At 41.1% G+C, this 113,057-nt stretch overlaps 1 protein-coding gene, 2 non-coding genes and 1 pseudogene across 4 annotated transcripts; all 4 read right to left on the bottom strand.

Annotated features, from left to right (window-relative positions):
- Positions 1–14,579: 14,579 nt before the first annotated feature.
- On the bottom strand, positions 14,580–76,409 carry DARS1 (aspartyl-tRNA synthetase 1). 2 transcript variants are annotated; one of them, XM_004616512.3, is made up of 16 exons: positions 76,245–76,409; positions 73,953–74,010; positions 68,553–68,645; positions 63,501–63,603; positions 41,517–41,619; positions 35,318–35,398; positions 33,801–33,860; positions 32,040–32,151; positions 30,409–30,543; positions 27,220–27,367; positions 23,231–23,377; positions 21,831–21,873; positions 20,043–20,123; positions 18,320–18,431; positions 18,108–18,179; positions 14,580–15,254 (listed from the first exon to the last, which is right to left on the bottom strand). In XM_004616512.3, exons 1-16 carry the CDS (start codon positions 76,308–76,310, stop codon positions 15,163–15,165), a joined length of 1,506 nt encoding a protein of 501 aa, XP_004616569.1. In that variant the 5' UTR covers positions 76,311–76,409; the 3' UTR covers positions 14,580–15,162. The 2 variants fall into 2 exon arrangements, with proteins under 2 accessions (XP_004616569.1, XP_054978177.1); XM_055122202.1 differs by having other exon boundaries at positions 73,953–73,997; positions 76,245–76,306.
- Positions 32,237–32,422, bottom strand: LOC129400662 (small nucleolar RNA SNORA23). The gene has a single exon (XR_008627851.1). It is a non-coding gene; the product is annotated as a small nucleolar RNA SNORA23 (small nucleolar RNA).
- LOC129400201 (small Cajal body-specific RNA 21) lies at positions 65,362–65,501 on the bottom strand. Its single transcript, XR_008627520.1, has one exon. It is a non-coding gene; the product is annotated as a small Cajal body-specific RNA 21 (non-coding RNA).
- A 13,441-nt stretch (positions 76,410–89,850) lies between the features above and the next one.
- Positions 89,851–90,608, bottom strand: LOC101551778 (metaxin-2-like; annotated as a pseudogene).
- Positions 90,609–113,057: the final 22,449 nt, after the last annotated feature.

The raw sequence follows: 113,057 nt of genomic DNA, 5'->3' as shown, positions 1-113,057 counted from the left end.
AGTCTTGCTCAGGCACCACAAATGGTCTTCCAGCACCGCCAGGGGTCATTCCAGAGTGCAGAGCCTGGTGTAATCCCTGAGCACCGCTAGGTGCGGCCCCATAACAAAACAAAACAAACCCAAGTAAGCCTGGCTCCTGCCGCTTTCAGGAGAGGCACACCTTCGCTGGTGGTTTCCCCAATGTTCTTCAAGTCATTCCATTGATACTGAGCGCTAGAAGTTAAGACTCTGAAAGAGGACAACGGGTAAGATTCAGATCTCTTGCTGAGCCGTCTAACCGAAGTAAATCACTGAGTAAAACGAAAAAAGAGGATGGTATAAACAATGCCCGGGAGTTGGGAGGGCACCGCTAGTTTATTCTAATTGGAGCTCGCCTGGGAAATTGTTGACTATTGATTTTTCTGGTAAAGACTTTTGTGGGCCCCCATAAGTGAATAAATGACTCAAAGCACTTGTCTTCCAAGTTATCAGTTCAAACTCCGGTGCACTGAGGCAGTCGTGGGGGCTCTGTAGTTTGGGGTCCCCAGCCCAGAGGCTTGGGAAGTGGCTTGAGAAGTTGCTTGGGCAAGTAGCAGTTCCTCAACTTAATATCTAAGCTTGCACCACAGAGATCCTGGGGCCCCTGGGGAAGAGAGTAAACAGGACTTGGCTTCCATACTTCTGATTTTTCTCCCTATTTTTGACTGTCTTCCCTCTCCCCTTTCCCCTCTCACTTTTCACCCATCTCTACGGACATTACTGGTAAACGCTTATTGTTAGTGTCCATCCACAGCAAGCCCCTGAGATGTTCTTTTCCTTTATTGTTTTTTTGTTAACCTGTGGGTGTTCACGACGTCTGCAGCTCCAAGAGATTAAGAAAAACTTGGACAGATGCTGGAAGGGTCAGAGAGTGCAGTATTTTGCTCTGGGAGCGTAGATTTAATCCAGAGCATCACAGGGTTCCACCAGCACCCCCACACCAGCTTTTCACCAGGGAGGAGAGCTGTATGTGCCATTGCCCCCACTCCTGCAAAAACAAAACAAAACAAAAGCAAAAAAGCCCTCATGCCTGGAGAACCTTCATCTTTATATATACTATAATGATTATTTATATTTTTACATATAAGGGCCACAACCCGTGGATGTGTGTGTATGGGAGGAGGTGGTTGGAGGAGGATATTTCACCCATGGGACCAGGCATGTGCTCTACCAATTGAGCTATTCTCTTACCATCTTTCGAGATTTGGTCCATTAAAAAATCATTTAGAACAAAGGAGGTGACTTAGTGGTAGAGCACGTGCTTTGCCTGTGTGAGGCCCTGGATTCATAACCCACCCTCATGTGAATTCTTTAAGCCATGCATACATATATTATACACACAGACATATATACAAACTCACAGAATAATTACAAAGTTAAAAGAGTAAGAAAAAAGTTGTGGTGTACTGTGGTATATCTTAGATTGCATGAGTTTACTTCATTTTAAGAGGATGGGAATTCTTCTGGCCCTACACCCAGCTCCAGAATCTGCCTCACTGGACATCACCACTTGCATATATTTTAGGAGCTTCAAATATGCTGCCTGTATCTTCCTTTTTGTTCATTTTAGGGCCGTGCCTGGCTATGCTAATAGCTTATTCCTGGCTCTGTGTGCAGGATCACTCCTGGAGGGGCTTGAGGGGTTATAATGGGTGTCGGAAGAGAATCTGGTTGGACACATGCAAGGCAAGTCTTTTCCATTGCACTAGGACTGGTCCCTGCCTGCATATTCCTAATTTCTTCTGCACTAAGAACAGATTTTCAAAGTATCCACAAGTAGGTTGATGAGCAAATTCTGCCTCATCTCAAAATGTCTCTTTTCAGTCCCAGTTTTCCTTTTCTCTCCTGTTTTTTGTTTTCCACCCTTAGGGCTGGTGACTCAGAACTGAAGTCCCATGTTCAGGAGGAAAAATCCAGAGTTCGAATATAGACTCCAGGCTCATTGCAGCTGTGAGGACCGAGAGGGTCGGCATTCCTCTTCTCAGCCCTCCACCCCTCAGCGCGCTCCCTCCTTCAGTCATGCACTCTGGAGCAGAACAGAGATGCCCCAACCACTGTGGTAGATGAGGGTTGTGGAAATATGGAGAATTTCTTCCAGAGTGGAAGAAGGCGTGAGCTATGAAATATCTCTGTGCTACATTCTGGGGAATTGTTAGAAAACTGTTAGTGCATACCTGTTCACTGGACTGGACCTCAGGCTGTTGTCTTTAGAAATTCCTGTTCACAAGGCTGCCTTTTACTCTATTTCGGTCTTCACTTGTAAACAGTTTCCAGTGCTGATTGACACCTGCTGTAAATTAAAGGCCTGGCTAGCTGTGCCTGAAGCGTTTGCATAATCAGTATGGTTTGTCCTAAATATGTTCCGAGAATTTGAGCCACATCTGGCTCTGCGCTCAGGATCACTCCTGGCAGGCTTGGGATACTGTATAGGATACTGGGGCTCGAACCTGGGTCAGCCACGTGCAAGGCAAGCGCCCTACCTGTGCGGTGAGGAAGCTAAGTGACTGTCAGCTGCCCACACTAAGATGGCTGCAAAGAGAGGGTGGACTGTGAAGGAACTGCTCTGCTCTCTCTGGATTAAAAGGCTGCTGACAGAAGCTTTGGAAACCATTTATTGGGAGTAAAGGCTCAGGGAGAAGGAGCTAGTTAGGAGTTAGCTCCTTCCTCTGGAAGTGGGCAGAGAAGGTGGCCCTTAGCTTGTATGAGGGTCTCTTCAGGGAGGCCTCCTGCTATCCCCACCACAAGAATAGTCAGGGTCACGCTTTGATATGCAAGTTGAGGTGCAGCTGCAATCCAGTCAGACCCCATCAGCACCTCTGTTCCAAGAGTGCAGTGGAACTAGCAACTTTCTGGCTTAAAGCCTTTTCCCCCTTCTCAGACTGGCCCAGCTGATTCCATTTCTTCCCTTCAAAAGGCAAATAGGGAGAATTTTGCTGTCCACAGGTGTGTGAGGGAAAGGAGTGCTAACCTGGAATTTTCTACCAGAATGCTGTCATTATCTGGAAGGATGTTGTGTGCTATTGAATAGATGGTATTTACGTCTTAAACTATTAAGTGTTTGGGCTCTGGACTGTCATCCGTCCTCTGGGACTTAGAATGTGCGATCTTAGTGACACACTGGATCTCTTTGCACAGCTTTCTTTTGTGTTTGTTTTTTCAGTAGCCAGAGGTTATTATCATTATTTTAAATATTTTTGCTTCTTATACTACGTTTGGGCTGGAGTGATAGTACAGCGGTAGGGTGTTCGCCTTTCACGCAGCCGACCCATGTTCGATTCCTCCGCTTCTCTTGGAGAGCCCGGCAAGCTACCAAGAGTATCACACCCCCACGGCAGAGCCTGGCAAGCTGCCTGTGGCGTATCTGATATGCCAAAAACAGTAACAATAAGTCTCACAATGTGAGATGTTACTGGTGCCCACTCGAACAAATCAATGAGCAACCGGATGACAGTGACAGTGATACTACATTTAGTTCCCCTTTCCCTTTGCTGTCTGCTGTGTTGCATGCTTGCTTGTGCTGAAATGGAGGTTCACACAGTGGTGCTGGGGATCACGCTGGTGCCAGGGACTGAACTTCCCTCACACCTTCACACCTGCAAGTCAGGTCTCTGCCATTGAGCCACAGTGCAGGCCCGCCTCAGAGCTGTTGAGCAGGCCCAAGAGCAAATGCCAGTATATAAGGAATGCATTTCCACCAAGAGCTGTTCAGTGGGGCCGAGCACGGTGCAGAGGGTTGGAACACAGTCTTTCCACGTCATATCCCCCAGTCTGATGCTACACACTGCTGGGAACGCCCAAGCACTGAGCCAGGAATAGCTCTTGGGGATTTCTGGGCATAGTCTAGAAGCAAACCAGTAAAAGAAGTGTTCTGTGAGGAAATGTAGAGGGCTGATGTGACCAGTGCTCCCTTTTCTAGAAAGCTAGGGGGTGTCCATACAAGACTGGATAGAAATCCATAAATTATTTTATTCCTTTCTCCCTGCTGTCCTGTCACTGTGATGCATTCAGACTTCACTTCGTGTGGCTCCTATCTTCCTCTGAATTCTGGAATCACGACATCACCCTCCCTGCCTCTAAAGTCCTGATTATCTGCAGCGTGCAGGCCCTTTTCTACACATGCTCCGGCACAGGTATGATGACCATGATCCTACAGTAGATCACTTTACCTTCCTGTAGTTTGGCGGCACTGACAGAACCCAGAAAATAATGGGGAGCTCTGGCCACATGGTTATTAATATCCTATAGTCAAGGTGCTCTGGGGTCAGGCTAAGGTTCTTGTAAATTGATCCTCAGCACCGCCTGTTGTCAGCCCCCCAAACCTTTCCAGGAGTGATCTAGGAGCAGAGCCAGGAGTAGTCCTTGAGCACTGCTCTCTGCACAGCCTCCAAAGAAAAGGTTTTCTATCTCCACCAGGTCCCTATAAGAATCCAGGGGCTATCTTTAGCATGGTGTATAGTTCTTTGCTGCAGCTGCCATAGCCTTGTCCCAGAAACTAAGCAGTCTCAACCCTCAACTGTGAGTCTTCTAGTGGATCCTCCTACGAAATGTGAATGGCACCTTTTCTCACTGCAGGTACCATTAACAATATTTCACATTCTGCAGCTAGACCACAGCATGGAGCTGTCTATGACTCCACCCCACTCCATTCTGGGGGCACCACTTGGTTCTGACAGTATTCCATGGAGATGGGTACCAACAGTTTTGTGAAGTACTTTGTGCAATAGACAATAGTTTATGCACTCTAGGTTTGGAAAATTAAAAAAAAAGCTGGGTTTATGTGTGAAAATATTGTTACATTTTTGAATATATCATAAAAAGTGGGGCAACCATAAATAAGTTATGGAGGAAATCTCTCTTGAATTCGCAATCCTAAAACCAGCACAATGTATTTTGCAAGAACTGCTATAGCAACTGCAGGGCAAAGGTAAGAAATTACAGGGAACAGATCTTCCTTGAAGATGCTCTTTTGTGACAGGCTTCCTTAATGGCACTTTAAGACTACGCTTACCAATCACCTAAATGTAACAGTTTTGAAAAGGCTTCAGCATTTCAACTGAAAAAAGTCACGCAGGTATTTTCAAAATCTATTTTGTTTGTTCAACCCCACCATGTTTGCATGCCTTCTTAAATATTCTGCTGACAGTAATAGGAAAACACAAGAATTTTAGCATTAGCATTTTAATGCTTCTCACAAGTGGAAAATTCAATTAGTTCTGGTTCTGAGGGATATATTAAGTTGGATGTGTAGAGGCTATGACTAATAAATAAGCAGTCAGAACAGAATAAAGCTGTGTGAGTTTGCTAGGGGATTCTCTGCAAATTGGAAATGTTAACTATCACAAATTGGATAGGGTGACAGCCCATACACACAAGTCTGTTAGGGCATAAAGCATATTCTGAGTGCTCTATTTAAGAAAATAGACAACAGCTAATCATTAATTCCTGAAGCTTGTATCTGTTCAGTAAATCCTTGATACGAATTTCTGTGTGATCAATTCTTGATTAGAACAGCTTTGAAGATCACTTATTCATAGGTATGTTTGATTGAGTATTTTAAAAAGTTGAGTGGGAATTTCTATAATAGATGTGATTAAATTAGAAATATGAAAAATCATTGTGCAGTGACCCAAGATTGGTCCCTGGCATTGCATGGTCTCCCCACCCTCTCCCCCCAGTACTGAATATGGACAGGTGTAGCCCTAGAGAAACCTGAATACTTCTGGTGCCCTGTTGGCCCAACACAGAGTGAATTAAAACAGATTAATATTGACCTTACATTTCATATCAGAGCCAGTGTCAGGAATCTGTAACTACAGCCTTCAGCAGGCGCAGGCAGATCCATGGGTTAGACCATTGTTTTGGCTGTTTTGTGCCTGTGCTCATTGAGCCTTATGTGAGGATTACTCTCTACCTTTGAACTGTGTCTATCTCTGGGCAAAATGAGTAATCCAAATTCTTTTAGGGGGATTGGATCGATAGCTCAGCAGGCTAAGCACATGTTCTGTATGCAAGAGGCCCAGGCTCAATTTCTGGCACCACGTGGTGTCCTGAGCAGTGCTAGGAGGGATCTTCCTGCTCTTCCACCTCCCCCTAAAAAATTCTTCTGGGTGTGTCAATTATATCTTAATAAAGCTGGAAAATAAATCAACCTGAATTTTGCAGGGTCTGTTTGCTGAAAAATGTATTATTAGTCCTATCTATAGTAATGTACTGTATAAAAACATCAACTTAAAGAAAAAAATGAGGGGCAGGAGATAGAATAGTGGGTAAAGAACTTGTCTTGCACACTACGAATCGGGGTCTGATCCCCAGCACCCCAAATGGTCCCCTTAGCCCCACCAGGTGAGACTGAGCACCGTTGGGTGTGGGCCAGGGTGTGGACCAAAACAAAACAAAAACTCAAAGCAAGACGCTTGCGCGCACGCGCACACACACACACACATTGGTTTCCAAGTGGTGCTTATGAGGCCTAGAGTCCCTTCCTGGTCTCAGCCAAGCAGGCTTATGGCCCAACAAGGACCCAGGAATATGGTGTTTCGTGGGCCCTGCAGTGTCAGGGATTATGTGGCCATCCCACATGGTGCCACAGGGTTTCCAAACTGTACCTGACAATGTTTGGGGGACTGCGTGATACTGGGCATTGAACTGGGATTGGCGACATGCAAGGTAAGTGCCTCAAATCCTGTACTATCTTTCTAGCCCAAGAAAATTTTTGTTTTGGGACCACATCTTGGTGGTGTTCTGAGGTTTGTGACTCACTACTAAGGGGTAAATCCTGGCAGTGTCTGAGGGACTATTTATGATAATAAAAATCAAATCACAGTCATGGAGAAATGGGTCACATACAAGGCCCATTAACTTATCTCCTTATCTCTTAAGCCCAACATTTCTTTTTAAGTCAAAACAACTCAAGAAAATCTAAGCTTGAGTTAATAAAATTATACTTCAGAAAGTGCTCTTACTATATATTATGAAGGAAAAATCCAAAAGTGCAGAAAAATATGCAATGCGAGATCAGCCATGACAACAATCTCAATTCAAATGTTACCATAAAGAGCACTTTGCTCGGGGCTGGAGTACAGCGGGTAGGACATTTGCCTTGCACGCGGTCGACCCAGATTCGATTCCCAGCATCCCATATGGCCTCCCGAGCACTACCAGGAGTAATTCCTGAGTGCATGATCCAGGAGTAACCCCTGTGCAGTTGGGTATGACCCTAAAAGCCAAAAAAAAAAAAAAAAAAAAGAAAGAAAAAGATCACTTTGCTGCTGCAGGCAACAGCTGAACTAGGACTTGCCTTTTGTTGTTTTGGGGCCATACCCAGCATAGCTCAGGGGTTACTCCTGGCTCTGCACTCAGGAATTATTCCTGGTGGTGCTTATGGATGCCAGGGGTGGAACCTGGGTCAGCTGCATGCAAAGAAAGTATCCTACCCACTGTACTATCTCTCCAGCCCCTTGCACTCTTCTACTACTGCAAATATGACAACAGCTTAGTAGGAAAACTACAGAGCTACGAGCGTCTACTCAGTTTAAATACTGTTTCTGGGGGTCAGAGTGATAGTACAGAGGGTAGGGCCCTTGCCTTGCATTTGCCTTGCTGAGGTTCAATCCTCAGCACCCCTTAGGACCACTGAATTCACCAGGAATGATTCCTGAGTGCTAGCCAGGAACAATCCCTGAGCACCGCTGGGTGTGGACCTGCCCCTTCCCCAATAAATAAATGTTTCCTGGACCAGGGATGTAGCTCAACTGAGAGAGCACATGCCTGGCTGTGGGAGTCCTGGGTTTGAGTTCCCACATGGTTGGAGATGGCCTTCAATGATACAAAAAAGAAAAAAAGATCATTATCAAAGTGCAAGTAGAGAACTAAGAAAAAGTCAGAGAAACAAAGTTAAACTGCAAAAACCACCACAAATCCTCATAGAATGGCCAAAATAGTTTTTGTCAATATATTCTCTAAATGTCAATAGATAGAATTTTCCAGTTAAGATGCACAGAATGGCTAGATAATAAAAAAATACTGTTTGTGGCATGTTGTTCTGCTGCTTACAAGAGATACATGAACTTTCATTATAAGCACAAGCTTAGTATAATCACAGAAGCAGATGGAAGGTAGTCTATTTTTTTCTTTTTTTTTGGGGGGGTCACATCCGGCATTGCACAAGGGTTACTCCTGGTTCTGCACTCAGGAATTACTCCTGGCGGTGCTCAGGGAACCATATGGGATGCTGGGAATCAAACCCGGGTCAGCCGCGTGCAAGGCAAACGCCCTACCCGCTGTGCTATTGCTCCAGCCCCGGAAGGTAGTCTTAAAACACACACACACACACACACACACACACACACACACACACACACACACACACAAAACCAGGCATGGCCTGAACTTAAATAAAACTGTACAAACTAAGAAGTAATATGAAATAGAGATGGACATTATATATGATTAAAGGATCAAGCATATGTAACTTACCAATATATTACAAAGAGGGGCAAACAAAATTTATGAATAGACCTGAGGAGCAATAGTAGTAGTGGGAGACTAACATTCCACTCTCTTCACTGAAAGATCAACCAGACAGAAAAACCTTCAATAAGAAAACAAGAATTGGAAGAGCAGGGATTCAGACATGGACAGTGGTATCCATGTCCCAAAAGCTAATACAAGACATGGAGACAGCTCAAAGCACTGAAGTCTGTGTTTTGAATGTAGCTGCCCTGGGTTCCATCAAACACAGGGTTCCCTGAGCACACCAGAGCAGACCCTGTAGCTTTGAACAAAAACTTAAAAGAACACCAAAAGCTGAATATGCTTTGTTTGGATATTGGGCACATTTAGAAGTGCTCAGGGCTTACTCTTGGCTCTGCACTCAGGGAATCACTTCTAGTGGGCTCAGGGAACCATGTAGTATGCCAGGAATTGAACCCACGTCAACAAGTGTAAGGCAAGCACCCTACCTGCAATTCTACCTCTCCAGTCTTGAGTATGCATTGTTTTCCAGTATACCTGAAACATTCTTCAGGATAAAACAAATACTGGAACACAGCACCCATTAAGTTATGGAAATGTTTTATTAAATATATTCTCATCACAAAGCTGTAGAGGGTAATATTAAAGAATATAAAGTTAATCATGCAAAGAAAGCTTGAAAAAACACAAACGCTTGAAAAAAGCTAAGCAACTATTGAGTCAAAGATGAAATACAAAGATTCTTTGAGGGGCTGGAGTGATAGCACAGTGGGTAGGTCATTTGCCTTGCACAACAGCATCCCATATGGTCCCCTGAGCACCGCCAGGAGTAACCCCTGTGCACTGCCGGATGTGATCCCCCTCCCCCCCCCAAAAAAAAAAAAAACCGAAAAGCAAACCCTCCCAAACCCAAAAACAGAGATTCCTCAAATCTAACTGGGAAGACACAAACTATAAGAATCTATGGGGGACATCAAAAGTAGTGCTAAGAGAGAAGTTCATGTCATCCAAGCATACATAAGGAAATACCCTTAGCTAGATTCACGGGGAAAACAGGCGATGAAATTCTAATCCGATAAAAAAAAATAATAGGGGAAAACTTTTAACAGATAATATAATAGTTAAAAGAAGGTTACTATGAACAACTTTATGCCAGTCAGCTGGAAAATTTATAAGAAAGATTAAAAAAATTTTTTTTAAATTTTTATTGAGTCACCATGTGGAAAATTACAAAGCTTTCAGGCTTAAGTCTCAGTTTTACAATGCTCAAACAACCATCCTTTCACCAGTGCACATATTCTACCACCAAAAAAAACCCAGTATACCTCCCCCCCCGCACCCTCCTAGCCCTCCCACCCCACCTGTGTAACTGGTAAATTTCACTTTACTTTGGTTACATTCAATATTTCAACAAAAAACTATTATTGTTTGGAATTTCCCCCCTAGAATCAGACCTGAAAAGGTATGAGGTTTCTGAACACTGAATATCCCTGAACACTAATGCAAAGAACTTGAGAGAATTAGTCAAATTGAACAGGTCAAAAGGATCACGCACCATGATCAGGTAGGATTCATTCTGGGATACAAGGATGGTTTGGTAGGTGTAAATCAATTAATAAAAGCAAAGATATTAATGTAATTTTTTTTTTTGCTTTTTAGGTCAGACCTGTGATGCACAGGGATCACTCCTGGCTCTGCACTCAGGAATTATCCCTGGTGGTGCTCAGGGAACCATATGGGATGCTGGGAATCGAACCAGAGTCGGCTGCGTGCAAGGCAAACACCCTACCCACTGTGCTATCACTCCAGCCCCTAATGTGATCATATTAATAAAAGCAAAGATAGTGCAATTTTCTTAGGAGATTCACCTGCATCTCAATCTAAGATGTGTACTGTCTCTTTCTCACTGCCTACTCATAATTCTATGTATATGCTATTTTATTTCATTAAAAAGAGGAGAGAAAAAACATCATTATCAATGATCATAAAGAAAAGTCGTAACAAAATTGAATACCCATCATGGTAAATTTTTAATTTTATTTTTGGGCCACATTCCGCAGTGCTCAAGAGTTACTCCTGGCTCGGCACTCAGGAAATCACTCTTGGTGGTGCTTAGGGGATCACATGGGGTGCAGGGAACGACCCCTGGTTGGCTACATGTAAGGCAAGGGCCCTACCCACTGAACTATTGCTCTGGCCCTGCATGAATTAAAAAACAAACCAGAAGCAATTTCCCTTAATATTACAAATAGACCCTACACAACAAAACCAGTTAATTCTCAGTGGTAAAAAACTGAAAACCTTCTTTGTCAGACAAGACAAAGATGCCCATTTTCGTCACTGTTCTTCAAGATAGTATTGGTAGGTTTAGCTACAGCAATTATGCAAGTAAACAAAATCAAAGATTGGAAAATAAGTTAAACTATCATTATTTGATAAAATGAAATACATAGAAGATCCGCAGACTGCACCAAAACCCTTTTTTTTTAAAAAAAAAAAGAAACCAATAGAGAAAAATGGCAGGCAACAAAATCAAACACAGAATTCTACTGCATTTCTATTGCAAACAAGAAGCTAGAAAAGAAAGAAATCATTTTCAACTGTGTCAAAAAATGTGAAGTATTTAGAAATCACCAGGAGTGATTCCTGAGTGCAGGGCCAGGAGTAAGCCTGAGCACTGAGGGCTGTGGTTCAAAAACGAAAGGACAAAAAAAAAAAATAGAAGAATGGAAAAATATTCCATTCTTACATAATATGATTAAAATGTCCATTCTACCCAAAGCTTTATACAGATATAATTCCTATTAAAATTCCAATGACATTATTTTTTTCTTTTTGGGTCACACCTGGCAATGCACAGGGGCTACTCCTGGCTTTGCACTCAGGAATTACTCCTGGCGGTGCTCAGGGGACCATATGGGATGCTGGGAATCGAACCCGGGTCGGCCACGTGCAAGGCAAACGCCTTACCCGCTGTGCTATCGCTCCAGCCCCCACCAATGACATTCTTTTAAGGACATAAAACAAATCATAATAAAGTTTGCATGGAACCATAAAAATGCCTCAAAACCCAAAGCAATTCAGAAAAGGAAAAAAAAAAAAAAGGTGGCAAACCTTTCATTCCCTGATTTTAAAATAAAGCTATAGTAATCAAAACATGTTGTACTGGAATAAAATTAGATTCTCAGACCAATGGATTAGAATTTTAAAGTCTAGAAGTAAACTATTAGATATATGGTCACCCAATAATAAAGGAGTTAGGTGCATTAAGTAGAAATGCCTCATCAACAAATGATATTTGGAAAACTGGATTAGACACATACCAAAAATGAAACTGGATCCTTATCTCATAGTATACATGCAAGGTTAACTCATAATGTATTATAGCCTCAATATTAGACTAGAATACAAAAACTATATGAAAACAGGCAGAATTTCCCAGGATATCAACTTCAGAGCTTTTTTTTTTTTTTTTCTTTTTTGGGTCATACCCAGCAATGCTCAAGGGTTACTCCTGGCTCTGCACTCAGGAATTACTCCTGACAGTGCTGGGGGTACTATATGGGATGCCAGGGATCGAACCCAGGTCAGCCACATGCAGGGCAAACACCCTGCCCGCTGTACAATTGCTCCATCCCGAAGAGCTGTCTTTAATGATTCAACTCCACTAGCAAAGAAAATAAAATCAAAAATACTACATCCTATTAGCTTCTGTAGTGCAAAAGAATGGCTAAAAGAAACGTTGCTGTATAGAAGAGAATATTGCATATTATATGTCTGACAAAAGGCAATATCCAAGATATATAAAATAAATAATCTCATCAGAAATGGTGAGTTGCTGAACACATTTCCTCAAAGAAATATACAGATGGCCAGTAGGCATACAAAAAGTGCTTATTATCAGGGAAAACTAATGTCATAGATATCACCTCACACCAGTAACTTTGGCCAATATTAAAAAGATTGGAGTAAGTGAATGGATAAATTTGTATCACTGTATCACTGTCATCCCGTTGTTCGTTGATTTACTGAAGCGGGCACCAGTAACGTCTATTACACTCAGCGCTGAGATTTTAGCAGCCTCTCCTTACTTGTCTTTCCCAATGATTGGAGGCTCTTTCAGGTTCAGGGGAATGAGACCTACTGTTAGTTTTTGGCATATCGAATACATCATGGGTAGCTTGCCAGGCTCTGCCGTGTGGGTGGGATATTCTCGGTAGCTTGCCAGGCTCTGAGAGGTATGTTACTGTATTTTGGATATGAATACGCCACAGGGAGCTTGCCAGGATCTCCCAAGTGGGCAATAGACTCTGTAGCTTGTCAGGTTCTCCAGAGGGAGAACTAGGCTATCAGATGTTGCGTGGCCAGGAGCTTGGTTTCCAGTCTCTGGATGTTGACCGTTGGTGGGATTACACGGCGTCGGGGGCAGTCTCTGGGTGTGACTGTCTAGCTGCTGGAAAATGGAGGATCTGGGTGGAAGAGGCCCAGTCCCGATCCGAGCAGCCTTGGAGATTTCTGCCCCGGGTCCCGCACACCTGGGTTCCTCTGCTGGCTCCCTCATGTGTGAGGATTGCCCGAATGTGTGGTATTCATATACCACATTGGTATATGCATTAAATGTTAAAAAGACTAGAGACCACCAGTGTTGGCGGGGATGGCATGAAAGAGACGCCCACCTTGACTGTTGGTGGGACTGCTACCTGATTCAGCCTCAATGGAGAACAATATAGAGATTTCTCAAATAATTATAGCCAGTGATTCCACTCCTTAGGCTTTTATCCCCAAGCATACAAGACTTTGATTTGAGAAGATATATGCACATCTATTTACAATAATGAAGATATGCAAACAACCCATATGCCCAATGACAGATGAATGGCTAAAGAAACTGGCACATACACACAATGGAATATTACCATACTATTAAGGAGAGCTTGCCTTTTGCTATGACTTGGATGGAACTATAGGGTATCAATTAAGTGAAGTAGGTCAAGAGGGAGAGGGCTAAATGCTGGATGATCTTATTCACATGTGGTCCACAGAACCTAACGTAAGGTAGAGGGATGGGTACCTTGGCGGGGATGAGGTGTTGAAATGATGTATGCATGAAACTACCATTAACAGTACTGTAAATTTAAAAAATGATGTTGAAATACATATAGGTAAAAAATTGTTTTTTTCTCATACCTGGTGGCGTGGGAATGGGATATAAGGGGAAAAATTATGTACATGGAACAGCGGGACGCTGGTGGAATCTCAAGCCGGAGCCGATACCAGCGCAAGACCTTTGGTTCCAGAAACTGCTTGCAGACACTCTACTAGACTATCAACTAAGCCAGAGCCCCATGCCGGCTAATGACGGGAAATAACCATCCTCTTCGGTTTTTTTCCCTTTGTCAGACAGCGTGGCGATTACTAAACAGGCGTGAACTCGGTGGCGCGGGGCAAGGGGGAAAAAGAAAAGTTATGTAACAAACAGCGGGACTTAATATCTCTGTATTCTTAGCAATGGAGAACTATCAAATGCTTCCTTGGCAATAGGACTGTCTTTTTCTTTTTGGGGGGAAACCCCAGCAACGGTAGTGAGTTGTGTGTTGAAACATGGAATGTAATCGAGATAAAGCGTAAACGAAGTGAAACTTATCACGTACAAGGGTGGGGACTGGGGAGGTGGGAGGGGGCGGCAGGTATACTGGGGGGGTTGGTGATGGAAGATGGGCACTGGTGAAGGGAAGGGTGTTTGAGTATTGTATAACTGACATAATCCTGAGAACTATGTAACCCTCCACTTGGTGATTCAATAAAAAAAATTAAAAAAAAAATTGTTTTTTTCTTCTTTTTTGGGTCGCACCCAATGATGTTCAGGGGTTACCCCTGGCGGTGCTTAGGGGACCGTATGGAGGGCCAGGGATCGAGCCCAGGTCAGCTACATGCAAGGCAAATGCCTTACCCACTGTACTATTGCTTTGGCTCCAGGGAAAGTGTTTTTAATCCAATAATTTAGTTTTTTAAAAGAATGTTCAAATTGAACTTACTGTACCCTAATTATATCCATTTTAGATTTAAAAAAAAATCAGACCACCATCAAGTTATGCAAGATGACCATAACTAGGTTTAAATTTTTATTTGAAATTCAGGTTTAAAATTCAAGTTTAATACAATATTATATTAAATATTTTCTAGCCAGTACTTTCACCTGCTTTACATGATCTCTGGACATATTTTAAGAATTGATACTTTCTGCCTAACTTGCATAATATGCCAATTATACATTAACAATTCAGATACTTCCTTAAAACTATTCTTGTAGCAATGTCAGAATTTTAAAAAATAAGCTCAAATATTGAAATTGTAAGACAATAATATTGTAGTCACTATTAGTATAGGAAAGAAAAATCTTGCACAACTTACTGTTTAAAATTATTAACATTATAGTAAATCAATATGGATTTTTAATGTAGCCATATGAATTTTTCATTAAAATTCATTGTTCAACAACTTCCTACTGAGGCATGCCTAAAGTTATAAAAATCTTCTTTATGTAACCTATACTGAATATATCCAAAAGTAATTGTGGCACTTTAGATAAGACATTTATGCCTTTGCATATTTTAAGTTGCTGAGAGTATAGCCTGATACAGCAGGTTAGTAGAAAGAATAGAAAGCAAGGCTTTAAGGTGTGAGTCGTTTGGGATCACGGGGAAACATTGACGTTTGACGAATATTATGTAGTCCCAGAAACAGCATGGTTACTCGTTCCAACCCTAGGAAAACCAAAACAATCATTAATTTTTGTTTGATTTTGCACCACACCTCATGGTGCTCAGGTCTCACTCCTGACTCTGGGCTTGGGATCATTCCTGAAGACGCGTGGGGAACACATGTGGCACTGGGGATCAAACCTGTCAGATGTGTGCAAGAAACACCTTACCCGCTGGACTAGTTTTCTGGCCAAAAAAATGTTCTTTTTAATAGCAGATTTTAAATTATCTCTTATTTTGGTGTTTGATCCAACCAGTAGTTGCTTATGGACTACTACTACTGGCTCAGTTCTTGGGGGTTATTTGGTGCTCAGGGTAAACATTAGGTGACACGGATTGAACATGGGCCTCTGGCATGCAGAGCATAAGCTACAGTCATTGAGCAATATTCCTGACCCTACAAAACTCTGAATCTTAAAGTAATATATTTAACATAACAAACATTGTGCATGGATGGGCTGGAGAGGTAGTACGGTACGGTGGGTAAGGTGCTTTGCACAGCTTTGATCCTGCCTCTGCCTCTCTGGGCACAGCCTTGAGTGACCCCTGAGCACATGCCCAGAGTAGGCCATGAGGATGATCAGGTGTGTCCTCAAAACAGACAAAAAAGCCATCCACAGAAACCTGTATTAGAGTAGCACTAATTAGAAAAGAACAAAAACAAAAACCTGTTTTTGTTTTTGGGGCTGGAGTGATAGCACAGCAGGTAGGGCATTTGCTTTGCACGCGGTCGACCCGGTTTGATTCCCAGCATCCCATATGGTCCCCTGAGCACCGCCAGGGGTAATTCCTGAGTGCAGAGCCAGGAGTGACCCCTGAGCATCTGCTAGATGTAACCCAAAAAGCAAAAACAAACAAACAAAAACAACAACAACAAAAAACCCTCACTATATCCCATTTTTCCACTTAAATATTAATTACCCAAAAAATGATGTAGTTTTGATTAACTACTCTGGTATTTTTTTTTTCACAACTGTCAGTCACAAGTCTATATCATATTACATTAAATACCCAAAAGCTCTTAAAAAAAATAGGCCTATGCTTCTCATTAAACTTAACTACAAATTTAATATAGCATTGTCTGTAATATAAAAAACATGGTTAAAAAAACCAAAAATGAAACCAAAAACCAATACTATACGTGTTACCAACAGAAAGCTGGTTAACAAGACTGTAGTGAATTGCTTTTTTCAATGGATTCTGTGTAGTGGTAAAAGAACAAAAAAGATTAGGTAGGGGCTGGACTGATAGCACAGTGGGTAGAGTGTCTACTTTTCATGTGGTCAACCTGGGTTTGATTCCCAGCATCCCATATGGTCCTCCGAGCACCACCAGGAGTGATTCTTGAGTGCAGAGCCAGGAGTAACCCCTGAGCATCATTGAGTGTGGCCCAAAAAGCCAAAAAAAAAAAAGCTTAGGTATATAAACTCGGACTGGAGCCATTGCACAGTTGGTAGGGTGTTCGCCTTGCATGTGGCTGACCTGGGTTTGATTCCTCCATCCCTCTCAGAGAGCCTGGCAAGCTACTCCATGGCGTAGCGTATTTGATATGCTAAAAACAGTAACAAGTCTCACAATGGAGATGTTAATGGTGCCTGCTTGAGCAAATCTGATGAACAATGGGAGGACAGTGCTACAGGTATATAAACCCATTAGCAAATAAGTAGATCTTCCAAAAGCAATAAATAAAAACTTCAACAAAATCATACATTTTGGGGCCACAGAAATAGTACAGCGGGCAAGGTGCTTGCTGTGCATGTGGCTGACTCAGATGCAGGTACCCCATGACCTGCCCTAAGCCTGTCAGGAGTGATCCTAGAGCACAGAGGCAGGATAAAGCCCTGAGCACAGCCAGGTGTGGTCCAAAACCAAACAAAACCCCCCATACAAGTTTAAAGACATATGGACATCTGATAGTTCTGTTAGTCTCATATGTCTTTCAGAAGTAATAAAAAAAAAAAAATGAAATGTTACATTTCAACAAAAAGCATTTGGTAGCAATGTGAGTTAACTGGAGGGAAAACTTTAATTTAGGTTAATCAATAAACTCAAAGATGCAGAGAAAAAGAATATTCATTCAATTTGTAAGACATTTTGCTTCCTAAAAAGGATGGCTAGAGCTTGAATGGGACAGTTAAAACAACATAAATCATGGTTAATTTTGTTTCATGGAACTCCATTTTTTAAATCCATTGCAACTCACTTTGAGAAATCATTGCAGGGTCAGAATAGCCCAGCTGGCTAAGCACATGCTGTGCATGCCGAAGGCATGGCTTGGCTCTTGGGAGCAGCCCCTGAAGCTCCCTCCTCCACCAAAAAAGGAAAAAAAAAATTCCTTGCAACTCCAGTTTGTATTATATGTAGTATTTAGGAACTAATTTGCATAAGAAATAATGATACACGGGGCTGTAGAGATGCACCCGCCTTGCCTATGGCTGGCCTGGGATTGTGCCCCAGCACCCAGGATGGTCCCACAAGCCCTGCCGGGAGTGATCCCTGAATGCAGAGCTGGAGTATGCTCCTGAGTATAGTTAAGGTGTGGCTCCAAAAAAAAAAAAATACATAAAATGTACTTTATGGAGGCTTGCATAATAGCACAGCAGGTAGGGCGTTTGCCTTGCATGCTGCAGATCCGGGTTCGATTCCCAGCATCCCATGTGGCCCCCCAGCACTGCCAAGAGTAATTCCTGAGTGCAGAGCCAGGAGAGTAACCCCTGTGCATCGCTGGGTGTGACCCGAAATGCAAAAAAAGTACTTTATGTGGTGGTGAAGAAAAAATAGCTAGAATTTTACTAAATACTTTGCCATATGAAATCTGGGGTTGGAAACATTTTCACAATATTGAGGAAATATTACCAATGCCTCCACCGGCATGAGGCGGGGCTCCAAAACGGAAGGAATCAATGTAGGCCTTAATTTTCTCCAAATCTACAAAACAAAAGCAAAATTTTCTGATTTAAGGTATTATTATTCAAGAAGATGAAAATAAATGCAAATTCTTTAAAAGGTTTAATATATGTTGAATTTAGGATACAAATAACCTGCCTAAGAATATTTAAATTATTTACCAATTCCATGATGTAAGGCTCTCTCTGTTAGCAGCTGAGGATCATGTATTCTTTGAGCTCCTGAGAGTATTTCTTCTCCTCTCATGAACATATCATAAGAGTTGGATTGTTTCTGCAAGGAAAACAAAAGCTTACCACTTTTTAAGTGGCTATCATCCTATTTCCATTACATCTATTTGGGGTTAAGGAGGGGGTTGGAGGAATATTTTTTGCATGAAGAACAAGTCAGTTTCTTCCTGTAGCTAAGGATGCAACTGCTCTAATAAATATGACTTGTTCCACTGAAAGAGGATTAACTAGTGAGGATTGAATAATAGTATCTTCCTTGCCTTTCAGATTTCAAGTCCCCTTCTGCCACACCTTCCAATAACATACCAGAATATCACTCCAGGCAGAGCTCAGGGATTGAACCCAGGTCAGCCATTTGCAAGGCAAGCACCCTACTTGTACTCTTTCCAGCCTTACCTACTTTTTAAGTGATGCTCTTACTTCTGAACAAATCATTCAAACCATTTTATACTTTTGTAGTATCTTCAAATTACAATGAACTTCAAATTACAAAGAGGTTAGTCTGTTTTAAATCTGTAGAAGGGCTGTTTTATTTCAAGGCAGGTTAATTTGAACATCAACTCACCATTGGGTTAAACTATCCTTTATCATGTTTTAATCTGCTTTCCTTATCATTCAATAAACTAATGGTTCTCAAAATGTGACTTCTGGACCAGTAGTTTAGTATTTACAATTTGTCAGGAAAGTAAATTTTCAAATCCCAGCCCAGACAATATGTAATTAATGGAATTTAGCAATTTAAGTTATAAAAAGCCTGTACTTGATTCTACTTAAGTTTGGGAACCACTGTAATGGAAAAACAGCAAAAAGGAAACACTATATTAACTCCTAGACAAACTGAAATTCTAGCTCAAGAGAGATTTTTTTTTTTTCTTTTTGGGTCACACCTGGCGTTGCACAGGGGTTACTCCTGGCTCACGCACTCAGGAACTACTCCTGGCGGTGCTCAGGGGACCATATGGGATGCTGGGAATCGAACCTGGATCGGCCGCATGCAAGGCAAATGCCCTACCCGCTGTGCTATTGCTCCAGCCCCAAGAGAGACAGATGGTTTAAGCCTGTAAATCCAAAGAATTACTTATTTATACTGTGTTTCTTCTTCAGAAATCTTCAAAAAATGACCCATGAAAATAATTTTTAAGGCAGGGCTTTGGGATTAGTTTTCTAGAATATTCAAATTTCACAATATTGCACCTGTGTGTTTGGTTTTGGGACATACCAGGCAGTATTCATAGGATTCTATGCAGTGCTGGGGATCAAACCTGGGTCAGCCATGGCAAAACAAAGCATCCTATCCACTCTACTATCACTCCTGCCTCTTTTGTTTTGTTTTTGGGCCAGACTTGGCAATATTTAGGGCTTACTTCTGGCTTTCCACTCAGGGATCAGTGTCAGCAGAGCATAACATCCGTGGTGTTGGTGATCGAATCCAGGTTAGTTGCATCCAAGGAAACTGCTCTACCCACTGTACTATCCCTCTAGTTCCCACAATATACTATTTTATCTAAATTTACAGAAACTAGTAATATAGAAATGTAAAAGTAAAGAATAAACCACTAATGAAAAACATTATTTTCACTGTACAACTTGACATAGTAACAATATACTTTCCTTCCTCATATCAATACAAATTATTTAAAATAAAGTTACTTACAGAATTTTTTGGGTCAGGCATAGTATAGAAAGGTCTTACAGCCAATGGATATTTATCAAGGACAAAGAAATCTGTATCATACTATAAAAAGAATAAATACAATTAAAATGTTTCAAAAGTTTAATAAATAAAAGAAGGCTAATATTTGTTTGTTTTTGGGCCACACCAAGCGATGCACAGGGGTTACTCCTGGCTCTGCACTCAGGAAATACCCCTGGTGGTGCTCAGAGTACCATAGGGAATGCTGGAAATCGAACCCGGGTCGGCCGTGTGCAAGGCAAATGCCCTACCCACTGTGCTATCACTCCAGCCCCAAGAAGGCTAACATTTTGATAACTGTTTTTTTTCTATACATTGTCTATATTCAAAATATCTATAACAACATTCTACGTACACACACAAAATAGGTTAAGATTTTGGTAATTGTCTTTTTTATTTTTAATATTTTATATTTAATACTTATTTTATATTTAAAATTTATTCTTGGTGCGGGACCACCCTAAAGCACTGTTCATGGGGCCTGGGGTGAATCCTGGTGATAGCTGCCAACCAAGCCAGAGGCCCAATGCTCAGCTTACCGATTCAGCACTGCTCCAATCTAGCAGTGCTGGGCTTGAGCAGGGCCACCTGGTGCTGGTGCTGCCGAGCCTGAGGTTGGTCACTGTGTACATAAGGCATGTGGCCCTGACCACGGAGCCCTGACCTCTTCCAGGTATTTAATAACTATTTTGGTTAAATTATCCCAAATTTTGTTGGGCTTTATGGAAACTATTATTTTGTATTTTGGAGAAAATAGTATTTAAAAAATATCCTGTGTCATAAAGCCTTCCCAAGTTAAAGGTTTTCAGTTAGTGTTTCACTTAGATGTCAAAATTTGGTAGATTTCTTCAAATGATATCTACGACTGAAATAAGTAAAATTAACATTAAATGTCGTCGTTAGAATACCTGCTTATGACCTCTATTTATGTAAAAATCAATTACATCGCACCTGTCTGGATATTAAACATTTTTGCTAAAATTGTAGAGCAGAATGAATGCCCACAGAACTGACAAATGGAACCAGCTCTGCCGAAATGGTTTTAAGTTGCAGCTCCTACTGTGCAGTTCTGAACTGCTAGTTCTCCCGCATATCAGTCTGGAGTACAACCAACAGGAGGAGCTCAAGAACCATTTTCATTTCATTACAGAATTCTATTTCCTTAAAGATCACTCATTTTATGTTCTTTAGATATTTAGAAAACAAGAGAGTAAAGCAGTTCTCCTTCAGCCGCCTTTGAGGCCCATGAGAGAGCAGGAGTACAAAGGAGAGTCCATTTCTAAGCTACTCCGTAACATCTAGAGTTCCTTTCTAAATAAATCTATCAGATACGGGTAACAGGTAACAACTTTGAGAAACACCTTCCACAAAACTTATATCAAGTTGATCAAACAAGCTGAATTAAATATTGAGCTGATCAAACAATTTGAGCAAATCCTGACTAGATTTTCTGCATCTCCCTGCCCCCCTCCCCTGCCTGGTCATACCTGGCTGTGCTCAGGAGACCATAGGGGGTATCAGGGATTGAAGGCCCCATATGGTTAATAAGCAATAAATTATTCAAATAATTTACTATTAAAACAATTTTTATTATTTTCCCAATAAATAAAAAACTCTTTGTTTCTATTAGAAACGATTTGTTTCTATAGTACCAGGTCATTCTAGGAAAGCTTTTCAATGTCCTTCTGCAATGTTTTTTAGAATGTTTCAGACTTAAAGAAAATTGGCAGTTAGGAAAGTTGTTCCTACCTTTTCCTTTACCAAACGACCCAACAGCTTTTCATTCGGTGTACTGAAAAAGAAATATTAAATCATGTGTTTGAAGATCAAACAACAGAGTTCTAAATTAATGATACTTATTCTATTTAAAGTTCTCAAAGGTTAAAAAATTTGACAAAATAGGGGGCCGGAGCGATAGCACAGCGGGTAGGGCATTTGCCTTGCACGCGGCCGACCCAGGTTCGATCCCTGGCATCCCATATGGTCCCCCAAGCACTGTCAGGAGCAATTCCTGAGTGCAAAGCCAGGAGTAACCCCTGAGCATCGCTGGGTGTGACCCAAAAAGCAAAAAAAAAAAAAAAAAAAAGACTAAATAGTTGTCTACTCTGCTCTTTTAAGAAAGGGCAAATATTTCTAAAAATCACTATGGATAAATGCATTCGATATAGTCACTTGGGATTTATAGGGGGCCACTATATTATGCACACACATATTATATATACATACACACACATTTAATATACCGAACACTGGCTATTTTTGTCATTAAATGGTTCTATCTCAAAATTATTTCTTTTTGCCTTTTTTTTTTTGATCAAAGATTTATAATACAAGACTGAGTATTTCCTGGTGTCTAAAATGCAATCACGGAGCAGGGGAGCCAGCTCGAGGGGCGAGTGCTGTGTGGGAGAGGCCCCGGCTGTCATCTGTACTCCAGACCTTCCACAATCACCCCTAAACCAAAGGGGGAAAGTACCTGTGTTTATATACATCAACTAAATTCCTACAGCCAAGTGGCTGCTCCTTTTAAGAACAAAGAGTATATTGTTTGTCTTTTGTGAGATAGTTAAAAAATAGTTTTGAGTAAAGTATTTTTCGAACAGCCTAAAAACCAACAATAACCAGTTTTTTTCTTAAATATTTAACTTGAAAATCCATAATTAGAGTAACTTCTAATCTTTATTAAACGGTACAATTTACTTTAACTGTAAGTTGTATAATTTCAATTTAGATAATACCATACTACATATTACAAAAATAACATGAACTTTAAAAGTTGTAGAAAAAATTGTAGAGAGCCAGCCTAACAATTTTATGTCCTAATCCCATGGGGCAATGAAAACATACTCTTATATGTTTTCTCTAAAATTACTAAAAGACAAAAATCACCAGCAAAGTCCTATATATTTTATCAGTACAAATTAGAAGGGGGGGGTACAGAAAATGGTAATTACATATGAAAAAAAAAAAACCACTGTGGTTTACTTAATGTAATTTACATTAAATAGACATTGTATTTCAGGTCACATAAAAAAATCAGCAGATTTTTAACAAAATAAAACTTAAATTTTATCAACATAATTGATATATTCATTCTTTTATACTTTAAGGCCAAATACTAATTAAAAAAAAAAAAATCACAGACAAACCTGAGGTCTTCTTCATCTCCCATTTCAATCCCAGCTTCCCTGAGCATAGCCAATGCTTCACAATACTCCAGTCTTAAGGTTGGCTCCAAAAATTTGAATGGCTCACACGGGAACTGTTTATTCACTGTTTGAATTTCAGTTTGAAACCTATTTGTACAATGATTTAGGTAATAAAAATGTGTGAAATAAATGAGTTCTCCACAAGAGGTCACTATGACAGTAACATAAAATCATTCTGAATTCCTATGTGTACCAGGAAAGTGCTATCAAGGAATTAGTGCTATCAAGAAATTAAGTTTAAAAATGAAATTTAAACCTGTAAAATATTTAATATCATTTCTCAGTCTCATGATGTCTGTCACTGCTGCGGCATTAAAGGATTAAAGACTTTATAACTTCTAACAACTAACAATTAGGTACAATGAGGTACATCTTGTGAGGCATTTTAAAAAAATCTAACCTTCTAACAACACTATTCTAAGAAAAACTAAATTAATGAATACTTGTCTTTTAACTTCTTCCATTCCCATTAGAAGTTCTTTTTAGGAGATTGACAATTTATTTCCCAATGGAATAATCACTGTAGGACAGTGTCTACCCCCTAAACAGTAGGCACAAAACACATAACTGCTGCAGTGAAGGATAATCATTTAAAAGTTGCAAAAGCAGGGGCCGGAGCAATAGTACAGCAGGTGGGACTCTTGCCTTGCATACAGTTGACCCGTATTTGATCCCTGGCATCCCATGTGGTCCCGGGTACTGCCAGGAGTGATTCCTGAGTTCAGAGCTGGGAATAAGCACTGAGCACTGCTGGGTGTGGCCCAAATGTGTCCATGCACAGACACACACACATAAATGAACTGATAAAAAAATATATATATGTAATATGGAAACAGTATGAGACACTGTCACTTTCTTATTGGTCTTAAAAAAAGTTAATGAAAGGAATCATGTTTAGTTTTATTCATATCAGAAGGGTTAAAAGACCTTGGGGCCACATCTGGCAGTTCTCAGGAATCACTCCTAGCGGAACTTGGGGGACCAAATGGGGTGCCAGATTCCAATCCAGGCTGGCGATGTGCAATTCAAGTGCTCTTCCTGCCGCACTATCTCTCTTGCCCCGCCAATAATAGATTTCAAATGGATTTTGTTTGATTTGACTATAAAACCACATTCAATGTCTATCAATGGTTAATACAAAAATATAATCCAATATTTAAAGATGTTAGCATATTCTTCTATTAGATAAATACTAATGATAAACACAAGAGGGATATTTCACAAACTAGGTGAATAATTTGGGAATTTAGAATTACTATAGGATCTACAGGATATAGAAAGAAGGGTTTTACGTTCAAGTTTCAACCTGAAAATCCAATGATAATTATGTCTGATGTCTGACTCTATGATATTTTTCTTGTTTTGGGGTTATACCCTGCTGTGCTGGGGTAACATGTGTTGTTGGAATAGAACCCTGGGTCTCATACCTAGGCAAGTACTCTATCACCAACCCACATCCCTGGTCTCCAAGCCTATCATTTATAAATAAAAATTTGACTAATCTCAACAGTTTGTGATTGCTATTTGATCTGCTAGTATAAAAACTAAATTTTTTTTTTAATAAATTTATTTATTTTTAATTAATGCATCACCATGAGGGTACAGTTACGGATTTATACACATCTGTGCTTATGCTTCCCCCATACAAAGTTCGGGAACCCATCCCTTCACCAGTGCCCATATTCCACCACCAGTAAACTCAGCATCCCTCCCATCCTCCCCAATCCCATCTCCCCCCCACCCCACCCTGTCACTGTGGCAGGGCATTCCCTTCTGTTCTCTCCCTCTAATTAGCTATTGTGGTTTGCAATAAAGGTGTTGAGTGGCCACTGTGCTCAGTCTCTAGCCCTCATTCAGCCCGCAACTCCCTTCTCCCACATGGCCTTCGACTACATTATAGTTGGTGATCCCTTCTCAGAGTTGCCCTTTCCCCAGAATGTGAGGCCAGCCTCCTAGCCATGGAGTCAACCTCCTGGTTAAAAACTAAAATTTTTATACTCTAGTATTAGACAAGTAATTAACACCAAAAATAAATGCTTTTTTGGCGGGGGAGGAGGGTGTTGGGCCACAGGGAGCTGTGCTTGGGGCTTACTCCTGGCTCTGTGCTCAGGGGACTACTCTAGTGGTGCCTGGGAGTGCCTTAGACACGAAGGCAAGAAGAGCCTGACCTACTGTACTCTCTCTGGCCTTGAATGTGTGTTTTCCATAGAGTTCTCTACAGCTAGTAAGTCATTAAATGTGTAACAATGCAGAGCATGGCTCCAAAATATTGGTACCTAGGTAAGGGTTTTGTTGTTGCTTTTGGGCCACACATAGCCAATACTCAGAGGTTACTCCTGGCTCTGCACTCAGGAATCATTCCTGGCGGTGCTCTGGGAACTCAGCGGATGCCAGGATTGAACCTAGGTTAGCTGTGTGCAAGGGAAGCACTTTATCTGCTAAAGTATCTCTCCAGTCCCCAGAATTTTATATGATACACAATTGATGTCTGTATTCTTGAAATAGCTCGTTAAATTTGTAAAGGAATAAAATAACCTTTTCTAACTCTTTTTAAGTATGAGTATATGTCTAAAATATATCAATAATTAATAGTTAAATCAATGGTCTTCAAATAATAAAATAGCTAATACTTATTACCTAAAATATAGCTAGGTATGGAGAAAGGGAGGGGAAAAAAAAACCCTCTTTGATCCTATTTCCTTTACTTCGCCGCCCCCCCCACTTTTTGGGTCATACCCAGCGATGCTCAGGGGTTAGTTATTCCTGGCTCATGCACTCAGGAATTACTTCGGGCGTTCCTTGGGGGACCATATGGGATGCTGGGAATTGAACCCTAGTCGGCCGCGTGCAAGGCAAATGCCCCACCTGCTGTGCTATCACTCCAGCCCCTTCCTTTACATTTTTATTTTCCTATTTCCTCCAAATTAAATATTAGCATAAGTATGTTAGTTTTGAATGACCCTTAAGAAACTAATTGCTAGGCAAAATTTTAAAAATTTTTAAAACTTACTGAACATTAGGAAATTTCTAATAATTTTTGGTGAAAGCTGTTAATTCACTGGGTCCAAATAAGCCAAAAGTTTCTTCAAAAGTACTAGTCTGCAATCTTTATGAAATATTCTGTGTAACTATATATTGATACAAGAATTAACACGAGCTTAATTCACATAGCTGCAATAAAGATTAGAAATGAATAAGCTTAAGGGACTTTTTGTCTCTAAAGTAAGCTACAATAATATCCTCATTAAAATAAATGAGGAGGGGCTGGAGAGATAGTACAGTGGGTAGGGTGCTTGCACTGTACAGGGCTGACCTAGGTTTGATCCTTTGCATGGCCAGAAGAGATCCTTGAGTGTAGAGCCAGGAGTTATCCCTGATCATCGCCAGGTGTGATCCAAAATTAAAACAGAAAAGCAAACAAAAAAATCAAATGAAGAAATTGAGGCATAGAGTTAAAGAACTTGTACAAGGCCTTACGTAGGTAAGCAGAGCTGGAACCTAAACACATGGTACCCAATATGGTCTCCTGAGCATCACGTGCGTGATCCCTGAGTGCAGAGCTAGGAGTAAGAAGCCCGGAGCACTGTTAGGTGTGACCCAAAACACAAAACTTAGTTCACAGCTTGTAATTGAAGAATTGCTTCTTCTTTTCTTTTCTTTTTTTTTTGCTTTTTTGCTTTTTGGGTCACACCCGGCGATGCACAGGGGTTACTCCTGGCTCTGCACTCAGGAATTACTTCTGGCAGTGCTCAGGGGACCATATGGGATGCTGGGATTTGAACCTGGGTTGGCCGCGTTTAAGGCAAACGCCCTACTGGCTGTGCTATCGCTCCAGCTCCAGAATTGCTTCATTTTAAAGAACTAATTTGAAATTAAAATTATCCAGGAATATAACATAAACACATGTATATATATGCATATATATTTACCTTTCTTGAAGTCCTTTAAATATCTGTACTAAGGTATCAGTAATTTCTTCAATAACTTCATGGTAATGGTAATTAAAAGCCATTTCAATGTCCAAACCAACAAATTCAGTCAAATGTCTATGGGTATTAGAGTCTTCAGCTCTAAATACTGTGAAATTAAAAAACAAAATTTTATATTTAATGGAATTAAAATTCTTGGATAAACTGGATTTTAAATGCTAGATCCTATTCATTGTCACTGTCATCCCACTGCTCATCGATTTGCTCGAGCGGGCACCAGTAACGTCTCCATTGTGAGACTTGTTACTGTTTTTGGCATATCGAATATGCCATGGGTAGCTTGCCAGGCTCTGCCGTGAGGGAGAGTTACTCTCGGTAGCCTGCCAGGCTCTCCAAGAGGGACGGAAGAATCGAACCTGGGTCGGCCATATGCAAGGCAAACGCCCTACCTGCTGTGCTATTGCTCCTATTCACTACTATACTCAAATGGTATTATTTTCATTATCATTATAGGGTTGGAAAGAATCGTGGTAAGTCACCTGTTTCAATATTCTCCTGAATGGCAAGATCATTATAAACTTTCATAGTCACATAGTAAAAACTGTAACAAATGTAAATTAATAAATGAGGCACTCAAATACCCTGAGGGAATTCAAGATTCTGAAGTGCCTTTTCAGTAATTAAAAATAGATTCAATACAGTGAGTTCTCAATTGTATTAAAACTCGACTCAAGCTAAATGAAATCTGTACAAATGAAGTAACATTATACATATATTCTCGCCATTACTTCAGTCCTGTTCTTATTATATTCCCTGCACTCCCTCCCACTCTAGTCTGACTAGCTCTGCTCCATTTTTCAAATCAATGCAAGATTAACATTCTTATAACACATTCTTGGCTCTGAAACTTGCAATGGTTCCCTAATGACTACTATAATCATAGAATGACAAAAAAGTTCAAAAACTTTAATGCTTTCATAATTTACTCCTACCTTATATTTCCCATTTATTTCCCCAATGCTTCTTAGTATTACAGCTCTCCCGAAGTCCATGATCTTTACTCATCTTTTCATCAGAATGCATCTCTACTTGTCTACATCTCCTACTTGTAAAGTTCATTCCAGTTAGAGTTTTCTTTATGGTAACTAGCAAACCCCATCTTCCTTCTCTCGCATACTCTCTATACAACACTATACAACATAATTAACACCAATCTACTGATTATACAGCAATCTGATTATTTGTTTTGAAAATCTAAATCGTGTTCTGATAACTGTGACTGCTATATGCATGCATGTCTTATTCTATCAGAAGAAAAGTGACAATATTTATTTCCTTGTCACGCAAAGCAAAGTCTAAAGTTACACCGGCCAGTAGATGAAAGTCTATGAGAACGGCAATCATCCAAACCTATTGCTCAGAATTTGCCATTTTATTTTTAAATTTTTTTTTTTTTTTTTTTTACTTTCTGGGTCACACTCAAATTCTCAGGTTACTCCTGGCTCTGCACTCAGGAATTATTCCTGGCAGGGCTCCAGGGACCATATGGGATGCTGGGGATTAAACCTGGGCTGGCAGTCAGCAAGGCAAATGTCTGAAGTGCTGTACTATTGCTTTGAACCCAGAATTTGCATTTTTAAAAGATCATCAGATGATTTCTGTGCAATTTTTTGATCTTCCAGGTTCAACGGAACTCCCAACCCCCGTTTCCAGCAACTTAGCAGTCACCCCCACAGGCCACCTCTTGGTCTGGTGCCATGTAATCTCATCAATGGCCATAATCCAGAGACCTCTCACAGAACGATACGCCATAGCCATGCCTCCAGACCCTGTTTCATTTGGAGCAACCTGAAGGGGGGAATGGGTGAAGCCCCCTCTCCCGCCGCTCCAAAGGAGGCAGCCTGGGCAGCCAAAAACTTCCAGAACTCAACCTCTGTCATGCTCACGGCTGCTCTTCACATGCTTGGGTCGAGCCTCACCCATGAGCAGATCTATTCTTGGACATCTTATACTTTATACCACTAATATTTCAAGAGTTGTACACTACATTTTATGGGGTTTAAAGTAGAAGGCAGCCAATCTTAAGGGAAAACTAGACTTTTACAGATACATAAATATATATATATATTTTTGCAGATACATATATATGCGTTATCTTTTACAGACACATCTATATGTATGTGTACACAAGGCTCAACTTTTAACATGTCAGTAATAGAGGGCTTAATGGCTCCTGGGTGAAATACAAGAATCTTCATACACTTTCCTCTAAGAAACATTTTTTGGATCATTTTTAGAGGATTATTCATAGCCTGGCAAGCTACCAAGAGTATCTCGCCCGCACAGCAGAGCCTGGCAAGCTACCTGTGGTGTCTTCAATATGCCAAAACCAGTAACAACAAGTCTCACAATGGAGATGTCACTGGTGCCCACTTGAGCAAACCAATGAGCAATAGCAATGGGATGACAGTGATAGAGTGATATTCATAACAACACAAAATAAATTATTTTGGTTTTGCTTTGGGGGCTTGGGTTGAGTTTCGAGATGGAAATAATCTGAAATATGGTTGTGAGAAGGTGTAATGGTGGTGGGATTGGTGTTTGAATATTAAATGTAATCAAACATTGTAAACACTTGAAAATGCTCAGGACTTATTCCTGGTTCTACACTCGGGGATCACTCCAAGTACTTGGGAGACCATATAGGATGCTAGGGAATGATGCTAAGCTGGCTGGCTGCATGCAAGGCAAGGGCCCTATTTGATGTACCATCATTCCAGCTCTGTGAGTACTTAATTTTAATATTAAGCTACCCAAAATTTGGGCATCAAACTCAGGGCCTCATATATATGAAAAACACACCCTACCAATGAGTTATAGCCCCAGTCTAACTGCGTGCAGGCTGGGGGGAGAGGAGGAACATTTCTTTCAAGATAAAAGGAACGGAATCCAGGACCTCACAGTTGAAGAGATTCTTAGTATACGAGATTAGTATAAAGCCAGGCTGATCTTAATTTATTAACTTCATAAAAGAATTTGCCACATGATTATGTGTATATCTTTTAGACAATATCTTTCTTGGGAGGTTTGGAGGGTGAATACTAGATGCTGGAGATTGAACACAGTGCCTTAAGAGTTTTATCAGTTACATCTTAATACTTTTGAGAAAATACTTAAAAAAAAACTTACCTGGTCCAATGCAGAAAACTTTCTCAAAATCAGCACAAATACACATTTGCTTATACAGTTGTGGGGATTGAGCCAAGTAAGCGTTATTTTTAAAATATGACACAGTAAATACATTGGCGCCTCCTTCACTGGCAGCTGAAATGCAAACATTTATTTAATAATCAGTTTTGAGTAAAAGTCTATCTATGAGATATTCCCAATGGAAAAAATTTTTTAGCATCCTTTTATAAGAATGCTTATGATTCATATATATGTTGAAGGGTATGTTCTAGGAACCAGAGACTATTCACAGGGATACATGCTTGGGGACCCAGGACTGTGGCCAGTGGTGCTGAGGGTGGAGAATGCTGTGCTCAGGATCCAACCTAGATGTGCTCCACACCACTGAATTACATCCCTGACCCCCTAATAGTCCTTCTGTTGGACTCAGAGATTACTCCTGCCTGGACACTCAGAAATTTCTGCTGGTGGTGCATGGGGGACCATAAGGAATGCTGGGGACTGAACCCAGGTCAGCCATGTCCAAGGCAAAAGCTCTACCCACTCCAGAGCCCTAATACTCCTTTTTGGGCATCAATTTAAAATCTTACCAATGGTACTTTGAATTCTTAAAAATTATTTTAAAGATATATTAATACTTTCCCTAATAATTAAAATTATAATCCTCAATTTCTTATTTATAACTAAATGCCATTTATAACATATATTTGCATTATTTCAACAATGCTAAAAAGTGTCAATTAAGGAAAATTTTCTCTTTTTTTTACTTTTTGGGTCATACCCGGCAATGCACAAGGGTCACTCCTGGCTCTGCACTCAGGAATTACTCCTGGCAGCGCTCGGGGGACCATATGGGATGCTGGGGATCGAACCTGGGGTCGGCTATGTGCAAGGCGAATGCCCTACCCACTGTGCTATAGCTCCACTCCCACGGCAAGTTCTTGTATAAGAATGAGAATAAAAGTTTTCTATATGTAGAACTTAAACTCTGCAATATAGTTTATACAACAGAAAACTATGACACCAATTTAGAAAGAAAACTACAGAAAGAAGTAATTCCTAGTATAGCTTATAAAAAATAACTTATCACAGACTCCTGAAATAAGGTAGTATTACTGATGTCAGTGATACATGAATACTGTGAATACATGAATACTGTGAAATAGAGTGCTCTTCAAATTAATTTGTGTGTGTGTGTGTGTGTGTGTGTGTGTGTGTGTGGTACCAGAGATTAAGCCGGAGGTTGAACACATGCTAAGCATGTAATTCTACCACTGAGCTATACATCTATGGCAATGGCCTTCAAATTAAATAGTTTCATGGCCAATAAACCTTAAGGGACTAATGGGATTAGAAGATTTGCTTGTTTGGTTTTGGTTTTGGGGCCATACCCAGTGATGCTCATGGGTTACTCCTGGTTCTGCTCTCAGGAATCCCTCTGGGCAGTGTTTGGGGGAGCATATGGAATGCCATGGATGGTGACCAAATCTGGTTGGTCGCACGGCAAGTGCCCCATCCATGATACTATTGCTTAGGCCCCCAGAAACTACATAATTGAAAAGAGTTAGTCTTTACCAATTAGGAGGAAAGAAGATATTTTTTTTAGAACTGAGAAATAATTTAAAGCATACCTGAAATAATTTTAGGAGTCTGGATTTCCACAAAACCCTTGTTAGCTAAAGTTTCCCGAAAAAGATGGCAGATTCCAGACTGGAGACGAAAGACTGCTTGACTAGTTGATGTCTATAAAGCAATGAATAAAACTTAATGTAATCAATTTGACATATGAACCGAGATGTAGTATTTTCGTTTCTTTCTTTCTCTTTTCCAGTGTATGGGAATATGGAGGCTGGCCCGTGGGAGACATGTCCCAAGAGACACACACTTGGCCAGTACTCTGATCCCAAGTTTATTCTCCGACGGCTTGATGTTTGTGTGAGTAGCGGGGTCTGAATGCAGAACACAGATAGACACTGCTACATGACACAGACAAAAACTATGCACACAACACAGCAGCTGCGGCGACGTATTTCTAAGAGGGCCACCTGCCTGGAATGCTTATATAAAAATGATTTATTATATGAGATATATAGTCTAGCTCCATAACAATCAAAATTAAGAATTTTGTCCTTGGGGCTGGAGCAAAAGAACAGCGGGAGGGCGTCTGCCTTGCACACAGCCAACCAGGTTTGATCTCCCGCATCCCATATGGTCTCCCGAGCACCACCAGGAGCAGTTCCAGAGTGCAGAGTCAGGTGGAGCCACTTCGAATCACCAGGTGTGACCCACAGGAGAAAAGAAAAAAAAAAAGCAAAAAATGTTACCCTAAAAACATTTATAGAAGAACAACAACTTTGCTCTTCACTCCCAACATATCCATCTCTTTGCTAACAGCTAACTCTATTGAATTAAATTAGACAATAATTAGTGTAGACACAAAGCTAATTTAAGGATTTCAAGTTACTTAAGAATTTCTAGTTATTAATGTCTGAAGTAAGTATGTAAAGTTAACTGCCCAAGATGTAAAGTTAACATAGGGAAAAACGTTGGCTTTTGGGGGTTGGAGTGATAGCACACCAGGCAGGCTCTGCATGTGGCAGACCTGGGTTTGATCCCTGGCAGCCCGTATGGTCTGCTGAGCATCAACAAGAGTGATTCCTGAATGCAGAGCCAGGAGTTAAGTCCTAATCACCACTGTCTGACCCCAAAACAAAAACAAAGGGACTATATTACTAAGAGGCAAAAAAAACCCCACCAAAACCCAAAAAACCAAACCAAACCAAAACAAAATAAAAAAAACCCAAAAAACCCCAAATACGGAGAAGATATTAAGGAAAAAAAAAAAAACCCAAAAAAACAACACTGCTTTTACTATCATCATGAAAGAAATGAACTCTAAGTTGCAACCAAACTATAAAGGGTAGCAGATTAAAGTAAATACTATACAAACCATCAGGGTCAATTACCTCTATTAATAATTCTCTGCTCAGATCACATTCAAAGGATTGAGGCCCTAATTAATAAATTCATCTTGTTCTAAAATGTCACGTATTTCCACAATTTCATAGTAATATGCATAGTTATATGTTTACTTGCTGATTAACTTGTCTAAAACAGATGTCACCTGAAAGCAAGCAAGCCTATTTACTGGCTTCATGTTCCTTCTTCATTTTTAAACTAAACTAGGTCATTGTCTTGTGAATTATTACTTTACTGTCCCTGTCTGCAGTTCCTCTTAGGGGAGGGGCTAGACAGAAAGAGAAATTGTTTCTTATTTATGAAAATACTTACACACAGGCTAGAGCCAATTAGCTCTACAAGCCTGAGACAGGTTTAAAGTCTCTGCCCACTTGATTTTGGCTCAAGAATATCACTTAATACATGAGACATACCCTAAGATCAATGACTCTGTTATCTAATCTTGTATCCTGGTTAACAGTAGCTCTTCCTTCCTGGAAAAAAAAAGAAAAGAGATAAAAGAAAAAAATAGATCTTATCAATTATGTAAGAGAACACACACAAAAACCTAGTGTTTATTGGGTGGGGTGAAAATCACTTATTTGAAATTTATTTTTGATAAGTCCCTCTTGGAGAGCCCAGCAATCTACCAAGAGTATTATTCTGCCCACATGGCAGAGCCTGGCAAGCTACCCGTGGCATATTCGATATGCCAAAAACAGTAAAAAGTCTCACAATGGAGACGTTACTGGTGCCCGCTTGAGCAAATCGATGAACAACAGGGGCGACAGTGCTACAACAGTGTAATGCATTTTCTTTTGAACCCCCTGCCCACCCTTTTATCTTGTGCCCATTCCCACAACCCTTTTCTCCTCAGGTTCTATACTGAAGTCCAATAGGTTGTCACAAAAAACACTTTCAGAAGTTATGTATACTCTAAATGCGAATAGATATATAAATATTACGCCCCATATCAGGGACCAATAAAAGAGCAGGATCAGAAAGGTTGGAAAGAAGAAAAATGAGAGTGAACAAATATCAATACTTTGGATCCCTGTTCCACCCTAACAAGCTTTTCTTCATTTTGGGATGATTAACCATCAGCACCTTCACTGAGTGCCATGTTGTGTCTGCTGAGGATGAAAGGAGCAGACAGAAGCTGACACAGCACTGGCTCTCAAGAGAGCGTTTAGGCACCAAGAGATCCCCAAGACACGTAACTACAGAGAGTCAAAAGGTTAAACCTGTATTTCATACAGTATCTTTTCTGGAGCTATACTGTTTTTCTGGGTCTTTCCCCAGCAAATAACTAACTTCAACCAGAGTTTCCACTGTTGTCTCAGTGCCCCCTCACCTCACCTCAATCATGAAATCGTTAACCCCCCCCACATAAGTGTCCTCAAAATTGTCTGTCATAGCAGAGGCTATTTAATATGATGTTTGAAGCCACACGCGCAACTTACTCAGTCTTGTTTGGTCTCCCCATGCATGTAGGATGCATACAAGTTACTGTTAAACTTTATTTTTTGTGTTTTCCTATTAAAAATACATTTTCTTTCTCATTTTCTCCTAAGTGTACTGAAGAACTTTTCACAGCTTACATGATATATATTAACATAACTATGCCGAGGCAGACATAAAATCTAGTTCTTATCTATTTATCCAGACATTATAAAGGCTTATTAGATATGTACAAAATGTCACCTTTCTATTCTACCTTCTGATACTGCAAATCTCAACAAGCCTTTTGAGAAAAACAAAAGCTGGGATAAATTATTCTTAACAGTGTAAAGGGATCCTGAGACCAAAAAGGTTTTTGAGACTTACTGATCTAAGAGTAAATTTAAATAAAAATAAAGTTCAAATCAATTCACGGGTTATACAAAATACTTAATGTTCTGCAAACTAAACACATAAAGGAAGAACAGTATTTTAAGAGCATCACTTTCACCTCTTCTCCTTCCACTTCGGGTCTAACAGCATCGTCCAGCTGTAGTGGCAGGCGGGGTTCAGCCAAACTAATCACATACATCTAAAACGAGATCAAAAACGTCAGGAAGAGCAAAACCTGGTATCTTTTGCTTAAACAACAACAACAACAAAGAACAACAACTCCCCACCCCCCAACTATAGTCAAAAACCATGAGACAACATTTGTTGTTTAACTTAAATGTTTAACATCTTTAACTGAAATGACTCTGAAGTCAAATGAGATGGCATTTTTTTTTTTTTTTTTTTTTTTTTTTTTGCTTTTTGGGTCACACCTGGTGATGCACAGGGGTTACTCCTGGCTTTGCACTCAGGAATTACCCCTGGCCGTGCTCAGGGGACCATATGGGATGCTGGGATTTGAACCCGGGTCGGCCGCGTGCAAGGCAAATGCCCTACCCGCTGTGCTATCTCTCCAGCCCCCGAGATGGCATATTTTTTTAATCTACAAAATGGGGTCATATTTCAGCCTAACTCCTTGGGTTGATGGGTTGGTATACTCCAAGGTACATTGCAAAGTGATAAATGACTAATATCAAGCGTCTAGCCTTAAGGCCTTACTGTCTCATAAATGTTAGGCAAATCACTTAATTTCAGAGCATCAAAATTCTACTCTGTAAAAAAAAAATTAAATGGAGTAATGTATAGAAAACAGTCTGCTTATCTGAAGGGGCCATTGCTAGTTCAAGCATTTGATTATTTCTACCACTAGGACCAAAGTCAGCTCGATTCTGTTGTTTGTCTTCTTTTCTTCCTTACCCAAATAACCCTTTACTGCTTTCTTTCATCAAACATGTTCTAGTTGGTAGTCAGATGATGTTCCCTTATTTATTCACAGTAATTACATGCTTTAGCAATAAAGCAGTTGGATGATAAAGAATGAGTTAGGTTTACTTTGGCTACCCTTAAAACATATTATCTTATTAGTCATTCTGTATGACACTTGGAACATCTGACAAAGCAATGAGAGGGAAATGGACCTGATTTAACTAATCCAGGAAAGGAAATCAGATTCTTCAAGTTGATAAATCACATTTAGCGTTCAGTTCAGAAAGTTATTTTTTTCTTCTTCTTTTTTTTCCTTTTTGGGTCACACCCGGCGATGCTCAGGGGTTACTCCTGGCTTTGCACTCAGGAACCACTCATGGCGGTGCTCAGGGGACCATATGGGATGCTGGGAATCAAACCCGGGTCAACTGATCACGTGCAAGGCAAATGCCCCACCCACTGTGATATCGCTCCAGCCCCAGTTCAGAAATAGTTAACGAAAATGTAAAGGATACACCAGTGTAGGATAACATTGGGTTTGTCCTTTCAGCATTGCCGCAGGGAACTTAGTTTACCTTAAAGCAATGTCCTTTCTGTATGGACACAGGAACACAGTTAATATTGTGCTTTGTAACTTCGGAGTTGATTAACTCCAATAATATTTATTCCTGGGCATCTGCTTTCTTGACTCAGTTGCCCTTAGTTCCTAGCACCCCAAAAGCAGGGTCCCGATAAGGGACTGAATGGACCCAGGGCAAGCTGTGAGCTACCCTGGCATCAAAATGGGCCAGGCCAAAGTGCCACAATACTCAACTATAAGTTGAGAACATTGTCATAGACAAATGCTGTCATGATCCAAAAGTAACAACGAGACTAAGACCCTGCTGAGGTTAGGAAGACTAACCTGACCTGAGGACTGTGGTCTGGAATTATATACAGTAAATGTCCTCAGGAAGAACCAAACTTAAGTCTGATATATCTCTTACTGTGCTCATACAGAATGACATTGGTAGAAACATTAGAAGTAGATTTACTTACAGGTATTTAAGTGGATTACTGGCTGAGGAAAGAAAGCAACACAGGCTGGATGGGATCCCACCCTTAAATGGATCTCTTAGTAATCTGGAGTAATTTCCTTAGATGAAAGTTTGTTAATTTACTGGAGGAGTGGTCTTACCCCTCTTTGTTGATTTGTTAATGTTCAACCCACCTTTGTGTCACCACCCTATGTGATTGCTATGTAAACTATGACTGTAAGAGTGGAGGGGATCATAGTCAGAAGTAGGGGTCATAGAAGTAGGGGTGGGGGGGCTGGAGGAGGGAAAGAGAGAGATAGAGGAGAGAGGAGAGAGGAGAGAGGAGAGAGGAGAGAGGAGAGAGGAGAGAGGAGAGAGAGAGAGAGAGGGGGGGGGGGAGGGAAAGAGAGAGAGAGAGACCCCGAGCCCTCGAACACACATCAACACATATCACCCCTTCTGCGTGCACGCTTGTATTTTTTACACCCCAGTCGTCCTATCAGTAAAACAGTTATTTGTCACTAGCCCTCTACCCAAATTGTAACACTTTTCCTTTCTTGATCTCCAATACAAAGCTGGGGAACTGGAGAGATACCTTTTCTAGTTTGCATTTTTGGTTTTTGCGCCTCATCTGGCAATGTTCAGGGCTGAATCCTAGCTCTGCATTTAGGGATCACTCCTGGCAGTGCTCAGGGGGCTCCAACCAGGTCAGCCACCACATCAAGGTTAAGTGCCTCCCTTTTCTATTTTCTAGCTATTTTGTAAGCAGTAGAAATTCATCACCTCCTTCAGTAGGTTGTGAGAACGTCTATCCCCAAAACGTCACATTCCTTGGCATAAATATACAACTGAGAAACTGGTTAACGAATAAATAAGTCAATGTTAATAATGATTCTATTTAGTATACAATTTCTTATGCTTTGTGAAATTTTTATATAGTTATTTCCCCCCCTTCCCTTTATCATTTTTGTTATGAATGAATATTGCACACCTGATTGTGGTGCTTGGATATTTCCAGATATTTTTATTAAAGCAAAGTTTGTCTGTAAGCTCTGTCAGCCTTATATTATTCACATTTTTAAGGTTTATATTGTATGTTAGAGAATTAGAATACTTAGTAATACATACAGTACTTGCTCTATTTAATATATTGCTATTTGTGTAAGAATTAAAAAACACATATACTATGCTTAGGTTTGCCTTTTCTATTTTTTTTTTTTTTTTTTTGCTTTTTGGGTCACCCCCGGCGATGCACAGGGGTTACTCCTGGCTTTACACTCAGGAATCACCCTTGGCGGTGCTCAGGAGACCATATGGGATGCTGGGAATCGAACCTACCCGCTGTGCTATCGCTCCAGCCCCAGGTTTGCCTTTTCTAGGCAACAAATTTCCCAGTGCTAGATTTGAAATGAGACTTCTAAGAGAGCAAAGTGACTGGATAAATTAGAAAATCTGGCTTTAAAAAAAAAATCAAGTTCATCAGGTGTGCACTTGATTAATTAATTGATTACATTAAGTACTTTAACACCAATCCCACCACCATTATACCTTCCCACCACCATTATTGCGGATTTCCCCATCACCACTCAAGCCTGCCCGACACAGGGAGATGCTAGATAATTTACTCTCTATTGCTTGTTATGAATATTGTGAGATGCCGCATGGCTGCAAAAGCAGCTGCGCACTCCTGGAATTCTAAAATTTTAATAATTGGGGTCTGGAGACGTCTCTGCAGCAAGCTAATCGGTTCTGAGATTGATATGTGAGTCTCTGGATCAAGGCCGTAAATGCCCTTAAATGGCACCCAGACACAGTTTGTGGGTATGACCCCAAAGGGGAAGGGCAATGGGGAGGGATGGCCAGTCCCCGAGGCCATGTGGCCTGAAGTCTTCAGTCCCTGGTCCCAGACACCTGGGTTTTTCTTCTGGAAGTCTGTGGCCGCCGGGGGGTGGGGGTAGGGGGTGGGGGGTGTCATTTGGAGTAGGCAGAGAGAGAACACCTGTTCCATGTGAGGCGCCCCAGTGAAATCACCTTGGCACAGGCTTGGCTTCTTTTCAAGACTGACCTCTGACTTCTTCTTCTTTTTTTTTTTTTTTAAATGATTCATGGTTTTACTTAAAAAAAAAAATAGTATTAATACCATGTTTGAATTAAATTGAGAAATGAGTCAGAAATATGTGGCTCCTTTGGTTTCTTTTCTTCTTTTCAGAGTGCTCATGAACAATGCCCTCACCTGTTTACCTGATAAACCTCTTTGTCAACATATGCCAAAGCTACATTGGCTGTAAGTTGCTATATCATCTTTTGAAAAGGCAGCTAACATTTTTCGTTGGGTCTAGTTATTTTGGATACTAGGCTTTATTTAATGATAGTCTGTTAATATGTCACTTTATTTATTTATTTATTCATTCATTTATTCATTCATCCACCCCCCTCACCAGCGCATATATTCCACCACCAAGAACCATAGTAAACCTCCCCCCAAACCCCTCCTCCCCAGCCCCCCACTCCCGCCTGTGTAGTTGGTAAATTTCACTTTACTTTCTCTTTACTTTGATTACATACAAACAAAAAAAACTCACTATTATTGTTTGGAGTTCCCCCCCAGAGTCGGACCTGCTGGAAAAGAAGCATTTGATAATTTGTTTTCCATTGCTGAGAATGAGGAGATATGTGACCTCTGACTTCTTCTGAAGAGTTCTGTAACTCAGTTCCGGGTAAATTAAATCTTTTTTTTTTTTTAAGAAAGATTTATTTATTTATTTATTTATTTATTGCTTTTTGGGTCACACCCAGCATTACACAGGGTTACACCTGGCTCTGCACCCAGGAATTACTCCTGGCGGTGCTGGGGGACCATATGGGAGTTCCGGGTAAATTAAATCTTTTTTTTTTAAATTTTTTATTTATTTATTTTTTGCTTTTTGGGTCACACCTGGCGATGCACAGGGGTTACTCCTGGCTCTGCACTCAGGAATTACCCCTGGCCGTGTTCAGGGGACCATATGGGATGCTGGGATTTGAACCCGGGTCGGCTGCGTGCAAGGCAAACTCCCTACCCGCTGTGCTATCTCTCCAGCCCCAAATCTTTTTTTTTTTTTAAAGAAAGATCTTCTCTCTCTCTCTCTCTCTCCTCTCTCTCTCCTCTCTCTCTCTCTCTCTCTCTCTCTCTCTCTCTCTCTCTCTCTCTCTCGCTCTCTCTCTCTCTCTCTCTCTCTCTCTCTCTCTCTCTCTCTCTCTCTCCCAGCATTACATGGGGGACCATAACTCTTAACCCTCAAATCAGTGTATCTGCCCGAGTTGACCTTTCTGCATCTGTCATTCTGCCTGACTGCTCTGACCTGTGCTCACACATGCTCATGGGGTGCGGTGGGGACAGACTGTCAAAAAGGAATTTAAGGACATTGATTATAGACACAAACCAGGCCTTTATCTGAGAAATGTAAATTGGAAACTGCAGGATGATTTTTTTCCCTTATTACCTTTCAGCAGAGACCTTAGGACCGCATACTTGCAAAGCCTGTACTCCACCACTCAGCTGCATCCTGGTCTACTAAGTCGATAACTAAATGTTTTAGATTTTTAGGATACTATTGTAATGATCATGTCTAGTTTATATTCTGAAAAGAAAGCTTTGTGGGATAAATCTGTAAAAACAAGTTTTTTTTCTTTGTGGTACTGAGGACTGAAGTTAGGATTTCACACATGCAAAGGCAAGTGCTCTACACAGTAACATGTGTGACCAAAAAGTAGTTAATAATGAAATGTAAGAAAAATCTTGTATTATCTTTGTGACTTCTCTATACTATATCAGAAATTTAAAAATTAGAGGGAAAATAATGATCAAGAGTTAATACAATTAAGAAGAATGCTCATGGCATGACATGTTCATAATAGTGGACAGTTCTTCGGGTGTACTTTTCTCAAGTTAGACCATGGTAGACTGGGGAAACTGGTTGTGTGTAGGGGGAAGTTACAATAATTCCTTCCACTGAGGGGAAAAAATTCTTTCTCCATCTCTCAACTGAATTTTGCCATGTAACATACATTGACCAATAGAATATTTAGCAAATATTGACACTATTATAATGATCATGTCTAGCTTGATCTTCTACTCTGAAAAGAAAGCTGAGAAGAAAGCAACCTTCCCCGATGGGCTCCCACTTTAACTGCCAATGCCCAGGACGGTGAGCAAATAATTATTTGTTTAAAATTATGAAGTATCAGGATGGATTGTTTTATAAGAAAAATGAACTGAATTAGCAATAGATTTCAACATTTTATATCGACTCTAATAATTAAAAACAATTAGTGACAAATATTTGTAAGAAGTACTGAGATCTATTTCTGTACACCTACTATTTTGAAAAATGTTACCTTCTGAACATGTAACTCTACATCCTGCTGTGTACAGCTTCCAATTTTCTGATTCACTTTTCTTACAACACCTTCTACATCTACGATGCTCTCTTTGTTGATGCTGTCAAAAGAGAAAATTTCCAACTTTAATCATCTCATCAAAGGTATCAGAAATCATTTGGTGTTTCAACAGTAAAGCTGAATATATTAAATTCCTCTTTAATACAGAAAGCCACTTGAGATAAGCAGTCTGTTTAACCTACTTGCAATAAGCTACTATGAAGCACACCTTGTGAGATTCCTTCAAGAGATGCTTTTCTAGATGCCATAACTTGGATACCACTTATAAAATATCCTGGACATAAAAGGCAATGTGACCAGCAGCGAACTGTGAGAATAGAAATAATATCTTTCAATTATTAAAGAATATTTTCCTCCCTTATAGTGGAAACTTACTAAGATCAGCATTTCCTATAATAAGAAACACTGGCTTTAATAAATGCAATCACTGATACGGAATGGAACTGAATAATAGAAGAAGGTCAAATGAAAAGATTTCAAGGTAGTAAAAGGACATTAGGGTGCTGCAATTATATCTTCACTGCCTACAGTTTCTAAGCAAACATCACTGGATTTATGTCAGACAGCTTACAGGATTGTGTACGCCTATTTAAGAAAGTCTACTTGAAGCTTAACGTACTATAAGAATGAAACAATTGCACCTTGTGGGTAGTTCTATAAAAAACCCGAATTCTGAATTCAAGATATTCAAATTCTGAAATAAAAGATAATTTTGCTATAGCTTAGTAAACACATGTGTTGGCTATTTGTTAATCTCCAGATATACAAACAACGGAGAAAAGATATAATCCAAAGCATCAGTCCCTCTACCTAATGTAATAGTTTCAGTGGTTTTTTATCTATTTTGGGGGGATAGGGGGCTAGTCTTGGCTCATATCTCAAGTTACATGTGGTCCTGGGGATCTAACTCAGGGTCCCAGAACACAACACATGCACTCCAGTCCTTTGAGCTCTCTAGAGAACCATCATCCCCCACCATGTATCAGTTTTACTTCTGTGTACAAGAGACATTTTCTGAAAGAATATGATACAATATATTCATAGAAAGGGACTTAACTTTCAAGTTCTTCAAGTGCTTTCATGGCATCTCATTAAGTCATTAAGACTTACCACACTCCCCTCCCCCTTCTAATTAGAGCTTTACTCTTACATTCCTATTAGGTTCTAGTATCCTCTTAATTCTCTCACCCTTTGCTTTAAACTCCCTATTAGAAAGCGTTCCATTTCAATCAGTCCTCTTCAAGGCAATTCTAAACACATTCACTATTATCCCTGAACATACAAGTTAGTATCCTTCAAGAAAAAAGCTGTAATTTTGTTAGATACTGCCTAAGGCTAGTTAAAGTTTCTTAAATCCAAGTTCTTCCTCAAAAAGTATCAATGTTCTCTAGTTCCATCCAAGCTGCAGCAAACTGCAAGATTCATTTATTTTTTTTGGCTTGTTTTGGGGGCAATACCTGACAGTGCTAAGGGCCTACTTCTGGATCTGTGCTCAGGGGTCACTTTTGGAGGCCGTGGGACCATATGGGGTGCAGGAACAGAATCTGGGTCTTCTGTGTGCAAGGAAAGGGTATTACCTAGTATATGATCTCTCCAGCCCTAGATTTCATCTATTCTTATAGCACATAGTACTCCATTGTGTATATCGAAACAGTTTCTATTCATCTGTCACTGTACTTTTAGTTTGTCTCTGTATCTGCACTACTGCAGCAATTCAATGATCATGGATGTGTGATTACCCTCTCAAATTAATGTTTTTGTGTTGGGGGAGATGTCAAGAAGTGGAATTACTAAGTCATATATGGAAGTTCGCCATCCTTACTCTCTGAGAAATCTTTGTACAATTTCCCATAGAGGTTGACATTCCCACCAACAGAGAATAAAGGTTTTCTTTTTTCACACCATCCCCGTCAACAATGGTTATTTTCAGTCTTTCTGACTGGTGTGAGATGATTATTTCACCATTGTTCTGATTTGCATTTCCCTCATATGTTATGAAGAATGCGGTTTCATATGGCTCTGAGCCATCAATGTCTTCTCTCAAAGGGTGTTCATCTCTTCTCCTTATTTTCTAGACAGGGTTACTGGTTTCTTTGCTGTTCAGTTTTGTTTTGTAAGTATTTTACATATACTGGGTATTGCCCTTTATTTGATATATGGCATATGAATATTTTCTCCTATTCAACAGTGTTTACTTAATTTTGGCCTTGACTTCCTTAACCATGCTAATCACTGGATGGAACTGGTATCACATTAAGTAATACCAGCAATATTACTGGTATCAGGCTAGAAAGGAGGATTAGGTTAGAAAAAAACAAGACAAAGAGCAGATGATCTCACTCATCAGTGATAAATGGAGAAACAAAAGAAAGGAACAGATCACTAATGATGAATGACAACAAACCTTTGGCCTTGTGTTCCAAACTGAGATTTCCAAGCAGTGACAGAGGAACAGAATGGTTAAAGTAGACTAGGCGGAAGTTAAGTTCTAAGTAAGGGTAATGGGTACTGATGGTATGGCAACAGTACACCAAAACCGTTGAGCATCATTATTGTAAACATGTTAACCAAACTACAATACTATTTAAAAAACCCTCTCCCCAAAATGTACCAGGTTTTTGTTTTTGGGTCACAGCTGATGTTTCCTGGACATTACTCCAAGCAGCACGCACAGAGACATGTGGTACTGGGGCCCAAACGAGAGGCAACTGTATACAAGAGAAGCGCCTAAGACTTGTACTATGGCCCTGTCCCTGGATGCCTCTGTTTAAACCTAAGAAACCAAGAGATCAAGGCTAAGGCTCTTGCCTTGCATGTGGCTCTGGATGTGACCATCGTTCCTGGCAATGAATATGCTCCTCTGGGCACTGTCGGGTGTTGTCCAAATACCAACAAAATTTCAGAAGTTAAAACTCAGAACCAACTTAACCTTTACTAAATTTTATTTGGTACAGGACTGGAGTGATAGTGCAGCAGGCAGGGTATTCGCCTTGCACGGGGCCGACCTGAGTTCAATTTCTCCATCTCTCTCAGAGAGCCCAGCAAGCTACGAAGAGTATCTCGCCCGCACGGCAGAGCCTGGCAAGCTACCCGTGGCATACTCAATATGCCAAAAACAGTAACAAGTCTCACAATGGAGATGTTACTAGTGCCCACTCTAGCAAATCGATGAGCAACGGGATGACAGCGACAGTGACAGTGACAGGACTGGAGCGATAGCACAGCGGGTAGGGCCAACCTGGGTTCGATTCCTACATTCTTCTTGGAGAGCCCAGCAAGCTACCGGTGGTGTATTCAATATACCAAAAATAGTAACAAGTCTCACAATGAAGACATTACTGGTCCCTGCTCGAGTAAATCTATGAACAACGGGACGATAGTGCTACAGTGCTACAGGCATACCTGGTTTTATTCACTTTACTGAACTTTGCAAATGAGTTATTAAAAAAAAACAGCTGAGGGTTGGGACAACGGCAACCAAGTCTTTGGAGTCATGCTATTTTTCCAATAGCATGACTTTGTTTCTGCGTCAGATTTTGTTTCTTTTCGTTATTATTTCATGTAATAGTATTCTGTATTCTTTGATGTTACTCTCCTAATTGTTTTTTGGTGCACCATAACTCTTGCCCATGTAAGATGGCAAGCTTAACTGATACAATGTGTGTGTTCAATTCCACTGCAATCCAGTTATCCCTGCCTATGTCTTCTTCAGCTTCCCCATTTTCTGAGACATAAAGGTTAGGGCCACTGAAGGACTTCATGAGAAGAGATAAAATTATTAAAATTCATAGGCATTTGGAAGAGGCTGATTTCAACTCTCACAGATGCACTGAGAGGCTATAAGCTTAATGTATCTCTTACTGTGTCCATACAAAATAACAAATATTAAGAAGTAGAATTAAGATATTAAGTTATTGGACTAAGGAGAGGAGAAACATCCCTAAATGGTATTTTGCCCTTGAGTGGAAGGGCTTTCATATGTTAATTGTGCTACCCTATTGGGGGGAGTTGGTAAGAGACTAGAGAGAGCAGGGCAGCAAGATGGAGCACGGAGAGACTAGCAAGGGGGACAGAGGAAGAAGAACGTAGGGAAGAATGCTGGAGCAGGCGCGTGGAGAGACGAGATGTGGCTGCGGCTGCGAGAGGGAGCGGGGAGAGATGAGTGGAGAGACAGGAGGTGACGGGAATGAGAAGCAGTGTGAGACTAGAATGGGGGGCTTAGTGAGACTGGAACAGGCTCGTGGGGAGAATGGAATAAATGGCAATTGATCATCAACCAGGCTGGAGGCTTCTTTTCCTCCTTCGTCTGCCCATGGCATTGGCCGACCCAAGGAGGAGCGGCCGAGTCCATGAAACTCGGGCGGCAAGAGGGAGAGCTGAGAGCTGCCGGGGGCTTCTCCTAGCCGTCCCAGTGATCACACAACTACCCCTATCAACCAAAAACCACCAACAAAGAAGAAAAATGGTCCACCAGCAAGAAAGATTACAAGACACTAAAGGGTAGCATCTATTTAGTAATAACATATTTTAAAATTAAGATATGCACATATTCTAGACATGTTAACAGGCTCTAGTATGTAAAAATATAATTTTTTTGTTTATGGACCATACCTGGCAGTCATCAGGGCTTATTCCTGGCTCTGTGCTCAGGGATCACTCCTGGTAGAGTTTCAGGGACCATACTGGGTGCTGGAGATTGAACCTAGGTTGACCATGTGCCAGGCAAACACCTTACCCACTGTATTCTTTCTCCAGCCCCATAAAGGTAATTTTTATATGCAGTAAGGAAAAAAAAAAGAAAACCACGAATTTCCTTGTTGTGATTCATATTAAAAACCAAAAATTTGTAATATCACAAATCACAATTTGCAAAATCTGTTTCTCAAGTTTGCCTGCAGTATAATATGCTAAAATATGTGACCATCTAGACTAGAAAACTGCCATTTTTAAACACGTTTTCAAACAAAACAATTTCACAAAAGAACTTCTAAAAACCCAACCCATTACATTAATCTAGAACTTCTGCTATCATGAATTGGTCTATTGAACTGATCTCAAAAGGTACGAACATAAGACATGCAGGGTACTAGAGTTAAATTTTTTGTCCTTCCAATCATAGTAGCCCTACTACAGCTAGCAGCACCACGCTCATAACAGAATAGCTCAATTAGATATTATTAGCCTTGTAATTAGCTCTAATACCTTTGCATCTTTTTCTACTATCCCTTTTATTTGGGGGGCATGAATGGATTCAGAAGAAAAGAGACATCAGAATAAAAAAGTTGTAAGACTAAAACTAGGAAAAGACTTTATATAGGTTTTATGTACCTTAGTAGGTATATTTAGAGTTAATTTGAGAGGAATAGAATAATTTATTAGAAGGAAAAGGATTAAGATTCTGCTTTGAAAACGTCTAATATGAACTTAACTGATACTGTATGTTAAGTTGGCTTAATACTTGATAAAATATGTACTATGGCTTGACTCTTTTATTATAAAGAGGTCAGATTAGGGCTTTAATTTTACACTTTGAAATTAATATGCTATGCATATATATATATATATATTTTTTTTGGGGGGTCACACCGGCAATGCACAGGGGTTACCTCCTGGCTTTGCACTCAGGAGTTACTCCTGGCGGTGCTCAGGGGACCATATGGGATGCTGGGAATCGAACCTGGGTCGGCCACATGCAAGGCAAACGCCCTACCCACTGTGCTATCGCTCCAGCCCCAACTACTATGCTTATATTTTGAAAAAATTTGTCTGACAAGTAACTAAAAGCCTAGTGGGTTTTTAACGTTTTTCTGTGTGCCACAGATTGAATTCAGACTTTACACACGCAAGGTTCATTCTCAAGCACTGAGCTAGATGCCCAGCTAAAAGACTTGGGTTTTTATAGAGGATATGGCAAGGGGGAAAAAAAATTCATGGTGAAAAACAGGATCTCCTGGGAATGGTTTTATTGTAGGAGAAATAGATGAAGTAAGTGAAACATATCTTTTCAAGAGCTAAGTCAGCTATATTTATTATTATCACTACCTCCCAAAATACACTACCAATGCATTATGTTTTATACCTCTTTCATTTTCTAACCATCCTTTTGACTTTTCATATAATTAATCACTCCTCAAATAAGATGAATTAGGATGGTCTTGATATTAAAAATGCTTAGCTAATAGATACAACAGACCTCATGTCATCCATTAAGGACATCAACTGTCAGTCTAATAGCTTACTTCTAACTTAATCTTTATAGAATAAAATTATTTTTAAAAGCACTATCTCCTTAATGTATTTTATAAAAATATCAGTTTTATTTGTGTGTGCAAAACGCAAGTTAGCTATGGTTCAAATCCATCACTTCACACTGCAAAGGCCAGTCCTCTACCACCGAACCACAAAGAACCACTTAGCATAGTAACAGATCAAGAAAAATTATAACAGCATAGCACTGTAGCACTGTCATCGATATGCTCAAGTGGGCACCAGTAACGTCTCCATTGTAAGACTTGTTACTGTTTTCGGTATATCGAATACAGGTATACGATATACAGGTAGCTTGCCAGGCTCTGCTGTGTAGGCAAAATACTCTCAGTAGCTTGCCGAGCTCTCAAAGAGGGATGGAGAAATAGAACCCAGGTTGGCCGCATGCAAGGCAAATGCCCTACCCGCTGCGCTATTGCTCCAGTCTGTAACAGCATAATGTATGAAAAATACTTCTAAACTTTTTCTATTGCCAAGTGTGCCACTCCCCTTGCTCATGCAGCGTGTTCTCTCCCTACCCAATTCCCAACATTTTCCTTGGTGCTGATTGATCTAAACCTTTGTGGCCAGTCTCAATAGAAATTAATTAAAATCTTTGTGTAAAAAATATGAATTCAGGGTAAAATTTTGAATATAAATGGTGAATTTTTGAATTTCAGACACAACCCCCCTAGTCCTCTTTTTGTGGTGCCAGGGACTGAATCCCAGGACCTAATTTTAAAGCACATCTTCATACAAGTTTTTAGTACAAACATGGAACTGGGAAGACCAAGAAGTTTCTCTTCCAACAGACAAGTACCTTATTCCAATAAAAACATGTATTTTTCATACATGCTTTAAAATACGCTCAAGCATATGCTCACCAACTTATCCTCATGAGGCTAGCTAGCTCTCACCTGTAAGTGTATACATCTACTTTAAAATTTTTTATTAATTTACCGTGAGACACAGTAACAAAAATTTCATGTTTGAACTTAGATCATACGGTCATCCAACACCCATCCCTTTACCAGTGCACATTTTCCACCACCAAAATTCCCAGTATTCCCGGCCCCCCACCTCCCCTGCTTGTGTGGCAAACAATTTGCAAGGTCTCCTTTCTCTACTTTAGTTACCTTCGATATTTTGAGACCAGTCCTACCTCCCTTTATATCTGCTGAAAATACAATTGCTAGATAATGTGTTTTGTATTGCTTGTTATGGATATAATGTAATTTCGCACGGCCACAATGGCGGCTGCGTCTTTAGGTATTCTAAGATTTTAATGGTTAGGATCTGAAGAAATTGCTGCTGCAGGTGGCTCGTGTCCGATATTCCTGTGTGTGTGTCTCCGAATCATGGCCACATGGGAACTGGTGCTTCTTGCTGGCTTCTAGAAAATGGCGACCGATGGAGCTCTTAGAGAGCAGGTGGTGGGACGGCACCTGCCCCCGTCTGGAGCGGCACAGCTAGGAGTTATTACTTAACCACAATGACTAATATGAAGAAAAAGAAAATACAAATCTACATAACAATCTGAATAGGCCTTTCCTTGTTAATGGTCAATATACAAAGGCCTTCAGGGCTGCCTAAAAAAAAAAATCCCTATAAGCCTCAATCATAAGTAACATAGACTACTCTATTAATTTTAAACTGCACAAACTAAAACGTAACCCTTAAAAAAAGGGATGATGGTATAGCCTCAATTCAAACATAAGCTATAAGATACTAAAAAGTGAACATCAATGTAAGATGATGATCCAAATACAAAGGTCTGGACAGGTATCTCAAAAATCCTACTTCCAGACAAGATTTCATTTAAAGACCTCAAACCATTTCAAATACATAATTAAGAATCTGTTTTTAAAGATCTCTAGGGAATGAGATGGCCATCTTCCTATGAAACCATTTAGTTGCTTCATATTTATCTGCCTTCAACCATGAGAAAATTGATCTCTCCAACAAATTGATTAAAATAATGTGCTAAACAGTCACGTGGCACTTAAATACAATTAGCAAGTCAACTTTTTGGACTTGTATATTGATTTATTTGATATTCTTAGGGAAGATGCTTGGGAAAAACAACTCTGAATTTTAAACTTCAAATTTGTTCTTGAGGAAAATATTCACAAGCTAAAACTGGCAATAGAATTTTGTTGCCAACATAAATATAAGTACAACAGATTTAATATCTAACGTAAATGCTAAGACAGTTATCTACTTAAGATATTAAAAGTGACCTCATACTTTGCCTTTTAAATGATTAGAAAACCCCAGCTGGAGCGATCTGATTTGATATTTTTAATAGTGAAGTCTTTGCTTTTTTCCACCTGGTATATGGCCAGAGGGAATACAGTCCAGTGTTGGGCCTCATGGAATTAACATATAAATACCATTATTTCTCCCACTTGGTCATGTAGGAGTTCATGTGTTTTAAATGTCCAGTCTCTGTGGGTAGCACTATTTAAAATGAAACACCTTGAGAATAAATAAACAGTACTTAGGTATTCCCCTAGTACTGAAGATAATTGCAAGCACTTCACACATATAAATGATCGAAGAGAGTGAAAATTCTATGAGGATTAGAATTGGCTTTTTCTTATAGACATATATAATTTTCCCTATTCTATTTTCCAAACCAAAGATTCTGGCAAAATGGGTAGTTGGTTCACTAACTAAGCTGCTAGCTTCTCAAAGTGAATGTGTTACTAAATATTCATTTGAATTACTACATGCTTCACTGGTCCTTAAATTTCTAAAGTAAGCTAAAGGATTTTTGCTTTATTTAAATAATAGACTCCATTAGAATTTTTTATATGCCTGTCTTCATGCATTGTTTTTAATCATAATAGAAGGATAATAATTATTAAGCCATGTAATGTTTTCCAAATATTTTTCTAATTATAATTAAAAACTAAGAAATAAAGAGAAATGAAATCCTGAAGCATTCAGTTAAACAATGAAAATAGAGGCAGTCTATAAAGCTCTACTTTCATTATAAAGTAGAATATAGTCTACTGGACCCAGATGAGAAATAAAAAAAAAAAAATCAACTGTTACAACACATACACAATATACTCTTTAACCTTGGCATCATTATTAGTAGGGCAAGAGAAACAAAGAGACAGGAAACAAAGAGACAGGAGAAGGGTGCAGTGAGAACAGTTCTAAAAATAGAACTATGGTTATGCAAAATCTGAAAGGGAGAGAAAAGACAAGGAGAAAATGAGGAAATTGTAAAAAGATTGCAAAAGCAGATTATGAGGTACGAGATAAGTAGAAAAGATGAAATTATGGCTAAAAAATGACCACTGGAATTTAAAATGAAATTCTGAGGGGCAAAGGAGAGAGCAGTTAAAATGAAGTAATGATCCCAACCACAGCTCGGTGTGGCCCCCAAATCATTAGTCAACCAATAAAATGAAGTATTGCTAAATAAAGATAGTGAAGTGAAGTACTGCTTCTACTGTTCCTGCAATCACACAACTGGCTCTGAAGCTCACACAAATATCTCTGGTTATTTCACTGTTTTAATTGTGACTGACACACTTTTGGTTGCAATGCCTTCAGTGGACAGAAACTTTAAAGTCCTTTTCTACTTTTTTCCCCCCACCTCACTGCCATATATATGTATGCAGTCAGCAAATAGGTAAGATTAAACTGTGGGGCCACACCTGGCAGTGCTGAGAGCTTACTCCTGTCTCTGAGTACAGGGATTACTCCCAGTGGGCTCGGGGGATCTTATGGAGTGCCAGAGATTGAACCTGGGTTGACTGCATGTAAGGCGAATGCCCTAACCACTGCACTGTTCCTCCAGCAGGTCCCACGACTAATACATTTATTCACTGACTGAGCAAATGTTTTCCTTTAGGAGTATAGTCATTTTCACCATAACACCTTTCCAAAAATGCACATTTATTCCAAACCAACTGCCAGGGGAAGGATGAATATGAACGTAAGGAGGATTTTTTGTCTTATCTTTGCCAGATTTCATCAGTCAGAAATACAAGATTAATAGACACTGAATTCAGGTTGAGTATAGCATGCAGGAACACATGAGACACACATCTCAAGCACCTACTTGTGCTACACAGCCTGTGGCCCAACTTTCCTTCCAACCCCAGACAGCTTCCTCGCACACTTTACAATAGCTTTCAAGCTATAATACTTCTCACACCCACTTCCACAAGTAAACCCTTTAAAAATAAAAGGTAATATTTATTTATCATTTATTCTCCATCATTCAAACATATAAAACTACTGTATTTTGAAAAATGTAGGTTCTAAGCCAATGATGAAGCTTTGGACTGTAGTGCTATTAACTGACTTTTCACAAACCTCTGAGACTTTTATTTCAGAAATTTCCTATATTAGAGCAGAACTGATAGTCTACTTGTACCATCCTATAAAAAACCAACCCACAGTGGAAAATCCCAAGATCTTCCCTCGCTGACAATAGACCAATTCAAAGAGAGCATTAAGTTTGTGCAAGTGTAGTGCAGAGCCTGATGTTAAGTAATAGCGACAGTTATCTAACCAAATTCCTTTATTTCTTTCCTGTATCCAGATCTTAGAAAAGGATTAATTCTCATTTTAAATCCTGAATCTGTGGTCTGATTTTCCAACTTCATTTTTCTAAACCCAGTAACTGTTTTGTTGCTTGACTTCACGTATGACTTCTAACAACAGTGAGTGTTGAGAATAGTTAAGATGAATAGGTAAAATGGGGCTGGAGAGATAATTAACGGGTATGGCACTTGTTTTGCATGTGGTGAACCTGGATTCCATTCCTGACACCCCATATGGTACCCGGAGCCCTGTCAGGAGTAAGCCCTGAGTATTGAGTCTAAACACTACCCGTCCCCCCCACCACATACCAAAAAAACAAAAGATCAAGGTAAGATGTGTCATGTGTGTCAATGCTAGTATGAATAAAAGGCAAAAAAAAAAGCAATAGTACATGCAATTAACTGTATTTACAGAGTGATGTTTAGATCCCATATTTATGAGTTTCTTGGGCCATATCTGGCAGTGTTCAGGGCTTACTCCTGGCTCTGTGCTCAAGCACACTCCTGGTGAGCTTAGGGAACCATATGGGGTGCTGGGGATCAAGCCCAGGTCAGCCATGTGCAAGGCAAATGCCCTAACCGCTGAACTATCGTTCTGGCCCTGAGAGTTATATATTTTAAATTGAAAATTACGATCGTGAAACTCTACTTTTCCCTCCACTGCTGTTTTACTATATTTTTAAAGCATACTTTATAAAAATGGAGGTGAGGGAGTGGAGAGGTAGCTCAGCAAGCTAAGTGCACACCTGGCGTGTAGGCAGTCTGGGTTCAACCCAGAACCAGGCACTGCTGGAAGTCACCCCCAAGCAGGGTGGGAAGCAGCCCCTACATACCACTAGGTGTGGTCTCCCCAAATGGGGTAATTACACACAATAAATATGCTGATAAATTCATTAGTATTACTAATGATTAAAAAAACTTTATAGTGCCAACTGATGACTCAAAATAAAAACCTTTTGTGCTACTTTGTAATTAGCCATATTCTTTACACTAGAATTATCTTTCACCAATTTAGATTCTCAGTAACTCAAGAACAGTTATCTAAAAGTCACTACTACTTCCCAGAAAACAAAATAGCTCTATCTATTCCTTAAGGATACATGCCAGAATAAATTAAGACATTTTTTTAAAATTTATTTTATTGAATCACCAAGTGGAAAGTTACAAAGTTCTCAGGCTTATATCTCCGTTATACAATGCTCAAACACCCATCCCTTCACCAGTGCCCATATTCCACCACCAATAAAAACAAAAACAAAACAAAAACAAAAAAAACAGTATACATCCCACCCCTCACCTCCCAACCCCCCCTGCCCCCGTGTGTGATAATTTCACTTCCTTTTCTCTTTACCTTGATTACTTTCCAGATTTCAACACACAACTCACTATTGTTAGAGTTTCAAAACAGACTCACTATTTTTGTTGGAATTTATCCCCCAAGAATACAACTCTATTAACAAGGAAATATTTGATAATAAGTTTTCCACTGATGAGAATGAAGAGATAAAATGTCCGCGGCCGCACAGTTTACAATTTCTGTATTATAGTGATTAAGTCCGCGGAGATTTAAGTTGGAAAATGAATCGTTTCCCTTCCTGGACCAGCATGTAGCAAAAGCTTAGTTCACAGTCTCCATACATGGGTGCAAGCACTTGCTGGAACCCCAAATCCTAAATTGTCTCTGGTTTCCGCTCGTTCCACATCCATGTGCAGAGGCATGGGCACCCAGGCGGAAATCCGGCCGGAGCCGAGCACCGGCCCCGGCGGGGACTGTCCTGGTATCCCCCGGCTGTTTCAAGTTCAAAGCACATTTTTTTTCCCCCCCGAGCCAAAGGTTCATACCTTCTCAACGGACCCACAAAATGTCGGACACCACGCCTTCTCCCGGAGGGGAGAGAGACCAAGAAGGAAGGTTCTTTCCTCCGTTAGCCGGCGTGGGGCAAAGGCTTAATTCACAGTCTCCATACATGGGTGCAAGCACTTGCTGGAACCCCAAATCCTAAATTGTCTCTGGTTCCCGCTTGTTCCACATCCACCGGCTGTGCAGAGGCATGGGCACCCAGGCCGAAACCCGGCCGGAGCCGAGCCAAAATTAAGACATTTTTAAAAGATATTCTTGAGAGAAGAAAGCAATGGGTTTTGCTTTCCCAGCCATTGACATATCTCAATCACATCAAGGTTGTGTTCCAGGTGAGCTATACTGTGGTAGGTTTTGAACAAAATACCACTTTACTTTCTGGGAGAGGCACGCTAACACACAGGCTAGGAGGAAAGCTAGCCCTATAGTCATAGAGACCTTAGTCAAAACTCAATTGTGAAAAAAACAGACAAAACTCCTAAACCCTCCAAAAAAAAAAAAGTCAATCCAGAGCACTCTACATGTGCCAGGGTACTAACTGGCTAATAACACTGCTGTTAGCAGCAAACCTGCTATCTTCCCTCTATACAGACAGGGAAGCTGCTGGTGACTACTATATTGAACCTTTACTGGGGTACATTGTACCCAATGAAATCTTGGCAAGAAAAAGCAAGGATAGTCAATACACTGAATTTCAATTGTAGACTGTTTTTGTTATTTGAGGCAGTGCTCAGAGCTCTGTGTTCAGGGATCACTCCTGGCAGGGATCAGGACCAAATGGGAAAATGAGGATGGAACCCTGGTTAAGCGTGTGAAATGCAATTGCCCTACCTGCTATACTATTGCTCTGACATCTAAACTGTAAATTAAGTTTATTAATTATTAAAAAAAAAGCATTTCATAAGCAATGAAAGTATGGATCATGTGTGGAGGTAGAGGCTTTTTCCATGAACTTTATCTAAAAAGAGACCACAGGATCCTTGTTACAGGTTCTTGAAGAGTATTTCCATCATTCTACACTCAAGAAAATGATGGAATGTTAGGGGTTGGAGCAACAGCACAGCTGGAAGGTTGTTTGCCTTGCACACAGCTGACCCGGGTTCAATTCCCAGCATCCCATATGGTCCCCCGAGCACCGCCAGGAATAATCCTGAGTGCAGGAGCCAGCAGTAACCCTTGTGCATTGCTGGGTGTGACCCAAAACTGTAGCACTGTCATCTCGTTGTTCATTGATTTGCTCAAGTGAGCACCAGTAATGTCTCCATTGTGAGACTTGTTACTGTTTTTGGCATATTGAATACGCCACGGGTAGCTTGCCAGGCTCTGCAGTGCGGGTGGGATACTCTCAGTAGCTTGCCAGGCTCTCCGAGAAGGACAAAGGAACGAACCTGTGTGCAAGGCAAATGCCCTACCGGCTGTGCTGTCATGTAAAAAAATTCAACATCACCAATCATTAGGAAAATATCAAAATGAGACATCACCTCCACGCATCCGAATGACTACCAGCAAAAATTAACAACAAGGCCACACAGACAAATCGGAAATAACGTGTTAGTAATGACATAAAGAAATGTGAATCCTTGTAAAAAACTAAAGTATGCCGAAGGGCCTGTGCACTCACGGGCTCTCCGCGCGGCTCTGTCTCACCGCCCGAGTTTGGTGCTCTGGAACCGCTGTGTGCGGCTATTGGTCAAGGGCAGGTGACAGAAGGAAGAAGGCCAAACTGGTTGCTCGATCAGTTTATTTCATTCTCTCTCTCTGCTTCTCTCCCGGCTCTCAATCTCTCTCAGGATCTCTGGATCTGGCTCCCCTACCCCCTAGTTAAATCCCCCAGCATGAGGAGGTTGGGGCGTACACATAGGCGTGGTCACAATCAATAGGTTCCTTTCCCTTAGGGGATGCTTCTCCTAGGACTGATTCTCTTTCAGCAGGAGGATCCACCCAAGGGCGGAGTCCCATGAGTGTGTTTCTCCTCTCCTCATGCAGCAAATATATGAGAATTCATAATATTAATCATTTTGTATGGACACAATAAGAGATGCATTAAAGCTTATAGAATTGCTCTCCTGGGGCCATCTCAATCTCACACTACAGTGCTCAGGCCAGATCAGTCTTTCCTATCCCTAGCAGGGTCCTAGTCTCGTCATTACTTTTGGATCATGACAGCATTTGTCTATGATCAAGCACTTAACTTATAGTTAAGAATTAGGCACTTTGGCCAGGCCCATCTCAATGCCAGGGTAGCATATAACTCACCACTTGCCCTGGATCCGTCCTGTCCCTCGTTGGGACCCTGCTTTTGGGGTGCTAGGAACTGAGGGCAACTGAGGCTTAAGTGGAGAAAGCAGATGCCGGGGAATGAATAATATTCGAAGCCAATTAAGTCCCAAGTTACAAAAGCATAATATTGTCTTCTTGTGTCTATACAAAAAGGACATGGCTCTGAATAAACTATTCAAAGGACTCAAGGAGAAGAGAAAAACAATATTTACAAGTCAACAGAACACTAAGAAAGAAGCTACAAATAAACAAAGGAATAGGAGCACTGTAGCAGGAGTAACCCAATAAACCTAAACTATCAGAGGCTATGTTATCCTACAAATCCCTATCCACTGCTGGTAGGTATCTACAATAGTGCTGCTTGAACCGGAGTACAGTGGGGAGGTCATTTGCCTTGCATTCAGCTGAGCTGGGTTTGATCCCCAGCATCCCACATGGTCTCCTAAGCAGTGCCAGGAGTGATGTCTAAGCACAGAGCCAGGAGTAACCTCTGAGCATTACCAGGTGTGGCCCAAAAAAAACAAAAAGAACAAAAAATAAAATAGTGTTGCTGTTATGGAAAATAATGTGGCAGTGCCTCAAAAAATGAAAAATAAAATGACCACATAATTCATTGCTACTTCTTCTGAGTTTATACTTAAAAGGACTGAATGCAGGAACTTAAATATCTGTGCACCTGTGTTCACAACAACACTTTCCATAACAGTCAGGAGGCAAGAAGTGACCCAATTATCTATGACAGATGAATGGGCAAACAAAATACCATAGATGCACAATGGTATATGATTCAGTCTCAAAAAGGAAAAAGTTTGACACATGTCAAAACATGAATGAACCTCAAGGACATTATGTGACGTAAAATAAGTCAGTCACAGAAAAAGAATTATTGTATTTCTTCCTCTTATCTGAAGCATTAGGAGTAGTTAAGTCAGAGAAAGTAGGGTCATAGTTACCAGCAAGAAGAAAAGGAGAGGGGCTGGAGCGACAGCACAGCGTGTAGGGCGTTTGCCTTGCACCGCCAGGCATGGCTCCTGAGTACAGAGCCAGGTGTGACCCAAAAAGCTTTAAAAAAAAAAAAAAAAAGAAGAAGAAAAGGAGAATTGGTGCTTAATGGGGCCCAAAGTTCAGCAGCGCAAGATAAAGAGTTCTAAATATCTGCTGCATAAAAATGTGAATATAATTAGTCACTAGTAAATTCAAAAATGGTTAAGCTGGCTGGAGAGGCAGGACAGGAGATAAGGCGCTGCTGTGCACGCAGCCAACCTGGGCTTGATCCGAGCATAGCAAATGGTTCCCAGAGCACCAGCAGCTGTGACCCCTGAGCACAGAATGAGGAGACCTCCTACCCGTGCCCCCAAAATAGTTAAGATGGTGTTATGTGCTTGAGGTCTGAAAAAAGGTCCGTGGGAATTTGCCTTATCTTTCTCATGTGATATATTTTCACACACACACACACACACACACACACTTTTAGTAAATGCACTTCAAATAAAAATCTTTGATGAAAGCAATAAGAAGTTATTTCATACTAGCTGAGTTGAATATGGTTGAACTTCATGAATAAGGATCGACCCTGATGTGGGTTATAGAGAGACTGGATCAGAGTAAGTCAGATGATTTACTGGAGCAGAATCAAACAAGAGAAAAGTTTGTACAAGTGTAAGAAGAGACAAAAATATATATAATCAGGGTTGCCAACTAAATGCAAACAGAATTTTTGGAGTAGCAAGCAATTCTGAGAACAGTGCTACCCACTGGACTTACAACCTCAGACCACAGCAACTAAACAAAGGCCAAAGTTTTTGACATTCCTTTCAACCATTTTATCAAACTGTTCACTCACTTTTAGTAGGACTATGCAAGTTCTAAGGTCTTAGTGACCCAAAAAGCCAAAAAAGAATGTTAGCAGCATAATCACTGTATGGAGTGGTTGTACCTTTTATTCACATTGTTTTAGGAGTCACAGACCTAAGTTCTTCAAAGTATACAAGTATAATCTACTCTTCAATAATCTGAATCTACTCTTCAATAATCTGAGCTATTTATTACTTCATTTTTGGAGGAGGGTTTCTCCCAACTAGACTGAAAGGACCCAAGAACTACTTCTAACCATAAGATCATGCTATTGGCTTTCTGTTAGAAAGAATATTGGCCTTAGATGCCTATTACCAAGAAGGGTCAAAACTTCTACCTTAGGAAGAGTTTTAACGTCACATAGAAAAGATAAGCTACTGGTCCCTTAGAAACATTCAATCATGTTCCTAAAAATTTTTCAACCGATCACAAGGTTTTTAAAGATCCATCTTTTTTTTCACTAGTCATGAGCCATGAGTAAAAATCATGAGAATTTTCATTTTTCACATGTGAGAAAAGCTATTAGTAATTTATTAATCAGGCCGAAGTGAAAGTACAGCAGAGGGTATTAGCCTTGCAAGCAGCTGACCTGGGTTCGATCGCCAGCATTCCATATGATCCCATGAGCACCACCAAAAGTGATCCCTGAGTGCAGAGCCAGAAATAAGCCTTGAATACTGCTGGGTGTGACTCAAAAACAAAAAATAAATTTAAAAAAATTAACTTTTGCTCAGACTGGATACCTCAATAGGAATAATGCCAAAAATTAAATAATTATAACATAAGTACCATATGACAAGCCTATTGTATAAAATTGGCACCATTCACTTGAATATATCCAGTCAAAGGCTTCATGATTTCCAACAGTTCTATTATAAAACCATCTTTTTCCCACACACTGCTAGCTACATAAAGTCTGTATTTTTAAAGGACTAAAAATAGTTACACATTCTTTGCTTTAAAAAAAAAAGAACTGGGGCCTGGAGCGATAGTACAGCAGGATAGCCATTTGCCTTGCACGTAACTAACCTGGGTTCGATCCCCAGCATCCCATATGGACTTCCAAGCACTGCCAGGAGTAAGGAGTAATTCCTGAGTGCAGAGCCAGGAGTAACCTCTGAGCATCGCTGGGTGTGACCCAAAAAGCAAAACTAAATAAATAAATAAAAGAACCTCAAATTGGAATTTAATTCTTAAGCCTGAAATGACATCTAGATCTAGATCTTGGTTTCATGTCAAGAATTATGAAATATAGCTTGGCCACAGCTGACCTGAGTTCAATCCCCAGTACCCCATTAGGTCCTTTGAGCCCACCAGGAGTGATCCATAAGTGCAGGGCCAGTAGTATGGCCTGAGCATTGCTGGGTGTGGACCTTAAAAAATATCATCATGGGGCTGAAGCAATAGCACAGTGGGTAGGGCGTTTGCCTTGCATGTGGCTGACCCGGGCTTGATTCCCAGCATCCCATATGGTTCCCTGAGCACCGCTAGGAGTAATTCCTGACTGCAAAGCCAGGAGTAACCCCTGAGCATCGCTGGGTGTGACCCAAAAAGAAAAAAAAAAAATCATCATCACCACCACCACCAACAAAAAAATTAATAAAACCTAGGCAAAGTCAACTAAATTATTTTCTTGTGTAAAATATAATGCCTACACTATCTTATTTAGATTAAAACTTCTTATATAGCTAGACATTATGAACTACTCAATTAGTGAGACTATATGCAAGTAGTTTTTCCAGCTAGCAAGTTTGATATAGTCAGATATAGCAAATCAGATATAGTCAATTGCTTTTACTTAAGACACACTTAGGAATTTCTGAGAAAACCCCCCAAATAAGAAATAACTATTTGTGGACCACTTCATCATGTTACATGGATTAAAAGCCCTCTTCTCAGCAGTATATTTCTTTGTACTGTGGGTGAGGTTTCAATTTTTTTAAAAGATTGACTAAATTTTTAAAGAATCTAACAGAGTTTATAATGAAACAATAGAAAAGCATATTCTATACAGAACCATATAGACATAGCGACATACACTTCATGTCTTCAGAAATAATTTAAAATACATTCAAGTCAAAACAATAAAAGGTTATTAATTTGAACTCCACCATATCAGTATATTAAATATATCAGGCATCATAATCAGTGGCTTTCCAAACAATGTTCAGGGAACCCTAGGGCTCACTCCCTTCTGGGTGATCCTGTGTCCCAGAGGTGAGGAAGGGGAGCAGAAAGCGTAAGGGATTGGATTTAGAACCTCATATTCAAGGCAAGTGCTCCAGTCCTTTCAGTCATCTCCCTGGCCATAATGGCAGTGGAATTTGTAAACCATGGTGCAGGTATAGGTATCACACAATAAATATGAATTTGATAAGCAATTACCTGAACCCAAACTTACTGGCCATTCATTATAAATTGAACAATGTCCCATGTGGGGACTGTCAGGGAATATCCAAATTTAAATTAGGATATTGTATCTTTCCTCCCTAATTTTGGGGCCACATCCTGTGGTATTCAGGGGCTACTCTTGGCAGTGTGAGGGGGACCATGCAGTGGTGCTGGAGTTTGAACCTGGCCTCCCGCATGCAAAGCATGTACTAAGTCCTCTGACATATCTATTGGGCCTGAATAACTTTTTCTTTTTTGAAGTAAATAGATTTTATTCAGAGGTTTCTGAGGGAGGGAAGAAGGGATAAGTGGAAGAGAAAATAGTAAGAATAACGCGCTCAAGGGAGAACGCGGGCTTCTCCAAGGGTGGAGGAAGCCACTACACATAACCGAGCTTTAGACACAAAAGTATGAAAGTACACATCTTAAGAGGGGAGATGCGGGCGACACATGTGCTCGGCCACGCGGGCACAAGCAGCACAGGGGCTCAGGCAGCATATGCGCGTGAATTACTTTCTTTAAGAATAAATAAATAGAGTACTTGCTTTGCACGCAGCTGGCTGGGTTCAATCCCCGGTATCCCATATGATCCCCTAAGCCTACCAGGAGTGATTCCTGAGTACAGAGACAGAAGCAATCCCTAAGTGTCAGCAGATGTGGCCCCAAACAAACAACAGAACCTCTCCCCCCAAAAAAATATATATGGAGAACTAGTACAGTGGGTGTCCTGTCCCGAGGAACACCCAGGGAACGAGGGGAGGTAACAGTAGATATCCAGAAGGCTGATCTATTGTTGGCTAACCATCCTGCTCTTGTAAAAATGTCCCAGTCCTCCAGTTCTTGTAAAATGGCTTTCTCAACCTGATTATGCGAATGTTTGACTGCAAGCTATATGCTTGAAGGCCCGCTCAGTACAAGTGGGCAGGGTGTTTGCCTTGCATGTCCTAACCTAGCTTCAATCCTCAGCACCACATATGATATCCCAAATCCCAACAGGAGTGATATCTGAACCAAGAGCCAGGAATGAGCACTGTGTAACACTGAGTGTGGCCCCCAAAGAAAAACAAACAAGGAACATTTTAAAACTATGAAGTAGTCTATTTTGTAAATTGTAATATACTATCCTTTTAAAAAAGGCTTCTTTGGGGCTGGAGTGATAGCACAGTGAGTAGGACGTTTGCCTTGCACGTGGCCAACTCGGGTTCGATTCCCAGCATCCCATATGGTCCCCTGAGCACCACCAGGGGTGGTTCCTGAGTGCAGAGCCAGGAGTAACCCCTGTGCACTGCCGGGTGTGACCCAAAAAGAAAAAAAAAATAGTCTTTGATTATTATTATGGAAATAAAATTCTGATTTAGAAAGATACAAGCAAAACTAGCTCTATCACCATTACTGCCATTATTATAGGGTGGTTGTGCCTGTAGAGCAAGCACAACCACCCCGACACTATATTATCTTTATAGCCTGCCTCTTGCAAACTAAACAAAGAAATGTGCTTCTATACAAGCAGCAAGACAGCCACACTTGGGGTGGAAGAACTTTTACTTTATTTTTTTGCTTCTTGGATCACACCTGGCGATGCACAGGGCTTACTCCTGGCTCTACACTCAGAAATTACTCCCGGCAGTTCTCAAGAGGACCATATGGGATGCTGGGAATCAAACCCGGGTTGGCCTTGTGCAAAGCAAACACCCTACCTGCTGTACTATCACTCCAGCCCCTTACTTTACTTTTAAAGCAATTTTTACTTAAAAACCAAACAAAGAAAATAAATAAAATTAAAAGTTTTCAAGTTTAAGTCTCAGTTATACAATGCTCGAACACCCATCCCTTCACCAGTGCACACACCACCAAGAATCACAGTATAGCTCCACCCCGTCCCCCCACACCCCTAGCCCCCCCCCACCTGTGCAACTGATAAATTTCACTTTACTTTCACTTTGATTACATCAATATTTCAACAAAACTCACTATTATTGTTTGGAGAGTCTCTCTCCCTAAAGTCGGACCTGCTGAAAAAGAAGTATTTGATAATTTGTTTTCCATTGCTGAGAATGAAGAGGTATGAGGTCAAGAGACCGCACTTAGTGGCCTCAAGGTTTTGGGTTTCTGTATTTTAGTAACTAAGTCCAGAGAAATATCTGCCAGAAATTGCATCACTGCCAGCTTGTACTTAAAAAACAAAAAACAAAAAAAAACTCACACACAAAAGCAACCCCCTTTTGGCATCAAATAGTTCAACACATTATAACATTTGTTTGCATGCCTTTCACTCTCCTAGTCATTTGTAAAATGCTATCATTTTTTTAAAAAAAATGCTATTTTTTAACTGCACATTTTTAGTAAAAAGTTAGAAAACTTGTTGCTTAATATGCAAGTCTCAAACTGGAGGAGGTAGGGAGAACAGGAAGCTCAACAAACAAAACAAAATAAAGTTGCTTTGCTATGTTGGGGCTGCCAAGTTTTTAGTTATTCTACTTGAAAGTAAATGTGACTTGTCTATAGAGAGTGCTGCTTCAGCAGTTCCAAACGAATCTCCAGCCTGTGTTCCATATTTTCTCTTTTGTAAGTTTAATGTATTCAGCAACACTCAACTGACAATTTAAATAACTACATTTTTAAACAAACGAAGCATTGATGTTAATGTATGAAAATGGTCCAATCTTGGGAGTCCTGGTTCCCACCATTGTTTATTCTGACAACAGGATATAATTGCTTACTTACTTGGCAGCAAATTTAACCATCTGCTTGCTTGCATGGTCTCCCACCGCCACAAGAGCCTGAACATTAAACTGCTGTTGACGTAGGACCAAGAAACACTGCTTCCCTGAATGAGATGGAAAGAACACAGTGCATTAAAGATATGGTACTTTAGGTTTTATGAAGAAGGAAAATGTTTCTCTATTTTCAAAATAAATCAAAATTTGTCATATTCAGTAGACATACATAATATATCAAACTTTCATAGCCAAAATACTCAGACTCAACTGAATATTTTTATTTTTTATTATTTTGATTTCCTGGGGTTGGGGGGGAAGCCCACATCCGCAGTGCTCAGGGCTTACTCCTGGCTCTGTGTTCAGGGATTGCCCCTCGTGGTCTTGGGGGACCATATGTGGTGCCAAGGATCAAACCCTGGTCGTCTGTGAGAAAGGCAAGTGCTTTATTCGCTACATTCTCTTTCTGGCCCTCAACTAAACAAACTTTACAGAAACTCAAGTTCCTAGTATGAGTATCAAAAAAAGTTTTTATTATGCAGTATGAGAACACAGACAAATTGCAATTTTTTTTTTTGGTGAAGTTTTGGGCCACACCCAGCAGTGTTCAGGGTTTTACTCCAGATTCTGCACTCAGGAATTTACTGCTGACTCAGGGGACCATATGTGGTACTTGGAATAGAAACCAGGCTGGCTGCATGAGGTAAGTACCATCTCTCTTGTCCCAGCAAACTGCAACTTCTAATAAGATATAAATCGTGAAAATTATTTTGCCCCTGAATTGAATTCTTAAACAAATTTCAACTCTAGCCTGACTCCCCAAGCACTGCCTGATGTGAGCACTCAACTGCCAAGCCCACAAAATGAGACCGCAGCATGGTTGAGTGCGGCCCCTATGAAAACACCAAATTTTTAAGATTTTTTTTTACTTTTTGGGTCCACACCCAGCAATGCTCAGAGGCCACTCCTGGTTTTGCACTCAGGAATCACACTTGGAAGTATTTGGGAGACCATATAGGATACCAGGGATCAAATTCAGGTCTGCTGCATGCAAGGCAAATGCACTACCTGCTGTACTATCACTCCAGCCCCCAAAAAAGGCAAATTTGAAAAAAAAAAGGAAAAACAAGCACCTGAGAAAAAATATTTGTCAAATGACTTAAGAACGTATTTCAGTAACTATCCTCAATACATAACTATCTTAAACATGTATGTGTAAAGAAGAATGAGGTCTGAAACGGTAAGAGAGTAATGGGTTGGAACAAATAATTTGAGGGAACACTCAAGCATGCAGAATTAAGGCAGTAAAAGCAAACAATGATACATTATTTTTTGTCAAATTAATAAAGATTTAGATAAAAGAATACATACTAACCAATGCTTGAGGAGATTGTGAGGTGGGGATGGCGGCGCCAGGGCTGGGATCCACCCAGCAGCATGTAAGGGCTACTCCTGAGTCTACACTCAAAGGTTACTCCTGGTTGTTGGGGGACCAAATGTGCTGCTGGGGATGGAATCAGACCTGCTTGTGCGAAGGAAAAGTGCCTTAACCATTGTACTAGCTTTCTCGCCTCTACTTGGGAAATTTAAGTGAAAACAATTCCATCACAACTTACTGACGGCAAGAAAAAATTGTTCTCAAGTCCTTACTCATAACCACTGGTTAATATCACTCATGCATTTTCAACATGGATAAGAGATATAGAAGGAGAGAGTAAAGGGATGAATGTGAAGAAGTCTTTGGTTGGGGCTTAATGCTGCCAAGTATTCTATCTCCTAATTTACTAAATAACTTATTTTTTTCTCTCTTTCTCTTCAGATTTCCATCCTTTCCCACCAGCTCCACTACTAAGTAATCATGGCCAAGTAAATGTGAGGCAAGGGCTGCCCTGGTGAGGCGCCTTTCTTGAACCCCTCTCCAATGCAGGGTGAAGCCCAGCCTCTCTGCTCTAGGCTCGCCTGAGGGAAGGTGGAATAGGCTGAATCCACCGCCCAGGAAATCGAGCCATATTTTTGTTATGGTTTGAGCCACATCCAGCAGTGCTTGGGTTCTACTCCTTGTGTGCTTAGGGGATCATTCAGTACCAGGGACCCAACCTGGGATTCTGGTGTGCAAAGCATCAAGCATCTGCTCCAGCCCACTGAGCTAAATCTCTGGTCCTTATTTCCTAAGTAAATGCATAGTTTAGATAAACTATAAACAAAATGCTTCTTTTCCACAGAAAAACAGCGACCAGTCTAATAGACAATACAAATGAATGGGGGTCAGGGAGACAGCTATTGCAATAGCTGGAGCGTGTGATTGGCATGCAGGAAGGAGACCCTGGTTCAGTCCCGAAAACATGGTGGTCCCTCCAGCATGAAGGAAAAGCCCTCTGAGCAATAACAGACGTGGACCCCCATCCCACAGACCCCCCACCCCGCCCTGCCAGCCCCCCCCAAAAAAACCCCTACCAACTGTAATGAGAGCGCAAATGATGGATTATAATACATGGTGATTATCCATTGGTACAACAAATTGCTCAGCCTTTAAGAAAAGCTATCATTAACTTAAAATCAGTTTAAAAAACAAAACAAAATACCACCAGTACTCTCCAAGTTTATCAGTATTTATCTAATTTGGGATATGATATTGAAAGAATAGATAAACTCTTAATAGTAGTAATCCTGAAAGTAAGTAAGTGTATGTATTGCTGTTTTTTTTTTTTTGGAGTTACACCCAGCAAGGCTCAGAGGTTACTTCTGAATCTGCACTCAGAAATTACACCTGGCAAGCTTGGGGGACCATAAGGGATGCTGCAGACTGAACCCAGGTTAGTCACGTGCAAGGCTAGCACCTTATTCCCCATACTCTCTAGACCCTATAATGCTGGAATTTTTAAATACAATTTCAAGAAGGAGGCAGACTTGTGCCTCAAGTGGTAAAACACGTGTGAGGACCTAGGCTAGATCCCCAAGTACTGCAGGATATCCCAAGCAACAATGGTGTACCTCCCATAAAAATTTTTATTCCAAGCACCCACTGAGTCTATACTCAGTGGGTGCTAGGGGCCCCTGAGCACTGGGTGTAGACTCAGTGGGTGCTAGGGGCCCCTGAGCACTGTCAGGTGACTGTGGAGGTCCCCAGCACTGTGGGGGCCAGCAGCAGCACAGCCCCAGGCCCTTGAATGGAACTGTCTGCTCCAACGGCCAAGTATATTCGAGAGCCCTACCAAAGAGAAAACCTTTTGTTTTTAGCCCTACATCAAAATTTTGCGATTATATTTCTCCTAATTCACTATGAGATACAGTTACAAAGTTGTTCATGATGGGCTTTCAGTCATATGATGTTCTAATACCCATCCCCTCACTGTGTATACATTTCCTGCCACCAATGTTCCCAGTGTCCCTCACCTTGATACCTCTCCCCACAGCCTGCCTCTATGGCAGAGAAAAACTTTTTTAATGTGATTTAGAAATAATCATGTAAGTATTTAAAACAAACACAGGAGGTTGGCGAGACAGTTCACCAGGTGGAGCACTTGCCTTGTAGGCGGCTGACCTGGGTTTGATCCCTGGCATCCTATGGTGCTTCCTGGAGTTCATAAGGAGTGATTCCCGAGTACAGAGCCAAGAGTAACACCTGAGTACCACAGGGTGTAGCCCCAAAACCAAAAAAATAAATAAAATAAAAAAATAAAAATAAGCATAAGAAGCAATTAATTACCATGTTAAATACTATGAGAAATTTGGGCAAGTGGTTTATCATTCTGAACCTCAATTTGTTAAGGATGTTCATATGTGGAAAAGTTATGTAAACTGTAAATGAACACAAATGCTATCAAAATTTTTAGACAATTCTGAATAGTCAGCTAGGACAATTATCTAGGGGAATAGAGAAAAATTTTTCAAAGAAGTGGGAAGATAATTTTCTAAGGGAATAAAAGACAATTTTCCAAGAAAATGGGGACAGTTTTCCAAGGGAATGGAAGACAACTCTCCAAAGAAATGGAGGTTTGTCTGAATAAATGTTCTTTTCAGTTGTTATGGCGAAGTTCTTAATTCAATTCTGTACATTACTTTCAACAGTAGCACTGTAGCACTGTCGTCCCACTGTTTATCAATTTGCTCGAACGGGCATCAGTAATGTCTCCAACAGTAATGAACAAATTCTGTACTTGTACTATGTAATATGGGATCCACTTAAGCTATCAAATTTAAATCCAATAAAACAAATACCAAGTAACTATATAGTTTTAGGCCACTCAATCTTTTTTTTTTTTTTTTTACTTTTTGGGTCACACCTGGTGATGCACAGGGGTTACTCCTGGCTCTGCACTCAGGAATTACCCCTGGTCGTGCTCAGGGGACCATATGGGATGCTGGGATTTGAACCCGGGTCGGCCGCGTGCAAGGCAAATGCCCTACCCGCTGTGCTATCTCTCCAGCCCCCAGGCCACTCAATCTTATCCTTCTGTCATCTCTATCAGAATACTGCAAACAAATGAGAACCTTCTTAAACATTCTTCACTTCTTAAACTTCTGAGCAATGCTAGAAAAGTACTTTTTCCCCCCACATGTGCGTGAGGGTCACCCTGGTGATGCTCAGCCCAGAGGCACTCTGGTGCCACCTGCACGTGGTGGTGCTGGATTGGGGAGGGAGTGGCATATCTTCCTTGCTCTCATCCGAGTCTTCAAGATCAAACTATCCGTAAGGATTTCTTTTAAGACCCAAATTAACTATGGATGAACAATTTACAATGACTAAATAAAACAAACAGGAGTTTCTGTTTTGCTTTTTGGGTTGTTTTACCTTTAAAGATTTACTATGGTGAACGAGAAATTTGTAAGAAAAAAACCTGTCATCACAAAAAGGGGTCTGGGGCCAGAGCAGTGGGTAGGGCATTTGCCTTGTACGTGGCTGACCTGGGTTTCATCCCCAGCATTGTGTATGCCCCCTAAGCACTACCAGGAGTAATTCCTAGTGCAGAGCCAGGAATGACCCCTGAGCATTGCCAGTGTGACGCAAAACGCCAAATATACACAACAAAAAGGGTTTTACTCATTAAATCAATCTTACCTTTAGCTCTGCTTGTATGAACTCTTGCACGTATCCAAACAACTTCATCAGCTTTTCCTACTGTCAAGTCTTTAATTCGAACCAAAACTCTATCTGCAGCAAATAAACGAAACTACTTAGGTGTGAGAGCTAGTATAAATATTTGCTATTTTCTTAAATAAATCTTATGCTCTGGAAAGTATTATGCTAAGTGAAATGAGTCAGAAAGAGAGAGACAGACATAGAAAGATTGCACTCATCTGTGGAATATAGAATAATAGACTATAAGACTAACACTCAAGAATAGTAGAAATAAGTACCAGGAGGCTGTCTCCGTGGCTTGGAGGCTGGTCTCTCATTCTGGGCAACTCAGAGAAGGGAACACCAAGTAAAATGTGGTTGGAGGTCATGTGGGGGAAAGATGATGTGGGCCGAATATAGACTAGAGACTGAACACAATGGCCACTCAACACCTTTATTGCAAACCACAACACCTAATCAGAGAGAGAGAACAAAAGGGAATACCCTGCCATAGTGGCAGTGTGGGGTGGGGGGAGACAGGGACGGGGGGGGGGGGGGGGAGGGATGTTGGGTTTACTGGTGGTGGAGAATGGGCACTGGTGAAGGGATGGGTTATCAAACTTTGTTAGGGAGAAACATGAGCACAAAAATGTATAAATCTGCAACTGTAAAAAATAATAATAAAATAAAAATAAATAAATAAATCTTATGCTCTAACAATACCTTTTCCATACCCCTCCACTAGCATTTTACCTCAAATGTGGGGAATTTTTACACACACACACACACACACACAATTTATCAAATTCTCTGCCATCATCACTGCCACCCTCCTAAACTATTAAAGGAACTATTATTATTATTATTATTATTATTATTATTATTATTATTATTATTATTTTGCTATTAAATAAAATTTAATCTGTAGTTAAAAACCTCCCAGCGCAGTACAAAAATAAAACTGCATGCTTAGATAGTTTTCTGGAAAACTCTACAGAATATTTAAAAAGCAATACAAAGTTCACAAGATATCTTGAAAACATTAAAGAGGAAATAATACCAATTTATTCTATAAGGTCAGCAGTGCTCATATAACAAAGTCAGTAAAGCTATTTTAAGGAAAGAAACTCACAGATAAGAACACTTCATGAAGAAATACTCTAAATGAATCTATATCAATTATACATAAAATTATAAATATAAGTAATTTTTATACCCCACTAATACAGGTTGGTTTACATTCAAATATTAATGTAATTCAATTCATCATTTAAAAAATACAAAGACTTAGGGTGATGATAAAGTAAGATAGCTTTGGATACTGAGACTATAAATGTCAACTTACAAACATTTACCTATAATAATTTTTTTAAAGAAGATGACAAAAAGAAAGGTTGAATATCATGATAATCATGATAAGAGTCCTTTCATTCGAAAGAACGTATTCATACCATTATTCATTGCAGCATTCAGTATAATACCTCAAAGTTGGGACCAAACCTAGATGTAGGAACTATTATTTTTGCCTTAACTAAAGGAATGGCCTTTAAACTACCAACTCTCTGGTCCCTTACTTTAGAGTGCAAAGAAAGTTTCAAAACACACATCTGAACACTTCAAAAGGTCAAGTACAACCTTTCTGACTCATTTCACTTAACATGATACTTTCCATGTTGATCCACTTACATGCAAATTTCAAGACTTCATCTATCTGTGGAATATACAATAACAGCATGGGAGACTAACTAACACCCAAGAGTAGTAGAAATAAGGACCAGGAGGTCTGACCCACAGCTTGGAAACTGGCTTCACATGCTGGGGGAAAAGGCAGCTCAGAGAGAGAAGGGAACACCAAGTAGAGGATGTTGGGAGGACCCATTCGGGTTGGAAGATATGAACTAAAAGTAAACTATAGACCGAACATAAAGGCCACTCAATACCTCTATTGCAAACTACAACACCCCAAAGCAAAGAGAACAAAACAGAATGCCCTGCCGCAGAGGCAGGATGGGGTGGCGGGGGATGAGGTGGGGGTGGTGAGAGGGATACTGGGATCATTGGTGGAGGTGAATGGGCACTGGTGGAGGGATGGGTAAACGATCACCGTATGAGGGAAATGCAAACACAAAAGTTCATAAGTTTGTAACTGTACATCACAGTGATTCTCTAATAAAAAAATTAAAAAAAAAAAGACCAAGTACAACCTGCCTTTACCTGCTTTTGCCTAAACTACACTGCTTGACTGCCACAGTACATAAGTCTATTTATGTTTTCTTTTTTTAAGTAAAACAGACTTGGAGGTTTTTGAAGGTGAGGAGGGAGGGAAAGAGAGAAAGAATAATGCACTCAAGGGAGAACAAGAGCTTCTCCAAGGGTGGAGAGAGCAGTATGTAAGGTTGTTAGTCATAAGGGATGGTACTCCTCCAGGCCTGAACAGTAATAGTTTTGCATTCTCTTGGTTACAAAACTAATCCAGAAGAATGGATGTTACTTCGAAGTAATAAAAAAAATTCTCTGGAACTTAATACCTGGATTAAAAACAGATCCTGGGTGTGATGGGACTGGTTATGAAACATTTTATGACTAAACCCAACCATGAAACACTTTTTAACTGTGTATCTTATAGTGATTCCATTAAAAAAACAAATTAACAACAAAAAAAAGTCCCAGATACTGGGAGATAATTTTTTTTTTTTTGCTTTTTGGGTCACACCCGGCGATGCACAGGGGTCACTCCTGGCTCATGCACTCAGGAATCACCCCTGGCGGTGCTCAGGGGGCCATATGGGATGCTGGGATTAGAACCCGGGTCGGCCGCGTGCAAGGCAAACACCCTACCCACTGTGCTATCGCTCCAGCCCCACTGGGAGATAAATTTTACTTCCTAAAGTCACTGAGCTGAAATGGTGGAAGCCAGGTTTACATGTCATGTTCATTCCCCAGCCCCCAGCCCCTCTTTACATGGATTTGTAGGGTAAAAGCATAAAGCCACTCACTAAGGAAACTAGAACCAGGATACAGAAAGCCCTGAGAACATTGCTGGAGTCTTTAGATACATGTGTTAAAGCACATAATGCTTCGCTTCCTACAGTTATAGGAACCAATAAATTCCTCTTTGACTACTAGTGAGCACTGACTACTAGAAACAACTACAGTTTCTAGTAACAAAGTACTGTATTCATAGAGCGCCCTAAACAGGAAAACTGAGACTGAACTATTATGTGAAAACAGTAATAAAAACAAGATACATCATTTTTAAAGTATACAATATTTAGAATTCGAGAAAAATGTATTTAAAAACATTAGACATGACATAGTTATCAATAGCTGGAATACTTGAAATAGATAATGTCCTTTGTCTCATGCAGCATTAGGAATAACTAGGTAGTGGGTCTAGGATAGTACATGGGTTAGAGATAGTACAAGGATTAAGGCACTTGCCTTGAATCCCTAGTTTGAGTCTCCAGCACCAAATATAATCCCTTGAGCATGGCTAGAAGTTACTCCTGAGCAAAGAGGCAGAAAAAGTCCCCAATTACAGCAGGTTGCGGCCCCCAAACTAAGTAATTAGGTAGACGTTCTCTTCTTTGATTTTGGGTCATATCCGGTAGTGTTCAGGGCTGAATCTGGCTAATTGCTGAGTAATGAGTAATCACTCCTGGCGGGGTTCAGAGGACCAAATGGGATGCCAGGAATTGAACCCAGGTTGGCTAAGTGCAAGACAAGTAACCTACTGGGCATACTATTGCTCTGGCCCTTAAGATAGGTGTTCTCTATCTAAAACATATTTACAAATACTTGAGGAACATGTCGTAACCCACTGGTATGAATGGATAAAGCAGTCTCAAGGGTTTGATTTGAAAACCATTGCCTACCCCAAAATTTTAAGTCTGACATTAGGATGAAGAAATTTGGAGAAATGAAGCACCTAGAAAAGGAAATTGCTAGGTAAAGTATAATTTTTGCAGGAATAAAACCAAAGGCAGCACTTTACTGTTACTATAATCAGATTAGACACAGGTTATTCTTCTGGTGGGGACAACTTATAAATGGATATGAACTTGTAGCTAAGTATGAGCAGTATTTAAGGCAACTCAGTAATGTAAGAGACTGAAATTCCAGAGAGGTTATTTGTGTTAGAGTTCAAGGAAGTCTAGTTTAGAAAGATACTTAGCTGAAAATAAAAAAGTCTCAAATGACTTCTCTATCTAATCCTGGCAGTAGACATTACTCTACTGCTTAAAGCACAAAGCACATTTCACACGAAATTATTTTTCCCCAGTATATTTTAATTCAGAAAGGTTTATTTTTTTTAAATGTAGGAGTACTGCTATTTTTTCAAAGAAAGGTTTATTTTTAACCAAACCAGCTGGCATTTCATTTGCACTTTTCTAACAATATGGTGGGGGGGGGGGGGGGGAAAGAGGGGATTATTTTGTGAATGCAGTGAACTGAATCCAAAATAATAAAATTCACTTGGAGATATATTTCCAAAGCATAAAATTCAGGGTCTCATATATATGGAAGCAATTAATACTTCCAATAGACCAGAAGTCAATGGTCTGCATTTGTACCAAAGATTGAAAAAAAAAATTGCTGCGTATACCAAAAGAAAAAACTGCTTAACAGTTGAGGTAACTTAAATCTGTTGAAATTATAGCACTGTCGTCCCGTTGCTCAGTGATTTGCTTGAGCGGGCACCAGTAATGTCTCCATTGTGAGACTTGTTACTGTTTTTGGCATATCGAATACGCCACAGGTAGCTTGCCAGGTTCTGCTGTGCGGGTGGGATACTCTCGGTGGCTTGCCAGGCTCTCCGGGAGGGACAGAGGAATCGAACCTGGGTTGGCCGAGTGTAAGGCAAACGCCCTACCACTGCTCTATCACTCCAGTCCCTGTTGAAATTACATATAAATATTAAAAAAAAAAACAAAAATGAAGACAAAGATTACAAACAGAAAATCCACAGGTTTGAAAACTCTTAAGTTTCAAAGAGTTTGAAAACTCTTTAGTCAATTTCAAGGAATGATAGTAAGTTTGCAGGGGGCAAGGAACAACTTCAAGAAGTAAGGGAAAAGACTGTATCTCACGAAGACAATTATTATTAACCTCTTTTATTATAAACCTTCTATTCCCTAAGAGTAAAATCTAGACTAGTTAGAAATATTAATATGATTTATTATTTAAAACATATTCAATTATCTTTTCTAGATTAAGGGATTCCCAAACCGACAATGCTTCCCCAGGGTCATGAAATCTGCTTAGATTACTAATGTCATATAAGCTTCTTTTTTTGTGTTATGCCTCCCTAGTTATGCCTTTAATTGTGCCAATCTTATTTATAACCTCATAAAGTTTTTGAGATTAGAAAGAAAAGTTTATTATCACATAGCTACTAACCTGGTTTTTCCTGAGACTGTATCATTGAAGATACTCCATATCTTTCTTTAGCATAATCCTATAAAATATATTTCTGCATTACTTTTTAAATACACATAAACAGTATAGCAAACAATAAGTACAAATAACAGACTTCAAAAATGAATTTAACATTCCAAATAGTTCAGAGATTCGGTTGTCTAAAAATGTAGTTATGTCATATCATTCTTCATAAAAAAATGGAATAAGCACCCAGTTTCTGGTTCATTTATCTTGAAAATGAACATTACTGAGTAGATATACATTAGAGCATTTCAGATAAAACTTAGACACATGCAACAGATTTTAACACTTGTCCAAATTCATCCAGAAGGGGCCTGAGATGTAGTGGAGTACATGTTTTACATGAATGAGGTCCTTAATACAAATAATTTTAAAAAGCACAAAAAGTTAAAAAAAGAAAAGACAAAACTACTTCGAAGTGGTGAATATAAAGACCTCCGGGGAAAAAGAGAAAGCATCACACACATTTATTAACTCCCTTTCACAGAAAAGATGTCCAAAGGGAACCGCCCTTTTGGGTAAGCTTTCTGAGCACCAATGTCCAGTTTTGAGAAAGTGGAGATGGTGGGTGTAAGGTAAATACAATTTTCCTCTTGGAAGCATCATCAAAAACTTCATTAGCTTCCTATTTACAGAAATTAGCTTCAGTATCAGGTTGTATCAATAGTAAGAGATGAACTTTCTCATTACAGATGTAAAGTCTCAAACAGGAAACAGGAGATCTTAGGTCTAGATTGTTATTAACAAAATATTAAGTAGCTAAAATGCGCCTTTATTTTAATCTCATTTTACCTCTAGGTATCTCGGGGAGAAAGTCTACTTTGTAGCTAGACCTATGTTAACTGCAAGGGTACACTGGTCACTTATATAGCTCTATCTTCCCGTTGCTTATCGATTTGCTGGAGCAGGCACCAGTAACGTCTCCATTGTGAGACTTGTTACTGTTTTTGGCATATCGAATATGCCAGGCGTAGCTTGCCAGGCTCTGCCGTGTGGGCGGGATATTCTCCATAGCTTGCTGGGCTCTCTGAGAGGGACAGAGGAATTGAACCCCGTGTGCAAGGCAAACGCTCTACCCGCTGGGCTATTGCTCCAGCCAGGTCTGAAGGCAGTGAGTAGGCTAGTCCAAAAGTAGTGAGAGATCGCAAGGTCAACCTAAAGTCAACCTGTGGCAAACCATAAACTCAACTAAACTCCTGGTCACTTGTATAATCAATCAAATTGGCAGACCATCACAATTTTCTTAGATTTTACAAGGTAACTTAAGAGATGTATGAAACACTCCTGTCATTCTTGCTACCTGTTGGAAATTTCTCCGAGATTTGGAAGTTTCATATCTATATACTAAAGTAAACCAGACATTATAAAGTGATTACTGGAACAACTTTCAGATGGAAAAAACACCTGCAAACAAGGATAACTCCAGCACTAAGAAGCAGTCACACAATGTGGCATTACAGCCGCATCAGTAAGCGAAGAAACCCAAGGCGAGGGGAAAAAAAAAATAATAAATCTCGGTACTGTCCATATGTCAGCAACCCTTCTTCACCCACTTTCTATTCTCGAAACCACCTATTCTTGATGGAGTTTATCACAAACTCGGGATTCCTTGAGCGACAAGGAGTTGGGCATGGTAGTTAGGGCTCGGTTGTCCAACAGCACACACAACGTGGAGGCTGATTTCAAACGTGTTCTTGCAAAAATGCACCCAAGAACCACTCGAAGCGACCCATACGACTCTGGGTCCCTTCATCTCAAATGCATTCTCTGCAAACCTCCCTCCCTCCCAATCACCCGGCCCCTTATCCGGGGGAGGGAACCTGAACGTGACCAAAGGGTTCTTTAAAGCGGCCACGTGGGGAAGGATGCAACTCGCGCCCCGGGCTGTCCGGCCCCAAGGGCGGCGAGAAATGGAGCAGTGAGCACAGTGCCACGTCCTGCGGGGTCGGAGGTGGGGTGGGGGGTGCGTTACGTGAAGGTCGAGTGTGCCCCGCCGTGACTTCCGGGACAGTCGAGGCTGCACGCTCCCCGACCCCCCTCCCCAGGCGCCCACCGCTCAGGACGCGCGCTTCCCCGCGCGCTCTGCGGCGGCTTGGGCCCCGCGGCACCGGCCAGGGCCCGGGGGCAGCCGGGGCGCGCACGGCCAGCAGGCCCGCCGCGGCGGGACCTCCCCCCCCCTCCTCCCTCCGCTCGGCCGGGCTCGGCGGGGGCCGGGGGCCGCCCGCCTGACCCGGGACGGCCGAGACCCACTTCCGCCGCCTCCATGATCTCCCGCGGCTTCTCCTGACTCTTGCGGTTGGCGTTGGCGCTGGGCATCTGGACAGCTGGACGGGGGCAGTGGTCACCACCCTTCCTCGCAGGCTTCCGTAGGGCAAGGCCACAGGGACACAGGGCGCTCTACCCCCTCCGCCACAAATCCCCGCCCTCCCGGCCCTCCTCCCCCAGCGCGCGCGCCGGCGGTCCGCATGGAAGGCCGGCTCCCGAAAGATCGCGAGAGCCGGAGCTTCGCTCGCGAGACCTGTGCGTGCTGGAGTGTGCAGTCCTTTCTCGCCCCGCCCCGACGGGGTGTTGACCGGGCTAGGACCGTACCTGGAATTTATTCAAGAGTCTCGCGGGATTAGCGCGGGCGGGGCTGCGGGGGGCGAGGTATGGAGTGGGGTGGGGTGGGGGTGGGGGAAGTGAGGGCTCGGGTGCTGAGTTGAGTTTTGAAGTTCCCTAACTATTTTTTTAAAGAAAAACTTTATTTATTTATTTTGGGGTCACACCTGGCAATGCTCAGGGGTTACTCCTGGCTCTGGGCTCAGGAATTACTCTTGGCGGTGCTCCCATATGGGGGACCATATGGGATGCTGGGGATGGATCCTGGGTTGGCGGCGTGCAAGGCAAACACCCTACCCGCTGTACTATCGCTCTGGCCCTTTCTCTAACTTTTAAATACTTACCCTTATGCTACTGCGAATTGTGCTGTTGTCATTACTTTATGTCTTTCCCTGGCTTCAGCCTCAGGCACTGAAATCATCACCAAAACTCAGGCCTCGCCTTTTTATTGACTCTTTTAGACTGACTGTTACTCTCCCAGTGGCCTCTCTTTGCAAACCGCTGCTCTTACTCCTGAGTTACAGGCAGTAGGCTTGCCAAAGCAGGGTGAGATGTGAGGGATAAACACAATAGCACTCCCCACCCTCAGTACATACATCACAGTCTAAATTGCTGCTGCAGCTGTTGCTTTTGTGTGTGGACCGGGCATGGAATCCAAGACCTCACGTCCAAGGCAAGTGCTCTACACCACCACTCCTGGACTTGCATTAAGGACAGTGCATTATTCAGTGGCTGGTTGTTCAATAAATGCCTCTCCCCAGTTACACTTTTAAAGGAAACAAAAGACGTTTATATCTTTTATCAGTATTGGCAACGATTTGGTAGTTTGGTTGAATGTTGTCTCTTCGGTTGTTTCTTTGCACTCCTCATTTTAACCAGGCACAAGGTAGTACAGTTAATTCTAGTTTAAAAGTGTAACTAGGTTGAAGAAACTCTGGTACATCTATACAATGGAATACTATGCAGCTGTTAGAAAAAATGAGGTCATGACGTTTGCATATAAGTGGATCAACATGGAAAGTATCATGCTAAGTGAAATGAGTCAGAAAGAGAGAGACATAGAAAGATTGCACTCATCTGTGGAATATAGAATAATAGACTATAAGACTAACGCCCAAGAATAGTAGAAATAAGTACCAGGAGATTGTTTCCATGGCTTGGAGGCTGGTCTCTCATTCTGGGTAACTCAGGGAAGGGACCACCAAGTAAAATGTGGTTGGAGGTCATGTAGGGGAAGGGTGAGGCGGGCGGAATACAGACTAGAGACTGAACACAATGGCCACTCAACACCTCTATTGCAAACCACAACACCTAATCAGAGAGAGAGAACAAAAGGGAATTCCCTGCCATAGTGGCAGGGTGGGGTGGGGGGAGACGGGTCTGGGGAGGGGAGGAGGGATGTTGGGTTTATGGGTGGTGGAGAATGGGCACTGGTGAAGGGATGGGTTATTGAACTTTGTATGGGGGAAGCATGAGCATAAAGATGTATGGATCTGTAACTGTACCCTCACGATGACTCTCTAATTAAAAATAAACTAATAAAAAAAAAAGAAAATTATCTTTCTTAGCCCACATTGCAGATACATTCTTCCCCTCTGTTCAATAAAAGATATTTCAATAAAAAAAAATAAAAGTGTAACTAGGGGCTGGATCAATAGTACAGCGGGAAGGGCGTTTCGTTTGCCTTTCACGTGGCCAACCCTGCTTCCATCCCCAGCATCCCATATGTTCCCCCGAGGGACCGCCCGGGGTAATTCCTGAGTGCAGAGCCAGGAGTAACCCCTGTGCATGCCGGGTGTGACCCAAAAAGCAAAAAAAAAAAAAAAAAAAAAAAGTGTAACTAAACCCTATTGTAAATGAAAGGTCTGTAAAGGTTGCCGCATCAGGTCTTGGGATACTTCAGTAAAATGATTGGCAGTGTCCCTGCTCTTGTGTATCTTACCATCTAATTACAGTTTTAAACTGGAGGTGTTGGGTTCTATGTAGGTTTCTTTGGAGGTATTCACCTCAGTCTCCTCGAGGAAATGAGGACCTCAGCTAAAATCTGGAATAGGAGTGAGGGTCAGCCACAGAAAGAGGGGCTGAAAGAATAAGCAAGACAAATGGGAGCTATGGTAAAGGAAAGAAAAATCACTGCTCAGGTTGGGATATAAATAACACATCTGACATGCCTTGAGACATTCAAAAGACATCCAGCTATCAGGACCAGAACAATACTATAGCAAGTAGGGTGCTTGCCTTGCACAGGTTTGATCCAGCATCTCATATCTTTTCCCGAGCACCATCAGGAGTGAATCCTGAATGCAGAGCTAGGGATAAGCTCAGCACTGCAGGCTGTAGCTCAAAAATCCAAAAATCCAGGAAAAAAAAAAGAAAAAAAAAAGGATGTCCAAATACCATCTGGCCTTGTGAAATCAGCAGCATGGAAGAGAGGTCTAGGACATAGATAATGGCCAGTGAGAGCACTGGCAAAAAATGGAAGTTGTAGCAACGGACTAGGGAAGAGAATGTTCCAAGAAAAGTGTCAACATAAAATGCTGCCAAGGGGCTGGAGCGATAGCACAGTGGGTAGGGCGTTTGCTTTGCACATGGCTCTTCCGAGTTTGAGTCCCAGAATCTCATAATCCCATGTGGTCCCCTGAGCACTGCCAGGAGTAATTCCTGAGTGCATGAGCCAGAAGTAACCCCTGTGCATCACCGAGTGTGACCCAAAAAGAAAAAAAATGCTGCCTAGATCTAACAATGAGTAGGAAATACTCACTGGATTTTGCAAGTTATTGCTCATTGGTATTTTTTTGTGCAGTAAAGTGATGGAGTGGGAATTGTCTGAGAAGTAGTGAAGAAATGAAAATAAGCTGTGATTCATAGCAAATCTTTAGATAAGGCTTACTGGTGCCAAACACTATCATCAGTGTTTTCCATATGCTAACTCTAGTAATTCTTACACCAGTCTTAACATAGAGACAGTATTAAAATCTTACAAATAGGGAAATTGGGATATGTAGAGGTTAGGTAACTTGTGTATGGTCTCAGAGCCTCTGAAGAATGTATTTCTACTTACTGATATGGTGCCAAAATATATGTTAGCCACATTCTTCTCTACTTTCTAGGGCTTCAGTGGATTGGAGGGAAAGAGATGTAGATTGGATGGGAAGGGAAGAGAAGAGATGATATAGATGGTAGCAACTAGAGTAGGTAAAGTGAAGCTTTTTTTTAAAGCAAGATTTGAGTGCATTTAAAAACTATTGGATGGACTGATGCCAGAGACCTAGCATAAGAGGTAATGCGCTTGCCTTGCAGGTGGTCAATCATGGTCTGAATCCCCAGTTGGTTTTTTTTTTTTTGCACAGTCATTGTTTTTATTTTTATTTATTTATTATTTTTTATTTTAATTTTTTCCATCTTTTTAAAAATTTTTTTTATTGAGTCACCATGTGGAAAGTTACAAAGTTTTCAGGTTTAAGTCTCAGTTATACAATGCTCGAGCACCCATCCCTTCACCAGTGCACATATTCCACCACCAAGAATCACAATATAGCTCCACCCCGACCCCCCACATCCCTAGACACCCCTCCCGCCTGTGTAACTGATAAATTTCGCTTTACCTTCACCTTAACCTTACTTTGATTACATTCACTATCTCAACAAAACTCACTATTATTGTTTGGAGTTTCTCCCCCCTGAAGTCAGACCTGCTGAAAAGGAAGTATTTGATAATTTGTTTTCCATTGCTGAGAATGAAGAGATATGAGGTCGAGTGGCCGCACTAGTGGCCGCATGGTTTGGGATTTCTGTATTTTAGTATTTTAGTAACTAAGTCCAGAGAAATATCTGCCAGAAATTGCATCATTGCAAACTTGTACTTCCCAGCTATTTTATATTCCACATATGAGTGCAATCTTTCTATGTATGTCTCTTTCTTTCTGACTCATTTCACTCAACATGATACTTTCCATGTTGATCCACTTATATGCAAATTTCATGACTTCATGTTTTTTGACAGCTACATAGTATTCCATTGTGTAGCTGTACCAGAGTTTCTTTAACCAGTCATCTGTTTTGGGACATTCTGGTTTTTTCCAGATTGTGGCTATTGTAAACAGTGCTGCAATAAACACAGAAATGCAGATGTCATCTCTACTATACCTTTTTGCCTCTCCGGGATATATTCCCAGGAGTGGTATTGCTGGGTCAAACAGAAGCTCAATTTCTAATTTTTTGAGAATCATCCATATTGTTTTCCAAAAGGGCTGAACCAGTCGGCATTCCCACCAGCAGTGAAGGAGAGTCCCTTTCTCCCCACATCCACACCAACACCAGTTGCTTTTGTTTTTTGGGATGTGGGCCAGTCTCTGTGGTGTGAGATGGTATCTCATTGTTGTTTTGATCTGCATCTCCCTGATGATTAGTGATGAACATTTTCTCATGTGCCTCTCAGCCATTTGGATTTCTTCTTTGGGAAAGTTTCTGTTCATTTCATCACCCCATTTTTTGATCGGGTTGGCAGTTTTCTTCTTGTGGAGTTCAACCAGTGCATTGTATATCCTTGATATCAACCCTTTATCAGATGGGTACTGCGTAAATATTATTTCCCATTCTGTAGATTGTCTTTGTACTTTGGTCACTGTTTCTCTTGAGGTGGAGAAGCTTCTTAGTTTGAGATAGTCCCATTCATTTATCTCTGTTTTCACTTGCTTGGCCAGTGCTGCATGTCAGCTTTGAAGATACCAGTAGCTTCAATGTCGTGGAGGGTTTTGCTGACCTTGTCTTCAATGTACCTTAGGATGAATCCTCAGTTTGAATCCCTAGCACCACATATGGTCCCCCAAAATCTGCTCAGCAGCAGGAAGCTAAGAATATAGATGCTCAACTAACCATACAAGTGCCATACATTTCACAGGCAAATAAGAAAAACATTTTGGCTTATCTGAAATTCATACCAATATTGACCATATTAATTTGTCATTTAAATCATAAATGGAGGAAAAGACAAATTTTCCACAAGTTGAATGTGGGGTTGAATGTGGGAATACAGATTGCTCTGAAATTTGAGGAATAAATTTAGAAGAAAATAGGTAAACTTTTATTCTCTTTTAATTGATCAGTAATTCTTTATAAGCATCTGTGTTTTGTCAAACATTATACCATTGGCAATAAGAAAGATGTATTGATTTCTGTTCTCAATAATACATAGGCCAGTTAGTAAGACAGCAGGTAATTAGTGACAAAAGCCTATGAAATTGTTGTAATATTGATAAACAAATGCATTCCCAGAAAGACTCTGAACATTCTCTTTGATTCATAGTATGAATCAAAGGGTACCATGAGCAGAGGGTAGGTGAATGTCTTAGCCTATGCAACATGCCGTCCCACCATGGAATTTAGGCAATTGTTAATTTTGCTGTAATCATATCAGCTCTTGGGCTGGAGCGATAGCACAGCGGTTGGGTGTTCGCCTTTCACGCGGCCAACCCGTGTTTGATTCCTCTGCCCCTCTCGGAGAGCCTGGCAAGCTACCGAGAGTATGGAGCCCGGATGGCAGCGCCTGGCAAGCTACCCGTGTATATTGGATATGCCAAAAACCATAACAATAAGTCTCTCAATGAGAGACATTACTGGTGCCCGCTCGAACAAATCGATGAGCAACGAGATGACAGTGACAGTGATAGTGACATATCAGCTCTGTCAGAAGCTGTGAAGAAGGGAAATGTATCCTGGAAAAGCCACCGTTAACATTAACTAACAGCAACCAAGCAGATTTCTGAATTTTGAGTAGAGGAGCATACTGTTGTGGACATCTTCCATTTATCTGGTCAGGGTTGCTTGAGTATGCGTGATAACAGACTAATTCCCAAATCTGAGCAACTTATAGCAGAACCAACTTCTTGCTCCTGTTTTATCTGTTATGAATTGACAAGGTGAACTCATGTAGCTCCTTATGAACTTTTGGTACATGCTCTGTTTTGATACATGCTTTCATGATCAAAGAGGCAACAAAAGGCATTTTAGTACTTCATGTGACTCCTGGAGGCATGACCACTTTCTGCTTCCTGTTGTATTGGTAAAACCATCATCTCTGTAACCGTCATCTCTGAATTCAACAGGGTAGGTGAATTTCCTCATTCTTCAGGAAGTGTTAGTGAATCTTTGTGATCAATAAAGTATTCTCTCACACATGAGGTGACAACATGGAATGGGAGTCTGAGAAGATGCTTTCTTCTGGGATTGTTGCTTTATTTCATTTGGTATTTAGTTTTTCTTTTATGTGGGTTCTGGGGATCACCAAAAGCACCTGCCTTGCAATTGAGAAGTCATGAGTTCCCCCCCTGATGTCATCCACATGCACCAAGTACAATACTGGCAGCTCTGCAGGAAACACCATAACAATCCTGGCAAGCACTATAATGAAAACATGTCTGAACACCCAGAGTGTGACCTCCCCCCGCCCATAAGCACATATTCAGGCACTACACCCAAACTATGCTAACCTCTTTCTGACCTCAGCTGAGTGTGCAAGGTTCACAGACAGATGTGCAGCCTCTAGTGAGCACCACAACCAAGTGTGTGATTATCACAACCAAGCGTGCATGACTTCCTGACATCGAGATAACAACAGCTACAAAGGGGAGGGCAAAGGGAAAAACAAAACAAAAATGGAAAAAAAGATAAAATCATCTTTAAATATAAAAATGCTTTTACACTGTCACTGTCACTGTCATCCCGTTGCTTAGCGATTTGCTCGAGTGGGCACCAGTAATGTCTTCATTGTGAGACTTATTACTGTTTTTGGCATATCGAATGTGCGATGGGTAGCTTGCCAGGCTCTGCAGTGTGGGCAAGATACTCTCAGTACCTTGCCAGGCTCTCTGAGAGGGGCGGAGGAATAGAACCCGGGTTGCCGCATGCAAGGTGAACGCCCTACCTGCTGTGCTATCGCTCCAGCTCATCCTTTTACAAAAAGATTTTTATTTCCTTCATTAAATTTATGAATCCTTTTGTATGAATGAAAGATGAGAAATGGACACACAAATCTTGTAGCTAGTTCCTTTGCTAAGGCTGGGGTCTTATCTTTACACTGCCCAGACGATGCACTTATTTCTGTGGGCCTTTTGCCTCAATAGCTTATCGCTATTTAGAAAAGAACCCTGGGTAAGAATTTATATATTTTTGCTTCTGGTACTCTTTTCTGATAGCAATGGAAAAGAAAAATTCTCCAGATAAAAGGCCACATGCCAAGTGCCTCAGGTCTTACAAAACTGGTCTAGTGAGGATATCAGAGCTGAAGCTAAGTTGATGACTTGGTGGCATTTGTAGTAGTCCACTGTTCACCATGTGACTTGTCAAGCTTTCAGAGGAGCTAGACTGATAAAGATAGAAATATAGGGGTGGGAATGGGGGTTCTTTTATTTTTAAATTTTATTTTATTGAATCAGCATGTGGAAAATTACAATGCTTTCAGGCTTAAGTCTTAGTCATACAATGCTGAAAAAACCATCCCTTCACCAGTGCCCATATCCCACCACCGAAGACAAAAAAAAAATCACAGTACACCACCCATCCCGCCCACCCCCGCACCCCCCCGCCTTGTAACTGATAAATTTCACTTTACTTTCTATTTACTTTGGTTACATTCAATATTTCAACACAAACCTCACCATTATTATTAGGAGCACCCCACTAGAGTCAGACCTGTTGTGAAGAGAAATGAGGCCGCGTGGTTTTGTATTTCTGTACTTTAACAACTAAGTCCAGGGAGATTTCATCCGGATATTCGATCATTGCAAGCTTGTAAACCCCATCTGTGGTCATCATAATATGGCGGTCCCCACGCCCTTCATCCCCGGGAAGGGACAGGCGAGAGAGAGAAATACCTTTCCCCTCCCGGGCGGGCATGGGGTCACAGCTTAGTTCTCTGGCTGGAGACAATCTGCAAGGAGCAGTCCATGTTGTAGTTGGTTCAGCTGCGTCTGGATTCACGCTCGTGCAGCTGTAGAGGAGCCGCACACGCGTGCGGCCCCCAGGGTCACATCTCGGCAGCAGAAGGGAGTGAAGGTTCTTAACTATCAGGTCTTGAAGGATTGCACTAATCTCTGTCATCACCCCTAATGATTCTCCGTAGATGCCTGAAACCACAGATAATACAGAATCCATTATATATACTGTGTTTTCTGGTACATATATATCTGTGATAGTTTAATTTCTAAATAAGCAACAGTAGGAGACTGAAAATAATAGCATACTACAGTAAAGCAATTATTTTATAGTAACTAAAACTATATCCTATAGCAAAAGTTATATGCAGATGGTTACCCATTGTATTTTCAGACCACAGCTGACCATGAGGAACTGAAACCCTGGCAGAACAGGGTGGGCTACTGTAATTCTCTTTATGCCTGCATGTAACATAAATGTTAGCACCCCAATTTGCCAGATGAATCAGATAGGTTTCAAGGCTGAGAAACCCCGACTGAGTCTGTTTGAAATGTATGATATGAGCAAAGGAAGATATTGTTCATATAGTAGAAAGTTTAGGAAAAGGGAGAGTGCAGGATTATTTGATCTTGCCATTCAACAGCATCATCAAGTATCAGCACTGTCTGTGGTGTAGTTTTATCCTCAGGTAGTGAGATGGCTACAATTTAGGTGTCAGAGTCATTTATGACAACATAAAGAAAGAAAAGAAATTCCTCAGCCTCTTATGCTACTCTCCTAGGACAGAGAAAACTTTTCTCAGAATCCTTGCATTTGCAGACTTCATCCGTGACAGAATTGGGTAGGATTGTAATAGAATTGGATCATATGACTATGTCTGAACTAGTTATCAGGTTAAATTGAGATTGTTGCTTCCATTGGATGCATGGAACCATGGAAGATGCATACTAGAAAGAGAAATTCATAAATAAAATAAGATTCTGATAAAAAGGAGGAAAGGATAAATGGATGTTAAGTAGACAACTATAATATTGTGGTATGATATGAAGTTTGCTTGTTATTCTTCTCTGATTCCTGCTACAGAGCTTCTAAAACTCTAATAACTTCCTCAGTTATAGTGATAGGATTTTTTTATTCATAATAAGTACCATTCAGTTTATGATAATGATTTTATGCTATGAGTTTAGATTAGTGATCAGTTCGGAGCTAAAGTCGTATGAAAGTTCAATTTCTAGTTTTTTGAAGAAGTTCCATATTGTTTTCCAGAAAGGCTGGAACCAATTGGCATTCCCATCAACAGTGAATGAGAGTCCCTTTCTCTTCGCATCCATGCCCTCACTGGTTGTTTTTTTGTGATGTGTGCCAATCTCTGTGTCATGATATCTCTTCTTTTGTTTTTTATCTCCCTAGTAATTGGTGATATACAGTACTTTCTTATGGTACCTATGGCCATTTGCATTCCTTCTTTGTCCTACCTGCTATTCTTATGTTAAAGTCCCAACCTTCAGTACCTCAAAATGTGACTATATTTGGAGATAGGTTGTTTAGAGAGGTTATTATAGTCTTTTAAAAATATAGAATGTATATTTGTATTTTCCTATTCCTTTCTCTTTTGTTGTTATTATGGTGTAGGATCACACACATTTATTTGTGATTCTTACAACTTGTTGCAGTGCTTGCCCACACATTTTTGCAATGTTACAGAGAGGAGGTAGCCTGTCACATTTAGAAGTGGTGTCTGAGATCTTGTGCTGCTAGGGTCACATGCTGTATGTGGGTCAGCACTGGGGATTCTACCTGAGTTTTCACGCTGGCAAGTCCCCAACTCTACAACTGAACCATCCCTAGGAACTCTAGAGAGATGCTTAAAATGAGTTCAATAGCATGGGCCCAAATCAAATAAGAAAGTATCTTGATAAGAAGAGACTACACACACACACACACACACACACACACACACATGGTCTTGTGATAACACTGGGAGAGAAGACAGTCATCTGTAAACCAGAGTGAAGAAGGAAGGGACCCAGAAGAAATCAACCCTGACACACTGAAGCTTCCAGAACAATGGGAAAAGAGATTTCTATTGTTTAAATTACCCAGCCTCTGGTACTTTGTTATAGCAGTTCTTACATATGACTAGATCTGGAAACTTGCTAGAGATAATTTTTCAGGCACACACAAGACCCATAGAGTCAAACTCTGAGGGTGGAGCTCAGGGATCTGTATCTTAAAAGCCACTTAGAAGTTTCTGATGTACACTGAAGTTTGAGAAGGGCTGGCCTCATTTTTAGTGTGTAGGGGATCTGACAAGCTTGTTTGTGTTCTGGAATTAACTCCTGCTAGCAATGTGATTCTGGATATTTTCCCCCTTTTTAGCTGCTAGTTTTATTTTTGTCTTCTGAAAAATAGAGAAAATTTTAATTTCTAATTTTTAGGTTGCTATGGTGAAAAATGAGCCCAACCAACTACAATTTAGAATAGTACTTAGTGCATAGTTGCCCAACAATGTGGATATTTATTATTGCATATAATGTAGATGTTGACTGCATCTCATTTTACTTTGTTTTATTTTTTGGGTATTTTTGGACCACCCAGGTGCCACTCAGAGGTTATTCCTGGCTTGACACTCAGAGGACTATACGTGCTGCTAGGAATCCAACCTGGGTCACTGCTTTTAAAGCAAGAGAGTGATGCAGTGACACAAACTTCATCACTCTCTCTCTGTTTGTTTGTTTTGGAGCCATACCTGGTGATTCTCAGGGCTTACTCCCAGCTCTGCATTCAGAAGTTACTCTTGAGAAGGGGACCATATGAGATGCTGAGGATTGAATTTATTCAGTTATATGCAAGGTAAGTGCCCTACCTGCTGTAATATCTCTCTAGCCCCTGTATTCTTATAAATTATATTTTTTTAATAAAAACCTTTAGCAGTCAAGCCTATTGTAATTCTTGAGAAACAAGGACCTAGAGATGTCCTTGAGTAAAGTTGGAATCCAACCCTTATTTTGGCTGCTTTGAACCATTTTCCCCCTTACATCCTGGTATTGGATTGTGATACAGAAAATGTAGAGAGTGCCAAGTTATTTGGAGTTTATGCAAATAATACATAGCACCCATTGTTAGGTTGCTCTTCATCCTCTCTGAAGGCCCATTGTCACCAATTTTATATCCTGTTCCCATGAGAACTTTACCTGTTTCTCTGCTTTGCATTCTGTTCTTGATGGATTATTTAGTTTCTCACTTGGACAACTTGTCCTCTTTCCCTGATGGCCTATTTAAAACTGTCTTCTATTTTTTAAGAAAGTTTTCCATCAAGGCATATAGATATTCATTTCCCTTGTTTTTCATTTGCCTTCTATCTGAAGTGATTCCAATTGCTTTACAGCATGCAGCTGCCACCAGATACTAACAACGCGTTCACCCGGCAAGTTGCATTTCCCAGCCTTGTTTCTGTATATTTGATTGTCTTCAGTATTTTATGTGAGTTGTAAACACACTGGGTAGAAACAACTCAATAAGTGACAAACATTAAAATGAATAATAAAAAGTTATAGTCTCATAAAAGGAGAATGAGTGGGGTCCTTCTACCAAATAGAAGTAATCTGGGTATATCAATATGTTCTGAAAATGCCAGCTAACTACTTCTTGGGCTTAAAATATTCTTTCAATCACAAACTAGCTTTTATAATTCTCCCTTCACTGAAACACACAATTCTCTTTTTGATTACCTTCTTAATCACTCTCAAAAACATTGCTTTTTATTATTTAGGACCAAGTCTTGATGTCATTTCTTATTGCTTCTTTTTTCTCTCCATTTTGAAAATCTACCAAAATTTCTGTTATTTCCTTTTAACACTATCCATCTCTAAGTTATCTCAAAGACCAGACTTTCTACTATAGGAAACTGGGAAATTCAGGGTAAATAGTAATTCATTTTGTGAGAATATAGCTAACCTTGCTTTATATTACCATGTATGGCTGTAGTCATGGACAGAAAAATTTTTTTTCTTTCTGGGTCACACCCGGAGATGCACAGGAGTTATTCCTGGCTCTGCACTCGGGAATTACTCCTGGTGGTGCTCAGGGGACCATATGGGATGCTGGGAATCAAATCCGGGTTGGCTGTGTGCAAGGCAAACGCCCTACCCACTGTGCTATCGCTCCAGACACAATGCACAGAAATTTTATCAAGGTTTTTAAATCCCTTCCTCCCAAAAAGTTGAATTGTAAGGTACAAAGTACAAAGTCTGTTGCTTTTTTTTTTTTTGCATCTGGCTATAACCAGGGATCATGTCTGGCAGAGCTGAGGAACCGTATGGAGTGCTGGGGGATAGAACCTGGATCAGCTGCATGCAGGCAAATGCCTTACTTACTGTTTGTCACAACTTTGTCTCATTTTCAAGAGATTGTTCATGACCAAACCATATCCAGTTACTCTACATACCACTTGTAAGTGATATAATATACTGTTTTTGTCTGTCTTCTGGATTATTTCGTTTAACATGAGATCTTCTATTTCCGTCTATGTTGTAGCCAATTGCATGATTTCATCATTCCTTGCAGTTTAGTATTACATCGTGTATATATACCACATCTTCACGATCCACTGATCTCTCATTGGATATCTGTGTTAATTCCAAATCTTAACTATTATACTGAATGCAATAAATAATGGTGTGCATATGTCATTTGAAGGAATGTTTTTCTGTCGTGGGGGTAGATAACCAAAAGTGGAATTTCTGGATCATATGGTATTTCAATTTTAAGTTTACTAAGAACTTCTACCCATATTGTAAATCACATATAAAAAAGCAATACTGAGTCAAAACAATTCCATTTACTTGTTAATTTTAGCAGGCTGCTCTATGATCCAAAACTCAGATTAGTCTTCTTCACTAAGTCACTAATCCAGACATTTCAGAAAATCTTTTATGTATGAGCTATAGAGAATCATAATTTAATTTAAAAATCTTTGTTGGGGGGTCATACCCAGTGGTTTTCAGGGCTTACTCCTGGACTCCATGCTCAGGGACCACTCCTGGTGGTACTCAGTGAACCATTTAGGGTGCCTGGGATTGAATGTGAGTGGGCTGCATTCAAGGCAATCACCTTACTTGATGCACTCTCTCTGGTAGAGGACCATGCTGTTAAAATGGCTACTTAGTATCACTATTTTTTTTCAAATAAAATCATCCAAAATTATTTTAATGTGTATACAAATAACAGTACAAAGTACATGTACAGGATACATATAATCTGTTAAAGTTTTTAAAAGCATTCCTTTTTTGTCTTAAAATTCTGATACCACTATCTTCTACAACTCTAATTTTTTAAGAGTGACTTTTTTAATAACAACTAAACACTAAATTCTGACAAGTCATGTCAGTGTAATGGAGTGTGTTTGCCACGCTCTTCAAAGTAATGCTGTTCAATTCTTCTACAGAAATCAAAGAGGTTGGAATAGTGTTTCACCTTCTCAGAAAGCTCATAAATGGTCAACTGAGTGGTAAGAATGGTGTACAGGTGGCCAAACACAAATGCATCTAGTTCAGTAGGCTGTTTATTGAAGAAGTATGGTTGTGTTCCCAATCTTTGAGACAGAGCTTGAAAGCACTGATCTACATCTTCTAAGACCTGGTCCAGAGTCTTCTTACCCCATCCAATAGCTTTCATCTTACGTTTAACTTCCCATCATTTCTGATAGGCCAAAATATGATTCAGAGGCCAAGGGTAAGGAGATCCATATCTAGCAAGAGTGATCTCCCCTACTGTAGCTTCATCACACCACTGAAGATACAACTCTGCAGCCAACAGCATATTGTTGACTAATTCCATGTAGGCTTTCATTTCTGCTTTTTGGACTTCATCCAGCCCATCACTAAGAGAATGGCCCTTGGCTTTAACAAATTGGACTATTGGACCAAGTTCCGACACAACCTGATTTCCTACATGAATAAAAGGTACTTTACCTGATGGAGACATATATTCAGCATTTGCCCTACAAATCACTTTAATCGGAAGATTACACATTTGCAAAAAGGCCTGCGATCTGGGAGACAAGGCTTCCACCACCAGAGACATCGCGGCTGGGGCGGCCGAGCGTCCGCGGGACGCTCTCCCGCTGCTGCTGGGGCCTTCCTCGGCAACTCCGCGCTTCTGGGTACCGCACCGGCTCGGCCTCGGCGGACACCCGGCCTGGCAAAGCCCACCCGGGCGGCGTGGCGGCGAGGACCCCAAGGTTACCGCCAGGCCTGGCCGGGAACTTCAGTATCACTGTTTCTTATAGGAGAGTGACATGACACCATGCAGTAATAGGGGAGCACAGGCTTCCAGGGCCATCTCTCTTTGGGAGTTTCAGGAAGGAGATGTGGGATGTGGCTGCTGGTTGATAATGAGTTTTGGGGTATAGGACTGCACATAGGTGTGATTGATCATTTACAGGGGTAAAGCATTTTGTTTAGAGGCAATTTCTTGTGGGAATTAACTCAAGGAGATGCTCTGTCTCCCAGAGACATCTATAATGCTTTTCTCTTTCCCTTCTATTTCTTACTAATACTTTCAATTCCGCATTACCGGAATTGAAATATATATTTCAATATATAAAAATTATATATAATTTACATAAATTATATATAATTTCGATATATAATTACTGGAATTGATATATATATATATATATATATATATATATATCTCAAAGAGCCCGGCAAGCTACTGAGAGTATACCACCTGCACGGAAGAGCTTGGCAAGCTTCCCGTGGCGTATTTGGTATACCAAATACAGTAAAAATAACAGATCTTATTCCCCTGATTCTGAAAAGAGCCTCCAATTTTTGGGAAAAACGCGTAAGGAGAGGCTGCTAAAATCTCAGGGCTGGGACAAATGGAGATGTTACTGGTGCCCACTTGAGTAAACGGATGAACAACGGAATGAGAGTGATACAGTGATTCCTTATGTGCACTTGAAATATGACCTTGCTACTTCTTAATCACTCATCAAGAAGTAGTCTTTTTTCACTTTCTTTGAATGTGGGGATGAATCTAGAACCAACAACCTACTTTGACAATAGGGTGCAGCAGAAAATGATGCTGCTCATCCCTAAGGCAATATTTTTTCTTGCAATTAGCCGAAATGTTATTTGGAAACCCAAGAAGTCATATGAAGCCTCATGGACCAAAGATCTTGGTCAACAATCCCAACTGAACTCCCTCTTGGAATATCAGTAAGAGCCATTTGGGCATTCCAGTCAATCTGGAACCCCAGTCAACATAGTATGAACAAGAACTGCCTAAACAAGAACCCACAGAAACATGAGAAATTGCTGTTTTGAGTCAGTAAATTTTGAGATGGCTCATAACACCTAATTGGATACTAAGGCTGCACTAATTGGTTTTGAGGCCTTGTTGCCAAGTTCTCCCTGACTATTTCACTTCACCATCCTCAGGTATTTTCAAGAAAGTGTCTATTGTTCTGGATCTTGATTCCATGTTAAAGAACTTTATCTTCTGAGGACACTGGTGCTGGAAATGTACACTGGTGGAGGGTTGGATGTTGAAACATTGTATGACTGAAATCTAATCATGAACAGCTTTGTAAGGGTTTAATCTCACAGTCATTCAATAAAATAAAATCATAAAAAGTTTATCCTCTAGGAGCTGGAGCAATAGCACAGTGGGTAGGGCATTTGCCTTGCACGAGGCCAACCTGGGTGCATCCCATATGGTCCCCCGAGCACCACCAGGGGTAATTCCTGAGCGCATCAATCAGGAGTGACCCCTGTGCATCGCCAGGTGTGACCCAAAAAGCAAAAAAAAAAAAAAGTTTATCCTCTAGTGTTAGGAAAATAGCTAAATGATAATCATAGAACTAATTTACACTTTTGAATGTTTATGATATGCCTGTTTTAAAGTATGATACTTTAATCTTTAGAATGAATTTTTGAGTGAGGTACTATCATCTTCATTTTTTTTTTTTTTTTTTTTTGCTTTTTGGGTCACACCCGGCGATGCACAGGGGTTGCTCCTGGCTCTGCACTCAGGAATTACCCCTGGCGGTGCTCAGGGGACCATGTGGGATGCTGGGAATCGAACCCGGGTCAGCCGCGTGCAAGGCAAACGCCCTACCCGCTGTGCTATTGCTCCAGCCCCTATCATCTTCATTTTATAGGTAAGGAAACCAAGGAAGAGAGGGAAAAAATAAAGCTACAACTCCTACTAAGTCCAACAGTTTAGTTAAAGTAAGATCATCATGAGAATATAAGCCAGAGAGATAGTCAAGTGGGCAGGGAGCTTGCTTTGCATGCAACCGAATGGCTGAGGGTTTTCAATCCCAGGCATCCCATGTGGTCCTCTGAGCAATACCAGGAGTGATCCCTGATCAGAGTCAAGAGTAAGTCTGAGCACTGCCAGGTGTGGAAACTTCTTTGCCTTTCCTCCCCCACCACAGAGTGATAATAATAAAAGAAAGAACCGAAGCATCAGGTTCCAGAGCCTCTTGCTTAGTCACTGAGATGTGTGATTGCCTTTAAATTATGCCTCAGGCTCAGCATCTTCATTCTGAATTTGACTTACATGAGTGAGATTCTTTTCACTTGGTGAGATTTACTTTTTTTTCTTTAGTTAATAAAGTCCTTTAATGTATTTTTAAAAAATATTTAATTTTTGGGGGGGTCCTACCTGAATCCAGGTCAAGCGGCATGCAAGGCAAGTGTCTTATCTACCGTAATATTGTTCTGATCCCAAGTAAATCTCTTAAAGTTTTGAGTACTTCCTTTATAAAATTTAGATTCAATGGCTGTGGAGGCTTGGAGTGGCAAATTTCACAGAGTCCCAGATTCCATCTTTTTTTTTTTTACCCTTTAAGAACACAACTTTATTTTTAATTTTGTTGCATTTATAATTTTCTCATGTAATGAGTTTTGTTTGTTTGTTTGGGGGCCACCCCCGGTGGTGCTCAGCGTTTATTTCTTACAGGGCTTGAGGGACCATATGCGGTACCTAGGCATGCAAGGCAAGCATTCTACTGGCTGCACTCTCTCTGGCCCCTTCATGCACTTTAAATTTTACTTTCAATTTATGGCTTTTTTTCCTTTTAAAAAATCATTTTATTTTAATAAATCACTGTGAGATAGTTACATACTTACAAACTTTCATGATTACATTTCAGTTATGCAATGCTCAAGTACCCATCCCTCCATCAGTGCCCATTCTCCACCACCAATGTTCCCAGTATTCCTCCTGCCACCCCCACTCCTTCCCACCCCCGCCTCTGTGGCAGGCACATTCCCTTTTACTCTCACTCTCCTTTTGGGTGTTATAGTTTGTGATACTAGTACTAAGTGGCCATCATGTTTGGTCCATAGTCTACTTTCAGCATGCACCAGATTTCATCTTGAATACTGCATTGTCCCCAGAATATCCCCAGGAACAGTCCTTTAGCATCTAGACCTGAGTAATTCCTGAACACCATAAGCTATGGCTCCAAACCAATATAAGAAAAAATTAGGTAAAATGGATTCTGGGTTATATGCAGGCTTACACTGAGAAAAGCCTGCATTAGATAGGCTTTTCTGAACACTTATGATTATGATTATGATTATTATTGAATCACTGTGAAATGCAGTTACAAAGCTTTCACAATTAAATTTCAGTCATACAATGATTAAACACCCATCCCTCCACCACTGCACATTTTCCACCACAAATGTCCCCATTATCTCTCCTGTCACCCCTATCTCATTTACCCCCTGCTTCTGAAGCAGGACCTTCCTTCTTACTCTCTCTCTACTTTGGGTATCATTGTTTGAGATACAGATACTGAGAAGCCTTAGTTTGGGCCTTAGTCTACTTCCAGCACACATACTCCCATCCTGAGGGATCCCTATTTTGACCATTGGTCGGGGATTTGCGCAGGATTAACCCCACATTCAAAGATCCAGGAGCAGGGGCAATTTGAATAGAGTCCCAGTTTCTTGTGCCCTTGCGGCTGCCCACCACAGGGGGCAGCAGAGTACCAGACAGAGCCGAACCCGAGTTGCTGGGGAGATGCAGAGCCCTGCAAATCACCGATGTGCGCCCGGGGCTCACCTCTTCACGCATGGGTCTTTTAAGCGGTGAAAGCGTAGCACAAAGTCCCTCAGCGCCATCAGACTGAAAAGAAGGGGTGTCTTCTGGTCTCAGGGACCAGCAGCTGCCAAAGCCACGAAGGTCAGACTCAAAGTGGAAAATCTCTGCACACGCTGTGCACTTGCAGAAGACAAGCTGGGGAAACACATTTCTCCTTTTCTGCCGCCACATCCCTCCCAGGTAGCAGTCTTCCTAGACTTGTCACTGTAAGGGGCAGCGCTTTTGCTTCAAATAGCTTTCCTCCTATGATAACTATGTCAAGAACTGGGAGGGAAAACAAAGAACTAATGATGAAGCTTAATCAATGGTTGCTGCATTCTCACGCTGTCTTGGCTGTCTTGGGAGCCTGGTCTTCCTAGACCGACAGCCCTGGGGTCAGCGCCCGCTCAGGGCCTTCTCATTGCTGTGTAACTTTCAAAACATCGCTTTCCCCTCTGAGTCTCTGTCCTTTACTGCAGAACCGGTTAGTGATGTTTACCTGGCATGGATGTCATGAGGAAGAATTCAATCTGCAGGCAAAGCTCCCTTGACTAGTCAAGGTATCAGTGTAGCCGTTCTTACATCTAGGGAACTGTTGTGCATGTGAATAATGATGAATGTACCAGCCAGCCTTGGAGGATAAGATGCAAACTGGCATTTCCGGTTCCATGGAGCAGTGTTTGCACAGAATTAACCCCACATTCTATTTCAGCAAAGCACCACCTCTTACATTCTTTCCTTTTTACTTATCCCCTAAACCCTTTGGGGCTCTTTAGTATGAAACAGATTTTATGAATTTAAAAAACAAGTTTCAATGGAATGCTCTTAATCTGGAGGTTACAGATCTTCAGGAGTCTTTGACAGCCCGTTGAAATGGTCTGCAACATTTTGTATGACTATGTGGATGTACTTTTGTGTGGGAGAAAGGATCATATTTATCAGCAGACTCTCAAAGGGATCCATGCTTGGACAAAACAAACAAACAAACAAACAAAAAAACCCATCTGAACAAACTGGAATATAGAAATAGCTCTCTAAATCTCCATCTATTGAAAGTAACTTGGAAACTGTCCCTGCCTTAAGACAAAGCAGGCACAGCTTTGGGAAACACTGCGAATGGATCCCAGCTCTCTCCCAAGACTCTGTGTCTTTTCCCATGTATCCCTAGCAGAGCTTATCTGACTGGCCCAAGTAACGCTGTAAAGACAATACCAGGCAGATGAAGAGAAGGTAGCACTGTAGCACTGTCATCCCATTCTTCATTGATTTGCTCGAGCAGGCACCAGTAATGTCTCCATTGTGAGACTTGTTGTTACTGTTTTTGGCATATCGAATACACCACGGGTAGCTTGCCAGGTTCTGCCGTGTGGGCAGGATACTCTTGGTAGCTTGCTGGGCTCTCCAAGAGGGACGGAGGAATAGAACCTGGGTTGGCTGAGTGCAAGGCAAACACCCTACCTGCTGTGCTATCCCTAATTGCATCTAGTGGAGACCAACACTTAACCCTTCTCTTTCCAGGAAGGTACTCATAGAACAAACAATTAGGACTTGCTATCTGAAATGGAATTCTCAGGTAATGATGAGCTACGTTATGTTCCTAGACACATACCTGAGGCAAAACCCCAAGGACTGATGGCCATAGAGGGGATATGTGGTCTTCGTATTTCTGTAGGGATTAGTAAATGAGGATGCTATCATTCAGGATCTCAGAAGGGGCGGATGTCCAAGAGGTCCTTTTGGCTTCTGCAATGGGGCCTGACAGTCCATGCACAGGGCTCTAGAATTTATTCCACCAGCACAGAATCAACACAAAGCAGGTGTGGCCACACTGGCCTTGGGGGACTTAAGCCAGTCTCTGTATCCACAGTCCCTCTCTCCCAAATTGTAAGGATGACTCAGCTCATTGCCTCCACTTTCAATGAGAACTAGTGCTGGTGTATAAAGAAAGACTTGGGGGAAGGGATTTTTAAATAATCTGAGAATTCAATGGCTGATGATTAATTTTGCTATTTTTATGATTACATTTAAGTAACAGGTAATTCATGAATCAGAAGGAATACACTACAATGTGTGCCCTATGATTTGTGTCTATGATGGGAAACATTTTAGTAAATAAGTGGAAATAAATGCAGCATGCACCTGTTCCTAGCCTGTCCTAGAATCATATGAAAATCTGGCCCAGGAGAAATGCCTGTTGGTGTCAACATGACAATAACAAAACAAAGCTGGCAGTGAGCTCCGGAAGTCTTTGGGGGTGGAGCACCGGGTCTGCAGCCAGAGCCCAGTGAACTGTGTGTTCTAATGCCCATCAACCAGGGAATCTAAGGTTTCCAAATGATTTTCTCTCTTCACAAAACTGCTGTAAAAGAAAATACAAATCCTTCCTGAATGTTCCTCGCTTTCCTTCCTTGAGGAAGTTTTCGGTCAATGAGAAACAAAGCCTTATTCAAAGGATTAAAGCCATAGTAATTCTATTGTCTACAGCTTCAATAATGTGGCTTTCCTTCCACAGGCAAAATTTTCAATTCACAAATCAGTTAAAAAACAGGAAGTTTGGGGGGAAACACGTGCTAATGATAACAAACAAGGGATCTATCATGGTATATAGAAATTTACACAAAGAGGCATCTAATTTTATTTAAGTGTATTTTTTGTGTGTGTGTGTCGGGAACAGAGTTCAAAGGGGCTGGCATGCTTGCATGTAGGCAGAGGTCCCCAGATTTGATTTCTGGTACCGTGTGGCTGCCCAGTCACTGAAGTGTAATCTGGTGGTCTCTGGCATGAACTGGGGAGTCCCCCTCCCCCAGCACCATTTTTCTTTTATTAAAGGATCACTGAATATATTTATTTCCTAGCACTTTTGCCTATGTTCAGAGTGTGTCTGATCCCAGCAGCATCCTGCAGCATTATTGGATTGCAGACCCTTAGGCCTGACCTCATGACTGAATCTGAATCTGCTCTTAACTATATCCTCAGAATCTGCATGCACATTAAAATTTTGGAAGGACTGGTCTCTACTGTATGGCAGAACTACTTAATCTGTACTCCCCAAGGCCTGCAGGCACCTGTATTCTTTGGCCCTAGCCACTCCTTCCATTTCTTTCCATTTCCACTCTACTGCTCATTTACTAGTTCTGGCCTTCCAAGCTTTTGCTCCCCTGTTTCCTCTGCTTGGAATGTCCTTCCCTCATCTTAGCATGACTAATTCCTTTACTTCAGTCCTTTGGCATCAGAAACGTTGCTTTCTTAGAGAAAGCTTCTCTGAACACTCTCTATGAAGAACTATTCCCATCTCATCTTCCTGTAGCTTCTCTTTATTACTGTTATATATGAATATATGTGAACTGGGCATAGCACAGCGAGTAGGGCATTTGCCTTGCATGCGGCCCACCCAGGTTCGATTCCTCTGTCCCTCTCGAAGAGCCTGGCAAGCTACCGAGAATATCCTGCCCGCACGGCAGAACCTGGCATGTATTTGATATGCCAAAAACAGTAACAACAAGTTTCACAATGGAGACGTTACTGGTGCCCACTTGAGCAAATTGATGAACAATGGGATGACAGTGCTACAGTGCAGTGCTATGAATATATTTAATGGCTACCTGTGTGTATCCATAAACATTTTTATTCATATAAAATATAAAAATTTAATTTGTATCAACATATACACTCTATTTTTCATTGTTTATGGTGCTGGGTATCAAAAGAAGAGCCTCATAGAAGCAAAGCATGTGCTCTATCATTGAACTATATTTCCAGGTGTTTTAAATATATACATATGTATATGCATATGACATTAAAAAAATTGGAGTCACTCCTAGGCTATTTCCAGAGATTGGTGATACTCAGCTAGGCAATTTAGTGCTTAGGCTCAGAGGTGCTCAGGGTCACCACACGTGGCAATTTATATATTTTTTAACGCTACTTCCCTTACTGTTGCCTGGAATTATTTTATAAATGTGTATTTGGCTGTTAGTAGTGAGTTGTATTTCCTGTGTCCAAATCAATGCCTGGTAAATTAAATGTGCTCAAATCAATGCCTGGTAAATTAAATGTGCTCAGTAAACACTTTTTGGATGAATTAATGAAGTTTTGGAGATTAGGAACAGTGATAATTCTAGGATGAGACTGGGAACATGGTGAACCAACCAATAGTTTTCGGTTAACTGGTCTAAGACTAATGCTTTTGAATCTCAGATCAGCGGTTCTCAAATCTGGTTCCCAGATAAGTAGTATTTTTACTGAATCCTCTACTTCCTTTAGAAAGTTGATACAAAGACAAATTCTTAGGTCACTCCCTAGACCTACTGAATCAGACACCTTGTTTTTAATAAGACTCCAGAAAATTCTGATTACTCCTCTCAATAACAGCATATCTCCTCTATGCAGAGAACCCATAGTACTTAAAGCCCTTTCACAAAGTGTGTTCTCTGTCATTCTGAACTTGAAAAAATCTTGGAGGCCAGAAAGATAGTAGCACTGTAGCGCCATTGTTCATTGATTTGCTCGAGCGGGCACCAGTAGCATCTTCATTGTGAGACTTGTTACTGTTTTTGCTATATCAAATACGCCATGGGTAGCTTGCCAGGCTCTGTTGTGCAGGCAGGATACTCTCACTGGCTTGCTGGGCTCTCCAAGAGGGATGGAGGAATCGAACCCAGGTTGGCTTCGTGAAAGGCAAATGCCCTACCCGCTGTGCTATCCCTATGGAAAGTCAAACACTTGCCATGTACATAGCCACTTCTGCTGCCCGTGGTTCTATCTCTGAGATATTGTTTTCTGGGCAATGCTAGGAGTCACTTTTGAGCAGAGAGTCAACAATAGTCCCACATACATACAATAGACTATAGTTTAGCCACATGAAAGAAGGTAAGTCTGTCATTTTGACAACCTGGATGAAGCTTGAGGGGATTCTTTGAGTGGGATAAGAAAGACAGAGAAAGAAAAATGTTACTGCATGATTTCACGTATATGTGGAATTTTAAAATGCTGACTCAAAAACAGGAGAATGGTTTACTGAGACTAGGAAGCTGGGGAAACTGGGGAAATATTTAAGGGTAGAGGTGACAAGTACTAGAAAAATAAGTTCTGGAAGTGTAATTATAGACAACCATAATGTATTATAAACTTCAAAGATGCTGAGACTATATCTAAGTTGTTCTTATCACAAAAAAAAAAGATGATTATGTGACAGGATGGATGTCAACTAACACTATGCTGTAGTGGTAATCCTGTTGTGATACATATATGAATTAAAGCAACACACTGATCATTTTAAACTTACAAAAATATACGTCAATTATGTATTAATAAAGTAAATAAATTAATAAACACATTGCACTGTAGCACTGTCCTCCCATTGTTCATCGATTTGCTCGAGTGGGCACCAGTAACTTCTCCATTGTGAGACTTGTTACTGTTTTTGGCATATCGAATACGCCATGGGTAGCTTGCCAGGCTCTGCCATGTGGGCAGGGTACTCTTGGTAGCTTGCTGGGCTGTGCCATGTAAACACAATATAGTAAAAAAAAATTAGCTCTTAAAAATGACCTTTTTAAGTTACCTGCTATTGAATGCCCAAATCGCTCTTCTTTCCAACTAACTCCCACAAACGACAGACTCATAAGTTTTACTGCATGTGAACAGTTCTCTTCTACAGACATACAAAGCTTGGCCTGTACGAAACAGAATTCGTTACTCATTCTTCCTCCTGGATTCTATATGCTAATGACTGTATCATTCCTTGCAGCAACCCAGCCTGAAACCGAGGAAGTGTTTCCGGATTCCTAGCTCCCTTCTTCCAGATAACCAACCAGCCCAGTCATTTAACTCCTTTATTTTTATTTATTTATTTAATAAGAATTTTATTTTATTGAATCACCATGTGGAAAATTACAATGTTTTCAGGCTTAAGTCTTAGTCATACAATGCTGAAACAACCATCCCTTCACCAGTGTCCATATCGCACCACCAAAAAAAAACACAGTACACCTCCCATCCCGCCCACCCCCGCACCTCCCCACCCCACCTTGTAACTGATAAATTTCACTTTACTTTCTATTTACTTTCGTTACATTCAATATTTCAACACTAACCTCACCATTATTGTTAGGAGCACCCCACTAGAGTCAGACCTGTTGTGAAGAGAAATGAGGTCGCACAGCCACGGTAGTGGCCGCGTGGTTTTGGATTTCTGTACTTTAACAACTAAGCCCAGGGAGATTTCTTCCAGATGTTGGATCATTGCAAGCTTGTAAACCCCATCTGTGGTCGTCATAACATGGCGGTCACCACGCCCTTCATCCCCGGGAAGGGAGAGGCAAGAGAGAGAAATACCTTTCCCCTCCTGGGCGGGCAAGGGGTTGCGGCTTAGTTCTCAGGCTGGAGACATTCTGCAAGTAGCTGCCCATGTTGAAAGTGGTTTAGCTAGGTCTGGATTCATGGTTGTGCAGCTGCGGAGGGGCCGCACACGAGTGCGCCCCCAGGGATCACATCTTGGCCTATTTAACTCCTTTAAACTCTTTGATTCCTCTCCTTTTCTCACCTCCACTCTAGCTTTGCCTCAGACCTTGTTAGTGATAGAGCGAGAACTTATGGAGGGGCCCTCTCATTTCTGCTATCTGACTTCATTTCCCACTATTGCCAAAGATCTCTCCCTCCCTCCCTCCCTCCCTCCCATCCTTCCTTCCTTCTTTTCTTCCTTCCTTCCTTCCTTCCTTCCTTCCTTCCTTCCTTCCTTCCTTCCTTCCTTCCTTCCTTCCTTCCTTCCTTCCTTCCCTCCTTTTTTTTTTTTTTGCAAGGCCTATACTCTACCACTGTATTATATCATGCCCCTTCTTAGCCCTTCTTAGTGATTTTTTTTATGTGTTTGTGCGTTTGTATATGATGTTCACTGATTTTCCCCCCCTACTTCCTGTGTTTGGCAAATGCCTGTGTTTCATGATACCACTCAGTATTCTCTGGGAAGCCTTCTTTGGCTTCCCAGACTCCTATAAAATGGATAGTTCCTTTTTCTGTTCTCCCTATCACACCATGTGCTTTTACTGTGTATCCCTCTCACTAGGTTACATGGGTCCCTATACTTTCTTCATCTACATAAGGGCATGAGATTCTAAAGAAAGGGAACATGTTTGAGAAATGTCTGAGTCCTGGCCTAGATCCTGGCCCATCAGACACACTCAAGTGTTCAATAAATGCAGATAGAGTTTTTGAGCCCAGAGATGACTGATGATCTAAATATATTTGTCAACTATCACCTGTGAAGAGCCTAACAACCATTATTTGCCTACTATTTATAGGTTATTCTTTGACATTATCTGCTGCTCTAATTATATATATATGTATATGTCTGTATATGCATAGATTTATTATCTTAGATTAAAAAAATAAAATTTCTTGTTTGAGGTTTCATAGTTCATAAATGATAATGATTAGAGATGAATTTAGGCATTTTTTGGGGGGAACCATCCAGTGGTGGTTGGGGGCTGCTGCCTGCTCAGTGCTTAAGGCTTAGTACTGGGTACTCACAGGTATGCCCAGGGGACCATGTGATGTCAAGGCTCCTGCATGCAAAGCACACATCCTTTAACAATCTCCCTAGCTTCTTTCTAACTGTAAGTTCATGTTATTTCTTCCATTCATTCCACATGATCCCTGGTGTTAATCTTTCCTATGTCATAGGCTTAAGGATGATCTCTCACAGTTCTTCTTCTTCTTTTTTTTTTTTGTTGGGGGGATAGGTGTTTGGGCCATACTCAGGGGACTTAGAACTTATTCCTGCCTCTGTGATCAGGGATCACCCAGGTAGTACTCAGGGGCTCTATGTGGGAGATCGAACTGGAATTAGAAAACTCCTTAATCTCTGTATTATCTCTCTGGCCCAATAACCTCTCACTCTGTATTTGCAAAACATCAGAGAATTTCATCTTGAAAGAGTATTGGTATTATCACGTGTCTCCAAAAATGGTCTCCGAATAATTCCACTTACAGGTTTCACGGGTTTCTGCTGGTCCCGAGTGGTTTCTAAAATGTAGCAGAATTTGGTTGAGAAGTAGTCTCAGACGTGGGAATGGGACACTTGTGCTGGAAGAAGCCAGCTGCCCTCCAAGCACTCTGACTCGGTGGCAGCACCATGTTGTGAGAAGCCCAGCTGGTCACATGGAGAGGTGTCCTGTGGCCCCGTCTCTTCCAGCTCCCTCAGCTTAGGTGCCAGGCCTGCAGGGTCGGCTCTTAGTCACCGTCAGCCTGCAACCCTGCTGAACACCCTGAGTGAGACCTGCGTAGAGGAGTGGCGCATGATTCTCTCCCACAGGACCCGGCAGATGGTAATAAAGCCACTCTCACAAGCCGCTCCTGCCATGGCTTGAGGCTGCAATGGGAAACCAGGACATTAAGACTTTGTATTTATTTTTAATTCTTGTTTTTTGGTTTCTGATCACCCAGCGATGGTCAAGGATAATACACCTGCCTGGCACTCAGAGATCACTCCTAATGGGACTCTGGGACCACAGCGATACTGAAAATTAATCCCAAAACAGACATGTGCGAAGCAAATGATCTACTCATTGTACTATCTCCCTGGCCTCTTGATTTAATGTTTTAAATTAAATCACGAAAAACATCACGAAATCCTGTTAATCTTCGATTTCTCGAACGGGCTCAGTAACCTCTCCATTTGTCCTTTCCCTGAGATCTTAGAAGTCTCTCTTGACTCGGCCCTCCTAAAGATGTTACACTGGAGGTTCTTTCAGGGTCAGGGGAATGAGATCCAGCTTGTTACTGGATTTAGCATATGAGTACACCATGGCAAGCTTGCAAGGCTGTCCCATGTGGGCAGGAAACTCTCAGAAGCTTGCCAGTTTCTCCCAGAGGGAGAAGCAGGCTACAAGATATCGTGTGGCTGCAAAGCTGTAGCTAGGTTCCGGTGGTCTTCGGCCACCGGGAGCTCTGCTCGGGGTGGGGAGGGAAGCTGGAGCGCATCCCCTCCGAGGGGCCCCGGGGAAGACAGCCAGGGGTGCGGGCAAGAGATTCTCTGGTTATTTTAAGAGACTCTCTGGTTAATTTAATAGGTTATTAAATTAAATACACTGGCCCGAGTCTTCACACACTACCTGTCTGGGATTCCTTTTTTTTTTTTGCTTTTTGGGTCACACCTGGCGATGCACAGGGGTTACTCCTGGCTCTTCACTCAGGAATTACTCCTGGCGGTGCTCAGGGGACCATATGGGATGCTGGGAATCGAACCCGGGTTGGCTGCGTGCAAGGCAAACGCCCTACCCGCAGTGCTATTGCTCCAGCCCCCCTACCTGTCTGAATGCAAGGTTCTGTCCCAGTGGAAAAGCAGTAGGACCGTTCAAGAAGGGAGACATCCACGACATCGGCAACTATCGCCCAATCTGCCCGCTGTCTGTCGTCTACAAGTTGTTCACTCATATCATCCTGAATAGAATAGGCAGAACACTAGACGAAGGACAACCATGCGAGCAAGCCGGGTTTCGAAGGGGATTCAGCACAATAGACCATATCCACACAGTGACCAAACTCATTGAAGTTTCGCGAGAGTTCAAGATGCCACTCTGTCTAACATTCATCAACTTCAAGAAGGCCTTTGATTCTGTTGAGACTGAGGCAGTCATCGAAGCCCTGGCCAAACAGGGCGTTTAAACTCAGTATATCAAAATCCTCCTCGAGCTGTATTGCGGATTCACCACCAGGATCTCACCATTCTACAAGGAAGTGATCATTGATGTAAAGAGAGGGGTGCGGCAGGGTGATACCATTTCACCGAAACTCTTCAGTGCCGCCCTCGAGAACATCATGCAACAACTGGAATGGGAAGGAATGGGAGTGAAGATAGACGATTGGCAACTACACCACCTCTGCTTCGCTGATGACATCGTTCTCATAACACCAAACATTAGCCAAGCGGCACAAATGCTGGCCGACTTCGACCATGAGTGTGGAAAGGTTGGATTGCAGCTGAATCTCAACAAGACGATGTTCATGAAAAACGAACTGGTCCCTGAAGCTCCATTTGCTCTCAATGGAACGAGAGCAGCGTGGAATGCATTCAAGACGTCGAAGAGGTGGTTAAGAGAATGAAGAACCTCCAACTCCGGGCACATCTTTTCAATTCCACCATTCTTCCTGCACTAACATATGCCTCAGAGACCTGGGCCCTACGCAAACAGGATAAGAATGCTATTAGGGTATCCCAAAGAGGAATCGAAAGAGCTATGCTGGGAATATTATGTCTCACTCAAGTGAGAGAAGGAATCCGGAGTTCTGACCTCCGTCGACGGTCAAAAATCGGGGATGCTGTCTCGTTTGCCAAGGCAACAAAAATCAGATGGGCCGGTCACATAATGTGATTCAGAGACGACCGCTGGACTAGAGCTGTTACCAACTGGATTCCACAGGACGTCAGAAGACCTCGTGGCCACCCACCAACTAGATGGTCAGATTTCTTCATCAAATCTCTGAATGAATGATTTGAGGCTCTTCCTGTTCCTGGAGTGAGCAGATATCATTGGGCTGCAATAGCTTGAGACAGGGACAAATGGAGACGTTACTGGCACCTGCTCGAGCAAATCGAAGATCAATGGGACTACAAGTGATACAAGTGATATTTATAACGATAGCATTTCATTTTATTATTTTTTATTGTTGGGCTGGAGCAATAGCACAGTGGTTGGGCTTTCGCCTTTCACTCGGCCAACCCATGTTTGATTCGTCCGCCCCTCTCGGAGAGCCCGGCAAGCTACTGAGAGTATGGAGCCCGCACGGCAGAGCCTGGCAAGCTACCCGTGTATTGGATATGCCAAAAACAGTAACAATAAGTCTCTCAATGAGAGACGTTACTGGTGCCCGCTCGAACAAATCAATGAGCAACGGGATGACAGTGACAGTGACAGTATTTTTTATGGTAGGCTGGAGCAATAGCACAGTGGTTAGGGCATTTGCCTTGCACGAGGCCGTCCTGGGTTTGATTCCTCCGTCCCTCTCAGAGAGCCTGGCAAGCTACCAAGAGTCTCCTGCCCGAAAAGCAGAACCCGGCAAACTACCCATGGCGTATTCGAAATGCCAAAAACAGCAGCAACAAGTCTCACAATGGAGACGTTGCCATTGGAGACTGGTGCCCACTTGAGCAAATCGATGAGCAACAAACAGGATGCCAGTGATACAGTGATACACTGATTTTTTATAGCTGGTCAAAACTAAGAAATTTTCTTTAATTTATTTTATTTTTAAATTGAAATTTTATATTTTACAATACCATGTAATTTTTCACGTATACAGTCCTGGCACTCAACCCATCACCAGTGCATTCATGTCCTTGCCCCAAGCCCTCTCCCTCTCATCTCCTCCCCAGTTCAACATTTTAAAGTTTCTTTTGTAAAATTACTTTTCTCTGTGCAACTACAATCTGCAGTGTAAGTGGATTTTAAGCCTAGTCATTAACAAGGACTATGATTTGGGGCAGGTCTCTCTGTGATAATGGTTACTGAGCTTCACTGGCTTCCATTCTAAAATGCAGGGCTGGACAGTTAATCAAAAGCATACAATCTCATTCCAAATCATATCCTTCTCTTAAAACGATCAGAGAAAACTGAGTCTGTGTTCAGCAAATTTTTAACTCCCCCCAAAATTTTACAGGCAAGAAAATTTGCCATGAAAGCTGAATGTGGGAAAAGTGCTGACTCAGCAGCCAGCACATGGCTGTCTGTCAGTTGCAACCATCAATCTGATCCTTGGCTCCTTCTCACTGAAATGAGATTTAAAAATCTATTTATTTTGGGGGCTGGAGTGACAGCACAGCGGGTAGGGCATTTGCCTTGCAAGTGGCCAACCTGTGTTCGATTCCCAGTATCCCATATGGTCCCCCGAGGACCGCCTGGAGTAATTCCTGAGTGTATAAGCCAGGAGTAACCCCTGTGCATCGCCGGGTGTGACCCAAAAAAGCAAAAAAAAAATCTATTTCTTCATAACAAAAGTCTGAAGTTTGCTTACTCACGCCCAGCTTGAAAATCTGAGTCTGCAGGTGACTTCAGTACTTCTGACAAACTATTCAATGTTGGCCAGTAGCTGAATCAGTTTCCGGAAGGTCTCTCCAAATGTTAAGTTTAGGGCACGTGAACGGAGTGATTCCTAGAGGAAATAAACTCTGGCCTGAGAACAACAGCTGAAGTACAATCCCATAAACCAGGAGGAAAACAGCCACACAATCACAGTAACAGGTGGTCGCTTTCAAAACAAATTTCAAGGTTTCTGGCTGGTGCAGCACCTGCTGGCAGACCACAGACGGCAGTGTGACAGTGGCTCTGAGAGGCTGGGTGGAGAGAGCACCCTTTAGTCTCAGGTAGCTGAGAGACCCAGGCTTTGTCAACTTTTTCCACGCATGACTTTTCTTTCCTTTTTTAAAAAATTTAATTGAATCACCATGAGATAGTTACAAGCTTTCATGTTTGGGTTACAATCACACAATGATCAAACACCCATCCCTCCACCAGTGCACATTCCCCACCACCAATATCCCTGGTATACCCCCCCCTTTCCCACCCTCCCTCTGCCTCCACAGCAGACAATATTCCCCATACTCTCTCTCTACTTTTGGGCATTATGGCTTGCAACACAGACACTGAGAGGTCATCATGTTTGGTCCATTATCTACTTTCGGCATGACTCTCCCATCCTGACTGATTCCTCCAGCCATCATTTTCTTAGTGATCCCTTCTCTATTCCATCTGCCTTCTCCCCTCTGCTCATGAAGCAGTCTTCCAGCTATGGGGCAATCCTCCTGGCTCTTGTATTCACGTGTGACTTTTCATCCAAGAAATGCAACCTGGCCGAGCTCTGCCCGAAACCCCAGAGCCTCGTGATGTGGTTGATCTAGGATTCAGTTCTGGTAGGGGTGGGAGAGAGTAAGGCAGGGAAAGTGCATGCCCTTTTAGGTTTGATACACGGCATCAAACACAAGGTCGCCTGAGCCTTGCCAGGAGTGATCCCTGAGTGCTGAGCCAGGATTAATCTTGATGGGGGTGACCCCAAAACAAAAACAAAAGCAGAATTCATTTTTGATTGTTGTGCCTTCAGGAACCTTTTACTGTTGTCACAATATTTGTGACACCCACCTTCAGTTATAGAACTCCCTATGGACTCTCAACCCACTGGTAAAAAAACTAGGGGTCAGAGCACTGCCTCTCTGTGGGAGTAACTCTTACGTTCCCTGCCAGAAAGGAAGAAGGAATGAGAGAAGTTGGGGAACCAGAAAGAAATGTAAAGATGAAGTACTTCAAACCCCTGGATAGCTGAGCAAATAAAACCTTGACAAACTACAGAGGGACTTGTTCATGGTTACACAATTTATGGAAGCATAATAACTCCTTCCCTGTTTTATTCTGAATAGTTTCAAAGACACAGCAAAGTTGGAAGAATTTTTATAGGGATTGCCCTTATACCATTGCCTAAATTCTATCATTACCATTTTATTGTTTAACACATAGCTCTCCATTTAGTTCTCCTATCATTTAACCTTAGTTTTTGGGAGCATGTACCCTTTCCTTTCAAGAAACAGTATGTTTTGTTGCTGCTTATTTTGATGCCTCAATTTTATTCCCATTATAGACACAGAACAAATTACTACAAAAGAAATCCACTGGACCCCATACATATAAATTAGCACCAGTTTCCTAACTTGGGAATTCCTTGAGGATTCTTACTAAGAGCAAATTTTAGAGGAGGCAGAATGCTCAATGCCTTTTACTCTTTATGCTATTCCTGCTACCCAAGTCCTGTTCTTTACCCTCCCCATCCTCCAAGAATGATCTCAGATGTTTTCATAAGCACTATTATATAAATGTTACTGTTTCATGGGGCTGGAGCCATAGCACAGAGGGTAAGGTGTTTGCCTTGCATGCGGCCAACCCGGTTCAACTCCGAGCATCCCATATGGTCCCCCGAGCACTGACGCACTGACAGGAGTAATTCCTGAGTGCAGAGCCAGGAGAAACCCCTGTGCATCCTTGTTTGTGACCCAAAAAATAAAAAGAAAAATTTAGTTTCAGGAGAAAAGGTTATTAAAAAAGCCTAAGAGGTGTCTTTCTCCCACATGCAATTCTGGAACCCTGAATTTTACTGTTTCCTTCCTTCCTTCCTTCCTTCCTTCCTTCCTTCCTTCCTTCCTTCCTTCCTTCCTTCCTTCCTTCCTTCCTTCCTTCCTTCCTTCCTTCCTTCCTTTCTTCCTTTTCTTGGGGGGGGGCGGGATCTCATATCTGGTGATGCTCAGGGATTATTCCTGGCTCTGCACTCAGGCATTAGTCCTGGTGGTGCCAGGAGACCATATGGGATGTCAGAGATTGAACCAGGTCAGCCTGGTGCAAGGCAAATGCCCTCCCTACTGTACAATTCCTCTGGCCCCCACTTTCCCACTTCCTTTTGCCTTGTTACAGCGTATTGTGCATTCAGTGACCTATTATTACTGCCATTGTCATTGTTGCACCCACTGCTACTACTATGACTGTTACTATTATTAATTCCTCTTTTTTTTTTTTTTTTTTTTTTGCTTTTTGGGTCACACCTGGCAATGCACAGGGGTTACTCCTGGCTCTGCACTCAGGAATTACCCCTGGCCATGCTCAGGGGACCATATGGGATGCTGGGAATCGAAACCCGGGTCGGCCTCGTGCAAGGCAAACGCCCTACCTGCTGTGCTATTGCTCCAGCCCCCTATTAATTTCTATTTCTAAGGAACAATCTTGTATCACTAACTCCTACAGTTAGTTCCATGCATAGGCATCAACACTGAATGTTAAATAATTAAAATTTCATATCAAGAATATAATCTCTGGAAGTTCTATCTTAAGAGCACCTGGGTCAGAATCACCCAAGAGACTTGTTGTTTAATTATAGATTTCTGAACCTCCCTCCTCTTAGAAATGCTGAATCAGTGAGGTGGGGTCCTGGAAGTTACCGATTTAGCAAGCACCCACTGTGATTACAGTACAAGTGACAATGCAATGATGTACCTAAGAATTCTGCCCAGAGTTCCACACACCCTCCTTTGTCTTAAGATTTGTCCTTTTATTTATTTTTTTTTTTGGTTTTTTTTTTTTGCTTTTTGGGTCACACCCAGCGATGCACAGGGGTTACTCCTGGCTCTGCACTCAGGAATTACCCCTGGCAGTGCTCAGGGGACCATATGGGATGCTGGGAATCGAACCCGGTTCGGCTGCGTGCAAGGCAAACGCCCTACCCGCTGTGCTATTGCTCCAGCCCCAAGATTTGTCCTTTTAAACCAATATCATGCTAAGTGAAATAAGTCAGAGAGAGAGAGAGAGACAGGGTCAGACATAGAATGATTGCAACCATTTGTGGAATATAAAGTAACATAATAGGAAACTAACACCCAAGGATAGTAGAGATAAGGGCCAGGAGGATCTCTCCACAGCTTGGAAGCTGGCCTCACATGCTGGGGGAAAAGGCAGCTGGGATAGAAAAAGGACCACCAAGTAAATGATGCTTGGAGGATTCGCTCAGGATGGGAGATGTGTGCTGAAAGTAGACTATGGACCGAACATGATGGACACTTATACCTGTATTGTGAACCATAACACCCAAAAGGAGAGAGAGAGTAAGAGGGAATGTGCCTGCCACAGAGGCCGGGGGTGGGGGGTATTGGGGTTTGGGGTAAGGGTGGCGGGAGGGATATTGGGAACATTAGTGGTGGAGAACAGGCACTGGTGGAGGGATGGGTACTTGATCATTGTTATGACTGAAAAGATAATCACAAAAGTTTGTAAGTCTGAAAAAAAAACCCGAAAAAAAAAACATTAAAAAAAATACAACAAACCAGCAACCTGAAACTGTCCTTTCAATGAAACCTGGATAAAGGTATGACACACAGTGGATGTGACAGTCACATGTCACTCCTCACCACATCACGTGCACCAGTCACCACTTCTGCTGTTACCACTAACCTCCGAGTTTCCTTTTGCCACTTCCCCCTTGCCACTATCAACTGCCGTTACCCTTGTGCCCCTCACCCTCCAGGGCTGAGTCACAGTGCCTGTGAACACTAGTGGAAGCACATTTGGGAAGATAGAATGAGGGTGTTTCTATTCTACCTTCATAACCCCATATCTGGGAGCAAAGGGATTCCTGCTTCTGAGTTCAGTTCTTAAGAGGTTTGTAAACCTCTTTAGATAGTTTGGCCAATTTTAAGTTCCTGCTGCCTCTGATTTTACAATGAGTGGAAATCGAAGTTGAGTAACTTATCTCTTTCCTAAGCATGAAGGGCCACCACAAAGCACAGAACAATGAGACGAGATGATAAGAACACGATGGGTCTCCCTTGAAGCCAAATATCTCTGGAGAATGTTGATTGCTGTTATCGCTACTATCTGATCTTAGCAGTGTACTTAAAAAATATATACTGAAATTTACTTTCTTTTAGATGCCCAAAAAGTCATAAGAAAACTATGGACCAGAGAATTATTTAATGAAGTTAACCTGAGACATACTTTGAGTTGAATAAATCTGAAAACGATTTTTAAAAATTTGTTTTGTTTTGGGGTCACACCCAGTAGTGCTCAGGGGCTATTTTTTGTTCTATGCTCAGGAATGATTCCTGGCAGTACTTGGGGGACTGGCCACATGTGGTGGTGGGGACTGAACCAGAGTAGGCAGTACGCAAGGCCAGCACTTTACCCTCTGTACTATCTGACCCTGAAATAAATTTCTTTAAGACAGTCACAACATTGTCATTTTTAGTTCAACATCTGATTTCTCTATTGTGGTGGGTCCTAAATCTTACCAGATATCAGAGTCACTCCGAGTTTCAGAGGTGACTTTTTCTTGAGACCTGGGGAGGGGTTGAGAATTTGCATTTCTAGCAAGATGCTGGATGGCACTAATGTTGCTGCTCATTCAGAAATCATACTTTGAGAACCACTCGCATGAGAGAAAGTTAATTTGTAGGACTTAGCAAACCACTTTCAACCTGCCCATCTTCTAGAACCACAGTGGCACAGCAGTGTATGCCCTATCTGCTAAGAGTTAAAAACATAATGTCTAGAGAGGATGCTCAGATTCTACATTAAGCCCAATGAAACCCACAGCACTGGGACGGACATGGTCAAAAATACCCCCTTCAAAGAAATGTTTCCAGGTAAACCCCCTCAAAAGAAACTTCCCCAGGTAATTCTTATGGACTTCTCGGCAGCCAGAGCTTCAAATGACAGGCAACGAGCAAACCTCAGTCCTATTCTGTGTTAACACATGATCCTTATTTGACAAATATTTATTGACCATCCAATCTATGTCATAGAAAATGATAAAGTATTTTGGAAATGGTCCCTGACCTCTAGCAAAGATAGATCACGCACCCTAATATTTAAATAAAAACCTGGTGTGTCAAGTGCCAATTAGAAGAATAAGCCATTAGTGAAAACAGAAGGGTAAATTCCAAGGTAAACTAGGACTGTATCAGAGCCTCACATTGTTTGTGATAAGTTATGTCTGCCTTTGCCACACAGGAAACAGATCCCTATGGTGGGGGAAATTGCTCATTTATTGGTTCATTGAGTATGCTCCAACTGATGCACCATAGTGAGCACGACTGAACCATGGAAATGATGAAACATTAAATCAATAGCTAGTCATCTGGCAACTATTCCTTTGCTAAGTATGCTATTAAGTTTCCCTTTCAGAACCCTGTTCTAAACAGAGATAAATCTTTTCAGTGGATAAATAAAATAGGATTTATACTTAGAAATGATCTCAATCTGAAGTTTTAAGTAAACATTTTAAATATAAGTAAAAGGAACATGATTTATTTGTTAACAAGAGATAAATACTTTAAAATGTGAACTTAATTTAGATCACTGAAATAATGATTCAATGACATTTGACAAAGGGAAAGTTTATAGAAAGAAGAAAATATCTTTCTCTTTGATATTACTCAAATAGGAAAGACATTATTTAATTGCACTCTTTGACTTGGTCATATCTTTTTTTAAAATTTAATTTTATTTTTATAAAGTTGTTCACAATAATTTGTTACATTTAATATTCCAATACCAATCCCACCACCTTTACATCTACCCACTCCACATTTTGAAGTTTCCACCTCGACCCTAAACCCTGCCCTCAAAGCAGCACCTAAATAATGTATCTTGTATTGTCTATTATGAATAATCCATTAGAAATGAGTCTTATTTTTTTCTTTTTGAGATTTCTGTTTTTGTGTGTGAGTGTTTTACAATCCCACTAATAATGAAAGAGAATTTTATTTAGGAAATAAATACTTAAAAATGATTTTTTTTTATTTCCACTTTAAAAATGCCTGACAATGTTAGGCACTGCAGGAGATAATATGAATAGGACAAAGTAACATGCTCTCAGGGAAACTTACAATCTAGTAGAATGGAA

The sequence above is a fragment of the Sorex araneus genome, chromosome X (assembly GCF_027595985.1).
Source record: "Sorex araneus isolate mSorAra2 chromosome X, mSorAra2.pri, whole genome shotgun sequence".
NCBI classification, from domain to species: domain Eukaryota; kingdom Metazoa; phylum Chordata; class Mammalia; order Eulipotyphla; family Soricidae; genus Sorex; species Sorex araneus.
This window is presented reverse-complemented; position numbering and strand designations above follow the sequence as displayed.

Bases quoted from the DNA above. Each gene is read 5' to 3' on its own strand.
- DARS1 (XM_004616512.3), bottom strand. From the start codon at position 76,310: ATGCCCAGCGCCAACGCCAACCGCAAGAGTCAGGAGAAGCCGCGGGAG. The intron at 74,011-76,244 runs GTGGGTCTCGGC...TATATTTTATAG, and splicing joins AGATCATGGAGGCGGCGGAA to GATTATGCTAAAGAAAGATA. The intron at 20,124-21,830 runs GTAGGAACAACT...TTCTTTTTATAG, and splicing joins GTCGTTTGGTAAAGGAAAAG to TATGATACAGATTTCTTTGT.